Source organism: Mobula birostris, chromosome X (assembly GCF_030028105.1).
Source record: "Mobula birostris isolate sMobBir1 chromosome X, sMobBir1.hap1, whole genome shotgun sequence".
Lineage (NCBI taxonomy): Eukaryota > Metazoa > Chordata > Chondrichthyes > Myliobatiformes > Myliobatidae > Mobula > Mobula birostris.
This window is the reverse complement of record NC_092402.1, coordinates 6,773,040-6,917,218: the sequence shown is the minus strand read 5'-3', so window position 1 is coordinate 6,917,218 and position 144,179 is coordinate 6,773,040. Positions and strand designations below refer to the sequence as shown.

At 49.9% G+C, this 144,179-nt stretch overlaps 1 protein-coding gene across 2 annotated transcripts; it reads right to left on the bottom strand.

Annotated features, from left to right (window-relative positions):
• Nucleotides 1-52,669: 52,669 nt before the first annotated feature.
• Nucleotides 52,670-130,868, bottom strand: cdk5rap3 (CDK5 regulatory subunit associated protein 3). Of its 2 annotated transcripts, none has more exons than XM_072249133.1 (14): nt 130,801-130,868; nt 118,762-118,807; nt 113,278-113,409; nt 108,573-108,673; nt 108,427-108,475; nt 104,865-105,043; nt 95,726-95,862; nt 87,918-88,071; nt 82,348-82,416; nt 82,126-82,222; nt 77,560-77,645; nt 69,269-69,474; nt 62,698-62,869; nt 52,670-52,920 (listed from the first exon to the last, which is right to left on the bottom strand). In XM_072249133.1, exons 1-14 carry the CDS (start codon nt 130,804-130,806, stop codon nt 52,855-52,857), a joined length of 1,500 nt encoding a protein of 499 aa, XP_072105234.1. In that variant the 5' UTR covers nt 130,807-130,868; the 3' UTR covers nt 52,670-52,854. The 2 variants fall into 2 exon arrangements, with proteins under 2 accessions (XP_072105234.1, XP_072105235.1); XM_072249134.1 differs by having other exon boundaries at nt 82,129-82,222; nt 130,801-130,867.
• Between the last annotated feature and the right edge of the window lie 13,311 nt (nt 130,869-144,179).

The following is a 144,179-nucleotide window of genomic DNA, read 5'->3' as shown; positions in this document are numbered from 1 at the left end:
GATTTCATGGTTTTGATCCAGTGACAATGAAGGAATGGTGATATGCTTCCAAGTCAGGATGGTGAGTGACTTGGAGGGGGATTTCCAAGTGGTGGTGTTCCCAGGTATCTGCTGTTCTTGTCCTCTTAGATGGTAGTGGTCGTGGGTCTGGAAGGTGTTTCCATAGGAACTTTGCTGTGTTGTTGCAGTGCATCTTGTCGATAGTACACACTGCTGCAAGTGTCCGTCGATGGTGGGGGGATTGGATGCTTGTGGAACGGGTACCGATCAAGTGGGCTGCCTTGTACTGGATGGTGTCGAGGTTCCTGAGTGTTGATGGAGCTGCGCTCATCCAGGCAAGTGGTGAGTATTCCAATACACAAATGTTGTTTGTATAATGTCTTTAATGTAGTTTTATGTACCCCTAGGGGTCATATTTTTTATGAACTGTGCTTATAAAAGAGAGAGAGAGGGTGAGAGAGGTGAAGACTGCTTGGAGATGGCGTTATGGTTTCTCTGCAGCATGTTTACATTTCTGCAAGGACACTGGCAGCTTCTGAGTTCCTACAGAGAGAGAAGGGAGGAGCAACTTGATGGAAGGCTGGTGTTCAGCACAACAGTATTTAAACCAGCGTAGTTGCTTGTTTCACAGGACACGCAGACCCACGAGGGTGTGGTGAAGTTACCACTATCCTGTCTAGGTGACCACAAGTGTGGGACTGAGGATCGATTACAAGGTATCGATCTGTGATTGTTAGTGCGTGAAAGAGCGACCCTGTGGAGTCTACCAGTGTGTCTAACCCTCGCCTGGGTTGGTAGACTAGCACTTGAAGATGGTGCTCTTAAGTTGGTCAAGTTTGGCTAACTTGGAAGTTTCGGAGGACAACGGGAAGATCAATGGCATCAGCTCACCTGAAGAACCAAACACCTCTCTCTCCATCACTACTCAGCTCAATACCACGAACTGAACTGAACTTTACTCATCGCTTTACCCTTAGACTTGAAGAAGCTTGGCTTCTATATTTTCACACTTACAAATATATATAATCGTTGCTAGCCTGTTGGATTTATCTGATTTTATATTACTGTATTGCATAGTTACCAATAAATACCATTAGTTAATAGCAATACTGGACTGCAAAGTGTTTTCCATTTCTGCTGGTTCTTTAACCCATCACAGGGTACGTGACAGTAGAGATTTCTGTTTATTTTGCAACATGATTGCAACTACATTGTGTGTGTGTGTGTGTGTGTGTGTGGTATCATGTTCTAATTCATATTGTAGTCTTAAGTTAACTTTGTTGGTAATTAAAGATGGTACGTCTTGGTGCCGAATACACAGGGCTCTCGCTCTCCACAAGAGAGAGAGAGAGAGACTGGAGATGCCAGGAGACCACACTGGGTGGGGGGAGGTGGAAGGGGGAAGGTTGACACTTTGCATGGGAGAGGGGGAAGGGGGGGCTTTGGGGTTCTAATAATTTTTCCATCGTTCATTCTTCGGGGTTCTCTTCTGTTTCCGTGGATGTCTGTGAAGAGTAAGAACTTCAGGTTGTATTCTGCACACGTTCTCGGATATTAAAATGGAGCCATTTGAACCGTTTCAATAAGGATGGAGCTGTTTTTGTGTTTTCTGGTCGATATCCTTTTGTACATATTGACAGTTTTCTTCTTGCTAATTATTGCAAACTTGACTTTTGATGCACCTGATCAGTACGATCATACTAAAGCGCTAAGCAATTCCAGTTATTCTTTCTTTGGGCATAACCCACATCAATAACACTTACAGTGAAGTCATCAGTCAATCACCAACACGTAGTCAGCTCACGGTCAGCTGGGGAGTCAGTTTCCCCCCCACATTTCGGCCCACGGTCGGTTCCCATGGTGACATAACATATTTACTGTTGAGTAGTTAATATTTCCATAATATTTGAGGAATATTGTTTGATTAAGCATTCTCTGTTGTTTACACAATGCAATTCAGGTTATATACAAAAGTACGTAAATGACATACGTTATCACGCTATCACATCATGCGTGCTTAAAAGTAAAATAGACTCACATTTCGGATTCCCGCCTTTTCCTTTCAATTAGTTTAATGTTTTGGAGTTTGCAAAACAACTCTTTCGGCATGGTGGCATAGTGGTTAGCGCGACGCTTTACAGTAATGGCGACCTGGCTTCAATTCCCGCTGCTGCCTGTACGGAGTTTGTTGGTTCTCCTTGTGACCAGGTGGGTTTATTCCGGATGCCCCGGTTTTTCCCCCCACGTTTCAAAGATGAACCCGGTTGTGAGGTTAGTCAGACATTGTAAGTAGCCCCGCGATTAGGCCAGGGTTAAATCGTGGGGGGATTGCTGGGTGTCGCGGCTCGAAGGTCCTATTCCGCACTGTATCTCAATTAAAAAAAAATAACGCTAACCCATACGTCTTTGGAATGTGGGAGGAGACTGGAACACCCAGAGGAGAATCTATAAACCTTACAGACAACAGTGGGAATTGAACCCCGGTCTTCTGATCGCTGGGCGCTGTAAAGAGTTGGGCTATGCTACGTGCTGCCCCAATGAACGATGGAATAGGTTTGAGGAGCCAAGTGACCCATTCCTGCTCCTTTTTCCTTCTGTTCCAGAAACTCACCTTCTGAAGGACACTATTGTTCCTTACGGTCGTCATAGCTGGAGCGTTTTGTGGGGGGGGGGGTGTGTGTGGGAGATGGTGGACTGGGAATAAGCTCCCACTACCTATTAAATCGAGTGGTGGGGTGGAGATTAGTCCCCACCAAAGGGGGTGTAAGGCACTCCTTCCCTCCGCTAGCCTGCAGGTCACCCTTGGAGAAGGTGTTGCACCTGCTTAGCCCCCCGATCAGGGTCACGGGAAACCATGGGAGCAGGTGGTGGACGGTCGTACGAGCAGCCGGTGCAGATCACAAGTCCTGGTGATGTGACCACTGACGCCAGGTAGACGATCTCTGAAGAGTGTTTATAATGGTTGGGGGTCACCCGTGTAAACACACTGCCTAGAAGAAGGTGATGGCAAACCACTTCGGTAGAAAAATCTGCCAAGAACAATCATGGCCATAGATAGACCACATCATATGACACTGCACACGATGATGATGTCATACAACATGGATCATAATGATGATGATGATGACCTGTTAAATGCTCCCAATGGCGTGCTCCTCAAACAGCCTCTGACAACCAAGTCCAGCTCCTGGCCTTCATGAGTGGTTTAGCTACTGAGCCCAGCAGAACCGTTTCTACTGACAGGGAAAGGGGCAAAGGTGGGTTCTTGGTCCCTTAAAACCAGTCGCTTTGGGCAGATGGGGCTCATCAGCTGTGATTGGCAGCTCATCTGGGAGAAGGAAAACTCTGATCTCAAACCTCTACTGCCTTGCAGCTAGACCCACTCATAGGGAAGGCTTCGGGAGTGAACCCCGAGGGAAAAATCCAGAGCTGGAGTCCCTACGTTGAGTTCAACGCTGACCGGCAACTGCTGGTACCAAACTGTATCAATCTCTGCCGTTCCTTTGGGTTCATCAGATGCGTGGGGAGAGGGAGCCTGCTACACAGACAACAGCTCGCTCTCCATATCATACTGACTAGGCTTGTGTATCTAGACAGCTAGAATGCGACATCCATGGTCGACCCTGACCGACAGAGGGGCCTGAAAGCACACAGACGTGGTTGGCCCTGTCAGGGGTTTGAAAGCCTGTCGTTCAGGAACACCTGGTCCAGGCAGATGAGTGATCTACCAATGAATGTCCTGGGCTCGGACGACAGTCCTGCTGGGACCTTGCTAACAACAATTGAATCCCTTCACACCTGACAGTAGCACCAGGAAATCCACTGAAATGCAGCTAGATTACACCTGGAGGGTGCCAAGTCCAAGGACTGCTTATCACACTTGGGGAGCATTGCGAGCACCTTTGGGCCCCTTATCTAAAAGAAGATGTGCTGGCATCAGAGAGGGTCCAGGGGAGGTTCACGAGAATGATTCGGGAATGAAATTGTTAACAATGAGGAGCGTTTGATGGCTCTGGGCCTGTAACTACTGGAGTTTAGAAGAATGAGGGGGCAGATCTGATTGAATATTGAAAGGCCTAGACAGAATGGATGTGGAGAGGATATTTCCTATAGTGGGGGACTCTAGGACCAGAGGGCACAGATATAGTGGATGTGGAGAGGATGTTTCCTATAGTGGGGGAGTCTAGGACCAGAGGGCACAGATATAGTGGATGTGGAGAGGATGTTTCCTATAGTTGGGGAGTCTAGGACCAGAGGACACAGTTAGAGTGGATGTGGAGAGGATGTTTCCCATAGTGGGGGAGTCTAGGACCAGAAGACACAGATAGAGTGGATGTGGAGAGGATGTTTGCTACAGTGGGGGAGTCTAGGACCAGAGGACACAGATAGAGTGGATGTGGAGAGGATGTTTCCTATAGTGGGAGAGTCTAGGACCAGAGGACACAGGTAGAGTGGATGTGGAGAGGATATTTCCTATAGTGGGGGAGTCTAGGACCAGAGGACACAGATAGAGTGGATGTGGAGAGGATGTTTGCTACAGTGGGGGAGTCTAGGACCAGAGGGTACAGATAGAGTGGATGTGGAGAGGATGTTTCCTATAGTGGGGGAGTCTAGGACCAGAGGACACAGATAGAGTGGATGTGGAGAGGATGTTTCCTATAGTGGGAGAGTCTAGGATCAGAAGACACAGATAGAGTGGATGTGGAGAGGATGTTTCCTATGGTGGGGGAGTCTGGGACCAGAGGGCACAGATAGAGTGGATGTGGAGAGGATGTTTCCTATAGTGGGGGGAGTCTAGGACCAGAGGACACAGATAGAGTGGATGTGGAGAGGATGTTTCCTATAGTGGGGGAGTCTAGGACCAGACGGCACAGCTTCAGAAAAGAAAGACGTCCATTTAGAACAGAGGTGAGGAGGAATTTCTTCAGCCAGAGGGTAATGCATCTGTGGAATCTGTTGCCACAGACGGCTGTGGGGACCAGGTGATTGGGTATATTGAAAGAAGAGGTGATAGGTTCTTGATAAGTCAGGGTGTCAAAGGTTATGGGGAGAAGGCAGGAGAATGGGGGGATAATAAATCAGCTACGATGGAACAGCGGAGCAGACTTGAAGTTCAAAGTTCAAAGCAAACTTATTAGCCAAGTACATATATGTCACCATATACAACCCTGAGATTTGTTTTCTTGCGGGCATACTCGATAAATGCACAACAGAATTAGTGAAAGACCGCCCAATCTGGGCATTCAGCCAATGTGCAGAAGACAACAAACCATGCAAATACAAAAAGAAAATAATAATAATAAATAAATAAATATTGAGAATATGAGATGAAGAGTCCTTGAAAGGGAGTCCATTGGTTGTAGGAACATTTTAATGATGGGGCGAGTGAAGTTATCCCCTCTCATTCAACAGCCTGATGGTTGAGGGGGTAATAACTGTTCCTGAACCTGGTGGTGTGGGTCCTGAGGCTCCTGTACCTCCTTCCTGATGGTTGAGGGGTAATAACTCTTCCTGAACCTGGTGGTGTGGGTCCTGAGGCTCCTGAGGCTCCTGTACCTCCTTCCTGATGGTTGAGGGGTGATAACTGTTCCTGAACCTGGTGGTGTGTGTCCTGAGGCTCTTGTACCTCCTTCCTGATGGTTGAGGGTTAATAACTGTTCCTGAACCTGGTGGTGTGAGTCCTGAGCCTCCTGTACCTCCTTCCTGATGGCAGCAGTGAGATGGGCCAAATGGACTTATTCTGCTGCTATGTCTGATGGTCTTGCATAAGAGTGTGTAGAAGATGAAGTGGTTAAGTTAGTGAATCTTCATGTCAAAGACTGACAGTAGGCCTGTTGCTGGCCAATATTGGGACAGCAACTTTTCACATTGTTTGTCAATGAATTAGATAGTGGAATTGATGGCTTTGTGGCAAAGTTTACGGATGATACGAAGATAGGTGGAGGGGTAGGCAGTGCTGAGGAAGCAATGTGATTGCAGCAGGACTTAGAGAAATTGCAAAACAGTGACAGATAGAATACCGTTTTGGGAAATGTACGATAATGCATTTTGGTAAAAGGAACAATAATGCGGACTATTATCTAAATGGGGAGAAGGTTCAAACTTTAGAGATACAGAAGGATTTAGGAATCCTCATGCAAGACTCCCAGGAGGTTAATCTACAGGTTGAGTCTGTGGTAAAGAAGGCAACTGCAGTGTTGGCATTCATTTCAAGGAGAGTAGAATATAAGAGCAAGGAGATAATGCTGAGCCTTTATAAGACACTAGTCAGGCCAGACTAGGAGTATTGTCAACAGTTTTGGGCCCCATATCTCAGAAAGGATGTGTTGCCATTGGAGAGAGTCCAGAGGAGGTTCACAAGAATGATACTGGGATTGAAGGGGTTAATGTATGAGGAGTGTTTGGCAGCTTTGGGCCTGTACTCACTGGAATTTAGAAGAACGCAAGGGGATCTCATTGAAACCTACCGAATGTTGAAATGACTAGATAGGGTGGATATGGAGAGGATGTTTCCTGTGGTGAGGGTTTCCAGAACTAGAGGGCACAGTCTCAAAATTGAGGAGCGACCCTTTAGAACAGAGGTAGGGAGGAATTTTTTTTAGCCAGAGAGTAGTAAGTCTGTGGAGCAGACTGCGGTGGAGGCCAAGTCCGTGGGTATACTTAAGGCGGAAGTTGATCGTTTCCTGATCGGTCAGGGCATCAAAAGATATGGTGAGAAGGGAGGTGTATGGGGTTGAGTGGGATCCGGGATCAGCCATGTTGGAATGGCGGAGCCGACTCGATGGGCTGACTGGCCTAATTCTGCTCCTATGTCTTATGGGGTCTTGGGATCCGATCCTTTCCTGTGCCCCACTCCTGTGAAAAAGGGCAAGATTAAAAAAAAGGGTCTCTCATCTTTAAACGGTTGGCTTCCATCTCCCCCCTTCCCCATTGCACCTCATCCCGCGAGATGCCACTCACAATTTATTTTGTCAGAGTGGATTGTTTTCTTTCTGCAAAACTCCAAACGCTGTGACAAGCAGGAGGAGCAGAGACATTGGCCCTGTTTTCTTTCTGCAAAACTCCAAACGCTGTGACAAGCAGGAGGAGCAGAGACATTGGCCCTGCCTCGCAGCTGTTCTGATGTAGATTAAATTCCAATTTGCTTAAAACCTCCGGTCTCTGTCCCGCTGCCCACTGGCGATGGTCCTCTTCAGATGTGGAGAGACGACGGTCTGACAAAGGGGAGGTTATTCTGAGATATTCCGAGTGGGGACAGGGCTCAAATGAAAGATTTGACATTAACTGATTCCAAAAAGGGTACACTGTTTTTCCTGTTTTTCTCTCTCTCTCTCTCTCTCTCTCTCTCTCATTCACTCTGTCTGTCTGTCTCTCTCTCCCCCATTCACTCTCTCCCTCTCTCTCTATCCCTCTCTCCCTCTCATTCACTCTCTCTCTCTCTCCCCCTCTCGCTCCCTCCCTCTCTCTCTCTGTCTTTCTCTTTCTCGCCCCTCCCTCCGTCTCTCTGTCTCCCTCTCTATCCCTCTCTCCCTCTTTCTCCCTCTCATTCACTCTCTCTCCCCCATTCACTCTCTCCCTCTCTCTCTGTTTCTCTCTCCCTCTCTCCCTCTCATTGACTCTCTCTCCCTCCCCCTGTCTCTGTCTCTCTTTCTCTCTCCCCCTCTCTCCCTCATTTACTCTCTCTTTCCCTCTTTCTCTCTGTCCTGCTCTCTCTCCTTTTCGCTCCCCCCCCCTCTCTTTCTCTCTCCATCTGGCTTCCCTATTTCTTCCTCTACACCTCTTTCTCTCTCTCTGTCTCTCCCCTCTCCCTCTTTCTCCCTCTATCTCCCCTCTGTCTCCTTCTCTCTTTCACTCTCTCGCTCTCCCCTTCTCTCCTTCCCTTCTCCCTCTCTTCTCTCCTTCCCTCTAATATTCAACTCTCTTCCTCTGTCTCTCTCTCCTTTTCGCACTTTCTCCTTAATTCTTCCATCTTCTCCCCTCTCCTCGCCTTCCCAGCCACCCGGTCTCCCAGCCTTGCCCCTGCCTGCCGTGGTAACGCGCCCCCCGCCCCCCCCCAAACCCATCAAATCTCCAGAGGCAACAGGCACTGAGAGCACCCCTCCCCACTCACCCCTCCCATTCTCACCCCTCCCATTCTCACCCCTCCCCATTCTCACCTCTCCCCACTCACCCCTCCCATTCTCACCCCTCCCATTCTCACCCTTCCTATTCTCACCCCTCCCCACTCACCCCTCCCATGCTCACCCCTCCTATTCTCACCCCTCCCCATTCTCACCTCTCCCCACTCACCCTTCCCATTCTCACCCCTCCCATGCTCACCCCTCCTATTCTCACCCCTCCCCATTCTCACCTCTCCCCACTCACCCTTCCCATTCTCACCCCTCCCATTCTCACCCTTCCCTACTCATCCTTCCCATTCTCACACCTCCCATTCTCACCCCTCCCTACTCATCCTTCCCATTCTCACACCTCCCATTCTCACCCCTCCCCACTCACCCCTCCCATTCTCACCCCTCCCCACTCACCCCTCCCATTCTCACCCCTCCCATTCTCACCCCTCCCATTCTCACCCCTCCCTACTCACCACTCCCCACTCACCCCTCCCATTCTCACCCCTCCCCACTCACCCCTCCCCACTCACCCCTCCCATTCTCACCCCTCCCATTCTCACCCCTCCCCACTCACCCCTCCCATTCTCACACCTCCCATTCTCTCCCCTCCATTCTCACCCCTCCCCATTCTCACCTCTCCCCACTCACCCTTCCCATTCTCACCCCTCCCATTCTCACCCCTCCCTACTCACCCCTCCCATTCTCACCCCTCCCATTCTCACCCCTCCCCACTCACCCCTCCCCACTCACCCCTCCCATTCTCACCCCTCCCATTCTCACCCCTCCCCACTCACCCCTCCCATTCTCACCCCTCCCATTCTCATCCCTCCCCACTCACCCCTCCCCGCTCACCCCTCTCATTCTTACCCCTCCCATTCTCACCCCTCCCCACTCACCCCTCCCATTCTCACACCTCCCATTCTCACCCCTCCCATTCTCACCCCTCCCCACTCACCCCTCCCCACTCACCTCTCCCATTCTCACCCCTCCCCACTCACCCCTCTCATTCTTACCCCTCCCATTCTCACCCCTCCCCGCTCACCCCTCCCATTCTCACCCCTCCCATTCTCACCCCTCCTATTCTCAGTCCCAGCTCCGGCGGCTAATCTGACCCATCCCTCAGGAGCCAGGGCCGTGTCCCAGCTCGTCCCCGGCCCTGCGCCGATCACAAGCGGCGGGACGGGGGATGATGAGAGATGTCACTCCGCTTCTCAGTCTGAACAATATCCCGCTACACCAGTCGAGCGGCGGTCTGACGAGTCATGAACCAGGCGGTCTACTCTGAAATTAAAACCAAATTATCAGCGGTGTTCAGGGGCTACCTGTACCGCAGCAGGTAGGGGCAAGGCTGGAGACAGGGAGTCTGGTAAGGCAGAGAGAGGGAGGGAGCTGAGGAGGGAGAGAGGGAAGAATTGCGGAGAAAGAGAGAGGGGAAGAGATAGGACTGAGAGAAGAGAGAGAAGAAAGGAAGGAGGGAGGGAGGGACGAATAGGAAAGAGAGGGGGCGACCGAAAGAGAGAGAGAAAGGAGATTGAGAGTGGGGGAGAGAGGGAGGCAAGAGAGAGGCAGTGGGTGAGAGAGATAGTGAAAGACCAAGACAGGCAGAAAGGTGGAAAGAAAGGAAGATAGAAGAATGTGAGAAGAAAGAGAGGGGGAAGAAGAGAGGGAGAGATGAATAGGGAAGAGAAAGACAGAGAGAGAAAATATTTCGTGCAATCTTTGTGTATAAGTAATGAATAAGATGAACGAGGGAGGAAAGGGGGAGAATTAGGGAGAGAGAGAGAAAGAGAGATGAATGAGAAGAGAGATGGAGGGGCAGAAGAAAGAAGGAAAGCGAGGGAAGAATAGGAAAGAAAGGGAGAGCAGGAGGGAAGAAGAGAGGAGAATGAGGCAAAAATGGAAGAGAAGAAGGGGATGAGAGAAGAATGAGAAGAGGGAGAGAAGAGAAGAAGAGAGTGAAAGAGAGAGAGAAATAGCCAGAGAAATGGAGACAGAAAGGAAGAGAGAAGAATTAGAGAACAGAGGGGGAGTTAAGAAAGGCAGGGAAGGAGGGAGGAAAGAATAGAAAAGGAGGGAGAGAAAAGAGAGAAAAGAAGAGGGAAGAGAGGGAGTGCAAGAACGGGGAGAGAAAGGGGGAGAAAATAATGAGGAAAAGAGGGAGAGAAACAGGGAGAGGGAAAGAAAGAATAATGAGGAGAGAAGGGAAAAGGGAGGGAAGAATAAAGAGAGAGAGAAAGATAGAGCAGGAGGGATAGAGACAGAAAGGAAGATCAGAGAACTAGAGAAGAGAGAGAGGGAGAGAAGAAAGAGAAGGAAGGAGAAAAGAAAGAATGGGGAAGAGAGAGAGAAAGAGAAAGAAAATGAGAGAAATGAATAGGGAAGAGTGAGCGAGGGGGAGAGAGGGGGAGGGACAGGAAAAGAGGAAGAGAGATGAATGAGAGAAGAGAAAGGGGGACAGAAGAAATGAGGAAAAAAGGAGGGAAGAATAGGAAAGAAAGGGAGAGAAGGAGGGAAGAAGGGAGGAGAATGAGGAAGAAATGGAAGAGAAGGGATGATGAGAGAGAAGAGGGGAAAGAATGGAAGAATTGGGAAGGAGGATGAGAAAAGAATGAGAGAAGAGCAATAAAGGAGAGAGAAAAGGGGTTGAAAAGATGAAAGGATTGGGATAGAAGAAGAGTGGAAGGGAGGAAGAAATGGGGAGAGAGGGAAAGAAACAGAGAGGGGAACAGAGAAGAATGAGAAGAGGGAGGGAAGAGTAAAGAGAGAGACAGCCAGAGAAATGAAGACAGAATGGAAGAGAGAGTTAGAGAAGCAAGGGAAGGAGGGAGGAAAGAAATCGAAAGAGTAGAAAGAGAAAGAGAGAGCGAGGGAGTGAGAAAAATAAGAGGGGGGGTGCAAGAAAGGGAGAAAGAAAGAGAGGGAGGAGATAATAATAGGAAAGGGGGAAGAGAAAAAGAGAGGGGGAGAGAGAAGAATGAGTGAAGAAGGGAAAAGGGAGGGAAGAATAGAGAGAGAGCAGGAGAGATAGAGTCAAAGGAAGAGAGGAGAGTTAGAGAAGAGAGAGGGAGAGAAAAATGGGAGGGAAGGATGGAGGAAAGAATAGGAATGAGAGGGAGAGGGAGAAAGAGAGAGTGGATGACAGAGTAAAGAATAGGGAAGAGTGAGAAAGAGAGAGGGAGAAGGGAGGAGAGAAAGAGAGAGGGTGCGAGGGAGGGACATGAAAAAGAGAAGAGAGAGGGTGACAGAAGAAAGGAGGAAAAAAGGAGGGACGAATAGGAAAGAAAGGGAGAGAAGGAGGGAAGAAGGGAGGAGAATGAGGAAGAAATGGAAGAGAAGAGGGGATGAGAGAGAAGGGGGAAGGGATGGAAGAATTGGAAAGAGAGGGGGAAGATGAGAAAACAATGGGAGAAGAGAGATAAAGGGAACAGAAAAGCAGACGAAAAGATGAAAGGAAGATTAGGAAAGAAGAAGAGTGGAAGGGAAGAAGAAATGGGGAGGGGGAAGAGAGAAGAAAGAGAAGAAGGAGAGAAGGGGAGAGTAGGGAGAGAGAGAGAGAAATAGCCAGAGACACTGTGATAGAAAGGAAGAGAGAAAAAATTAAAGAGGGGGGAGTTAAAAAAGAGAGGGAAGGAGAGAGGAAAGAATAGAAAAGAGAGGGAGAGAAAAGAGATAAAAGAAGAGGGAAGAGAGGGAGTGCAAGAAGGGGAGAGAAAGGAGGAGAAAATAATAGAGAAAAGAGGGAGAGAGAGAAAGAGAAAATAATGAGAAGAGAATAGACAAAAGGGAGAGAAGAATAAAGAGAGAGAGAGAAAGAGAGAGCAGGAGAGATGGGGACAGAAAGGAAGATCAGAGAACTAGAGAAGAGAGAGAGGGAGAGAAAAATGAGAGGGAAGGAGGAAGGAAAGAATAGGAAATAGAGAGAGAGAAAGAGAGAGAGCGAGTGAGAGAGAAAAGAATAGGATAATGGGAGAGAAAGAAAGAGGGAGAGAGAGGTAGAGGGAAGAGAGGGGAGAAAGTAATAGGCAGGGAGGGAGAAAAAAAGAGAAGGAGAGGGCAGAGTGAGAGAGGGAAAGGGGCGAGAGAGGGGGAGAGAGAAAAAGAGGGATAGATAGGTAGAGAGGGAAAGAAAGAAATATTTTCACTGACAGGTTCCCAACCTACAACCATCAGGTTCCCAAACTACTACACCAGTTTTTCAGTTTCCCAGCCTCCCAATCCCAAATGGAAGTTCAGAGAACCTTGACTGACACCTGTCAATCATTTTCTCTCCCGAGGTATTAGAGCAAGAATCTCAGTTAGTTGTCTACCAGACAGAGCAATATCGCCACGGGAACCTTCCTGCTGAGGGCACCCAGCCCAACCTGCGTGTGCCAGCTCTAGGAACGAGCCCTTTGTCCCACCTCATTCTCTGAATTTTCCTTGAATCCCTGCAACTTTCCCCTTTCAAGATGTTTCTCTCATTCCTGTTTGTAAGTTACCACTGAAACTGTCTGTAGTCTCAGGGTGTACCTGACCACGCTCCCCCCCACTGTACAAAAAATCCCTCCATTCTCCAATGAAAGTTCACCGATCTCCGATACTGGTACTTGCCCTCATGGAGAGGTCACAAGGATTTGTCCACAGGGCCAGCTAACCTTGGTCATTAACCAGGAGTATCGCTGGTCTAAGGTGACATCCAGCCATAGGTATCACTGGCGTTTGCTCCTGGAGCAATCTGACCTGGAATCTGGCCTGACAGCTAACTCAGCCTCATTCCTCTCCCTAAACACTAACTTGACTGTTAACTTCCTGCTGACCTCTTACAAAAATGAGGATCCAACCTACAACCATCAGATTCCCAACCTAGAACCATCAGGATCCCAACATATAACCATCAGGAACTCAACCTCCACCATCAGATTTCCAACAACAGCCATCTGGAACCTAGTCTTCAACCATCAGATTCCCAACCTACAACATAAGATTAGCAATCTACAACCATCAGGAACTTACAAACATCAGGATCCAACCTACAACCATCAGCATCCTAACCTACAACCACCAAATTCCGAACCTACAACCATCAGATTCCCAACCTAGAACAATCAGGTTCCCAAACTACTACCATCAGGAACCCAAACTACAAACATCAGATCCAAACCTACAGCCATCACTATCACAACCTACAACCACTAGGATTCCAACCTACAACCATCAGGAACCAAAAATTGCAACCATCAGATCCAAACCTACAACCATCAGGATCCCAAATTACACCCATCGGGTACACAACCTAAACTATAGGGCTCCCAATCTACAACCATCAGAATCTCAACCTACAGCCATCAGATTACCAACGTACAACCAACCATCAAATCCAAACCTACAACCATCAGGCTCACAACATACAACCATCATGATCCCAAACTACAACTATCAGATTCACAACCTACAACGATGATATCCCCAACCTACAACCATCAGGATCCCAACATACAACCATCAGAAACTCAACCTACACCATCAGATTTTCAACAACCGCCATCTGGAACCTAGTCTTCAACCATCAGATTCCCAACCTACAACATAAGATTAACGTCCAACAAACATCAGGAACCCACACTACAACCATCAGATTCACAACCTTCAATCATCAGGATCACAATCGACAACCAACAGGATCCCACTCTACAACAATCAGGATCCCAAACTACAACCGTTAGGACTACAACCTACCACCACCAGGATCCCAACCTACAACCATCGGATTCCAACCTACAACCAGCAGATTCACAGCCTACAACCATCAGGATCACAACCTACAACCATCAGAATCCCAACCTACAACCATTAGGATGTCAACCTACAACCACCAGATTTGCAACCCACAATCATCAGATCCAAACCTACAACTATCAGGTTCACAACATAAAACCATCATGATCACAACGTACAACCATCAGATTCCCAACCTAGAACCATCAGTACCAAACCTACAACCATCAATATCCCAACCTACAACATCAAGTTAACAATCTACAACCACCAAGTCACAATCTACAACCATTAGGTTCACAACCTGCATCTATCCGGATCCCAACTTACAACCATCTGCAATACAACCTACAACCATCATTATCACAACCTAAGCCGTCTGGCTCCCAGCCTACAACCATCAGGATCCCAACATACAACCATCAGATTTCCAACCTATAACATTAGGTTAACAACCTACAACCATCATGTTCGCAACCTACAACCATCAGAAACCTAAGCTACAAACATCAGGATCTCAAACTACAAACATTAGATTCCCAACCTACAACCATGAGGATCCCAATCTACAGCCATCAGATTCCCAACCTACAACTAACTGGATCCCAACCTACAATCATCATGTTCCCAACCTACCACCATCAGATTCCAAACGTACAACCATCAGGTTCACAACCTACAACCATCAGGTCTCGAGAGTCTTCAGCGAGGTGGCTGAGAGAGGAGACTACGCTACAGTTGGAGAGAGGGTGAGAAGTGGTGAAGAAATGACCGCTAGGCTGATTCAGTGTGCTGCGTGCATGACGTGGGAGGTCAGGGACACTGATGGTGCCTCTGACTCCTACACCTGTGGAAAATGTGTCCAGATCCAGCTTCTGAAGGACATGTTGCAGCACTGGAGAGGCAACTGGATGACCTCAGGTTCATCCCGGAAAATGAGAGTTTTCTGGACAGGACCTACAGGGAGGTTGTTACACCGAGGATACTGGAAGAGAGAAGGGGAGCGACGATGAGGAAGGAAAGGATGCTTGAAGTACCGGAGACCCCGGGGGATGGACCCCTCGTAAACAGGTTCACCCTCTTGGAAGCTGTTGGGACAGAAGACAGTGCCAGTCTGAGAGGCGGTCAGGTCTGCGAGTGGAAAATTGACTCTGAAGCAAAGCCGAGGAGACAGACGTCAGGCAGAGCCGTGGTAGTAGGGGAGTCCATAGTGAGAGGTACAGAAAGGGGTTTCTGTGGCAACAGGCGAGATTTAAGGATGGTGTGTTGCATCCCTGGTGCCAGGATCCAGGACGTCACGGACCGGGTGCAGGAAATCCTCAAGAGTGAAGGTGAACATCCGGAAGTGGTGGTGCATGTCGAAACAAATGACGTCGGGAGGATGAGGAAAGACATTCTACAGCGTGACTTCAGAGAACTCGGAAGAAGGCTGAAAAGCAGGAATTCCAGGGTGGTTACCTCCGGTTTGCTTCCAGTTACTCGTGCTGGAGAGGACAGGAACAGGGAGATAATGGATCTGAATGTGTGGCTGAGGAACTGGTGCAGGAAGCAAGGATTTACATTCTTGGACCACTGGGGTATGTTTCGGGGTAAGGATGAATTGTACAAAAGGGACGGGTTGCACCTTAATAAGCGGGGCACCAGCATTCTGGCAGGCAGGTTTGCCACGGCAACACGGGTGTGTTTAAACTAAGTAGTGGAGGGGGGGGGGCGGGAAGGGGACAAACCGGACATATAAGGATGGAATTAAAGGGAAAGTGAGAATAAGAAAAGTTAAGAAAGACAACAGAATCAACAGAGCAGAAAGCTCAAGAGGGGATCGTACAGTATGACCAAGTGAAATAGGAATTGATATGAAAGGTGAGGGGAGTAATGAATTAAAAGTATCATATATGAATGCACCAAGTCTAAGAAATAAAGTAGATGAGCTTGAGACACAGTTGGAAATTGGTAAGTATGATGTTGTGGGAATAACAGACATGGCTTCAAGTGGACAGGGCCTGGAAAATGAATATTCAAGGGTATACATCCTATCGAAAGGACAGACTGATGGGCAGAGGGGGTGGGGTGGCTCTGTTGGTGAGGAATGATATTCAGTCCCTTGTGAGGGGGGACATAGAATCAGGGGATGTAGAACATCATGAACAGAGCAGATGAGCTTAAGAGTGTAGATCAGTACTTGGAGCTATGATGTTGTGGCCATTACAGAGACTTGGATGGCTCAGGGATGGGAATGGTTACTTAGAGTGCCAGGCTTTAGATGTTTCAGAAGGACAGGGAGGGAGGCAAAAGAGGTGGGGGTATGGCACTGTTGATCAGAGATAGTGTCATGGCTGCAGAAAAGGAGGAAGTCATGGAGGGGTTGTCTACTGAGTCTCTGTGGGTGGAAGTTAGGAACAAGAAGGGGTCAATAACTCTACTGGGTGTGTTTTATAGAGCACCCAATAGTAACAAGGACATAGAGGAGCAGATTGGGAGACATATTCTGGAAAGGTGTAATAATAACAGGGTCGTCGTGTTGGGGGATGTTAATTTCCCAAATACTGATTGGCATGTCCCTAGAGTGAGGGGTTTAGATGGAGTAGAGTTTGTTAGGTGTGTTCAGGAAGGTTTTCTGACACAATATGTAGATAAGCCTACAAGAGGAGAGGCTGTACTTGATCTGGTATTGGGAAATGAACCTGGTCAGGTGTCAGATCTCTCAATGGGAGAGCATTTTGGAGATAGTGATCACAATTCTATCTCCTTTACCAGAGCATTGGAGAGGGATAGGAACAGACAAGTTAGGAAAGCGTTTAATTGGAGTAAGGGGAAATATGAGGCTATCAGGCAGGAACTTGGAAGCATAAATTGGAAACAGATGTTCCCAGGGAAATGTATGGCAAAATGTGGCAAATGTTCAGGGGATATTTGTGTGGCGTTCTGCATAGGTATGTTCCAATGAGATAGGGAAAGGATGGTAGGGTACAGGAACCGTGGTGTATAAACGCTGTTGAAAATCTAGTCAAGAAGAAAAGAAAAGCTTACGAAAGGTTCAAAAAACTAGGTAATGATAGAGATCTAGAAGATTATAAGGCTAGCAGGAAGGAGCTTAAGAAAGAAATTAGGAGAGCCAGAGGGGGCCATGAGAAGGCCTTGGCAAGCAGGATTAAAGAAAATCCCAAGGCATTCTACAAGTATGTGAAGAGCAAGAGGATAAGATGTGAAAGAATAGGACCAATCAAGTGTGACAGTGGAAAAGTGTGTATGGAACAGGAGGAGATAGCAGAGGTACTTAATGAATACTTTGCTTCAGTATTCACTATGGAAAAGGATCTTGGTGATTGTAGGGAAGATATACAGTGGACTGAAAAGCTTGAGCATAAAGACGTTAAGAAAGAGGATGTGCTGGAGCTTTAGGAAAGCATCAAGTTGGATAAGTCACCGGGACCGGACGGGATGTACCCCAGGCTACTGTGGGAGGAGAGGGAGGAGAATGCTGAGCCTCTGGCGATGATCTTCGTATCATCAATGAGGACGGGAGAGGTTCCGGAGGATTGGAGGTTTGCAAATGTTTTCCCTTATTCAAGAAAGGGAGTAGAGATAGCCCAGGAAATTATAGAACAGTGAGTTTACTTCAGTGGTTGGTAAGTTGATGGAAAAGATCCTGAGAGGCAGGATTCATGAATATTTGGAGAAGCATAATATGATTAGGAATAGTCAGCATGGCTTTGTCAAAAGCAGGTCATGTCTTACCAGCCTGATTGAATTTTTTGAGGATGTGACTAAACACGTTGATGAAGATAGAGCAGTAGATGTAGTGTATATGGATTTCAGCAAGGCATTTGATAAGGTACCCCATGCCAGGCTTATTGAGAAAGTAAGGAGGCATGGGATCCAAGGGGACTTTACTTTGTGGATCCAGAATTGGTTTGCCAGAGAAGGCAAAGAGTGGTAGTAGACAGATCATATTCTGCATGGAGGTTGGTGACCAGTGGTGTGCCTCAGGGATCTGTTCTGGGACCCCTTCTCTTTGTGATTTTTATAAATGACCTGGATGAGGGAACAGAGGGATGGGTTAGTAAATATCTAATGACACAAAGGTTGGGGGTGTTGTGGATAGTGTGGAGGGCTGATAGAGGTTACAGCGGGACAATTATAGGATGCAAAACTGGGCTGAGAAGTGGCAGATGGAGTTCAACCCAGATAAGTGTGAGGTGGTTCATTTTGGTAAGTCAGATACGATGGCAGAATATAGTATTAAAGGTAAGATTCTTGGTAGTGTGGAGGATCAGGGGGATCTTGGGGTCTGACTCCACAGGACACTCAAAGTTGCTGCGCAGGTTGACTCTGTGGTTAAGAAGGGATACGGTGCATTGGCCTTCATCAACCATGGGATTGATTTCAATAGCTAAGCGGTAATTTTACAGCTATATAGGACACTGCTCAGACCCCACTTGGAGTACTGTGCTCAGTTCTCATCTCCTCACTATAGGAAGGATTTGGAAACCCAAGAAAGGGCGCAGAGGAGATTTACAAGGACGTTGCCTGGATTGGGGAGCATGCTTCATGAAAATAGGTTGAGCGAACTCGGCCTTTTCTCCTTGGAGCGACGGCGGATGAGAGGTGACCTGATAGAGGTGTATAAGATGATGAGAGGCATTGATCATGTGGACAGTCAGAGGCTTTTTCCCAGGGCTGAAATGGCTAACACGAGAGGGCACAGTTTTAATGTGCTTGGAAGTAGGTACAGAGGAGATGTCAGGGCTAAGTTTTTTACGCAGAGAGTGGTGAGTAAATGGAATGGGCTGCCGGCGACGGTGGGGGAGGTGGATACGATAGGATATTTTAAGAGACTCCTGGACAGGTACATGGAGCTTAGAAAAATAGAGGGCTATGGGTAAAGCCTAGGTAATTTCTAAAGTAAGTACATGTTCAGCACAGCATTGTGGGCCGAAGGGCCTGTATTGTGCTGTAGGTTTTCTATGTTTCTGTTTGCTCTAATTGTTTAATGCTATTGTATAGTGACTTTGGGATGACACCAGTTGTAGATATTATTACTGGGACAATGTATACCCTGCTCATATTCCATAGTCTTTCAATTTCCTCTTTCAATTCGGCATATTCCTGGTGGTTTTACCCTATTGATTTCTGTATGTTATATCTATGAAGTAAGTCGTTTTTGCTTGTTTATCCTGTAATATTATATCCAGGCGGTTATTATTGAATCATCCTATCTGTAATAATGGATCAGTCATGATATAGTTTTTGGGACTCTAACTTTAAAACTGGGTCTGCTTGTGCTCATAGTAAGGTGTGCTTTCTTTTATGTTTTTTTTAAATTTTAAAGCAAAGTTTTGGTGATTTATTGATTCTTCTTATAATTGTCTTTTTCACATTTACACAGTTTGAATTTTTTTGCGTGTTACCTGAAACTGCTGATATGAAGTTCTTTATTCATCACAACAGGTAGGCATTCTCCTGGAGACCCTTTAGGTCGAGCCTCCCAAACTCAGCGAACGTCACAGTCAAGATTGTTTAATCTCACTTCCAGTACACAAGTGTAAAGGAGAACAAATTAATTCTTACTCCAGATGCAATGCAGCACAAAAAAAAACACAATAAGATGAAGAACACAATAATAAAAGTACAATAAATATAAATTCATGAGATTGATTATATCCACAGATTGATTGTGTGTCCATAAAGTGACGCTGGGCACAGGAGTGTCTGTACATGAGGTGACTCTGACAGGAAATGATAAAGTAGTGGTGGTTGGGGGTGTGGAGGGGTGGGTCAGTGGGTGATTGGGGGTGTGGAGGGGTGGGACAGTGGGTGATTGGGGGTGTGGAGGGGTGGGTCAGTGGGTGATTGGGGGTGTGGAGGGGTGGGTCAGTGGGTGATTGGGGGTGTGGAGGGGTGGGTCAGTGGGTGATTGGGGGTGTGGAGGGGTGGGTCAGTGGGTGATTGGGGGTGTGGAGGGGTGGGTCAGTGGCTGATTCGGGGTGTGGAGCGGAGGGTCGATGGGTGTTTGGGGGGCTGTGGAGGGCTGGGTCAGTGGGTGATTGTGAGTGTGGAGGGGTGGGTCAGTGGGTGATTGGGGGTATAGAGGGCTGGGTCGTTGGGTGATTGGGACTGTGGAGGGGTGGGTCAGTGGGTGATTGGGGGTATGGAGGGGTGGGTCGTTGGGTGATTGGGACTGTGGAGGGGTGGGTCAGTGGGTGATTTGGGGTGTGGAGGGGTGGGCCAGTGGGTGATTGGAGGTGTGGAGGGGTGGGTCAGTGGGCGATTGGCGGTGTGGAGGGGTGGGTCAGTGGGTGATTGGGGGTGTGGAAGGGTGGGTCAGTGGGTGATTGGGCGTGTGGAGGGGTGGGTCAGTGGGTGATTGGGGGTGTGAGTGGGTGGGTCGGTGGGTGATTGGGGGTGTGGAGGGATGGGTTGGTGGGTGATTGGGGGTGTGGAGGGGTGGGTCAGTGGGTGATTGGGGGTGTGGAGGGGTGGGTCATTGGGTGACTGGAGGTTGGAGGGGTGGGTCAGTGGGTGATTGGGGATGTGCAGGGGTGGGTCGGTGGGTGATTGGGAGTGTGGAGCGGTGGGTCATTGGGTGACTGGAGGTTGGAGGGGTGGGTCAGTGGGTGATTGGGCGTGTGGAGGGGTGGGTCAGTGGGTGATTGGGGGTGTGAGTGGGTGGGTCGGTGGGTGATTGGGGGTGTGGAGGGATGGGTTGGTGGGTGATTGGGGGTGTGGAGGGGTGGGTCAGTGGGTGATTGGGGGTGTGGAGGGGTGGGTCATTGGGTGACTGGAGGTTGGAGGGGTGGGTCAGTGGGTGATTGGGGATGTGGAGGGGTGGGTCGGTGGGTGATTGGGGGTGTGGAGGGGTGGGTCAATGGGTGATTGGGGGTGTGGAAGGGTGGGTCAGTGGGTGATTGGGGGTGTGGAAGTGTGGGTCAGTGGGTGATCGGGGGTGTGGAGGGGTGGGTCAGTGTGTGATCGGAGGTGTGGAGGGGTGGGTCAGTGGGTGATTGGGGGTGTGGAGGGGTGGGTGAGTGGGTGATTGGGGTGTGGAGGGGTGGGTCAGTGGGTGATTGGGGGTGTGGAGGGGTGGGTGAGTGGGTGATTGGGGGTGTGGAAGGGTGGGTCAGTGGGTGATTGGGGGTGTGGAGGGGTGGGTGAGTGGGTGATTGGGGGTATGGAGGGGTGGGTCAGTGGCTGATTCGGGGTGCGGAGGGGAGGGTCGATGGGTGTTTGGGGGGTTCTGGAGGGGTGGTTCAGTGGGTGACTGTGGGTGTGAAGGGTTGGGTCAGTGGGTGATTGTGGGTGTGGAGGGGTGGGTCAGTGGGTGATTGGGGGTATGGAGGGGTGGGTCGTTGGGCGATTGGGACTGTGGACGGGTGGGTCAGTGGGTGATTCGGGGTGTGGAGGGGTGGGTCAGTGGGTGATTGGGGGTGTGGAAGGGTGGGTCGGTGGGTGACTGGGGGTGTGGAGGGGTGGGTGAGTGGGTGATTGGGGGTGTGGAAGGGTGGGTCAGTGGGTGATTGGAAGTGTGGAGGGGTGGGTCAATGGGTGATTGGGGGTATGGAGGGGTGGGTCGTTGGGTGATTGGGACTGTGGAGGGGTGGGTCAGTGGGTGATTTGTGGTGTGGAGGGGTGGGCCAGTGGGTGATTGGCGGTGTGGAGGGCTGGGTCAGTGGGTGATTGGGGGTATGGAGGGGTGGGTCAGTGGGTGATTGGGGGTGTGGAAGGGTGGGTCAGTGGGTGATTGGGCGTGTGGAGGGGTGGGTCAGTGGGTGATTGGGGGTGTGAGTGGGTGGGTCGGTGGGTGATTGGGGGTGTGGAGGGATGGGTTGGTGGGTGATTGGGGGTGTGGAGGGGTGGGTCAGTGGGTGATTGGGGGTGTGGAGGGGTGGGTCATTGGGTGACTGGAGGTTGGAGGGGTGGGTCAGTGGGTGATTGGGGATGTGGAGGGGTGGGTCGGTGGGTGATTGGTGGAGCGGTGGGTCATTGGGTGACTGGAGGTTGGAGGGGTGGCTCAGTGGGTGATTGGGGGTGTGGAAGGGTGGGTCGATGGGTGATTGGGGGTGTGGAGGGGTGGGTCAGTGGGTGATTGGGGGTGTGGAAGGGTGGGTCAGTGGGTGATTGGGGGTGTGGAGGTGTGGGTCAGTGGGTGATCGGGGGTGTGGAGGGGTGGGTCAGTGGGTGATCGGAGGTGTGGAGGGGTGGGTCAGTGGGTGATTGGGGGTGTGGAGAGGTGGGTCAGTGGGTGATTGGGGGTGTGGAGGGGTGGGTGAGTGGGTGATTGGGGTGTGGAGGGGTGGGTCAGTGGGTGATTGGGGGTGTGGAGGGGTGGGTGAGTGGGTGATTGGGGGTGTGGAAGGGTGGGTCAGTGGGTGATTGGGGGTGTGGAGGGGTGGGTGAGTGGGTGATTGGGGGTATGGAGGGGTGGGTCAGTGGCTGATTCGGGGTGCGGAGGGGAGGGTCGATGGGTGTTTGGGGGGCTGTGGAGGGGTGGTTCAGTGGGTGATTGTGGGTGTGGAGGGTTGGGTCAGTGGGTAATTGTGGGTGTGGAGGGGTGGGTCGTTGGGCGATTGGGACTGTGGACGGGTGGGTCAGTGGGTGATTGGGGGTGTGGAATGGTGGGTCGGTGGGTGACTGAGGGTGTGGAGGGGTGGGTGAGTGGGTGATTGGGGGTGTGGAAGGGTGGGTCAGTGGGTGATTGGAAGTGTGGAGGGGTGGGTCAATGGGTGATTGGGGGTGCGGAGGGGTGGGTCAGTGGGTGATTGGGGGTGCGGAGGGGTGGGTCAGTGGGTGATTATGGGTGTGGAGGGGTGGGTCAGTGGGTGATTGGGGGTATGGAGGGGTGGGTCGTTGGGTGATTGGGACTGTGGAGGGTTGGGTCAGTGGGTGATTCGGGGTGTGGAGGGGTGGGTCAGTGGGTGATTCGGGGTGTGCAGGGGTGGGTCAGTGGGTGATTGGGGGTGTGGAGGGGTGGGTCGGTGGGTGATTGGGGGTGTGGAGGGGTGGGTCAGTGGGTGATTGGGGGTGTGGAGGGGTGGGTCAGTGGGTGATTGGGAGTGTGGAGGGCTGGGTCAGTGGGTGATTGGGGGTGTGGAGGGGTGGGTCAGTGGGTGATCGGAGGTGTGGAGGGGTGGGTCAGTGGCTGATTCGGGGTGCGGAGGGGAGGGTCGATGGGTGATTGGGGGTGTGGAGGGGTGGGTGAGTGGGTGATTGGGGGTATGGAGGGGCGGGTCAGTGGCTGATTCGGGGTGGGGAGGGGAGGGTCGATGGGTGTTTGGTGGGCTGTGGAGGGGTGGGTCAGTGGGTGATTGGGGGTGTGGAGGGGTGGGTCAGTGGGTGATTGGGGGTGTGGAGGGGTGTGTCAGTGGGTGATTGGAGGTGTGGAGGGGTGGGTCAGTGGGTGATTGGGGGTGTGGAGGGGTGGGTCAGTGGCTGATTCGGGGTGTGGAGGGGAGGGTCGATGGGTGTTTGGGGGGCTGTGGAGGGGTGGGTCGTTGGGTGATTGTGGGTGTGGAGGGATGGGTTGGTGGGTGATTGGGGGTGTGGAGGGGTGGGTCAGTGGGTGATTGGGGGTGTGGAGGGGTGGGTCATTGGGTGACTGGAGGTTGGAGGGGTGGGTCAGTGGGTGATTGGGGATGTGCAGGGGTGGGTCGGTGGGTGATTGGGAGTGTGGAGCGGTGGGTCATTGGGTGACTGGAGGTTGGAGGGGTGGGTCAGTGGGTGATTGGGCGTGTGGAGGGGTGGGTCAGTGGGTGATTGGGGGTGTGAGTGGGTGGGTCGGTGGGTGATTGGGGGTGTGGAGGGATGGGTTGGTGGGTGATTGGGGGTGTGGAGGGGTGGGTCAGTGGGTGATTGGGGGTGTGGAGGGGTGGGTCATTGGGTGACTGGAGGTTGGAGGGGTGGGTCAGTGGGTGATTGGGGATGTGGAGGGGTGGGTCGGTGGGTGATTGGGGGTGTGGAGGGGTGGGTCAATGGGTGATTGGGGGTGTGGAAGGGTGGGTCAGTGGGTGATTGGGGGTGTGGAAGTGTGGGTCAGTGGGTGATCGGGGGTGTGGAGGGGTGGGTCAGTGTGTGATCGGAGGTGTGGAGGGGTGGGTCAGTGGGTGATTGGGGGTGTGGAGGGGTGGGTGAGTGGGTGATTGGGGTGTGGAGGGGTGGGTCAGTGGGTGATTGGGGGTGTGGAGGGGTGGGTGAGTGGGTGATTGGGGGTGTGGAAGGGTGGGTCAGTGGGTGATTGGGGGTGTGGAGGGGTGGGTGAGTGGGTGATTGGGGGTATGGAGGGGTGGGTCAGTGGCTGATTCGGGGTGCGGAGGGGAGGGTCGATGGGTGTTTGGGGGGTTCTGGAGGGGTGGTTCAGTGGGTGACTGTGGGTGTGAAGGGTTGGGTCAGTGGGTGATTGTGGGTGTGGAGGGGTGGGTCAGTGGGTGATTGGGGGTATGGAGGGGTGGGTCGTTGGGCGATTGGGACTGTGGACGGGTGGGTCAGTGGGTGATTCGGGGTGTGGAGGGGTGGGTCAGTGGGTGATTGGGGGTGTGGAAGGGTGGGTCGGTGGGTGACTGGGGGTGTGGAGGGGTGGGTGAGTGGGTGATTGGGGGTGTGGAAGGGTGGGTCAGTGGGTGATTGGAAGTGTGGAGGGGTGGGTCAATGGGTGATTGGGGGTATGGAGGGGTGGGTCGTTGGGTGATTGGGACTGTGGAGGGGTGGGTCAGTGGGTGATTTGTGGTGTGGAGGGGTGGGCCAGTGGGTGATTGGCGGTGTGGAGGGCTGGGTCAGTGGGTGATTGGGGGTATGGAGGGGTGGGTCAGTGGGTGATTGGGGGTGTGGAAGGGTGGGTCAGTGGGTGATTGGGCGTGTGGAGGGGTGGGTCAGTGGGTGATTGGGGGTGTGAGTGGGTGGGTCGGTGGGTGATTGGGGGTGTGGAGGGATGGGTTGGTGGGTGATTGGGGGTGTGGAGGGGTGGGTCAGTGGGTGATTGGGGGTGTGGAGGGGTGGGTCATTGGGTGACTGGAGGTTGGAGGGGTGGGTCAGTGGGTGATTGGGGATGTGGAGGGGTGGGTCGGTGGGTGATTGGTGGAGCGGTGGGTCATTGGGTGACTGGAGGTTGGAGGGGTGGCTCAGTGGGTGATTGGGGGTGTGGAAGGGTGGGTCGATGGGTGATTGGGGGTGTGGAGGGGTGGGTCAGTGGGTGATTGGGGGTGTGGAAGGGTGGGTCAGTGGGTGATTGGGGGTGTGGAGGTGTGGGTCAGTGGGTGATCGGGGGTGTGGAGGGGTGGGTCAGTGGGTGATCGGAGGTGTGGAGGGGTGGGTCAGTGGGTGATTGGGGGTGTGGAGAGGTGGGTCAGTGGGTGATTGGGGGTGTGGAGGGGTGGGTGAGTGGGTGATTGGGGTGTGGAGGGGTGGGTCAGTGGGTGATTGGGGGTGTGGAGGGGTGGGTGAGTGGGTGATTGGGGGTGTGGAAGGGTGGGTCAGTGGGTGATTGGGGGTGTGGAGGGGTGGGTGAGTGGGTGATTGGGGGTATGGAGGGGTGGGTCAGTGGCTGATTCGGGGTGCGGAGGGGAGGGTCGATGGGTGTTTGGGGGGCTGTGGAGGGGTGGTTCAGTGGGTGATTGTGGGTGTGGAGGGTTGGGTCAGTGGGTAATTGTGGGTGTGGAGGGGTGGGTCGTTGGGCGATTGGGACTGTGGACGGGTGGGTCAGTGGGTGATTGGGGGTGTGGAATGGTGGGTCGGTGGGTGACTGAGGGTGTGGAGGGGTGGGTGAGTGGGTGATTGGGGGTGTGGAAGGGTGGGTCAGTGGGTGATTGGAAGTGTGGAGGGGTGGGTCAATGGGTGATTGGGGGTGCGGAGGGGTGGGTCAGTGGGTGATTGGGGGTGCGGAGGGGTGGGTCAGTGGGTGATTATGGGTGTGGAGGGGTGGGTCAGTGGGTGATTGGGGGTATGGAGGGGTGGGTCGTTGGGTGATTGGGACTGTGGAGGGTTGGGTCAGTGGGTGATTCGGGGTGTGGAGGGGTGGGTCAGTGGGTGATTCGGGGTGTGCAGGGGTGGGTCAGTGGGTGATTGGGGGTGTGGAGGGGTGGGTCGGTGGGTGATTGGGGGTGTGGAGGGGTGGGTCAGTGGGTGATTGGGGGTCTGGAGGGGTGGGTCAGTGGGTGATTGGGAGTGTGGAGGGCTGGGTCAGTGGGTGATTGGGGGTGTGGAGGGGTGGGTCAGTGGGTGATCGGAGGTGTGGAGGGGTGGGTCAGTGGCTGATTCGGGGTGCGGAGGGGAGGGTCGATGGGTGATTGGGGGTGTGGAGGGGTGGGTGAGTGGGTGATTGGGGGTATGGAGGGGCGGGTCAGTGGCTGATTCGGGGTGGGGAGGGGAGGGTCGATGGGTGTTTGGTGGGCTGTGGAGGGGTGGGTCAGTGGGTGATTGGGGGTGTGGAGGGGTGGGTCAGTGGGTGATTGGGGGTGTGGAGGGGTGTGTCAGTGGGTGATTGGAGGTGTGGAGGGGTGGGTCAGTGGGTGATTGGGGGTGTGGAGGGGTGGGTCAGTGGCTGATTCGGGGTGTGGAGGGGAGGGTCGATGGGTGTTTGGGGGGCTGTGGAGGGGTGGGTCGTTGGGTGATTGTGGGTGTGGAGGGGTGGGTCAGTGGGTGATTGGGGGTATGGAGGGGTGGGTCGTTGGGTGATTGGGACTGTGGAGGGGGGGGTCAGTGGGTGATTTGGGGTGTGGAGGGGTGGGCCAGTGGGTGATTGGAGGTGTGGAGGGGTTGGTCAGTGGGTGATTGGCGGTGTGGAGGGGTGGGTCAGTGGGTGATTGGGGGTGTGGAAGGGTGGGTCAGTGGGTGATTGGGCGTGTGGAGGGGTGGGTCAGTGGGTGATTGGGGGTGTGAGTGGGTGGGTCGGTGGGTGATTGGGGGTGTGGAAGGATGGGTTGGTGGGTGATTGGGGGTGTGGAGGGGTGGGTCAGTGGGTGATTGGGGGTGTGGAGGGGTGGGTCATTGGGTGACTGGAGGTTGGAGGGGTGGGTCAGTGGGTGATTGGGGATGTGGAGGGGTGGGTCCGTGGGTGATTGGGAGTGTGGAGCGGTGGGTCATTGGGTGACTGGAGGTTGGAGGAGTGGGTCAGTGGGTGATTGGGGGTGTGGAGGGTTGGGTCGGTGGGTGATTGGGAGTGTGGAGGGGTGGGTCAGTGGGTGATTGTGGGTGTGGAGGGGCGGGTCAGTGGGTGATTGGGGGTGTGGAGGGGTGGGTCGGTGGGTGATTGGGGGTGTGAAGGGGTGGGTCAGTGGGTGATTGGGGGTGTATGGAGGGGTGGGTCAGTGAGTGATTGGGACTGTGGAGGGGTGGGTCAGTGGGTGATTGGCGGTGTGGAGGGGTGGGTCAGTGGGTGATTGGGGGTGTGGAAGGGTAGGTCGGTGGGTGATTGGAGGGTGTGGAGGAGTGGGTCAGTGGGTGATTGGGTGTGTGGAGGGGTGGGTCGTTGGGTGATTGGGACTGTGGAAGGGTGGGTCAGTGGGTGATTCGGGGTGTGGAGGGGTGGGCCAGTGGGTGATTGGAGGTGTGGAGGGGTGGGTCAGTGGGTGATTGGGGGTGTGGAGGGGTGGGTCAGTGGGTGATTGGGGGTGTGGAGGGGTAGGTCAGTGGGTGAATGGGGGTGTGGACGGGTGGGTCAATGTGTGATCGGGGATGTGGAGGGTTGGGTCAGTGGGTGATTGGAGGTGTGGAGGGGTGGGTCAGTGGGTGATCGGGGATGTGGACGGGTGGGTCAGTGGGTGATTGGGACTGTGGAGGGGTGGGTCGGTGGGTGTTTGGGACTGTGGAGGGGTGGTTGGTGGTGTGGAGGGGTGGGTCAGTGGGTGTTTGGGGTTGTGGAGGGGTGGGTCGGTGGGTGATCGGGGATGTGGAGGGGTGGGTCAGTGGGTGATTGGGGGTGTGGAGGGGTGGGTCAGTGGGTGTTTGTGCGTGTGCAGGGGTGGGTCAGTGGGTGACTGGGGGTTAGGAGGGGTGTGTCAGTGGGTGATTGGGGGTGTGGAGGGGTGGGTCAGTGCGTGATTGGGGGTGTGGAGGGGTGGGTCAGTGGGTGACTGGGGGTGTAGAGGGGTGGGTCAGTGGGTGATTGATTCTGTGGAGGGGTGTGTCAGTGGGTGATTGGGGGTGTGGGTGGGTGGGTGGGTTGGTGATTGAGGCTGTGGAGGGGTGGGTCAGTAGGTGATTGGGGGTATGGAAGGGTGGGTCAGTGGGTGATCGGGGATGTTGAGTGGTGGGTCAGTGGGTGATTGGCAGTGTGGAGGGGTGGGTCAGTGGGTGATTGGATGTGTGGAGGGGTGGGTCAGTGGGTGATCGGGGATGTGGAGGGGTGGGTCAGTGGGTGATTGGGACTGTGTAGGGGTGGGTCGGTGGGTGTTTGGGGCTGTGGATGGGTGGTTGGTGGTGTGGAGGGGTGGGACAGTGGGTGTTTTGGGTTATGGATGGGTGGGTCGGTGGGTGATTGGGGGTGTGGAGGGGTGGGTCAGTGGGTGTTTGGGGGTGTGGAGGGGTGGGTCAGTGGATGACTGGATGTTGGAGGGGTGGGTCAGTGGGTGATTGGGGGTGTGGAGGGGTGGGCCAGTGGGTGATTGGGGGTATGGAAGGGTGGGTCAGTCGGTGATCGGGGATGTGGAGGGGTGGGTCAGTGGGTGATTGGGGGTGTGGAGGGGTGGGCCAGTGGGTGATTGGGGGTATGGAAGGGTGGGTCAGTCGGTGACCGGGGATGTGGAGGGGTGGGTCAGTGGGTGATTGGGGGTATGGAGGGGTGGGTCAGTGGGTGATTGGGGGTTAGGAGGGGTGTGTCACTGGGTGATTGGGGGTGTGGAGGGGTGGGTCAGTGGGTGATTGGGGGTGTGGAGGGGTGGGTCAGTGGGTGATTGGTTCTGTGGAGGGGTGTGTCAGTGGGTGATTGTGGGTGTTGGTGGGTGGGTGGGTGGGAGATTGGGGCTGTGGAGGGGTGGGTCAGTGGGTGATCGGGGATGTTGAGGGGTGGGTCAGTGGGTGATTGGGGGTGTTGAGGGGTGGGTTCGTGGATGATTGGGGGTGTGGAGGGGTGGGTCAGTGGGTGATTGTGGGTGTGGAGGGGTGGGTCAGTGGGTGTTTGGAGGTGTGGATGGGTGGGTCAGTGAGTGATTGGGGGTGTGGAGGGGTGGATCGTTGGGTGATTGGGGGTGTGGAGGGGTGGGTCAGTGGGTGTTTGGAGGTATGGAGGGGTGGGTCAGTGGGTGATCGGGGATGTAGAGGGGTGGGTCAGTGGGTGATTGGGGGTGTGGAGGGGTGGGTCAGTGGGTGTTTGGAGGGCTGTGGAGGGGTGGGTCAGTGGGTGATTGGGGGTATGGAGGGGTGGGTCAGTGGGTGATTGGGGATGTAGAGGGGTGGGTCAGTGGTTGATTGGGGGTATGGAGGGTTGGGTCAGTGGGTGATCGGGGATGAAGAGGGGTGGGTCAGTGGTTGATTGGGGGTGTGGAAGGGTGGGTTGGTGGGTGATTGGGGGTGTGGAGGGGTGGGGCAGTGGGTGATTGGGGGTATGGAAGGTTGGGTCAGTGGGTGATCGGGGATGTGGAGGGGTGGGTCAGTGGATGATTGGGGGTGTGGAGGGGTGGGTCAGTGGGTGATTGGGGGTGTGGAGGGTTGGGTCGGTGGGTGATTGGGGGTATGGAAGGGTGGGTCAGTGGGTGATCGGGGATGTAGAGGGGTGGGTTAGTGGGTGATTGGGGGTGTGGAGGGGTGGGTCAGTGGGTGATTGGGGGTGTGGAGGGGTGGGTCAGTGGGTGATTGGGGGTGTGGAGGGGTTGGTCAGTGGGTGATCGGGGATGTAGAGGGGTGGGTCAGTGGGTGATTGGGGGTGTGGAGGGGTGGGTCGGTGGGTGATTGGGGGTGTGGAGGGGTGGGTCAGTGGGTGATTGGGGGTATGGAGGGGTGGGTCAGTGGGTGATCGGGGATGTAGAGGGGTGGGTCGGTGGGTTATTGGGTGTGTGGAGGGGTGGGTCAGTGGGTGTTTGGAGGGCTGTGGAGGGGTGTGTCAGTGGGTGATTGGGGTGTGGAGGGGTGGGTCAGTGTGTGATTGGGGGTGTGGAGGGGTGTGTCAGTGGGTGATTGGGGGTGTGTGTGGAAGGGTGGGTCAGTGGGTGAGTGGGGGTGTGGAGGCGTGAGTCAGTGGGTGATTGGGGGTGTGGAGGGGTGGGTCAGTGGGTGATTGGGGTGTGGATGGGTGGGTCGGTGGGTGATTGCGTGTGTGGAGGGATGGGTCGGTGGGTGATTGGGGGTGTGGAGTGATGGGTCAGTGGAGATTCGGGGTTGTGGAGGGGTGGGTCAGTGGGTGATTGGGGGTGTGTGTGGAGGGGTGGGTCAGTGGGTGATTGGGGCTGTGGACGGGAGGGTCAGTGGTGATCGGGGGTGTGTGTGGAGGGGTGGGTCAGTGGGTGATTGGGACTGTGGAGGGGTGGGTCTATGTGTGATTGGGGGTGTGGAGGGGTGGGTCAGTGGGTGATTGTGGGTGTGGAACGGTGGGTCACTGGGTGATTGGGGGTGTGGAGGGGTGGGTCAGTGGGTGATTTGGGGTGTGGAGGGGTGGGTCAGTGGGTGATTGGGGGTGTGGAGGGGTGTGTCAGTGGGTGATTGGGGGTGTGGAGGGTTGGCTCAGTGGGTGATTGGAGGTGTGTGGAGGGGTGGGTCAGTGGGTGAATGTGGGTGTGGAGGGGTTGGTCAGTGGGTGGAGGTGTTGATCAGCCTCAGTGTTTTTGAGTATTGTGGTCCCTGGTGTGGATGCTCTGTAGCCTCTTCCGTGATGGGAGTGGGATAAACAGTCCGTGAGCAGAGTGGGTAGGATCCTTCATGATGTTACTGGCCCTTTTCCAACAGCTTTCTCCTGACGGTGGGTAGGCTGGTGCTGGTGATGTGTTGGGCAGTTTTGACACCCCATTGTCCAGCCTTCCTGCCCTCCGCAGCGCAGTTTCCGAACCGGGTAGTGATGCAGCTTGTCAAGGCGCCCCCTACTCGTCATCTGTAGAATGACGGGAGTGTGGACCTACAAAGACCAGCTCTCTTCAGACTTAAGATCGAAGGTGACTGCAGGTGATTGAATGACAGAACAATAACATCATTTACTACCAAAAGGGCCCGTATTAGCGTTAGTATGAATTAAAAACACACAATCACTTGGAGAACAAGATTGCAATACTATCTTGTTTACAGGCTGGAGGGAGGTAGACATAGGCAAGGAGGTTTCCATTCAAATTTATAGATAAGAGCTCACCAATGAGAAAGCTCCCATTCAAATAATGCAGTGCCAAGAGAAGCCTCTAGAACAGGGGATCCCAACCTAGGGTCCACGGACCCCTTGGCTAATGGTAGGGGTTCACAGCATAAAAAAGTTGGGAGTCCCTGTCCTGGAACTTTCCAGAATTTTACCCATACAACTACGAGGGGGTAGAGTGGACGACTGTAGTTACATACTGTGACTACTGGAAAGCATACTAGGTGGTTGCTCGTATACAAGTAACCACGTTAAGCACCAGCAGATTGTTAAACTGCGAAGAAAGTATCAATTAAACAGTTGGAACCAACACAGGGTTGACCAGGTTCTCGATTATTTTCTGCCTTCCTAACTGACCGCGGAAGGACGAACCTTAGAGTTGTATTCTGGTTACAAGAGGTTCCAAACCTGAGCTCCACGGACCCCCTTGCTTAATGGTATTGGTCCATGGCATGGAAGAAAAGTTTGGGAACACCTGCCAAATACATACTTTGATAATAAATGAACTTCGAACTTTGATCTTGCTGACAACAGCTGTTAAGCTCTTCAGCCTACAGTTCCTTGCCTTCCTTCTCCTCCTGCATGTCTGCCTGGCAGTAGAACACTGGGTGAGAGGTAAAGGAAGGTTTACTTTTGTTTGCGCAGTGAGAGGGAGACAAGGGCTCAAGGTGAGGGATTGGTGGGACCCTGCTTGGCATTATGTAAAGGAGATGCAGAGGTTCCTCCACGACATTCCCCAGCCACATTACAATCAAAGGAATCGCTCCGCAGGAGTGGGGAGATCTGAGACAGGGCTGCTACAGAACGCATTTAAGACTCTGACTTGACCAGCACGTTGGCATAGAATCAGCCGCCAAGATTTAGCCGCCACCCACAAAACACCAGAGGAACTGAACAGGTCAGGCAGCATCTGCGGAAGGGAAAGGAGCAGCTGACGTTTCAGGCCGAGGCCGTTCTCGGCCCCAGGCTGCAAAGATTGATCTGCGAGGCGGTGGACGCGTTTTGGGGACTTCGAGGTTCATGGACGTCCATTTTTGGGATTCTGATTACTCTTTTTGAGCAGTTTGATCGATGCCGACTGGGAGCTTCAGCGCAGAGTGGCTCTGCAAGCAGCCTGCATTGGCTAGTGGCATGGTCCTGAATACGACTGGACTCCTGTTTTGACGTTTGACCTATGTGTTGTTTGCTAGCATTTTGCTACTCACACAATTTGTCTTCTTTTTTCTCCGACCGTTGGGTTTTTTGATGTTTTCTTGAACTGGTTCCACAGTGTTTCTTTCCTTTGTGGCTGCCTGCAGGAAGAAGAATTTCAGAGTTGTTTTCCGTATGCATAGTTCAATATTAGGTAGTCTCGTGAGACCATGGATTTGCGCTTTGGAAGGTTTCCAGGGTGCAGGCCTGGTTGTATGGAAGACCAGCAGTTGCCCATGCTGCAAGTCTCCCCTCTCCACGACACCGATGTTGTCCAAGGGAAGGGCATTAGGACCCATACAGCTTGGCACTGGTGTCGTCGCAGAGCAATGTGTGGTTAAGTGCCTTGTTCAAGGACACAACACGCTGCCTCAGCCGAGGCTCGAACTAGCGACCATCAGATCGCTAGACAAACGCCCTAACCACTTGGCCATGCACCAACACTATTCAGTTCAATATTAAATGTATTTTAAATCTTTGTCATCTCCCTCCACAGATGCTGCCTGCCTAGCCAGGTTCTTCCACCATATTCTGCTTTTTTCCAGCCCCTGCAGAATCCGTTGACTCGCTCTGGTTGTTCCCATGTATCTGGTAATAACACGCTAGATTCCCATTCTTAGCAGGGTCTTTGAGCTTCTGTGGCTGGTTGTCTGTTTTTCGTTCTCTGTAAAAATTTCTGCACCAATATCCAGAATCAGAATCATTGGCATATCTTTTGAAATACGTTGTTTTACAACAGCAGTACATTGCAATATCTAATAAAAGAACCATAAGAAATGTAGTCACTGTGGATTCTAGTTAATTGGGCCATTGGTTAATTAAGGCAGCTGTTTATTAGGGATGACTCTTGAAGAAACTGATAGAAAAAATAGCTAGATTCGCTTTAGGCTCTGGACGAGGGAGATGTCTTCCTTTTTTAAAGAAAGGGGTTTCCTTTCCTCCACTATCAACTCTGCTTTTAAACGCATCTCCCCCATTTCACGTACATCTGCTCTCACTCCATCCTCCTGCCACCCCACTAGGAATAGGGTTCCCCTGGTCCTCACCTACCACCTCACCAGCCTCCGGGTCCAACATATTATTCTCCGTAACTTCCGCCACCTCCAACGGGATCCCACCACTAAGCACATCTTTCCCTCCCCCTCTCTCTCTGCTTTCCGCAGGGATCGCTCCCTACACAACTCCCTTGTCCATTCGTTCCCCCCATCCCTCCCCACTGATCTCCCTCCTGGCATTTATCCGTGGAAGCGGAACAAGTGCTACACATGCCCTTACACTTCCTCCCTCACCACCATCCAGGGCCCCAAACAGTCCTTCCAGGTGAGGCAACACTTCACCTGTGAGTCGACTGGGGTGATATACTGCGTCCGGTGCTCCCAATGTGGCCTTTTATATATTGGCGAGACCCGACGCAGACTGGGAGACCGCTTTGCTGAACATCTACGCTCTGTCTGCCAGAGAAAGCAGGATCCCCCAGTGGCCACACATTTTAATTCCACATCCCATTCCCATTCTGACATGTCTATCCACGGCCTCCTCTACTGTAAAGATGAAGCCACACTCAGGTTGGAGGAACAGCACCTTATATTCCGTCTGGGTAGCCTCCAACCTGATGGCATGAACATCGACTTCTCTAACTTCCGCTAATGCCCCACCTCCCCCTCGTACCCCATCTGTTACTTATTTTTATGCACACATTCTTTCTCTCACTCTCCTTTTTCTCCCTCTGTCCCTCTGAATATACCTCTTGCCCATCCTCTGGGTCCCACCCCCCCCTTGTCTTTCTTCTCGAACCTCCTGTCCCATGATCCTCTCGTATCCCCTTTTGCCAATCACCTGTCCAGCTCTTGGCTCCATCCCTCCCCCTCCTGTCTTCTCCTATCATTTTGGATCTCCCCCTCCCCCTCCCACTTTCAAATCTCTTACTAGCTCTTCCTTCAGTTAGTCCTGACAAAGTGTCTCGGCCTGAAACGTCGACTGCACCTCTTCCTACAGATGCTGCTTGGCCTGCTGCGTTCACCAGCAACTTTGATGTGTGTTGCTAGATTCGCTTTGTTTATTTGGGACGCTCTGCCACTTAATTGGGACAGGAGGCTGTTGCTGAACAGTTTCTAACCAGCATTGGGCGCTGGCACTGGAGTGGCTGTTCGACACAACACCGCGCTTCAAATGAGCAGCTGTTAAACAGCGTCTGTTGTGTGTGTTTCTGTTCAAAAAACAGCGATTTTTGTCACTGATAGTTGGCGAGAAATAAGCAGTAAGTCACAACACAGAGCTGATTTTGCTCACGGCAGTTTCAATCACTCTGGTTTAGAGTTGCCAGAAATGAAACAAAACGATTTCGGTTCTTCAACAAGTCAGGAAGAACAAAGGATTGGAAGGTATCGACAACCATCTTGAATGTTACAATGACAATGAAGATTTGGAGGATGCAGTCATTATCGTATGAGGGCAGTCTGTTATCTACATCAGTAATTAGGGATCTATTGATAGCATATTACAGGCCCTTCGGCCCACAATGTTGTGCTAACCATGTAACCAACTCTCGAGGCTGCTTAGGATTTCCCTGTCTGCACTGATTTTGTTCATTTACAGTCAAAAGAATGTGAAGCAGATGAATACCCCCATCGATAACTATTAGGAACTAATACACAGTTTTATAGTCCTGCAGTAGTATTGTTAGTATTCTAATTTGTTCTGTATTTCCCCACACGGGAGGGAGGAGAAGATGGTGGTGCGATGCAGTGCGCAGCCGTTCCAAAATGATATCGTCTCTGTGAAATAGGATTCCGCGCACAATCCTGATTTGATGGAGACGGACGTGAGAAGTACGGAGGAACATCTGGAGAAACTTCTGAAATGCCCGCTTCGCTGCCGCTGCTACTGTACGATCCAGAATCTCCGGGGGGGAAGGCCCCAAATCCTCGGCTTTGCCTGTTGCCTGTTGCCGGGGCCGGGGTCGAAGCGCTCGGCAGAGACGGTGCTCGGTGCTTGGTGTTGGAGAGCTGGACGGAGGCTCGGAGTTTTCGGACAGACTCGCAGTCGGACTGTGGTCGGATGCTTCTGGGATGCTGCATCGGCAAGTTTGCGGTGCTGGAGGTTCACCGTCTGCGTGAAACGATGGGACTTTCGAAAGACTTTGAGACTTTTACTGTGCCATGGTCTGTTCTTATCAAATTACGGTATTGCTTTGCACTGTTGTAAGTATATGTTATAATTATGTGGTTTTTGTCAGTTTTTCAGTCTTGGTTTGTCATATGTTTCTGTGATGTCATTCTGAAAAAACTTTGTATCATTTCTTAATGCATGCATTACTAAATAACAATAAAAGAGGACCCCGTGTCCTCATAATCTAATCTAATTTCATTTAAATACATAATTTGTTCCTCAGTTTGTCTGAGTGACAAATTATGTATTTAAATGAAACACAGAACAAATTAAACTATGTTAAACTATTTTCATGAAACTTCGGCTAATTGGGGCAGCCGCTTAATTCAAAAGTTCATTTAACATCGGAGAATGTATACAGCATGCAACGTGAAATTCGTACTCTTCACAGACAGCCAGCAACAAGAAATCCCATAGAATGAATGATGGACACACTGAAACCCGAAGCCAACCCTCCCACCACCCTTCGCACAAGCAGTAGGAAAAGCATTGACCCTCCCCCCCCCAACACTCGGGTCCGAAGAGGCAGCAACACCCCCCACCATGCAAACAACAGCAGAAGCTCTCCCCCCCCGAAGAGTCCTTGATCCAGATTGCACCAAAACTACAGTCACTCCCACTCCCTCTCCAGCAAGGGAGGGAGATCGCTCCCGTGATGACGAGAGCGAAGACCAGCATCTCCCTGTTCCGATGTTACAACCTTCCACGTTGCTCCTCCAAGCTCCCTACCCCCATCATCCCATCCGAGGACCTCCAGGCTCTTGTCCTCCATCAAAGGAGGGAGAGAGAGGTGCAGAGAGGGTTCGCCCGAGTGGAGGGGCCCACCTCCGCCAGAAGACACACCGCCCGCTGTCTCGGTGCTCCAGTCTCCATGTCTCAATCTCCCGCGATGATTCAGGCAGAGAGATCGGCGAGCAACCGGATCGTCCACGGGGGCCACTCCCCACCTTCTGAGGGCGCACGTCTCCCAGGCCGTTCCTGGAGACGGTGACGCGCCAGGCCACACAGCTGGTCCGAGAACCCACGGCTTGCGAAGAACCGTGGTTGGAACTGCAGATCACGGACTCCGAGAGTGTTGACATGTCCCTATAGTCCCTGATGTGTCCTGACTAACCACAACCCACTGTGTGCATATACGTCTACGACTTATTTAATATATGCATACACACCACCCACAAAGGGGCAAGAAAAAATATATAAAATAAATTAAGTAAAGAGTGAAAAAAAGAGGGCGAGAAAACCAAGCTAGTGAGGTAGTGTTCTTGGGTTCATTGTCCAGTCAGAAAACTGATGGTAGAGAGGAGAAGGTTGTTCTTAAAACATTGTGTGTGTGTGTGTGTGTGTGTGTGTGTGAGTGAGACTTCAGGCTCCTCTACCTCTTCCTTTTGATATTTTCATGTTCTCTACCTATTTATTTGTGTTTCTCTGTTGTGGATTATCCGGAATTATAGAATTATATGAACAGTCATCATCACCATTATGTGCGGTGCTGTATGACGTCATGATTATGTGCTGTGTTGTATGACATCATCAGTATGTGCTGTGTCGTATGACATCATCTTTATGTGCCGTGTTGTATGACGTGGGTGATCACGGTCTTTCCATGACCATGATTGTTCTTGGCAAATTTTTCTAACAGAAGTGGTTTGCCATCGTGTTCTTCTGGGCAGTGACTTTACAAGATGGGTGACCCCCCCCCCCCCCCCCAGCCATTATCAATACTCTTCAGAGATTGCCTGCCTGGCGTCAGTGGTCACATCACCAGGACTTGTGATCTGCACCGGCTGCTCGTACGACCGTCCACCACCTGCTCCCATGGTTTCACCTGACCCAGATCGGGGGGCTGAGCAGGTGCTACACCTTGCCCAAGGGTGACCTGCAGGCTAGCTGAGGGAAGGGGTGCCTCACACCTCCTTTGGCAGAGATGTATCCCCACCCCACCACCCATTAAGTGACTACAGCAGTTATTTTTTCAAATAAGAACCAATGTTTCAAACAATGTAAATTGCAAGCGGTAATTTGACTGAAGTATAACGTACATCCTGGTACAGTCCTCCCCAACACTGAGCACATTTCAAGGCAACCCTGCCACAAGAAAGCAGCTTCAGTGATGGATTGAATGGTTGAATTCTGCTCGTATGTCGTATGGTCTTAAAGTCCATCATCGGGGACCCCCACCATCCAGGACATGCTCTCTTCTCACTACTGCCATCACCAAGGAGGTACAGGAGCTTCAGGTCCCACACCACCAGGTTCAGGAACAGTTATTACCCCTCAACCATCAGGAAGGAGGTACAGGAGCCTCAGGACCCACACCACCAGGTTCAGGAACAGTTATTACCCCTCAACCATCAGGAAGGAGATACAGGAGCCTCAGGACCCACACCACCAGGTTCAGGAACAGTTATTACCCCTCAACCATCAGGAAGGAGGTACAGGAGCCTCAGGTCCCACATCACCAGGTTCAGGAACAGTTATTACCCCTCAACCATCAGGAAGGAGGTACAGGAGCCTCAGGACCCACACCACCAGGTTCAGGAACAGATATTACCCCTCAACCATCAGGAAGGAGGTACAGGAGCCTCAGGGCCCACACCACAAGGTTGAGGAACAGTTATTACCCCTCAACCATCAGGAAGGAGGTACAGGAGCCTCAGGACCCACACCACCAGGTTCAGGAACAGATATTACCCCTCAACCACCGGGCCTCCTGTGCTGGTGTAGATAATTTCACCCACCTCAACTCTGAACTGATCCCACAACCTATGCATTCACTTCCAAGGAATCTACAACTGATGCTCTCAATATTATTTATTTATTATTTTAAAACTTACTTGCACTGTTTGTCTTCCTTTGCACATTGATAGCTTGTCAATCTTTGTTTATGTATAGCTTCTCATAAACTCTACTGTATTTCGTTACTTCTCCTGTGATTGCCCGAAGGAAAATAAAACTCGGGGTTGTATATGGTGACATGTATGTACTTTGATTATGATTTTGACTTCTTTAATCTTTAAGAGTGCATGTCTCGGTTGGCGAGGGTCCTGAATGACATGCCTTCTCGAGGCACCACCTGTTGAAGATGTTCTGGATGGTGGAAGGTTGAGCCTGTGTTGGACCCACTGCAGTCTCTTTCGATCCTGGCCCAACATTTTTGCCGGTACCCATTTTCAGTTGGGTGGACTGGAGCAGTGTGTGGTTAAGTGCCTTGCTCAAGGACACACAACACACTACTCTGGCCGAGGCTCGAACCCACGACCTTCAGAACGCTAGTCCAATGCCCTAACCACTTGGCCATGTGCCACACTTAACCAACATGATCTCTCATTAATCTTCCTTCATCACTAAATTATCTCGGTCCCAGACAGGGTCTGCGACAAGTCCAAATATACTCATCAGCGTATCGGGGCAGCAGTGTAGATCAGTTGTTAGCACCATCCTTTACTAATACTGGGTTCAATTGCTGCCGCGGTCCATAAGGAGGTCTGTACGTTCTTCCCCCGACTGCTGGGGTTTTCCCCGGATGCTCCAGTTTCCTCCCACGGTCCAAAGATGTACCGGTTGATAGGTTAATTGGTCGTTGTAAATTGTCCCATGATTGGGCAATGGTTGAATCGGGGAACTGCTGGGCAGACCGGCTCAAAAGGCTTGCCTCGCACTATATCTCAATAAATAAATCAATGAATAAATATGTAAAATCATCAACAATTTTTTTTAAAGTAAGATCCTTAGAATTGCAGAATACTCAGATCTGCAGCTGGATCTTCAACTTCCTCATAGACAGGACCCAGACTGTAAAAATAGGGGACAAGCTCTCCTCTACAAACACTCTGAGCACCGGTGCCCCACAAGGCTGTGTACTCAGCCCCCTGCTGTACTCACTGTACACCCATGATTGTGTAGCCAAGTTTCCATCAAACTCAATATATAAGTTTGCTGATGACACAACAATTGTAGGCCGTATCTCGAGTAATGATGAGTTTGAGTACAGAGAGGAAATTAAGAACCTGGTGACATGGTGTGAAGACAATAACCTATCCTTCAATGTCAGCAAGACGAAGGAATTGGTTGTTGACTTCAGAAGGATTAGCGGACCGCACGACCCAATTTACATCGGTGGTGCGCAAGTGGAACAGGTCAAAAGCTTTAAGTTCCTCGGGGTCAATATCACAAATGACCTGACTTGGTCCAACCAAGCAGAGTTCACTGCCAAGAAGGCCCACCAGCGCCTTTACTTCCTGAGGAAGCTAAGGAAATTTGGCCTGTCCCCTAAAACTCTCACTAATTTTTATAGATGCACCGTAGAAAACATTCTTCTAGGGTGCATCACAACCTGGTATGGGAGTTGTCCTGTCCGAGACCGGAAGAAGCTGCAGAAGATCGTGAACACAGCCCAACACATCACACTAACCAATCTTCCATCCTTAGACTCACTTTACACCGCACGCTGTCGGAGCAGTGCTGCCAGGATAATCAAGGACACGACCCACCCAGCCAACACACTTTTCGTCCCTCTTCCCTCTGGGAGAAGGCTCAGGAGCTTGAAGACTCGTACGGCCAGATTTGGGAACAGCTTCTTTCCAACTGTGATAAGACTGCTGAACGGATCCTGACCCGGATCTGGGCCATACCCTCCAAATATCCGGACCTGCCTCTCGGTTTTTTTGCACTACCTTACTTTCCCTTTTCCATTTTCTATTTATGATTTATAATTTAAATTTTTAATATTTACTATTGATTTGTACTCCAGGGAGCATGAAGAGCAGAATCAAATATCGCCGTGATGATTGTATGCTCTAGTACCAATTGTTTGGCGACAATAAAATAAATCCCAAGGAGCTCCCATTGGAGCGTTTTCAAGCATGATTTGACATCAAGCCACTGAAAGAGTTTACTGGATATGACCAAACAAATTGCTTAGGACTGGGGCAGCATGGTAGCCTAGCGGTTAGCGCAACACTTTACCATACTGGTGACTCTGGGTTCGATTCCTGCCATGCCTGCAAGGAGTTTGTACATTCTCCCCGTGACCATGTGGGTTTCCTCTGGGTGATACAGTTTCCTCCCACAGCTCGAAAAAAGTACCACTTCAGCAAATTCATTGGGCATTGTAAATTTTCCTGTGATTAGCCTCAGATTAAATCGGGGGATTGCTGGGCAGTGTGTCTAAGTGAAAGGAACGTATCCACCATGGCCCCTGGCAGCATATTCAACACACCCACCACTCTCTGTAAAATACCTTCCTCTGACATCAAAGAAGAGAAACTCTGCGGGTGCTGGCAATTCCATCTGATATATAACCATATAACAATTACAGCACGGAAACAGGCCATCTCAGCCCTTCTAGTCCGTGCCGAACTCTTACTCTCACCTAGTCCCACCGACCTGCACTCAGCCCATAACCCTCCATTCCTTTCCTGTCCATATATCTATCCAATTTAACTTTAAACGACAACATCGAACCTGCCTCAACCACTTCTGCTGGAAGCTCGCTCCACACAGCTACCACTCTCTGAGTAAAGAAGTTCCCCTCAGGTTACCCCTAAACTTTTGCCCTTTAACTCTCAACTCATGTCCTCTTGTTTGAATCTCCCCCACTCTCAATGGAAAAAGCCTATCCACGTCAACTATATCAATCCCCCTCATAATTTTAAATACCTCTATCAAGTCCCCACTCAACCTTCTACGCTCCAAAGAATAAAGACCCAACTTGTTCAACCTTTCTCTGTAACTTAGGAGATGAAACCCAGGTAATATTCTAGTAAATCTTCTCTGTACTCTCTCTATTTTGTTGATATCTTTCCTATAATTCAGTGACCAAAACTGTACACAATACTCCAAATTTGGCCTTACCAATGCCTTGTACAATTTCAACATTACATCCCAACTCCTATACTCAATGCTCTGATTTATAAAGGCCAGCATACCAAAAGCTTTCTTCACCACCCTATCCACATGAGATTCCACCTTCAGGGAACTATGCACCATTATTCCTAGATCCCTCTGTTCTACTGCATTCTTCAATGCCCTATCATTTACCATGTGTGTCTTATTTTGTTTAGTTCTACCAAAATGTAGCACCTCACATTTATCAGCATTAAACTCCATCTGCCATCTTTCAGCCCGCTCTTCCAACTGGCCTAAATCTCTCTGCAAGCTTTGAAATCCTACTTCATTATCCACAACGCCACCTATCTTAGTATCATCAGCATACTCACTCATCCAATTTACCACCCCATCATCCAGATCATTAATGTATATGACAAAGAAGTTAAGGGTGAAAGATGAAATGTTTAGGGGGAATGTGAGCGGGGAGCTTCTTCACTCAGAGAGTGGTGAGAGTGTGGAACGAGCTGCCAGTGTATGCGGCGCATGCTAGCCCAATTTCAACGCTTAAGATTAATTTGGATCGGTACATGGATGGGAGAGGCATGGAGGGCTGTAATCTGAGTGAAGAAGTTTCCCCTCGTGTTCCCCTTAAACTTCTCACCTTTCGCCCTTAACCCATGACCTCTGGTTGTCACCCCACCCGACCTCAGTGGGGAGGACGGGGGGTGGGGGGTGGTGGGTGAGAAGCTTCTGCTTGCACTTACCCCTCAGAACTGAGGAGATGAACAGAGGCCGGGTGGGCGTGGGGAAGCGCAGAGCAGGGGGGGGAAAAGAAAAATAAAGTGAATTTTAAAAATCACAGCACACCAGACCGGTCCTTCGTTAGCTCTGGGGACAGAGGAAAGAGGGGGCTGTGTTAATAGAACACAGAACGTTAGGGAAAATACAGGCCATTCGGCCCACAATATTGTGCTGACCTACAATATTGTGTAACCTACTCTAAGATCAATCTAACCCTTCCCTCCTACATAACCCCGACCTCCTCCCCTCCGCCATCTTCCTATCATCCATGTGCCTGTCTCCAAAGTCCCTTATGTACCTGCCTGTACCTCCACCCCTGGCAGGGCGTTCCACACACCCACCACCCTCAGTGTAAAAAAAACTACCTCTGACATCACCCCCCCATACCTTCTTGCAATCACCTTCAAATTATGAGCCCCCCCACCCTCGGAATTAGCCTTAATCATCATATTGTATCATTTCTTAATGCATGCATTACTAAATGATAATAAAAGAGGACTGCGTGTCCTCATAATCTAAAAAAAATCAGTTCAATCAATGGACAGCCCTCGAAAGTACGTCTAAACACCCACTCCCGCGTTTGACCTTGTCGTAAATAGCCTTTTCCCCACCGCCAATACAATCCTCCACATCTGTCCGCTTAATAGACTGTTGGAAAGGTCAAGAGACCGCGATTGCTTTATATTCTGGGAAGCGAGTTCTTTAACTTTAATTGAAAATTGATTGTCGGGGAGGGCGATTACCGTCTGGAGAACGCGGCGATTGGATTTATGCAAATCCGCGCATTCTCCGGGTACGGTACAGTGTCCCAAGCGGCCGGCAGTCGGTAGAACCCCATTACCCAGGAAACTTTTCTAAATTTAAGGCTGCATGGAGACCACAGAACGGAGCAACGCTAACTGTTGCGCTTCTCGGGGTCCTTTGAACTCAGGCGGCTGTGAATATATATATATCTATATGTATACCACTTGTGCAACATCTAATGTTTGTTATTGCGCTTTTTCAATTTCAGCCTTGTCACCTTATCCTTTCAACAGCACGCTACCATCTTCAGAGACCACCGTCTCACCAGCTTTACCGAAATCGTGAGCCTGGACATACACAGAACAGCACAGTACAGGCCCTTCGGCCCACAATGTTGTGCCGACCCTCAAACCCTGCCTCCCTTATAAGCCCCCACCTTAAATTCCTCCATATACCTGTCTATTAAACTTCACTAGTGTATCCGCCTCCACCACTGACTCAGGCAGTGCATTCCACACACCAACCACTCTCTGAGTAAAAAATCTTCCTCCAATATCCCCCTTGAACTTCCCACCCCTCACCTTAAAGCCATGTCCTCTTGTATTGAGCAGTGGTGCCCTGGGGAAGAGGCGCTGGCTATCCACTCTATCTATTCCTCTTATTATCTTGTACACCTCTATCATGTCTCCTCTCATCCTCCTTCTCTCCAAAGAGTAAAGCGCTAGCTCCCTTAATCTCTGATCATAATGCATACTCTCTAAACCAGGCAGCATCCTGGTAAATCTCCTCTGTACCCTTTCCAATGCTTCCACATCCTTCCTATAGTGAGGTGACCAGAACTGGACACAGTACTCCAAGTGTGGCCTAACCAGAGTTTTATAGAGCTGCATCATTACATCGCAACTCTTAAACTCTATCCCTCGACTTATGAAAGCTAACACCCCATAAGCTTTCTTAACTACCCTATCCACCTCTGAGGCAACTTTCAGGGATCTGTGGACAGGTACCCCCAGATCCCTCCGCTTCTCCACACTACCAAGTAACCTGCCATATATATAAATGTATATATCAATAATTAATTATGATTCCTAGTTGGGCAACTCTCTTGGCGGGTTGTGAGAAGTTATTCCAAGCAGAGGCACTTGGTCTGAACTTAGAGGGGTCGGCACAAAGACAGCTTGACCCTCTGCGGGCAGTCAATGTTTCAGTTCCTTCGCGGGCATGATTTTCCCCAACACAGCAGCGACTCGGTCTCCGGGAAACAAGGGTGGAGGAACGCGGCTTTGAGCAGACGTGGGGGGATGAACTGGGGAGAGAGACGAAGGACCACAGGTCGGCTTGTCAGGGGCGGACCGAATTGACCAGTGGACACGCTGGGTGAGACCTTTTATGCGCGCCCATGTGAATGCACCACCGCGGCCTTTGACAGTCACAGCCCAGGACTTAGCAGTCTGACGCTCTCCTCCGGGAGACCTCGTTCGACAATGCGGCGGCGGCCACAGTTCCCGGGCGGCAGGGGTTCAGATTGTCACCCTGGTTGCTGCGTGCTTAATCCGCGAGCGGGCCGGTGAACCGGAAAGGTCAAAGCAGCTCCGACCCGAGAGAGGGTCGCCCCCCCACCGGTCAATCAGCCGTGAATAGGGAGCAGACCGTCCATTATCCAACTGACTTCTCCCCGCCTCGCCCGACGTACTCCGGTCACTGGCCTGACTCAAGTTTTTTTAAAAAAAACTCTTCCCCTGAAGGCAACAGCGAGCAAGGGTTGTTGTTTAAATATTATCATAACAATGACATTACGATGCTCCTATGCACAGAACGATTCATAGGCTCAAGCAATCCCCAGACCACATTAAAGGTCCGGCTACCGCTGTAATGTAGAGCGTGCGGGAATTTACCGTGAGACACAGTGGCAGAACTCAGCCATTCGGCCCATCGAGTCTGCTCTACTATTCCATCATGGCTGATTTATTATCTCTCTCAACCCCATTCTCCTGCCTTCTCCTCGTAACCTAGTCAAGCACCTATGAACCTCTGCTTTAAATATCCCCAAAGACTTGGCCTCCACATCTGTCCGTGTTCCACAGATTCACCGCCCTCTGCCTAAAGAAAATCATCTTCACCTCCGTTCAAAAGGGTCGGGAGACTGTGTCCTCTGGACCCAGTCTCCCCCCCCATAGGAAACATCCTCTCCACATCCACTCTATCTGTGTCCTCTGGACCCAGTCTCCCCCACCATAGGAAACATCCTCTCCACATCCACTCTATCTGTGCCCTCTGGTCCTAGACTCCCCCACTATAGGAAACATCCTCTCCACATCCACTCTATCTGTGCCCTCTGGTCCTAGACTCCCCACTATAGGAAACATCCTCTCCACATCCACCCTATCTGTGTCCTCTGGTCCTAGACTCACCCACTATAGGAAACATCCTCTCCACATCCACTCTATCTGTGTCCTCTGGTCCTAGACTCCCCCACTATAGGAAACGTCCTCTCCACATCCACTCTATCTGTGTCCTCTGGTCCTAGACTCCCCCACTATAGGAAACATCCTCTCCACATCCACTCTATCTGTGGCCTCTGGTCTTAGACTCCCCCACTATAGGAAACACCCTCTCTACATCCACTCACAACACGTTGGATGAACTCAGCAGGTCGGGCAGCATCCGTGGAAAAGATCAGTGGACGTTTCGGGCCTGAACTCTTCGTCAGGACTGTAGGGGGAAGGGGCAGAGGCCCTATAAAGAAGGTGGGGGGGGGTGTGAAGGAGAAAGCTGGTAGGTTCCAGGTGAAAAACCAGTAAGGGGAAAGATAAAGGGGTGGGGGAGGGGAAGCAGGGAGGTGATAGGCAGGAAAGGTGAAGAAGGAATAGGGGAAAACACAATGGGTAGTAGAAGGAGGCAGAACCATGAGGGAGGTGATAGGCAGCTGGGGGAGGGGGCAGAGTGAAATAGGGATAGAGGAAGGGAGGGGGAGGGAATTACCGGAAGCTGGAGAATTCTATGTTCATACCAAGGGGCTGGAGACTACCTAGATGGTATATGAGGTGTTGCTCCTCCAACCTGAGTTTAGCCTCATCATGGCAGTAGAGGAGGCCATGTGTGGACATATCTGAATGGGAATGTGAAGCAGAGTTGAAGTGGGTGGCTACTGGGAGATCCTGTCTGTTGTGGTGGACGGAGCGGAGGTGCTCGACAAGCGGTCCCCCAATCTGCGTCGGGTTTCACCGATGTAGAGGAGGCCGCACCAGGAGCACCGGATGCAATAGATGACTCCAACAGACTCACAAGTGAAGTGTTGCCTCACCTGGAAGGACTGTTTGGGGCCCTGAATGGTGGCAAGAGAGGAGGTGTAGGGACAAGTGTAACAATTACGCTTACAGGAATAAGTGCCGGGTGGGAGATCCGTGGACCGATCGACCATCGACTGATCTTTTCCACGGATGTTGCCCGACCTGCTGAGTTCCTCCAGCGTGTTGTCGTCGACCGATCTTTTCCACGGATGTTGCCCGACCTGCTGAGTTACTCCAGCGTGTTGTCGTCGACCGATCTTTTCCACGGATGCTGCCTGACCTGCTGAGTTCTTCCAGCGTGTTGTGAGTGTTGCTTTGACCCCAGCATCTGCAGATTAATTTGTGTTAATGACTCTGTACGTCCACTCTATCTGTGTCCTCTGGTCCTAGACTCCCCCACTATAGGAAACATCCTCTCCACATCCACTCTATCTGTGCCCTCTGGTCCTAGACTCCCCCACTATAGGAAACATCCTCTCCACATCCACTCTATCTGTGTCCCCTGGTCCTAGACTCCCCCACTATAGGAAACATCCTCTCCACATCCACTCTATCTGTGTCCTCTGGCCCTAGACTCCCCAACCATAGGAAACATCCTCTCCACATCCACTCTATCTGTGTCCTCAGGTCCTAGACTCCCCCACTATAAGAAACATCCTCTCCACATCCACTCTATCTGTGTCCTCTGGTCCTAGACTCCCCCACTATAGGAAACATCCTCTCCACATCCACTCTATCTGTGTCCTCTGGTCCTAGACCCCCCCCACTATAGGAAACATAACTTTACATCTGCTCTATTTTGACCCATCCATATTCAATAGGTTTCAATGAGATCCCTCTTCATTCTTCTAAACTCCAGTAAATACAGGCCCAGAGCCATCTTCTCCACAGCCAGGCCTTTCAATATTCAATAGGTTTCAATGAGACCCACTCCCCTCCTCAATTACACACACTTAGGTCCCACAGACCGGAAGCGTGCTTAGTTATGTTGGCCAAGTGGTTGTTGGACACAAGAGGTAGGTTGTGGTCAGTTAGGGTGGCGGGATGGAGATTGGCCTCTACCAAAGGAGGCTCCCTCTGCTAGCCTGCAGGTCACCCTTGGGCAAGTTGTAGCACCTGCTTAGAACCCCCCATCCCCCGATCAGGGTCGGGTGAAACCGTGGGAGCAGGTGGTGGACGGTCGTACGAGCAGTCGGTGGTGCAGATCACAAGTCCTGGTGATGCAACCACTGATGCCAGGCAGACAATCTCTGAAGAGTATTGATAATGGCCGGGGAGGGTCACCGGTCTTGTAAAGTCACTGCTCAGAAGAAGGCGATGGCAAAGTACTTCTGTCAGAAAATTTGCCAAGAACAATCATGGTCACGATATGATATGACACAGCACATAATGATGATGTCATACTACACAGCACATAATGATGATGATGGTGGTACTGGCCAGGATGCTATGTAGCCATGAACAATCCGTGAGCAGGGTGGGTGGGATCCTTCATGATGTTAACAAGCCCCTTTCAAAGGTTTCAAGGTACAGTTAATGCCAGAGAAATGTATACAATATACATCCTGAAATGCTTTTTCTTTGCAAGCATCCACAGAAACAGAGGAGTCCCCCCAAAGAATGAACAACAGCTAAATGTTAGAACCCCAAAGTCCCCCCAGCTTCCCCCACCCACGCATAAGCGGCTACAAGCAACAATCCTCCTCCCCGCACCGGTTAAAAAAACATTGGTCCCCTCCCCCCCAACTGAGCACTCAAGCATGCAGCAAAGCAACAGCAAAGATACAGACTTGCAGTACTCCCAAAACTACATTGTTCACCCGGTACTCGACATACCACAGGCTCTCTCTCTCTCTAATAAGGGAGAAAGTGGTGTCCCCATTTCACAGCGAAAGGGGAAACTTATCAAGCAACTCCCTGGTTTACGATGTTAAAAATCTGTTGCATCGCTTTTTCCGAGCTCTGTGCCCAAAGTTCTCGGGTTTCTGAGGACACGGCTAAAGATGTTCCGGCTCGCACGACACTCCGGTCTGTCGGGACACCGACCTTCGATCCGCCCCTCTCCAGAGTCCCGAGATCCTAGGCCCCCAAAGGTGAGCCGAACTCTTATAGGCCGCGCCCTCGGCATGTCGGACAATGGCCCGGCGTGAGACAGCGAGAGCGGGTCCCGTTCCCGCAAAGAACCCGAAATCAGCGTGTAAACTCCAGGTCAGGGTCTTCAAAAGAACCCTGAAGGGGAAAAGTAGAGATATTAAGGATAGATTCTGTGGAAACTCCTGCAAAGATCCCGGCACCTTTTTGTATATCTGCCCCTGGCTGCGGGTAGGCTGTAGCCGCTGAGGCGTTGGGCAGATTCGCGGCGGACAGGAAGCCTCTACAACGGGGAGTCGGGGTTCACTGTCTGTACGTTTTTCCCGTGACCACACGTGGGTTTGCTCCGGGTGCCCCGGATCCCTCCCCACCACCCCACGTTCTAAAGGCGTACAAGTTAGGGCTGGGAAGCGGTGGGCACGTCACCGCCGGCCTCCCTTCCACCCGTCAGAGGTATTTAGCAGGAGCGCTGTGTATGCAGGGCCCTGAGTATTGTCAAAACCCCTCCCATCTATCCAACAATCCCTTTGGACTCCCGACCATCAGGCAGGAGGCGGCGTAGCATTTGGGCAGGAACCGTTCGGATGGGAAGCAGCTTCTTCCCCCAAGGCCGTGAGACGACTGAACTCCCCGCCACCACCCCGGTCTCATCACGGACGAAGCGCAGGTCGCGTTAGACGTTTACGAGGGGTGATTGATAAGTTCGTCGCCCGAGGTAGAAGGCATCCATTTTATTTTCCTACAGTTACACACTTAGTCCAGCGGTCGTGCAGCATACGGATCCCTTCTTTGTAGAAGCTGACGCCTTGGACCTCCAGACAGTGGTCGACAGCAGGGGTGATTGATAAGTTCGTGGCCCAAGGTAGACGGAAATGTCCTCTATACAGCTCTCGTTACATTCACGTGCAGTTCAACTCTGAGTGATTATGCAGAAAGTTTGAAGTTAATAACTCATCTCCTTCTACCTTAGGCCGCGAACTTAGCGAGAGGGGAGACATGACAAACAACTCGCTGGTTTACGATGTTAAAAGTCCTTTCTGTCGTTTTGTCCCCCCCCCCCCCCCCGAGATCTGTGCCCAAAGATCTCGGGTCTCTGGGCACACAGCCGTCTCCCATGTCACAGCGGTCTGTCGGGACACCAACCTTCGATCCACCCGTCTCCAGAGCCCCGAGATCCTAGGCCTCCAAAGGCGAGCCGAACCCTTTGACATGTCGGATAACGGCCCATCGTGAAACCCCGAAAGTGGTTCCCATTCCCGCAGAGAACTGTATATTACAGTGTGTTACATGTGAATTGTATGCAGTGCTGTGCGCGAGTTATATGTAATGCGTGCATACGTGAGTCATATGTAGTGTCGTGCGAGTTATATGTAGTGTACTGTACAAGTTATACCCGCAGTGTGCTATGTGCGAGTTATATGTAGTGTGCTGTGCGTGCATTACATGTGTGTTGTGCTGCGTGTAATATGTAGAGTGGGGTGTATGGGGTGTCACGGAGGGGTCGCACCTCTGGTGGCGGAACATGTTGCGTCCTTTTCAACTTTCGCTAATGCCCCACCTCCCCCAACCGTAATTTATTTATATACACACATTCTTTTTCTCTCTTTCCTTTTTCTCCCTCTGCCCCTTTCACTATACCCCTTGCCCATCCTCTGGACTTCCCCCCCCCACCCCTTTTCTTTCTCCCTGGGCCTCCTGTCCCATGATCCTCTCATATCCCTTTTGCCAATCACCTGTCCAGCTCTTGGCTCCATCCCTCCCCCTCCTGTCTTCTCTTATCTTGGATCTCCTCCTCCCCTTCCCACTTTCCAATCTCTTACTAGCTCTTCCTCCAATTAGTCCTGATGAAGGGTCTTGGCCCGAAACGTCGACTGTACCTTTTCCTAGAGATGCTGCCTGGCCTGCTACGTTCACCAGCAACTTTTATGTGTGTTGCTTGAAATTCCAGCATCTGCAGATTTCCTCTTGTTTGCGTCCTTGTCAAGGCAGTTAGTCCACCTTTGGTCCCCACCTGGCACTCAGCTCTCACCTGTGGCTCCCCGTAGCTGTTTGCATGCGATAGCGGCCACACCCCGGGCAACGGCTTCGACAAGCCGGCTAAATCAGGTGAAGGTAGCCGACGGGTCTCAAACCCTCGGTGAGATAGGGAGTTGTCTATCCCAGCATGTGAAGACAGACTCCGGCGGATTGAGCGGACGAGACTAATGGAAGGTCCAGTGGTCAGGAAGGCGGTCTCTGCAAGTGTCGTGGAACGTGTAGAGCAGGACAAGACACAGGAGACGTCCTGGTCATCCCCTGTGCCTAGTCCCATCTCCAGCCGTCTCGACTCTGTCTTGCCACTGGATCCAGATGGGAATTGGGAAGAGAGAGTGAGGCTGATGCTGCACAACTCCCCCTCACTTAAATCCAAATCACGCACTAGTCTCAACACCATCATAATGGTGTCGAGGTCCTCATCGATGTCGACGATGGACGAACACACATATGTAGCGTGCTGTGAGTTATGCGTAGTGTGTTGTGAGTTATATGCAGTGCTGTGTGCAAGTTATATGTAGTGTGCTGAGCGTGAGTGATATGTAGTGTGATGTGCATGAGTGATATGTAGTGTGATGTGCATGAGTTCTATGTAGTGTGCTGTGTGTTATATGTAGTGTGCTCTGTGTGTGTTATATGTAGTGTGCTGTGCGCGAGTTGTATGTAGTGTGCTGTGTGTGAGTTATATGTAGTGTGCTGTGTTATATGTAGTGTGCTGTGCGCGAGTTGTATGTAGTGTGCTGTGTGTGAGTTATATGTAGTGTGCTGTTTGCGTGGTGGTCTGAAGGAGCATTGTTTCATTTGGCCGTATACATGCGTACAACTGAGTAACAACAAACTTCAACTTGATGTCTCAATGTTTCGATGTAAATGTGTCAAAGTAAAGATCACCTTTTGCCTTTAAACATTTCCACTGAGCGTGCGGTGCTTTGAGAGATCCCGAGACTGTGGCAGCTGCCAGGGAAATGTGGGTGGGTTGCTCGCCTCTTTGGAGGGCCAGGTTGCCTCTGCGTTTCAGAAGCCGTTCCTCTCCCATGCCCACCTCCTGTACAGCAAGCACAATGGGCGACGCAGCCCGTGTGTATTCCGACAGAAGTGTGACGAGTGCAGCTAAACTTTAAAATTCTTTACACTTCGCACATCGAAAGAAAGCTCCTAAATACTCCCCCTCCCCCCTGCCATTTCTACCATCCACTCGGAATGGATTCACGACTCAGTAAAATGTCAGAGCTGCGACTAGGGAAGGGTTAACATTATGTCCCGGCAAAGATACCGTGGAGCCAGCTAGGCACGAAATGCCAAAAGATACAGGAGCAGAAGTAGGCTATTGGCTGATCCAATTCTTCCAGTCATCCCCACTCCCCTGCCTTCACCCCATACTGTTTGATGCCCTCGTTAATCAACAACCTACCTACCTCTGTCTCAGATGCACCCGATGACTTGGCCTTCACGGCCGCTCGTGACAACAAATTCCACAGATTTACCACCCTCCGACTAAAGTAATCTCTCAGCATCTCAGTTCTAAATGGGCGTCCTTCAATCCTGAAGTCGTGTCCTCTTGTCCTAGACTTCCCCCTACCATGGGAAATAATGAAGGCATAGCTTCTCATTCAACACACACACACACACAAAAAAAAATGCTGGAGGAACCCAGCAGGCCAGGCAGCATCTATGGAGGAGAGTAAACAGCCGGCGTTTCGGGCCGGGACTGGAGTCCCAAAAGCAGTCTGCCCATCCTGCTGAGGGTGGGTTGGTTGGTTAGTTAGTTGATGGGTTGGTTGGGTAGGTAGGTAGCTAGCTAAGTAGGTGGTTGGGTGGGTAGGTGCGTAAGTGGATTGGTGGGTGTGTAAGGTGGGTGGGTGGGTTGGTGGGTGAGTGGGTAGGTGGTTAATGGGTGGGTGGGTTGGTTGGTAGGTAGATAAGTGGGTGGGTTGGTGGGTGAGTGGGTAGGTAGGTGAGTGGGTGGGTGGGTTGGTGGGTGAGTGGGTGGGTGGGTAGGTGGGTAGGTGAGTGGGTGGGTTGGCAGGTGTGCATATGTGTGCGCGCGTGTGTGTTGCTCGGATTTCCAGCGTCTGCAGACTTCCTCACGTCCGTAACAGCTTCCCTCTGCACACCAGGGCTCGGGAGACAACACAAGCGATACAAGGCACACACGCCAACTGACAAGCAATCGTTTACTCACTTCAAAGTCACCGCCGGTTGCTTTCCGGTGACCTTTGACGCCTCTGCTGCGAACGGCTTCGCAAGGAAGGAATTCAAAACTTACATTCCCCAAACGGCCAATATCCGCAAATGATAAGCTGATTTTGCAAAAGAAGCAGCGTTACTCTGGGCAGAACGGTGACAGGGGCCACGCAGTTCTTCTTGTGCACGAGCAAAATAAAGTGCGGCTCAGCCACAAGTGCGAGTGGGCTCTGGGTTCAGTTACTTTATTGTCGCTGGGGTCAAGGTGACCATTCTAAAATGTCCTTTGCCTGTTGAACACCTGGTCCGATCTTCCCCCCTCCCCCCGTTTCGGCGCGGGCCGTCCTCTCCTCAGGCGGGTAGCAAATAAATAATGGTGCGAAGACTCGGCCGTGTGGACAGGTCAGACGACGACGCCCATCAGGTTCACCCTCCGGTTCTGGTAGCGCTTGGAGATATCGGTCTCGATCTGAAAGCACAGACAATGGAGACAGGGACTTAGCACATCGTCTTGACGCCGAGTCAGGCTCTAAACAGAGCCACGTGCTGAACTAGAACATCACAAAATGTCTGAAGCCTTCGGGCTGTCCCAAGATTCTGGAAGGTGTAGTCTACCATCACTGTAGCACCTGAAGAAGCTACAGGAGTCTCAGGTCCCACACCACCAGGTTCGGGAACAGTTATTACCCCTCAACCATCAGGAAGGAGGACCAGGAGCCTCAGGTCCCACACCACCAGGTTCGGGAACAGTTAATACCCCTCAACCATCAGGAAGGAGGTACAGGAGCCTCAGGACCCACACCACCAGGTTCGGGAACAGTTATTACCCCTCAACCATCAGGAAGGATGTACAGGAACCTCAGGATCCACACCACCAGGTTCGGGAACAGTTATTACCCCTCAACCATCAGGAAGGAGGTACAGGAGCCTCAAGACCCACACCACCAGGTTCAGGAACAGTTATTACCCCTCAATCATCAGGAAGGAGGTACAGGAGCCTCAGGACCCACACCACCAGGTTCAGGAACAGTTATTACCCCTCAACCATCAGGAAGGAGGTACAGAAGCCCCAGGTCCCACACCACCAGGTTCAGGAACAGTTATTACCCCTCAAACATCAGGCACCTGAGCCAGTGTGGATAAATTCATGGACCTCATCTCTGAACTTATTCCACAACCTACAGACTCTTAAGAACTCTTGTGCTCTTGATATATATTTTTAATTTACTATTATAATTATTTTTTCCTTTTGCATTGGCAGAGTTTGTTGTCTTTTGCACACTGGTTGTGTGTCCATCTCTGTCAAGTCTGGCTTTTCATTGATTCTAGTGTGTTTCTTTGCAATTACTTTGGAAGCCCAGAGGAGGACGAACCTCAGGGTTGTTGTTCTTCGTCCTTCGTAGTGGAAGATGACCATGGCTTCAAAGTCAAATGGGAGATTGGTGGCTGTGGGTCCGGAGGTGACTGGTGAGGCCAATCCAGGCCCCGAAGGCTCGCCCACATGTGGGACACAAGTGGGTGGGTGCTGTCGTGGCAGTGGATGCTGCTCGGGCCTTGTGCACAGCACGCTTTCGTTGCGCCTGACTTCAGCTGCACTGGCTCCTGTGGTGATCTTGCTGCGCCAAGCTGGACGGTCGAGGGCAAGCGTCTCCCACGTGTTGATGTCGACACCCAGGCCTTTGAGGGACGCTTTGAGGCAGTCTTTGTAACGTTTCTTCTGCCCCCTGACTGAGCGCTTGCCCTGACACAGTTCTCCGTACAGCAGCTGCTCAGGCAATCGGCTGTCTGGCATTCTGACCACATGTCCAGCCCACCTGGCTTGGGCTTTCAGCAGGAAGGTGTAGACGCTGCAGAGCCCAGCTCGTTCCAGGATTTCCGTGTCGGGGACTTTGTCCTGCCACCTGATGTGGAGGAGTCTGCGGAGACAGCTCAGGTGAGAGTGGTTGAGCTGTTTGGCGTGTCTGCTGTAGACAGTCCAGGTCTCGCTGGCGTAAAGGAGGGTGGTAAGGACCACTGCACAGTAGACCTTCAGCTTGGTGGTAAGGCTGAGTCCTCTCCGCTCCCAGACGTTCTCACGGTGTCTCCCAAAGGCGGCGCTGGCTTTGGCAATAGTACACAGTGACATACACGTAATCTGAAAATAAATTTACTGACTCATTTCCTTAACCGTCCAGCGAACTGCCTTTCCCAAAATCTCCCTTCCGCAAAGCTCTACAGGGCCAAAAAAACTTCATGCCCTCTTACAAGTTTCTTCCCCCAGGCAGTTAATCTGATCAACCGTTCTCGTTCAACCTCCACACCCCCATCCAATAGTCGTCACTGCACCGTAAACACTTTAAACCAGGGGTTCGTGACCCTTTTTATGCCATGGACCCCTTTGAAGTCTGTAGACCCCTTCTCAGAATAATATTTTAAAAATATATAACATGCAATAACCTAGGATTACAGAAGAGAGCAGTTTTATTGAAATATAGTTGTCAAAACATTAAAAAATAAGCAAATTTGTGATGTAGTAATGTTGATGTTTCTTCATTAACAGATTAAATACCCCACATTACTGTGCCCATGGTCTGTTCTTTATCAAATTATGGTATTGCTTTGCACTGTTGTAACTATATGTTATAATTATGTGGTTTTTGTCAGTTTTTCGGTCTGTCTTGTGTTTCTGTGATTCGGTCTGTCTTGTGTTTCTGTGATATCACACTGGAGGAACATTGTATCATTTCTTAATGCATGTATTACTAAATGACAATAAACGAGGACTGTGTGTCCTCATAATCGAATCTAATCTAAATAACAAGACTATATATTTCAGACATCGGCCAGTTAAAATTAAATTACACTTTTCAAAGACGTATCAACGTGGAAGCTGTTGCTGCTCAACTTGGATAAGAGCATTAAACTCTCGTGTGGTCTTTGACAAAGCCACACACACGTCATGTCGGACAGCCAATCGATTACAACGTTTTATCTTAATGGTAACAAGAGTTGAAAATCCTAATTGGCAAAGAAATCTTGTTTTTTTGCCTACATTTACAATTGTAGGGACTGCTAGTTTAAGGATGAAAATAAAGATGAATTTTTTCCCCCACCCACGTTCACGGACCCCCTGGAACGGGGATCCCAAGCCAAGGACCCTGATTCAAACTATTGGTTATTTATTGGAGTAGGCACGGCACCCAGCAGTCCTCTGATCCTAGCCAAATCACGAGGTAACTTACAATGATCAATTAACCTTTAACTACACGATGGTACAGTCCTGATGAAGGTTCTCGGCCTGAAACACTGACTCTTCATCCATCTCCACAGATGCTGGTGTGTGTGTGTGTGTGTGTGTGTGTGTATGCATGTGTATATATTTCCAGCATCTGAAGAATCTCTTGTGTTTATGATCTGCTGGTATTACTGATCATTTTATTCCAATTCTGCACTTCTAACTTCATACGTTATGTAGTCCTTTAAGACTGTTCAATATTGTTTATTGGTATGGGTTGTGCCAGCACACCACAGCAAATTACTAATTTCTCAATTAGTTTTTGTTCTTTGAGAGTTATTCCACATAAGTGGCTGCCCCGATTAACCCGTGGCCCAATTAACCGGAATCGACTACTTCAACGAGTTATGAAGTACAAAAAAAAATTGAAGGTATCGACAATCACCTTGAATGTTACAATGAGAATGAAGATTTGGAGGATGCAATCGTTGAAAATATTGCATGAAGACAGTCCATCATCTGCACTAGGTGCCTGCGCTGATTATGTTCATTGACAGTCAATCAAAAGAACACAGAAGCGTAAACTGGATGAGTTCCTTTGTCAATAACCATATAACAATTACAGCACGGAAACAGGCCACCTCGGCCCTTCTAGTCCGTGCCAAACACTTACTCTCACCTAGTCCCACCGACCTGCACTCAGCCCATAACCCTCCATACCTTTCCTGTCCATATATCTATCCAATTTAACTTTAAACGACAACATCGAACCTGCCTCAACCACTTCTGCTGGAAGCTCGTTCCACACAGCTACCACTCTCTGAGTGAAGAAGTTCCCCCTCATGTTACCCCTAAACTTTTGCCCTTTAACTCTCAACTCATGTCCTCTCTCAATGGAAAAAGCCTATCCACATCAACTCTATCTATCCCCCTCATAATTTTAAATACCTCTATCAAGGCCCCCCTCAACCTTCTAAGCTCCAAAGAATAAAGACCCAACTTGTTCAACCTTTCTCTGTAGCTTAGGAGATGAAACCCAGGTAACATTCCAGTAAATCTTCTCTGTACTCTATCTATTTTGTTGACATCATTCCTATAATTCGGTGACCAGAACTGCACACAATACTCCAAATTTGGCCTCACCAATGCCTTATACAATTTCAACATTACATCCCAACTCCTATACTCAATGCTCTGATTAATAAAGGCCAGCATACCAAAAGCTTTCTTCACCACCCTATCCACATGAGATTCCACCTTCAGGGAACCATGCACCATTATTCCTAGATCTCTCTGTTCTACTGCATTCTTCAATGCCCTACCATTTCATAGAAACATAGAAAATAGGTGCAGGAGTAGGCCATTCGGCCCTTTGAGCCTGCACCGCCATTTATTATGATCATGGCTGATCATCCAACTCAGAACCCCGCCCCAGCCTTCCCTCCATACCCCCTGACCCCCGTAGCCACAAGGGCCATATCTAACTCCCTCTTAAATATATCCAATGTACTGGCCTCAACTGCTTCCTGTGGCAGAGAATTCCACAGATTCACCACTCTCTGAGTGAAGAAGTTTTTCCTAATCTTGGTCCTAAAAGGCTTCCCCTTTATCCTCAAACTGTGACCCCTTGTTCTGGACTTCCCAACATCGGGAACAATCTTCCTGCATCTAGCCTGTCTAATCCCTTTAGGATTTTATACGTTTCAATCAGATCCCTCCCTCAATCTTCTAAATTCCAACGAGTACAAGCCTAGTTCATCCAGTCTTTCTTCATATGAAAGTCCTGCCATCCCAGGAGTCAATCTGGTGAACCTTCTTTGTACTCCCTCTATGGCAAGGATGTCTTTCCTCAGATTAGGGGACCAAAACTGCACACAATACTCCAGGTGTGGTCTCACCAAGGCCTTGTACAACTGCAGTAGTACCTCCCTGCTCCTGTACTCAAATCCTCTCGCTATAAATGCCAGCATACCATTCGCCTTTTTCACCGCCTGCTGTACCTGCATGCCCACTTTCAATGACTGGTGTATAATGACACCCAGGTCTCGTTGCACCTCTCCTTTTCCTAATCGGCCACCATTCAGATAATAATCTGTTTTCCTATTTTTGCTACCAAAGTGGATAACTTCACATTTATCCACATTAAATTGCATCTGCCATGAATTTGCCCACTCACCCAACCTATCCAAGTCACCCTGCATCCTCTTAGCATCCTCCTCACAGCTAACACTGCCAACCAGCTTCGTGTCATCCGCAAACTTGGAGATGCTGCATTTAATTCCCTCATCCAAGTCATTAATATATATTGTAAACAACTGGGGTCCCAGCACTGAGCCTTGCGGTACCCCACTAGTCACCGCCTGCCATTCTGAAAAGGTCCCGTTTATTCCCACTCTTTGCTTCCTGTCTGCTAACCAACTCTCCATCCATATCAATACCTTACCCCCAATACCATGTGCTTTAAGTTTGCACACTAATCTCCTGTGTGGGACCTTGTCAAAAGCCTTTTGAAAATCCAAATACACCACATCCACTGGTTCTCCCCTATCCACTCTACTAGTTACATCCTCAAAAAATTCAATGAGGTTCGTCAGACATGATTTTCCCTTCACAAATCCATGCTGACTTTGTCCGATGATTTCACCGCTTTCCAAATGTGCTGTTATCACATCTTTGATAACTGACTCCAGCAGTTTCCCCACCACCGACGTTAGGCTAACCGGTCTATAATTCCCCGGTTTCTCTCTCCCTCCTTTTTTAAAAAGTGGGGTTACATTAGCCACCCTCCAATCCTCAGGAACTAGTCCAGAATCTAACGAGTTTTGAAAAATTATCACTAATGCATCCACTATTTCTTGGGCTACTTCCTTAAGCACTCTAGGATGCAGACTATCTGGCCTTGGGGATTTATCTGCCTTAAATTCCTTCAATTTACCTAACACCACTTCCCTACTAACAAGTATTTCGCTCAGTTCCTCCATCTCACTGGACCCTCTGTCCCCTACTATTTCTGGAAGATTATTTATGTCCTCCTTAGTGAAGACAGAACCAAAGTAATTATTCAATTGGTCTGCCATGTCCTTGCTCCCCATAATCATGTATACATGTTTCCCATGTATGTCCTATTTTGATTAGTCCTACCAAAATGTAGCACCTCACATTTATCAGCATTAAACTCCATCTGCCATCTTTCGGCCAACTCTTCTAACTGCCCTAAATCTCTCTGAAAGCTTTGAAAACCTACTTCATTATCCACAAGCATAAGGAAATCTGCAGATGCTGGAATTTCAAGCAACACACATAAAAGTTGCTGGTGAATGCAGCAGGCCAGGCAGCATCTCTAGGAAGAGGTACAGTCGACGTTTCGGGCTGAGACCCTACGTCAGGACTAACTGAAGGAAGGGCTAGTAAGAGATTTGAAACATTATCCACAACACCAACTATCTTAATATCATCTGCATATTTACCAATCCAATTTACCAACCCATCATCCAGATCATTAATGTATATGACAAACAACATTGGACCCAGTACAGATCCCTGAGGCACACCACTAGTCACCGGCCTCCAATCTGACAAACAGTTATCCACCACTACTCTCTGGCGTCTCCCATCCAGCCACTGCTGAATCCATTTTACGACTTCAATATTAATACCTAACGATTGAAGCTTCCATGTGGAACCTTGTCAAAGGCCTTACTGAAGTCCATATAGACAACATCCACCGCTTTACCCTTGTCAACTTCCCGAGTAACCTCTTCAAAAAATTCAATAAGATTTGTTAAACATGACCTTCCACGCACAAATCCATGTTGACTGTTCCTGATCAGACCCTGTCTATCCAGATAATTATATATACCATCTCTAAGAATACTTTCCATCGATTTACCCACCACTGACGTCAAACTCACAGGCCGATAATTGCTAGGTTTACTCTTAGAACCCTTTTTAAACAATGGAACCACATGAGCAATACGCCAATCCTCCAGCACCATCCTCATTTCTAATGACATTTGAAATATTTATGTCAGAGCCCCTGCTATTTCTATGCTAACTTCCCTCAAAGTCCTCGGGAATATCCTGTCACGACCCGGAAGCTTATCCATTTTCATATTCCTTAAATGCGCCAATACTTGCTCTTCTTTAATCATCATAGTTTCCATAATTCCTCTATCTGTTTCCCTTACCTTACACAATTCAATGTCCTTCTCCTTAGTGAATACTGAAGAAAAGAAATTATTCAAAATCTCCCCCATCTCATTTGACTCCACACATAGCCGTCCACTCTGATTCTCTAAGGGACCAATTTTATCCCTCACTATCCTTTTGCTATTAATATAACTGTAGAAACCCTTTGGATTTATTTTCACCTTACTTGCCAAAGCAGCCTCGTATCTTCTTTTAGCTTTTCTAATTTCTTTCTTAAGATTCTTTTTACATTCTTTATATTCCTCGAGCACCTCAATTACTCCATGCTGCCTATATTTATTGTAGATATCTCTCTTTTTCCGAACTAAGTTTCCCTTGAAAAGCATGGCTCTCTCAAACTTTTAACCTTTCCTTTCAACCCTAACAGGAACATAAATATTCTGTACCCTCAAAATTTCACCTTTAAATGACCTCCATTTCTCTATTACATCCTTCCCATAAAACAAACTGTCCCAATCCACTCCTTCTAAATCCTTTCACATCTCCTTAAAGTTAGCCTTTCTCCAATCAAAAATCTCAACCCTGGGTCCAGACCTATCCTTCTCCATAATTATATTGAAACTAATGGCATTGCGATCACTGGACCCGAAGTGCTCCCCAACACATAGCTCTGTCACCTGACCTATCTCATTCCCTAACAGGAGATCCAAAACTGTCCCTTCTCTAGTTGGTACCTCTATGTATTGCTGCAAAAAACTATCCTGTACACATTTTACAAACTCCAAACCATCCAGCCCTTTTGCAGTATGGGCTTCGCGGTCTATGTGTGGAAAATTAAAATCTCCCACAATCATAACCTTGTGCTTACTACAAATATCTGCTCTCTCCTTACTAATTTGCTCCTCTAATTCTCGCTCCCCATTGGGTGGTCTATAATACACCCCGATAAGTGTTACTACACCTTTCCCATTCCTCAATTCCACCCAAATAGCCTCCCTAGATGAGCCCTCTAATCTATCCTGCCAGAGCACCGCTGTAATATTTTCTCTGACAAGCAATGCAACACCTCCCCCTCTTGTCCCTCCGATTCGATCACACCTGAAGCAACAAAATCCGGGAATATTTAGTTGCCAATCACACCCCTCCTGCAACCATGTTTCACTAATAGCTACAACATCATATTTCCAGGTATCAATCCATGCTTTAAGCTCATCCACCTTTCTTATAATGCTCCTAGCGTTAAAATAAATGCATTTAAGAAATTTTCCACCTCCTACTCTCTGTTTATCATTAATGGTGCAAACAACTTTACTATTTTCTTTTTCTTCCTTCTCCCCTACATCTGTTCCTACACTCTGGTTCCCCTCCCCCCTTGTATCTAGTTTATATCCACTGGTGCCTCTCGAGGAAACTTACCTGCAAGAATATTTGTCCTCCTCCAGTTCAGATGTAAACCGTTCCGCTGGAACAGGTCCCACCTTCCCTGGAAAACTGCCCAATTATCTATAAATCTGAAGCCCTCCCTCCTGCACCATGTCTTCAGCCACGTGTTGATCTGCGCTATCTTACTATTTCTAAACCCGCCTGCATGTGGCACTGGTAGCTATCCTGAGATTGCTATCCTGGAGGTCCTGTCCTTGAACTTGGCGCCTAACTCCCTAAATTCACCTTTCAGGACCCCCTCACTCTTCCTACCCACGTCATTGGTCCCTACATGGGCCACGACATCTGGCTGCTCACCCTCCCTCTTGAGAATACTGAGAACTCGATCCGAGATATTGCGGCCCCTGGCACCAGGGAGGCAACAGACCATCCGGGATTCTCGATCTCTTCCACAGAACCTCTTACCTGTCCCCCTAACTATCGAATCCCCTATCACTACTGCTCTCCTCTTTTCCCTCCTTCCCTTCTGAGCTGAGGGTCCCATCTCGGTGCCAGAGACGCAACCACTGCAACTTGTCCCTGGTCGGTCGTCCCCACCAACAGTATCCAAAACGATGTACTTATTACTGGTGGGAACGGCCACAGGGGTGCTCTGCTCATTCTGTCTATTCCCCTTCCCTCTCCTGACGGTCACCTGTCTCCTGACTCCTAAGGGTGACTATCTCCCTGTAACTCCTGTTTATTTCTGCCTCTGCCTCCCAAATGATCCGAAGTTCATCCAGCTCCAGTTCCCTAACTCGGTGTGTCAGGAGCTGCAGCTGGATGCACCTTTCGCAGGTGTAGTCATCAGGGACGATTGTGCCCACCCTGACTTCCCACATCCTGCAAACGGAGCACTCGACTGCCCTAACTGCTGCCTCCATTACCTACTCCTAAGGTAATTAAATTAATTACAGAAACTTACCCAGCCTTACCTCACTTGGAGTGAAGCTCGTCCTTCAGCCTCTGCTCACCGAAGCCTTCCTAATCTGTCTACCTGTACCACGTTGCCGGCTACGTTAATCTGCTCACTTTTTAACTCTCCCGCTGCCTCACGGTCTGACTTTCACGCGCTCGCGCTACCTATTAGGAACTTTTATAGAAAGTTTTATGGAAACTTTTTAGAGTTCTATAGAACTGTAGTAGTGTTCTAATTTGTTCATGTTTCACTTAGATACACAAGTAGTTACTCAGTTTGTCTTTCTTTATACTGTTTTAACTATTTCCATGAAATTTTGGCTAATTGGGGCAGCCGCTTAAATAGGCCAAAATATACTGGTTTTGGTGTGTCCCAATTAACCGGAATTTGCACTGTCGTATATGGCCAACAAAGTTGATCCTTGAAAGGTGGGGTTTGCTGACACCCTGTGGTGAGAGAAGGAACTGCGGAGATATTATTTTCCCTTTTGAAACTCAGGGAACTGCAAGCCCACACGCTCAGTGATCGCTCGTCTCACTCACCAGTTTCCGCAGCTCTTTTGTTCTCTGGATCAGCAGGTCCAGCTTGGGCTCGAGGTTGGACTGCTCCTCCAGCGCCTCCTGCCTCTTCCGAACCATCAGGTGTTGCTTTGCCCCCACCGACTCGGCCTGCTTCAGCTTTTGCTGAAGGAGCTCGGTCACGCGGTCGACGTACCTGCGGCGTCAAAAAAAGCGGCAGGCAAAACCTTTTGTTTTTTTGCAAAACATACTCTAGGATCGAGTTTGGCTTCAAAACGTCGACGGTTCGTTCCCTCCCACAGCTGCCGCTCGGCTGTCAAAGGAGGCCGGTTGGGCTTGGGTTAGCAGCCCCATCCTGTGAACACCTCGGGCTACAGAAACACCAAGAGAAGCTGCAAAGCTCTCTCCACCATTGAGCACAACAAGGTGAGGGGAGGGGAACATCTCCTAAGCCCAGCAGGCAAGTGCAATTACCAAGAAAGTACCTCTAATTCCTCAGAAGTTTGCAAGGATCTAAAACTTCGACAAACTCCTGTAAGTGTGTGGTGGAGACTATACTGGCTGGCTGCATCACAGCCTGGTACGGAAACACCCAATGCCCTTGAACAGAAAATCCTTCAAAAAGTAGTGGATATGGCCCAGTCCACTGGGGTAAAGCCTTCCCACCAATGAGCACGTCTACATGAAACGCTGTCGCAGGAAAGCAGCATCCGTCATCAGGGACTCCCACCACCCAGGACATGCTTTCTTCTCTCTGCTGCCATCTGGAGGTACAGGAGCCTCAGGACCCACACCACCAGGTTCAGGAACAGTTATTACCCCCTCAACCATCAGGAAGGAGGTACAGGAGCCTCAGGACCCACACCACCAGGTTCAGGAACTGTTATTACCCCTCAAACATCAGGAAGGAGGTACAGGAAGCCTCAGGCCCCACACCACCAGGTTCAGGAACAGTTATTACCCCCTCAACCATCAGGAAGGAGGTACAGGAGCCTCAGGACCCACACCCCAGCTTCAAGAACAGTTATTACCCTTCAACCATCAGGAAGGAGGCACAAGAACGTCAGGACCCACACCATCAGGTTCAGGAACAGTTATTACCCCTCAACCATCAGGAAGGAGGTACAGGAGCCTCAGGACCCACACCACCAGGTTCAGGAACAGTTATTACCTCTCAACCATCAGGAAGGAGGTATAAGAGCCTCAGGACCCACACCACCAGGTTCAGGAACAGTTATTACCTCTCAACCATCAGGAAGGAGGTATAAGAGCCTCAGGACCCACACCACCAGGTTCAGGAACAGTTATTACCCCTCAACCATCAGGAAGAAGCTACAGGAGCCTCAGGACCCACACCACCAGGTTCAGGAACAATTAGTACCCCTCAACCATCAGGAAGGAGGTACAGGAGCCTCAGGACCCACACCACCAGGTTCAGGAACAGTTATTACCCCTCAACCAACAGGAAGGAGGTACAGGAGCTTCAGGACCCACACCAGCAGGTTCAGGAACAGTTATTACCCCTCAACCATCAGGAAGGAGGTACAAGTGCCTCAGGTCCCACACCCCAGGTTCAGGAACAATCATTACCCCTCAACCATCAGGAAGGAGGTACAGGAGCCTCAGGTCCCACACCCCAGGTTCAGGAACAATCATTACCCCTCAACCATCAGGAAGGAGGTACAGGAGCCTCAGGTCCCACACCACCAGGTTCAGGAACAGTTATTACCCCCTCAACCATCAGGAAGAAGCTACAGGAGCCTCAGGACCCACACCACCAGGTTCAGGAACAGTTATTACCCCCTCAACCATCAGGAAGAAGCTACAGGAGCCTCAGGACCCACACCACCAGGTTCAGGAACAGTTATTACCCCCTCAACCATCAGGAAGAAGCTACAGGAGCCTCAGGACCCACACCACCAGGTTCAGGAACAGTTATTACCCCCTCAACCATCAGGAAGAAGCTACAGGAGCCTCAGGACCCACACCACCAGGTTCAGGAACAGTTATTACCCCCTCAACCATCAGGAAGAAGCTACAGGAGCCTCAGGACCCACATCACTAGGTTCAGGAACAGTGATCAGAATCAGGTTTATTATCAGCAGCATGTGTCGTGAAATTGGTTAACTTAGCAGCAGCAGTTCAATGTGATTCACAATAGTATAGAAAGAAAATAAAAGTAAATCAATTACAGTAAGTATATATCTGTATATTAAATAGTTAAAGTAAAAATAGTGGGAAAACAGAAAAATAAAAGTGAGGCAGTGTTTCTGGGTTCAATGTCCATTTTTATACTTTATTGTCACCGAACAATTGATACTAGAACGTACAATCATCACAGCGATATTTGACTCTGCGCTTTGCACTCCCTGGAGTACAGATCGATAGTAAATATTAAAAATTTAAATTATAAACCATAAATAGAAAATAGAAAAATGGGAAGTCAGGTAGTGCAAAAAAACTGAGAGGCAGGTCCGGATATTTGGAGGGTACGGCCCAGATCCGGGTCAGGATCCGTTCAGCAGTCTTATCACAGTTGGAAAGAAGCTGTTCCCAAATCTGGCCGTACAAGTCTTCAAGCTCCTGAGCCTTCTCCCGGAGGGAAGAGGGACGAAAAGTGTGTTGGCTGGGTGGGTCGTGTCCTTGATTATCCTGGCAGCACTGCTCCGACAGCGTGCGGTGTAAAGTGAGTCCACGGACGGAAGATTGGTTTGTGTGATGTGAACGATCTTCTGCAGCTTCCTCCGGTCTTGGACAGGACAACTTCCATACAACTTCCAGCAGAGGAGAAGAAGTTCAACATTATCGAGGCTCTTTGGGATTCCCTGAAGAGACAGAAGCAAGCGGGACACCCAGAGTCCGCAGAAGAACCGTGGCAAGTTCTCCAAGATGCTTGGGACAACACACCAGCCAATTTTCTTATAAAGCAGCCCGGCCGTGAACCCTACGAGAATTGATGCAGTTTTAAAGGCAAAGGTGGTCACACCAAAGACTGACTGGATTAATTTTGTTTTTTTTTAATACTGCTTTATAGCAATTTTTTTTTGCTATTTAGAAACTTCGTGTTTCATTATTTTTGAAAGCACCTTCGCTTTACAGAATTCTTTTACACGGGGCGAAGACTTTGGCACAGTACTGTGTGGACTCACTTTCAAGGACTCTTCATCCCATGTTTTCGATATTTATTATTATTATATTTATTTCTGTATTAAATAGTTTGTTGTCTTTTGTACACAGGCTGTTTGTCTTGTTATGTGCGGTCTTGCATTCCTTCTACCATGTTTCTTTGTACTTAACTGTGAAGGAGAATGAGAGGTGACTTCATAGAGGAGTACAAGATGATAAGATGCATAGATCGAGTGGACAGCCAGACTTTTTCTGAGGGTGGAAATGGCTAATGCCGGGGGGGGGGGGGGGGGGCATAATTTTAAGGTGATTGGAGGAAAGTAAAGTTGGGGGGGGGGGGGTCAGAAACACAAGAGTTTCTGCAAATGTTGAAAACCCCAAACACAAGATACTGAAGGAAATCAGTAGGTCCGGGAGCATCGATGGAGAGGAAATCAGAATCAGGTTTAATATGACTGGGATGTGTTGTGATATTTCGTAACTAGGGGACATAACCTCGAAATTCGGGGGGGGGGATAGATTTAGTACAGAGATGAGGAGGAACTGCTTCTTCCAGAGAGTGGTGAATCTGTGGAATTCTCTGCCCGACGATGCAGTGGAGGCTACCTCAGTAAATATATTTAAGACAAGGTTGGATAGATTTTTACATCGTAGGGGAATTGAGGGTTATGGGGAAAAGGCAGGTAGGTGGAGATGAGTCCATGGCCAGATCAGCCATGATCTTATTGAATGGCGGAGCCGGCTTGACGGGCCGGATGGCCAGATGTAAACCAAGTTCCATCATGGGCACCGGCCTCCCCAGCATCCAGGACATCTTCAAGGAGCAGTGCCTTAAAAAGGCAGCCTAAATCATTAAGGACCCCTTCCACCCAGGACGTGCCCTCTTCTCATTGCTACCATCAGGGAGGAGGTACAGGAGCCTGAAGACACACACTCAACGATTCAGAAACAGCTCCTTCCCCTCTGCCATCAGAGAGGAGGTACAGGAGCCCGAAGACACACACTCAGCGATTCAGGAACAGCTTCTTCCCCTCTGCCATCAGGGAGGAGGTACAGGAGCCTGAAGACACACACTCAACGATTCAGAAACAGCTCCTTCCCCTCTGCCATCAGAGAGGAGGTACAGGAGCCCGAAGACACACACTCAACGATTCAGGAACCGCTTCTTCCCCTCTGCCATCAGGGAGGAGGTACAGGAGCTCGAAGACACACACTCAGCGATTCAGGAACAGCTTCTTCCCCTCTGCCATCAGGGAGGAGGTACAGGAGCCTGAAGACACACACTCAGCGATTCAGGAACAGCTTCTTCCCCTCTGCCATCAGGGAGGAGGTACAGGAGCCTGAAGACACACACTCAGCGATTCAGGAACAGCTTCTTCCCCTCTGCCATCAGGGAGGAGGTACAGGAGCCTGAAGACACACACTCAACGATTCAGGAACAGCTTCTTCCCCTCTGCCATCAGGGGGGAGGTACAGGAGCCTGAAGACACACACTCAGCGATTCAGGAACAGCTTCTTCCCCTCCGCCATCAGGGAGGAGGTACAGGAGCCTGAAGACACACACTCAACGACTCAGGAACAGCTTCTTCCCCTCTGATATCAGAGTACTGAATGGTGGACAGTGGACAAGGAACACTAACTGACTACTTTTTTTTTAACACTATTTATTGAATTTAACTATTTAATATATATACTTACTGCAATTCGATTTTTTTTTCTCTCCGTTTCCACGTATTGCATTGTAAAGTAAGTAAAGGCACCCGTTAGTCTTGTGAGACCATGGATCTGTGTCTGGAAAATCTTCACTCTCCAGGGTGCAGGCCTGGGCAAGGTTGTATGGAAGACTGGCAGTTACCCATGCTGCAAGTCTCCCCTCTCCACGCCACCGATGTTGTCCAAGGGAAGGGCATTAGGACCCATACAGCTTGGCACCGGTGTCGTCGCAGAGCAATGTGTGGTTAAATGCCTTGCTCAAGGACACAACACGCTGCCTCAGCTGGGACTCGAACTCATGACCTTCAGCTCGCTAGTCCAATGCCTTAACCAGCTGGCCACGAGCTCATACATTGCACTGCTGCCGTAAAGTTACCGAATTTCCCGACATATGCCGGTGACGTCTCCGCATGGTTCCAGCTCCACGCGGAGCGCCCAGCACGGCTCCGGCCGGAGAACCGAACTTCAATTTTTTAAGTTAAGTTGGGTAACGCAGCGGAGATCCTGCTTTTGTGAAGAAAAATGATGATGGGGGCGTTTTGATGGGTGGGGGTCCTATACAGGACTTTCTGACACCCATGTGGGGGATTAGCCGGGGGAAATAAGGCCACTCTGCTACACTTCGCAGTTCTTGCAGCAGAACCTTCGGAATAACCTTTGACCATAACTTCGAAAACTCAAACTGCCGAGGATGACTTTCTGCTAACTGAGAGCGTTTCAGCTCCCAGCAGTATCTTTGTTGACCATCCATGGTTGATGAGAAGACTGAGGACGATGAAGAAGATTTAGAGTCATACGGATCCAAGTGGAACCCATGGGACTATAAGATCATAAGATCTAGCAGCAGAATTAGGCCACTGGGCCCATCGAGTCCCCTCTGCCATTTCATTGTGGCTGATCCACGTTTCCTCTCAGCCCCAGTCTCCTGCCTTCTCCCCTTACCCCCTTTAGGCTCTGATCAGTCAAAAAATTATCAACCCCTGGCTTATATTTGTAATCCAGGGAGCGAGAAGCGCAGAATCAAATATCGCTGTCATGACTGTACATTCCAGTATCAATTGTTTGGTGACTATAAAGTATATATATGTAAAGACTTGGCTTCCATCGCTGCCTGTGGCAAAGAATTCCACAGATCCACCACTCTCTTGCAAAAGAAATTCATATTTATCTCCATTCTAAAAGGACATCTCTCTATTCTGAGGCAGACTCCCCACACTATAGGAAACATCCTCTCCACATCCACTCTATCTGTGCCCTCTGGTGCCAGACTCCCCCCAGTATAGGAAACATCCTCCCCACATCCACTCTATCTGTGTCCTCTGGTCTTAAGACTCCCCCACGCTAGGAAACATCCTCTCCACATCCACTCTATCTGTGTCCTCTGGTCCTAGGCTCCTCCACTATAGGAAACTTCCTCCCCACATCCACTCTATCTGTGTCCTCTGGTCCTAGACTCCCCCACTATAGGAAACAACCTCTCCACATCCACTCTATTTGTGTCCTCTGGTCCTAGACTCCCCCACTATAGGAAACATTCTCTCCACATCCACTCTATCTGTGTCCTCTGGTCATAGACTCCCATTACAGGAAACATCCTCTCCACATCCACTCTATCGAGGTCTTTTCACCATTCTAAGTGCATTCACTCATTGGTAAAGCCATGACAGTTTTGCAAATTGTTAAGGTTTATTTTACAGAACAGCCGCACTGGGGCTGCCCCTTTCCTTGCCCGGATCCAGGAGGAGGAGTGACTTACCTGGGCGAGGCGTGGATCAGGAGCAGGTGCCGCATCTTCACCTCGGTCAGCCTCTGGACAAGGTCGACCACCAGCGCCAGCATGCTCGTGACCTTGGAGACGTCCTGGCTCTGCAGGGCGGCCGGCGCCGTCTGAAACTGGTTTATGGAGAGGATGTCCGCCTCCTCCCTCATCTCTGCCAGCCGCTGGGTCAGGAAGACCTGTAACTGATGGGGTGGGGCGTTGCAAACAGGTGATTAGTAAACTAGCAGGTATTCATTGCTCTCGGATTGAGTGGTACAGTGGCACGACGCTTCACAGTACCCGCCCGCGACCCGGGTTCGATTCCCGCCACTGCCTGTAAGCAGTTTCTACGTCCTCCCCCGTGAACCACGTGGGTTTCGTCTCACAGTCCAAAGGCGTACTGGTTGGGAGGTTAATTAGTCACACGGGTGTAATTAAAGAGGGCGGTTACTTTATTTGTCGTGTGCGATGGAACATTTGTACGGTGAAATGTTTTGTGACTGACACAGTCCGAAGATTGCACTGTGGGGGGGGGGGGGGGTCAGTCAGCAAGAGTCGTCGTGATTCTGGGGCCAACTTAGCGTCCCCATAACTCACTAACCCTAACCCATCTGTCATTGCATTGTGGGGGGGGGGGAACTGGAGGGAAAAAGCAAAAGGTCCTGAATTCAGCTCAGTCCATCACGGGTACAGCCCTCCCCACCACTGAGCACATCTACACGGTGCGCTGTCACAGGAAAGCAGCATCCGTCATCAGGGACCCCCACCACCCAGGTCCTGCTCCCGTCTCAATGCTGCTGTCAGGAAGGAGGTACAGGAGCCTCAGGTCCCACACCGCCAGGTTCAGGAACAGTTATTACCCCTCAACCATCAGGAAGGAGGTACAGGAGCCTCAGGACCCACACCACCAGGTTCAGGAACAGTTATTACCCCCTCAACCATCAGGAAGGAGGAACAGGAGCCTCAGGACCCACACCACCAGGTTCAGGAACAGTTATTATCCCTCAACCGTCAGGAAGGAGGAACAGGAGCCTCAGGACCCACACCACCAGGTTCAGGAATAGCTATTACCCCTCAACCATCAGGAAGGAGGTACAGGAGCCTCAGGACCCACACCACCAGGTTCAGGAACAGTTATTACCCCCTCAACCATCAGGAAGGAGGTACAGGAACCTCAGGACCCACACCACCACGTTCAGGAACAGTTATTACCCCTCAACCATCAGGAAGGAGGTACAGGAGCCTCAGGTCCCACACCACCAGGTTCAGGAACAGTTATTACCGCTCAACCATCAGGAAGGAGGTACAGGAGCCTCAGGACCCACACCACCAGGTTCAGGAACAGTTATTACCTCCCAACCATCAGGAAGGAGGTACAGGAGCCTCAGGACCCACACCACCAGGTTCAGGAACAGTTATTACCTCCCAACCATCAGGAAGGAGATACAGGAGCCTCAGGACCCACACCACCAGGTTCAGGAACAGTTATTACCCGCCAACCATCAGGAAGGAGGTACAGGAGCCTCAGGTCCCACACCACCAGGTTCAGGAACAGTTATTACCTCCCAACCATCAGGAAGGAGGTACAGGAGCCTCAGGACCCACACCACCAGGTTCAGGAACAGTTATTACCCTTCAACCATCAGGAAGGAGGTACAGGAGCCTCAGGACCCACACCACCAGGTTCAGGAACAGTTATTACCCCTCAACCATCAGGAAGGAGGTACAGGAGCCTCAGGTCCCACATCACCAGGTTCAGGAACAGTTATTACCCCTCAACCATCAGGAAGGAGGTACAGGAGCCTCAGGACCCACACCACCAGGTTCAGGAACAGTTATTACCCCTCAACCATCAGGAAGGAGGTACAGGAGCCTCAGGACCCACACCACCAGGTTCAGGAACAGTTATTACCCCTCAACCATCAGGAAGGAGGTACAGGAGCCTCAGGACCGACACTACCAGGTTCAGGAACAATTATTACCCCCCAACCATCAGGAAGGAGGTACAGGAGCCTCAGGATCCACACCACCATTTGCACTATTTAATTTAACTATTTTATATATGCGTGCGCACGCACGCACACACACACACACATATGCAAAAGTTTGGGCACCCCGGTCAAAATTTCTATTACTGTGAATAGCTAAACAAGTAAAAGACGTCCTGATTTCCAAAAGGCATAAAGTTAAAGATGAAAATATTTTCAGCAAGATTACTTTTTTTATTTCCATCTTTTACAGTTTCAAAATAACAAAAAAGGAAAAGGGCCTGAAGCAGAAGTCTGGGCACCCTGCACGGTCAGTACTTAGTAACACCCCCTTTGGCAAGTATCACAGCTTGTAAACGCTTTCTGCAGCCAGCTAAGAGTCTTTCAATTCTTGCTTGCGGGATTTTCACCCATTCTTCCTTGCAAAAGAATTCTAGTTCTGTGAGTTTCTTGGGCCATCTTGCATGCACTGCTCTTTTGAGGTCTATCCACAGATTTTTGATGATGTTTAGGTCAGGGGACTGTGAGGGCCATGGCAAAACCTTCAGCTTGCACCTCTTGAGGTAGTCCATTGTGGATTTTGAGGTGTGTTTAGGATCATTATCCTGTTGTAGAAGCCATCCTCTTTTCATCTTCAGCTTTTTTACAGACGGTGTGATGTTTGCTTCCAGAATTTGCTAGTATTTAATTGAATTCATTCTTCCCTCTAACAGTGAAATGTTCCCCGTGCCACTGGCTGCAACACAAGCCCAAAGCATGATCGACCCACCCCCGTGCTTAACAGTTGGAGAGGTGTTCTTTTCATGAAATTCTGCAGCCTTTTTTTTCTCCAAACATACTTTGCTCATTGCGGCCAAAAAGTTCTATTTCAACTTCATCAGTCCACAGGACTTGTTTCCAAAATGCATCAGGCTTGTTTAGATGTTCCTTTGCAAACTTCTGACGCTGAATTTAGTGGTGAGGACGCAGGAAAGGTTTTCTTCTGGTGACTCTTCCACGAAGGTCATATTTGTGCAGGTGTCACTGCACAGCAGAACAGTGCACCACCACTCCAGAGTCTGCTAAATCTTCCTGAAGGTCTTTTGCAGTCAAACGGGGGTTTTGATTTGCCTTTCTAGCAATCCTACGAGCAGTTCTCTCGGAACGTTTCCTTGGTCTTCCAGACCTCAACCTGACCTCCACCGTTCCTGTTAACTGCGATTTCTTAATTACATTACGAACTGAGGAAATGGCTACCTGAAAACACTTTGCTATCTTCTTATAGCCTTCTCCTGCTTTTGTGGGCATCATTTATTTTAATTTTCAGAGTTCTAGGCAGCTGCTTAGAGAGGAGCCCATGGCTACCGATTGTTGGGACCAGGTTTGAGGAGTTAGGGTATTTATAAAGCTTTGAAATTTGCATCACCTGGCCTTTCCTAACGATGACTGTGAACAAGCCATAGCCCTAACAAGCTAATTTAAGGTCTGAGACCTTGGTAAAAGTTATCTGAGAGCTCAAATCTCTTGGGATGCCCAAACTTTTGCATGGTGCTCCTCTCCTTTTTTCCACACTAAAATTGCACAAAACAAAAAAAAAATACACCAATCTTGCTTAAAATGTTGAAAAGAATGTTTCATCTTTAACTTTATGACTTTTGGAGATCAGTGTATCTTATACTCACTTAACTATTCACAGTTACAGAAATTTTGACCAGGGGTGCCCAAACTTTTGCATGCCACTGTATATATATATTTTTTTAAACAGTAATTCACAATTTTTTCTGTCTATTATTATCCACCGATGTTGCAAAGTCAACAAATTTCCCGACATATGCCAAGAAATTTGTACACCTTGATCATAAATTTACTTTGAACTTTAAAACCCACACGGTCACGGGCGGAACGTCCAGTCGCGGGATTTGAACCCAGGCTGCGGGCGCTGTCAGGACGTTACGCTATCTGCTACACTACTGTGCCGCCTTGTATAACCGCGACGTGCTGTTGTTGTACGGACGGCGTACAAAATGAAGTTTATCACCGTCCCACGGTACGCGTAGCAGCCATAAACGAACACCAGTATGTGCATTGCCATTAAGACCAGCATTTAAGCTCCTCGCCTTTTGAAAGTCAGTGGCTGTCAGGGCGCATCCTGGAGTTACGGTGTATAGCAAATACTAATTTTAACAGCAGCCAGTCTCCTGACCTGAACATGGATTGTAGGCCGAATTTAAAATGCAGCTCCGAACAATGATCTTCCCGGCGCTGAGATGTCTGCAGATGCTCAGCGTCAGAGGGAATTAACATTCATTTTGGGTGACTGGAATGTGGGTGTGAGGATGGAGGTGTGTGACAGCTATGTATAATTCAAAGGAAGCACTGTAGGTTTTTTTTGCTATAGAATCCTCCTGCTGTTACCTTTAATTTTTAGCAGGCCGAGCAGGCCTCTTCTTCCAAGACTGTCTCAATATGGTCCCTCTGGCTCGTTTAAGCTGAGTAAAACACTTCTAGTCCACTAGTTTCAGTGTCTCTCCGGTGACTTCGTTCAGAGCACAAGAGTGGCCAGCCACCTCTGTGACTGGAGCTGTTCCACCAAGTCGCCTTTGTGGCGCTGGTAGACGGCCTAGCTCCGGGATTCTGACCCGGGAAGGGAGAAAGAGCAGCAGGATACTTCCCAACTCAGGATGGGCTTGTAACTAGGAGGACGTGGTGTTCCCTCATGTCCCTCTTTCTGAGGAGGGGGCGGGGAGGCCTAGGCCCAAAGGTCAAGCCTCGTGATCAGTGAAGTCCAAACTGGCAGGCTCAAATCCGAAAGTCCAGTGTCATGGACCAGAGGCCTGGAGTAGAGGGCCTGTCTGTGTGAGTAGGGTGGGCGGGCGGGGCAGGGGCTTGGTTTTATGGTTGTTGTCGTGTCCTGTTATTTAGTTGTCCCCCTGGTGTCGTTTGTGCTCAGCAGTGTGGGATTGCCCCGTTGGCGCCAGAGTGAATGTGAGGCCACACGTGCGGCCCTTTCCCCAACACATCCTTGGGTAGTTCAAACAAAAATTATTTAGTGATACTGCATGGTAACAGGCCCTTCTGGCCTACAAGCCACACTGCCCAGCTACACTCGTGTGACCCATTAACCTACTAACCCGGGCCTCTTTGGAGTGGTAAGGGTTGTTGGTCCAATGGAGGTTGGAGGCCCGGCCTGCCCTGGGGGCTGGAGGGGAGGCCCGGCCCGGCCTGTTGTGGGGCTGGAAGCCCGGCCTACCCCGGCCCGTCCTGGAGCTGGGGGCTTGGCCCGGCCTGGCCTGTCCTGGGGCCCAGAGGCCCGTTTTATCTGTGCGGCGAGTCTGAAAGAGGAAAGGAGCTTGTTCTGCTGAACACTGTGGGATTGCGATGGAGGAGCTGGGGTGTGTGGCCTAAACCCCGCCCGGCACCACCTCGGGTTGCTCTGTTTATTTACAGGCACGGCCTACGAGCCCGCGCTGTCCAATTGCACCTCTGTGACCAATCCACCCCCATTGTCTTTGGAGTGCAAAAGTGTCGCCAGTCCTATGGAGGCTGCAGGCCCGGCCTCCCAGCACCATCTTTAGGTTGTGTTGGTTGTTAAATGCAAACTAGGGGACTTTCCCGCTCTGTGTTTCAATGTACGCCATCATCGCTATGTGCCGTGTCGTATGACATCATTACTATGGGCCGTGTCGTATGACATCATCGCTATGTAGTGCGACATAATCATCATTATGTGCCATGTCATATGACATCATTGCTACGTGCCGTGTCTCAGGATCAGACAGGGAGGGGGCCACACAAGACTTGAGATGAGGAAGGATTTCTTCTCTGGTTCAGCAACTTTTGGAATTTTGGGGTGTAGGAGGGGAAAGTGGATGAGGGGCCGCGATCTTACTGACGGGGTTGTGATCTTGTTAAAGGGCCCGTTCCCAATGGCGTAACAGACTTGGAAGATGCTGCTCAGGAAACCCGAGACTGAGTCCCTTGAAGCAGCAGTGGGACAAGCGTAACACCAGCCATGTCCCCTGCAAGGTGCCCGCCCCGCGCACATCTTTTGTCACCAGCGCACAGAGAACCTGCGTCACGTGGGTGGACCTTAGGACCCGGGGGAGCTCAACAACCGCCACCCGCAGCGTATCTGTTCCGTTGACGGGCGCCACGAATGCGTTAACGGATCGATATTCCCAAACCGTTGTTTATTTCGCTCTCCGCTGATCTATATGTACGCCAGCTCCCTCCTGACTCAACAGTGGTTCCTGAGCTCCCCGGCTCCCCTGGGTCCAAAAGCCGATCCTCACCGCGCAAATTCCTTGTGCATTAGTGGCAAAAGAGGAGTGCGCGTGCGTGCGCCTCAGAGGGAACGTCGGTCCGCAGTGCCCTGGTGAGACATCTGACTGACTGGGCTGCGACGCAAAGGTAATTTGCAGGTCCTCCCACCGGAAGGCGAGGGGAATCTGTCGGTAAAACGATGCAAGTCCCCAGCGCGGAAGCAGAACGCAACACCACCGGCCGGGGGTCAGAGCTTGGAGGACGGCTTTGTGGACGATACGAAGGTGGGTGGAGGGGCAGGTAGTGCTGAGGAAGCAGACTTGTCTGCAGAAGGGCGGCCGAATGAGGGGAATGAGCGAAGAAGTGGCAGGTGGACTGCAGTTGTCGGGAGATGCATGGTCATGCACCTTTTGTAGATGGAATAAAGACGTAGACTATTTTCTAGTTCAGAAATCAGAGGTGGGAAGGGACTTGGGAGTCCTCGTGTAGGATTCCCTGAGGGTCAACTTGCAGATTGAGTCCATGGGGAGGAAGTCAAATTCATTTCGAGAGGACTAGAATACAAGATCAAGGATAAAATGCTGAAGCTTCATAAGGCACTGGTCAGGCCTGACTTGTATTGTGAGCAGTTTTGGGCCCCTTACCTGAGAGAGGACATGTTGGCGTTGGAGAGGACCCATCCAGAGATGGTTCACGAGAATCAACCCAGGAATGAAAGGGTTAACATATGAGGAGCATTTGATGGCTCTGGGCCTGTACTCACTGGAGGTTAGAAGAATGAAGGGGGAAGATCTCATTGAAACCTATTAAATATTGAAAGGCCTAGATAGAGTGGATGTGGAGAGGATGTTTCCTATAGTGGGGGAGTCTAGGACCAGAGGACACAGATATAGTGGGTGTGGAGAGGATGTTTCCTATAGTGGGGGGAGTCTAGGACCAGAGGACACAGATAGAGTGCATGTGGAGAGGATGTTTCCTATAGTGGGGGGAGTCTAGGACCCGAGGACATAGATACAGTGGATGTGGAGAGGATGTTTCCTATGGTGGGGGAGTCTAGGACCAGAGGACACAGATACAGTGGATGTGGAGAGGATGTTTCCTATAGTGGGGGAGTCTAGGACCAGAGGACACAGATACAGTGGATGTGGAGAGGATGTTTCCTATAGTGGGGGGAGTTGAGGACCAGAGGACACAGATGGAGTGGATGTGGAGAGGATGTTTCCTATAGTGGGGGAGTCTGGGACCAGAGGGCACAGATAGAGTGGATGTGGAGAGGATGTTTCCTATAGTGGGGGGAGTTGAGGACCAGAGGACACAGATGGAGTGGATGTGGAGAGGATGATTCCTATAGTGGGGGAGTCTAGGACCAGAGGACACAGATAGAGTGGATGTGGAAAGGATGTTTCCTATAGTGGGGGAGTCTAAGACCAGAGGGCACAGATAGAGTGGATGTGGAGAGGGTGTTTCCTATAGTGGGGGAGTCTAGGACCAGAGGACACAGATAGGGTGGATGTGGAGAGGGTGTTTCCTATAGTGGGGGAGTCTAGGACCAGAGGACACAGATATAGTGGACGTGGAGAGGATGTTTCCTATGGTGGAGGGAGTCTAGGACCAGAGGGCACAGATAGAGTGGGTGTGGAGAGGATGTGTCCTATAGTGGGGGAGTCTAGGACCAGAGGACACAGATAGAGTGCAGGTGGAGAGGATGTTTCCTATAGTGGGGGGAGTCTAGGACCAGATAACACAGATAGAGTGGATGTGGAGACGATGTTTCCTACATTGGGGGAGTCTGGGACCAGAGGGCACAGCCTCAGAATGGAAGGGCTTCCCTTTAGAACAGAGATGAGGGGGAATTTCTTTAGCCAGAGAGTGGTGAATCTGTGGAGTTCATTGCCATTATATTCTAAACAGGGGACATGAATTCAGAAACCGGAGGTGCAAGGGGATTTGGGAGGCCTGGTGCAGGATTGCCTGACGGTTAATTTGCAGGTCGAGCCGGCGGTGGGGAAGGTACACGCGACGTTCGGGAGAAGTAGAATACGGAACATGGGAAGTTACCTCCATGAGCTCATTAACAAACTGGTTCCTGGTTTCCGTGTTTTCCAGGATGGACAGCGCATCGTTCCCTCTTGCCACTCCATCATCTGGAAGCAGAAAGCAGAGCATCATCTGACTGAGAGGCCTGCGGTGGTTTTAGAACAATCAAGGAGAAGCTTGGGTATCACTTGTAATTCGTCTGAGTGCAATTACTTCGGCCTTTATTTATAAGTTTGATATTTCAGTACTGAGATGGGAGTAATCTTATCACTCCGAAGTAATTTAAAGCTCGTGTTCCTACGCAGAGTGGATGAGGAGAGCATGTTTCCTATAGTGGGGGAATCTAGGACCAGAGGACACAGATAGAGTGGATGTGGAGAGGATGTTTCCTATAGTGGGGGAGTCTAGGACCAGAGGACACAGATAGAGTGGATGTGGAGAGGATGTTTCCTGTAGTGGGGGAGTCTAGGACCAGAGGGCACCGACAGAGTGGATGTGGAGAGGATGTTTCGTATAGTGGGGGAGTCCAGGACCAGAGGGCACAGCCTCAGAATACTAGGACGTCTCTTTAGAAGAGAGATGAGAAGGAATTTCTTCAGCCAGAGGGTGCTGAATCTGTAGAATCCACTGACACAGACTGCTGTGAAGGCCTTGTCATTGGGTATATGGAAAGCAGAGGTTGACAGGTTTTTGATTAGTCAGGGCGTCAAAGGTTACCGGGAGAAGGCAGGAGAACAGGGTTGAGAGGGATAATGAATCAGAATGGCAGAGCAGAATCGATGGGCTGAATGGCCTAATTCTGCCCCTACAGCTTATGCTAAATTCCTGCCTGTCCTCGATTACAAGAGCAGCCGGACCTTTAATGTGTTTGAGCCTGTGAATTGGTCTGCACAAAAGAGCATCATAATGTCATTATTATGATAATACTTAAACAACAATCCTTGCTTGGTGTTGCCCGCGGGGAGAGTTTTTATGGGAGTCACGTCAGTGAGCAGAGTACACTGGGTGAACCGGGCAGAGGGCAGGAGATTGGGGTCTGAGGGTCTCTCAGCTGCACACCATGTCAAAACTAGTTGTAATCCGATCCTGACGAAGGGTCTCGGCCTGAAACGTCGACTGTACCTCTTCCTAGAGATGCTGCCTGGCCTGCTGCGTTCACCAGCAACTTTGATGTGTGTTGCTGTAATCCGATCCGACGGTCGGCACTGCCACCTAGTGGCCAGACAGTGAATGTGCGGCTTCATCACCAGGACCTGCCACCTCGCCCTTCAAATCTGTCCCACTGCGAAAGATGCAGAGCGGCAGGGAAGGAGACGTGATTGTTCTGTGAGCCGGCAGGATGAAATCACCTTACCTTTCATTTATTCAGGCCCTTCCGGCCGCCCAATTAACCCCCTGTCTTAATTGTACATATGATTTTTTTTTGTGTGTCCTATCACTGAGCAGCAGTGAACCACCTGACTGGCCCTATCAAAGAGTTCTCTCTGGGAACTAGTTGACTTGATCAGCATTTCTGATCTGGCTATTATTCACGATTGCACTTAATTTAAAAGAAAAGATTAACCCGCTGGCCAGTGGGAGGAAACCGGACATATTCCATTCACCTACCTATGGGGAGGGAGCGTAAAAACCCAGATCATCGATACTGTAGGGCGTTTACGTGAACTGCAACATTGCTGTGCTGCTTCCTATTCTGTTGTAAGGAATAGAAACATAGAAAATAGGTGCAGGAGTAGGCCATTCGGCCCTTCGAGCCTGCAGCGCCATTCAGTATGATCATGGCTGATCATCCAACTCAGAACCCTGTACCGGCCTTCCCTCCATACCCCCTGATCCCTTTAGCCACAAGGGCCATATCTAACTCCCTCTTAAATATAGCCAATGAACTGGCCTCAACTGTTTCCTGTGGCAGAGAATTCCACAGATTCACCACTCTCTGTGTGAAGAAGTTTTTCCTAATCTCGGTCCTAAAAGGCTTCCCCTTTATCCTCAAACTGTGACCCCTCGTTCTGGACTTCCCCAATATCGGGAACAATCTTCCTGCATCTAGCCTGTGCAATCCCTTTAGGATTTTATACATTTCAATAAGATCCCCCCCTCAGTCTTCTAAATTCCAGCGAGTAGAAGCCTAGTTCATCCAGTCTTTCATCATATGAAAGTCCTGCCGTCCCAGGAATCAATCTGGTGAACCTTCTTTGCACTCCCTCTATGGCAAGGATGTCTTTCCTCAGATTAGGGGACCAAAACTGCACACAATACTCCAGGTGTGGTCTCACCAAGGCCTTGTACAACTGCAGTAGTACCTCCCTGCTCCTGTACTCGAATCCTCTTGATAGAATTATCAATCTATCTTTCTATCTATCCATCTATCTAATCTTCTATGTACATACTTATGTATCCACCCATCTAATTATCAATTCTCTCTATCTACCTATCTTAACCATCCATCTATTTAATTATCTATCTGTCTGTCTGTCTCGCGCTCCCGGGGGAGGAGAGTACAGGAACTCCTCACAGACTGGCACCGGGACTGACCCCCGACCTTTGGGGCGCCCCCGAGCTGGAATACCGCCGCGCAAACCGCCACGTTACCGCGGCACGGGGAAGTGTGGAATCACAGACCAACAGAGAACAGTACCGCTCAGTACAGGCCCTTCGGCCCGTGATGTTATGCCGACCTTTCAACCTACTCCAGGATCAATCCAACCCTCCCCTCCGACAAAACCCTCCGTTTGCTCGCCATCCGTGTGTCATAGAACACCGAGTCAAAGCGTCTCGGCACCACACACCCACCACTCTGTCTAAAACAGCTACATCTGACATCCCCTACACTTTCCTCCAATCACCGTAAAATTATGCTCCCTTCTATTAACCATTTCCACCCCAAGGAAACAAAAGTCTCTGGCTGTCCACTCGATCTGTGCCTCTTATCATCTTGTACACCTCTATCAAGTCACCCCTCGCCCTCCTTCACTCCAAAGAGAAACGCACTTAGTCGCTCAACCTGTCCCTCATTAGACATGCTCTCTAATCCAGACAGCATCCTGGTAAATCTCCTCTGCACCCTCTCTAATCCAGACAGCATCCTGGTGAATCTCCTCTGCGTCCTCTCTAATCCAGGCAGCATCCTGGTAAATCACCTCTGCACCCTCTCTAATCCAGGCAGCATCCTGGTGAATCACCTCTGCACCCTCTCTAATCCAGGCAGCATCCCGGTGAATCTCCTCTGCACCCTCTCTAATCCAGGCAGCATCCCGGTAAATCTCCTCTGCACCCTCTCTAATCCAGGCAACATCCTGGTGAATCTCCCTCTGCATCCTCTCTAATCCAGGCAGCATCCTGGTGAATCTCCTCTGCACCCTCTCTAATCCAGGCAGCATCCTGGTAAATCTCCTCTGCACCCTCTCTAATCCAGGCAGCACCCTGGTAAATCTCCTCCGCACCCTGTCAAATCCAGGCAGCATCCTGGTAAATCTCCTCTGCAGCCTCTCTAATCCAGGCAGCATCCCGGTAAATCTCCTCTGCACCCTCTCTAATCCAGGCAGCACTCTGGTGAATCTCCTCTGCACCCTCTCTAATCCAGGCAGCATCCTGGTGAATCTCCTCTGCACCCTCTCTAATCCAGGCAGCATCCTGGTGAATCTCCTCTGCATCCTCTCTAATCCAGGCAGCACCCTGGTAAATCTCCTCCGCACCCTGTCAGATCCAGGCAGCATCCTGGTAAATCTCCTCTGCACCCTCTCTAATCCAGACAGCATCCAGATAAATCTCCTCTGCGCCCTCTAAAGCTTCCACATCCTTCCTGTAATGAGGTCAGCAGAAATGAACACAATACTCTGAGCGTGGTCTAACCAGGGTTTTACAGACCTGCGACATTACCTCACAGCTCTTGAACTCAGTCTCCAGACTAATGAAGGCCAACAAACCATACGCCTTCTGAACTGTCCCAACCGCACCCCCCCCCCGCTTTATCCAGCGGAGGCCCAAGACAAGTTAAAACTTATAACAGCAAAAGATATATGTGCGGCCAGAGGGCCCCGGCCTGAAATGCTGATTCTACTCTTTTCAGTCGATGCTGCCTGGTCTGCTGAGCTCCCCCAGCATTGTGCGTGAGCCTGCTTGTGAAAAGGCAAATCTGCCGAGCTGAGAGGTTCGAATATCCTCATTAGCCGCAGGGTACCAGACAGGGTGAACGCAAGCAGGCATTTTTCCCCCACTGAGGTTGGGCGGGACTGCAACTGGAGGTCGCGGACTAATGGTGAAAGGTGAAATGTCGATGGGGGAACACGGGGGAGGGGGGGACGGAATGCCTTCGCTCAGAGGGTGGAACGAGCAGCCAGCGCCTGTGGTGGGCGCGATTTCGATTTCAACGTTTAAGAGAAGTTTGGATGGGAGGGATATGTGGTCCGGGTGAAGGTTAATAGGAGTAGGCAGTTTACATGGTTCAGTATGAACGAGATGGGCCGAAAGGCCTGTTTCTGTGCTGTACTTTTCTGTGAGTCCAACTAATTATTTATTACTGTTTTTTAATGACTCTAACATACTTGACAGTTTGATTTTAACAACGGTAATGGGAATGAAACACACCACCTTCTTTGCCAGGCTCCACAACGCTGATTTCAACAGCACCATTTGCGTCCTCTCCACAGTCAATGACATCTGCTCCCTTCTCCTGGCCGTTCGGCTTGGAAAGATATAAGGGGTGGGGGGGGAAAGAAAGACATCAAAGCGTGCAGAGAGAGACACCAGGATGGGGGAACCGTGAGCGAGTGGGGAAGACGCTCGGATCTGGAGAAATGCACGACCTACCTCCACGCTCTCCTCCACCGAGATCCCCCAGTCGATCCCGCCAGCCGCAGCGCTCTCCCCCCAGTCAATCTGCAACAGAGAGCAGAACGCACCCAACATATCAGCGGAGTTACGAAGGATTCGAGACTACCCAATTATAGGAAACATACTCTCCACACCCACTCTATCTGTGACCTCTGGTCCTAGACTCCCCCACTATAGGAAACATCCTCTCCACATCCACTCTGTGTCCTCTGGTCCTAAGTTCCCCCACTGTAGGAAACATCCTCTCCACATCCACTCTATCTGTGTCCTCTGGTCCTAGACTCCCCCACTGTAGGAAACATCCTCTCCACATCCACTCTGTGTCCTCTGGTCCTAAGCTCCCCCTTTATAGGAAATGTTCTCCCCATTCCACTCTATCTGTGCCCTCTGGTCCTAGTCTCGCCCACTATAGGAAACATCCTCTCCACATCCACTCTATCTGTGCGCTCTGGTCCTAGACTCCCCCACTATAGGAAACATCTTCTCCACATCCACTCTATCTGTGCCCTCTGATCCCAGACTCCCCCACTATAGGAAACATCCTCTCCACATCCACTCTATCTGTGTCCTCTGGTCCTAGACTCCCCCACTATAGGAAACATCCTCTCCACATCCACTCTATCTGTGTCCTCTGGTCCTAGACTCCCCCCACTATAGGAAACATCCTCTCCACATCCACTCTATCTGTGTCCTCTGGTCCTAGACTCCCCCACTATAGGAAACATCCTCTCCAGATCCACTCTATCTGTGTCCTCTGGTCCTAGACTCCCCCCACTATAGGAAACATCCTCTCCACATCCACTCTATCTGTGCCCTCTGATCCTAGACTCCCCCACTGTAGGAAACATCCTCTCCACATCCACTCTGTGTCCTCTGGTCCTCGGCTCCCCCTTTATAGGAAATGTTCTCCCCATTCCACTCTATCTGTGCCCTCTGGTCCTAGACTCCCCCACTATAGGAAACATCTTCTCCACATCCACTCTATCTGTGCCCTCTGATCCCAGACTCCCCCACTATAGGAAACATCCTCTCCACATCCACTCTATCTGTGTCCTCTGGTCCTAGACTCCCCCACTATAGGAAACATCCTCTCCACATCCACTGTATCTGTGTCCTCTGGTCCTAGACTCCCCCACTAAAGGAAATATCCTCTCCATATCCACTCTATCTGTGTCCTCTGGTCCTAGACTCCCCCCACTATAGGAAACATCCTCTCCACATCCACTCTATCTGTGTCCTCTGGTCCTAGACTCCCCCACTATAGGAAACATCCTCTCCACATCCACTCTATCTGTGTCCTCTGGTCCTAGGCTCCCCCCACTATAGGAAACATCCTCTCCACATCCACTCTATCTGTGCCCTCTGATCCTAGACTCCCCCACTGTAGGAAACATCCTCTCCACATCCACTCTGTGTCCTCTGGTCCTCGGCTCCCCCTTTATAGGAAATGTTCTCCCCATTCCACTCTATCTGTGCCCTCTGGTCCTAGTCTCGCCCACTATAGGAAACATCCTCTCCACATCCACTCTATCTGTGCGCTCTGGTCCTAGACTCCCCCACTATAGGAAACATCCTCTCCACATCCACCCTATCTGTGCCCTCTGGTCCTAGACTCCCCCACGATAGGAAACATCCTCTCCACATCCACTCTGTGTCCTCTGGTCCTAGGCTACCCCTTTATAGGAAATATTCTCCCCCATTCACTCTATCCGTGCTCTCTGGTCCTAGACTCCCCCACTATAGGAAACATCCTCTCCACATCCACTCTATCTGTGCCCTCTGGTCCCAGACTCCCCCACTATAGGAAACGTCCTCTCCACATCCAGTCCATCTGTGTCCTCTGGTCCTAGACTCCCCCACTATAGGAAACATCTTCTCCCCATCCACTCTATCTGTGTCCTCTGGTCATAGACTCCCCCACTGCAGGAAACATCCTCTCCATCTGTGTCCTCTGGTCCTAGACTCCCCCACTATAGGAAACATCCTCTCCACATCCACTCTATCTGTGTCCTCTGGTCCTAGACTCCCCCACTATAGGAAACATCCTCTCCAGATCCACTCTATCTGTGTCCTCTGGTCCTAGACTCCCCCACTACAGGAAACATCCTCTCCACATCCACTCTATCTGTGCCCTCTGGTCCTAGACTCCCCCACTATAGGAAACATCCTCTCCACATCCACTCTGTCTGTGTCCTCTGGTCCTAGACTCCCCCCACTATAGGAAACATCCTCTCCACATCCACTCTATCTGTGCCCTCTGGTCCCAGACTCCCCCACTATAGGAAACATCCTCTCCACATCCACTCTATCTGTGTCCTCTGGTCCTAGACTCCCCCACTATAGGAAACATCTTCTCCACATCCACTCTATCTGTGCCCTCTGGTCCTAGACTCCCCCACTATAGGAAACATCCTGTTCACAACCTTTCTCTCTCGGCCTTTCAATATTCAATAGGTTTGTATGAGATTTCCCCCCTCCCATTTTTTCTGAAATCCGGTGAGTATAGGCCAGTGCACGTCACCAAAGGCTCCAGCACATTTCTCCAGATATCTGAGCATTCTGACTCACTGATCAGTGTCTGGTATGGAACGGCCATCGCACAGGATTGGAAAAAGCTGCATTGTTGTAAACTCAGCCAGTTCCATCATGGGCACTGGAACACAAGGGCACACATCTAGAACAGGGATGAGGAGGAATTTCTTTAGCCAGAGGGTGGTAAATCTGTGGAATTCATTGCCGCAGTCGGCTGTGGAGGCCAAGTTATTGGGTGTATCTAAAGTGGAGGCTGAGAGGTTCTCGATTAGTCAGGGCGTCAAAAGGGAGAAGGTAGGAGGGTGGGGTTGAGAGGGATAGTATATCAGCCGTGATGGAGTAACGAAGCAGACCTGATGGGCCGAGTGGCCTAATTCTGCTCCGTTGTCTATGGGGACTCGCCTCCCCAGCATCCAAAGGCGATGCCCTCAGCAAGGTGGGATCGACCATTGAGAACTGTCGTCATCACCCAGGCCTCGCCCCCCTCCCCGGCTCACTGGTACCATCAGCAGGGCGGTATACAATGCGGTTTGTCGTGGACTGTGCTGCGTTCCTTCGCTCTGCGGCCGGCTGCAGGGAGACGAATATCAGGACTGAATACGGCATGCACACCTTGACTCTGAAGCAGGTCCGGATCCTGGTCCGGAGGCTGCGTACATCTCCCAGGAGCAGTGCCTCAGGAAGGCAACATCCATCAGTAGCGACCCCCATCACCCAGGACGTGCCCTCTTCTCATTGCTACCATCAGGGAGGAGGTACAGCAGCCTGAAGACACACACTCAACGATTCAGGAACAGCTCCTTCCCCTCTGCCATCAGGGAGGAGGTACAGGAGCCTGAAGACACACACTCAACGATTCAGGAACAGTTTCTTCCCCTCTGCCATCAGGGAGGGGTTACAGGAGCCTGAAGACACACACTCAACGATTCAGGAACAGCTTCTTCCCTTCTGCCATCAGGGAGGGGTTACAGGAGCCTGAAGACACACACTCAGCGATTCAGGAACAGCTTCTTCCCCTCTGCCATCAGGGAGGAGGTACAGGAGCCTGAAGACACACACTCAATGATTCAGGAACAGCTTCTTCCCCTCTGCCATCAGGGAGGAGGTACAGGAGCCTGAAGACACACACTCAACGATTCAGGAACAGCTTCTCCCCTCTGTCAGATTTCTGAATGGACACTGAACCCGTGAACACTATCTCACTGCTTTTTTTCCCCTCTTTTTGCACTACTTTTTAAACTTTTTTTAATATACAGGTGTGTATACTTTTTACTGTAATTTACAGTTTTTTACAGATATTTGAAGAACTGTACTTCTGGGGCACTCAGTCACAGTCGGCATTTGGGATCGGTGCTCAGTGTAGTAGGTTGTGTGATTTCGATGGGAGTGGGTGGGGGTAGACTGTCCCTGTGGCCCACAGTCAACAAACGACAGCACTGAACTGATCTGAACATTCCTGGACTGGTTCAAGGACTCTTTGGTTTGACGTTTCACAATCTGTGTCTAATTCACTCGTTTTCTTTACCTCCTGCCATCTGCGCGATTTGTTCTTTTTTGTATTTGCGCGTTGGGTGTGTAATGGCTACTTTGTAATGTTCACTGCTAATGCTAATGTAATGGCTTCTTTGTAATTCTGATATGATGGAGAATGGACGTGAAAGCACAAAGGAACATCTGGAGAAATTTCTGAAACGCTTGTTCGCTGCTGTTGTTACTGCGTGGTCGGAAATCTTTCGGAGGGAAGGCCTCAAAATCCCTGGCTTTGCCTGCTGTTGGCGACCGAGATTGGGGTCGAATCGTTCAGACAGAGATGGTGCTCAGTACTCGGTGTCGGAGAGCTGATCAGAGCTCGAAGTTTTCGGATGACTCAGAGTCGGATTGTGGTCGGCAAGGCAGGGAGAGTTTTTCTTCCTTCTCTCGTCCGTGTGAGACGTGGGACATTTGAGAAACTTTGAACTTTACTGTGCTCACGGACTTTCTTCATCAAGTTATGGTACTGTTACACTGTTTGTAACTACCTGTATAATTATGTGGTTTTGTCAGGTTTTTCAGTATTGGTCTGTCCTGTATTTTGTGATATCACACCGGAGGAAATAATGTATCATTTCTTAATGCATGCATTACTAAATGACAATAAAAGAGGACTGCGTGTCTTCATAATCTAATTGAATCTAATGTTCACTGCTAATGCTAATGTAATGGCTTCTCTGTAATGTTCCCTGCTGAGGTAACGGTTTCTCTGTAGCAGCCATGTTTAGGTTATTGCTGGAGATAACAGGACTATTAGCCAATCGGGGATTGTTGTTTTGTCTTATGTATCTGGAAAGCTGTTGTTTTCGCGGCCTTTCGTCGAGGAGAGATGAAGAGGGAAGACGTGTGCGGAGAAATCTGGTAGACCACTGAATGGAGTGGACTGGGATCTGAGGGTCTGAAGGTCGGCGATGTTCAGAGGAGATCGATGGTGAAAGGATGATTACTGGGTGAGCTCGAACTGGAACTTTGATTTTGACCTGGGCCCTTTTTTTGTTTTGTTCATTTTCATTACTAACCCTATCTTCAGATTAACATTCATAAAGTCTATCATTTAATTGCATATGGTGTAACTGTTCCTGAACCTGGTGGTGTGGGTCCTGAGGCTCCTGTACCTCCTTACTGATGGTTGAGGGGTAATAACTGTTCCTGAACCTGGTGGTGTGGGTCCTGAGGCCCCTGTACCTCCTTCCTGATGGTTGAGGGGTAATAACTGTTCCTGAACCTGGTAGTGTGGGTCCTGAGGCTCCTGTACCTCCTTCCTGAGGGTTGAGGGGTAATAACTGTTCCTGAACCAGGTGGTGTGGGTCCTGAGACTCCTGTACCTCCTTCCTGATGGTTGAAGGGTAATAACTGTTCCTAATCAAGTGAATATTGATCATTGGAAGAAACCAATTAACACAGATAAGGTCACACATGTCATTTGCAAAGGAAGAGCTCAGAAAGCCAGAGGCAAAGGGAGCGCATGTCAGGGTTACACTCACAGTATCCGCGTCCTCCGTGGGCCGTGCCTCCGCGCACTCATTGCTGACTGGCCGCTCGATAGCCTTCGGTGTCTGTCCCGTTCTCCATTCGTAGACGGTCGTGTTTCCCCGGTTGTGAATGTACTTCAGCAGTGGGACACAAGGCTCAGGGACACTGTCAACCACAACACACAACGTCACTGTGAGCTAATCTGTCATAGTACAAACGGAGAGGGTGAGGAACCACAAGTTCCTGGGTGTCGATATCTCTGAGGGTCTACCCTGGGGCCAACACATCCATGCAGTTACAAAGAGGGCACCACAGCGACTGTATTTCATCAGGAGTTTGAGGAGATCTGGTACGTCACCAAAGACACTCGCAAATTTCTACAGACGTACGGTGGCGAGCGTTCTAATTGGCTGCATCACCGTCTGGTATGGGGGGGGGGTCACTGCACGGGATCAAAAATAAGCTGCAGAGTTATGAACTCAGTCACCTCCATCACGGGCACCGGCCTCCCCAGCATCAAGAACATCTTCAAAGAGCGATGCCTCAAAAAATCCCCCACCACCCAGGACATGCCCTCTTCTCCCTGTTACCATCAGGAGCCTGAAGACACACACTCAACGATTCAGGAACAGCTTCTTCCCCTCTGCCATCAGGGAGGAGGTACAGGAGCCTGAAGACACACACTCAACGATTCAGGAACAGCTTCTTCCCCTCTGCCATCAGGGAGGAGGTACAGGAGCCTGAAGACACACACTCAACGATTCAGGAACAGCTTCTTCCCCTCTGCCATCAGGGAGGAGGTACAGGAGCCTGAAGACACACACTCAACGATTCAGGAACAACTCCTTCCCCTCTGCCATACAATTCCTAAATGGACATTGAACCCATGAACACTACCTCACTAGTTTTTTTCTCCCTCTCTTTGCACTACATATACCAGTGATGTTAAACCCGATTCCGATAATTGCTCAGCTGCCAAACCCAGTGAGGTGGGACAGGAGGGGCAGGAGATGTTTCCCATTTTGAGGGGTGGGTTGGAGTCCAGGACCATAGGACACAGCCTCAGGACACAAGCCTGTCCCTTTGGAACAGAGGAGAAGGGGAGGAATTTCTTCAGCCAGAGGGTGGAGAATGTGGAATTCACTGCTACAGATGTCTCAGGGAGGACAAGTCGTTGGGTGTATTTAAAGCGGAGGTTGGCAGGTTCTTGATTAGTCCGGGCATCAAAGGTGACGGGGAGGGTGGGGTTGAGTGGGACGATAGATCACCCATGATGGAACAGTGGAACAGACAAAAATATGCTCTAATTCTGCTCCTATGTCTTGTGGCCACGAGGAGTGGGTCCTCGAGCTTGGAGGTAGATGCTGGACGGACAGGCGAAGGAGGAGGCTGATTGCCCGCCATTTTCCTAAAAGTTTTAATATTTAACAAATACTGATACTTGACAGCTGGTGGCGTAGCGGCATCAGTGCCGGACTTCGGGACAAAAGGTCCCGAGTTCGAATCCAGCCGGCTCCCCTGCACGCTTTCCGTCCGTGCTGGGGTTACGAGCTGGCGATCTCTTTGGAAATTCACCCAGCAGAAGGCAACGGCAAAACCCGCTGCTGTAACTTGCCTCGTACACGGTTCCCCCGCTACGTCAGAGAGGCGTGGAGGGAAATCGTCCGCTAACTGGAGAAACTCCAGATGTGGCGTACCTTTCCTTTCCTGTCTACTGATACTTGACATTAGGGACATTTAAGACACTCTTTACGACAGGTACATGGATGATAGAAAAGCAGAGTGCTCCGTAGGTGGGAAGGGCGAGATTGGGTGGGGGGGGGGTTCCCTAACCTTCTTTATGCCGTGGACCAAGACCATCAAGCAAGGGGTCCATGGACCCTAGGTTGGGAAGTCTTGGGTCAGGCTGATCTTACAGTAGGTTAAGAGGTCAGCCCAGCATTGTGGGCTGAAGGGCCTGCTCTGTACTGTAGTTCCATGTCCAGCGTTTTAGGACCAGCTTGTTCCCCTCTACCGTCAGATTCTTAAATGGTCCTAGAACCCATAAACACTATTCCTTTCTTTCTGCTCTCCATCGACAAAAATAGGTGGCAGGGCGGAGATACGTCTCTACCAAAGGAGGTGTGAGGAGCTCCTTCCCTCCGCTAGCCTCCGGGTCACCCTTGGGCAAGGTGTAGCACCTGCTCAGCCCCCCGATCAGGGTCAGGTGAAACCATGGGAGCAGGTGGTGGACGGTCATACGAGCAGCCGGTGCAGATCACAAGTCCTGGTGATGCGACCACTGACGCTAGGCAGACAATCTCTGAAGAGTATTGATAATGGCTGTGATCACCCGTCTTGTAAAGTCACTGCCCAGAAGAACACGATGGCAAACCACTTCTGTTAGAAAGATTTGCCAAGAACAATCATGGTCAAAGACCGCGATCGCCCACGTCATACGATACAGTGCATAATGGTGATGTCATATGACATAGCACATAACAGAATGATGTCATACAACACAGCACATAATGGTGATGTTATACGACACAACACATAATGATGATGATATATTGATTTTTTTTTACTGCTGCCGCAACAAACTTTACGATACATGTCAGTGATAATCCTGATTCAGATTGTTGAAGGGAGAGGATGTATGATGTGGCAACTTATTGGCCATCCTGAGAGCTGAGCAGGTAAATTGTGTTTTTTGCACACAGAGGTTAGGATGCCAGGGGCTGGGGTGGCGTATTTGGCATGGTAACGCAGCTTCTTGCATGTCAACTTAAAACACCAGCGATGGGGGATCAACTCCCGCCGCTTTCTGTACGTCCTACCCCCGTAGCCACGTGGGTTTCCTCCACACGCTCCTGTTTCCTCCCACATTCCAGAGACGCAGGGGTTAGGGTTAGCGATGTGCAGGCATGCCATGTTGGCACTGGAAGCGTGGCAACACTCGCGGGCACAAAACACGCTTGTGGGGAGGAGAAGACGGCGGCACGCTGAAGCACGCGCGACTGCTCCGAAATGATATCGTATTTGTTAAGTAGGATGCCGTGCACAATCCTGATTTGATGGAGACAGACGTGAGAAGCACAGAGGAACACCTGGAGAAACTTCTGAAATGCCCGGTTCGCTGCCACTGCTACTGTGTGATCAAGAATCTCTGGAGGGGAAGGCCCCAAATTCTTGGCTTTGCCTGCTGCATGTTGCCGGGGCCAGGGTTGAAGCGCTCGGCAGAGATGGTGCTCGGTGCTCGGTGCTCGGTGTCAGAGAGCTGGTCGGAGGCTCGGAGTTTTCGGACGGACTCAGAGTCGGACTGTGGTCGGGTGCTTCCAGGGTGCTGCATCGGCAAGTTGGCGGCGCTGGAAGCTCATGGCAGGGAGAGAGTTTCTTCCTTCTACCGTCTATGTGAGATGATGGGACTTTCAAGAGACTTTGAGACTTTTTTTTAACCGTGCCCATGGTCTGTTCTACATCAAATTACGGTATTGCTTTGGACTGTTGTAACTATATGTTATAATTATGTGGTTTTTGTCAGATTTTTTTAGTCTTGGTTTGTCTTGTGTTTCTGTGATATCATACTGGAGGAACATTGTTCATTTCTTAATGCATGCATTACTGAATGACAATAAAAGAGGACTGAGTGTCCTCATAATCTATTCTAACCGTTTCGAAGCAACGCACATGCACAAAACACTTGAGGAACTCAGCAGGTCAGGCAGCACCAAGGGAAATGAGACCTCTCGGCCTGAAACACTGACTGTTTATTCATTTCCACAGATGCTGCCTGAGCTGCTGAGTGGTTTGTGTGTTGTGTGTGTGTGTGTGTGTGTGTGTGTGTGTATCTGAATATCAACATCTGCAGACTAGCTTGTGTTCATGGTTCACTGTATATTTCCATGTACATGTGACAAATCTCATCTTTAAAACTGTGGGAGGAATACAGGAGCAGGAGGAGGCATCGTTACATCAGCTCCTCCGCCATGAACAAGTTGGGTCTTTATTCTTTGGAGCGTAGAAGGTTGAGGGGGGACTTGATAGAAGTATTTAAAATTATGAGGGGGATTGATAAAGTTGATGTAGATAGGCTTTTTCCATTGAGAATGGGGGAGATTCAAGCAAGAGGACATGAGCTCAGGGGCAAAGGTTTAGGGGTAACATGAGGGGGAACTGTTAAATTGGATAGATATATGGACAGGAAAGGAATGGAGGGTTATGGACTGAGTGCAGGTCGGTGGGACTAGGTGAGAGTAAGAGTTCGGCACGGACTAGAAGGGCCGAGATGTCCTGTTTCCGTGCTGTAATTGTTATATGGTTATATCATGTGAAGAATAAGGATTTGCTTCATATGTAACATGTCTTAGGCATAGATATAGCCAGGGTGCCTAAACCTTTTGCACACAGTACTGTATTTGTCAACTTGGAGCAAAGAGCGAGTTTGTAAATCTGGCGGGAGCAAAGAAAGTTGGGAATGGTGAGGGTGGAGCGCTGTGGGACAGGTGGCAGAAAAGGAGTGCCAGGGCCAGGGGGTGAGGGCAGACACACCCAGGCCTGAGACACCAGGAAAGGCAGTTTGATTCCAAACAATCGGTGTATTGATCATTACAGAATGTCTCTCTGGTGCTTCCCACTCCCTCCCCTCTCCTTCCCCTTTTCCCCAACCATGATTCCCCTTTCCCTGCCCTTGAATAATTACTTTGGTTCTGCCTTCACTAAGGAGGACATAAATAATCTTCCAGAAATAGTAGGGGAAAGAGGGTCCAGTGAGATGGAGGAACTGAGCGAAATACATGTTAGTAGGGAAGTGGTGTTAGGTAAATTGAAGGGATTAAAGGCAGATAAATCCCCAGGGCCAGATGGTCTGCATCCCAGAGTGCTTAAGGAAGTAGCCCAAGAAATAGCGGATGCATTAGTGATAATTTTTCAAAACTCGTTAGATTCTGGACTAGATCCTGAGGATTGGAGGGTGGCTAATGTAACCCCACTTTTTAAAAAAGGAGGGAGAGAGAAACCAGGGAATTATAGACTGGTTAGCCTAACATCGGTGGTGGGGAAACTGCTAGAGTCAGTTATCAAAGATGTGATAACAACACATTTGGAAAGCGGTGAAATCATCGGACAAAGTCAGCATGGATTTGCGAAAGGAAAATCATGCCTGATGAATCTCAGAATTTTTTGAGGATGTAACTAGTAGAGTGGATGTGGTATATTTGGATTTTCAAAAGGCTTTTGACAAGGTCCCACACAGGAGATTAGTGTGCAAACTTAAAGCACACGGTATTGGGGGTAAGGTATTGATGTCGATAGAGAATTGGTTGGCAGACAAGAAGCAAAGAATGGGAATAAACGGGACCTTTTCAGAATGGCAGGCGGTGACTAGTGGGGTACCGCAAGGCTCAGTGCTGGGACCCCAGTTGTTTACAATATATATTAATGACTTGGATGAGGGAATTAAATGCAGCATCTCCAAGTATGCGGATGACACGAAGCTGGGCGGCAGTGTTAGCTGTGAGGAGGATGCTAAGAGGATGCAGGGTGACTTGGATAGGTTAGGTGAGTCGGCAAATTCATGGCAGATGTAATTTAATGTGGATAAATGTGAAGTTATCCACTTTGGTGGCAAAAACAGGAAAACAGAATATTATCTGAATGGTGGCTGAATAGGAAAAGGGGAGGTGTGTGTCATTATACACCAGTCATTGAAAGTGGACATGCAGGTACAGCAGGCGGTGAAAAAGGCAAATGATATGCTGGCATTCATAGCAAGAGGATTCGAGTACAGGAGCAGGGAGGTACTACTGCAGTTGTACAAGGCCTTGGTGAGACCACACCTGGAGTATTGTGTGCAGTTTTGGTCCCCTAATCTGAGGAAAGACATCCTTGCCATAGAGGGAGTACAAAGAAGGTTCACCAGATTGATTCCTGGGATGGCAGGACTTTCATATGATGAAAGACTGGATGAACTGGGCTTATACTCGTTGGAATTTAGAAGATTGAGGGAGGATCTGATTGAAACGTATAAAATCCTAAAGGGATTGGACAGGCTAGATGCGGGAAGATTGTTCCCGATGTTGGGGAAGTCCAGAACGAGGGGTCACAGTTTGAGGATAAAGGGGAAGCCTTTTAGGACCGAGATTAGGAAAAACTTCTTCACACAGAGAGTGGTGAATCTGTGGAATTCTCTGCCACAGGAACAGTTGAGGACAGCTCATTGGTTATATTTAAGAGGGAGTTAGATATGGCCCTTGTGGCTAAAGGGATCAGGGGGTATGGAGGGAAGGCAGGTACAGGGTTCTGAGTTGGATGATCAGCCATGATCATACTGAATGGCGGTGCAGTCTCGAAGGGCCGAATGGCCTACTCCTGCACCTATTTTCTATGTTTCTATGTTTCCCCACTCTCAGTCCACAACAGAGACCCAGATCAGAATCAGGTTTATCATCACTCACATATGTCATGAAATTTGTGTTTTTTGTGGCAGCAGTACAGTGTAATACATAAAATTACTACAGTACCGTGCAAAAGCCTTAGGCATGCTAGCTATTATATACATACACGCCTAAGACTTTTACACAGGACTGTACGTTGAAGCATACGGCGAAAGGCGTCGCTTGTGTCAACGACCCAACACAGTCCGAGGTCGCGCGGGGACAGCCGGCAAGCGTCGGCACGCTTCTCCCCACCACCACCGACAGAGCGTGCCCACCGCTCACTGCCCGGTACGTCTCCGGACCGCGGGAGGAAACCGGAATGCCAGGAGGAAACCCAGGCGGTGACGGGGAGGGAACGTACAATGGATGGCGGCAGGGATCGAAGGACGATTGCTGGCGCTCCGAAGCGTTAAGCCAGCCGCTGCGATACCATACCACGGCCCACGCCCCCCCCCCCACCTCGCTTGTCCCATAATCCGGGAGGAGGAGAAGATGGCGGCGCGACGGCAGTGCGCGCGGCCTCTCCGGTGGTGATGTCTGTTATCTATAAAGTAGGGGACCATGCACAATCCTGATTTGATGGAGACGGACGTGAGAGTACGGAGGAACATCTGGGAAACTTCTGAAATGTCTGCTTCACTGCCGCTGCTATTGTGTGGTAACCCGAATCTCCGGAGCAGAAGGCCCTGAAATCCTCGGCTTTGCTTGTTTCAGCGGCCGGGGAGAGGTCCAAGGCGCCCGGCAGAGGATGGCGCTCGGAAGGCTGTATCGGAGGGGCTGGTCGGAGGCTCGAAGTTTTCGGACGGATTGTCTCAGTGTCGGCTGGGTTCGGCTGCTTCCAAGGTATCGGCAAGTTGACGGTGCCTGGAGGTTTATGGCAGGGAGATTCTCCCTTTTGCCGCCTGCTATCGGGGACTCAGGAGTCGATCGACTCCAGACTTTGAGACTTTTTTTTTTACCGTGCCCATGATTTGTTCTTTATTGCTTTGCACTGCTGTAACTATATGTTATAATTATGTGGTTCTGTCAGTGTTAGTCTTTGGTCTGTCCTGTTTTCTGTGATATCACTCCGGAGAAACATTGTATCATTTCTTAATGTGTGTATGCATTTCTAATTGACAATAAAAGAGGACTGAGTGTTCTCACAGTCTAATCTAATCTAATCCCAAATAACCTTGTCAAACAGAGAACGTAACATCCTTCCACTTTTGCTGAGCACCAGCCAGGGCCCCGAGAAGGAGCCGCCGACCTCTCGGTACAACAGGGTGGCTGAGTCACTGAGAAAGCTACATTCCATTACAATGAAGAACCTTCCCGGCGGAAGGGGGCGGTGGGAGAATCCTGGTGGAACAGGGAATGGGAAGGGGGCGGTGGGAGAATCCCGGCAACTGTTGCAGACTCACCGGCCACAAACAAACTCCACGCAGGCTTCGTACAACTCGATGATGTCCGTGAGATCTCTGGCACCCTCGGCGATATCAGTGAGCGCAGAAGGGAGATCCTTGCACAGAGAGAGCAGCTCCTGCCGAACGTCCTTTCCCTGATCCGGGGGGGGCAGAAAGACGAGGATGACAGATACTCATCCCCATGATCTCCCTTCCCCTTTTCCCCAACCACGATTCCCTCCAACCTGCTCCCTTCCCACTCCCAGTCCACGATAGAGACCCATATCGGAATCAGGTTTGTCATCACTCACATGTCATGAAATTTGCTTTTTTTTTTCGTGGCAACAGAACAGGGCAATGCGTAAAATTTCTACAGTACTGTGCAGAAGTCTTGGGCACCCTAGCTATAGATATGCACGAGAACAGGCACTTCTTAGATCAAGGACGTCTTGGGTCACGTCCTTAGCGTTTTGGAGAGAGAGGGGGAGAGCAGCCAGATGCCTTGGTACCAATGATACAGGAAGGAAAAGCAAAGAGGTCCTGAAGAGAGAATTTAGAGAGCTAGGTAGAAAACTGAGGAGCAGGACCTCCAGGGGTAGTAATTTCTGGATTGCTGCCTGTGCCGCGCGCCAGTGAGGATAGAAACAGGATGATTTGGCAGAGTCCTTTAACACCTGCCGGACGATGCTGAGGATGTTCTACGAGTCTGTGGTGGCCAGTGCGATCATGTTTGCTGTTGTGCGCTGGGGCAGCAGACACCAACAGAATCAACAAACTCATTCCTAAGGCCAGTGATGTTGTGGGGATGGAACTGGACTCTCTGACGGTGGTGTCTGAAAGGAGGATGCTGTCCAAGTTGCATGCCATCTTGGACAATGTCTCCCATCCACTACATAATGTACTGGGTGGGCACAGGAGTACATTCAGCCAGAGACTCATTCCACCGAGATGCAGCACAGAGCGTCATAGGAAGTCATTCCTGCCTGTGGCCATCAAACTTTACAACTCCTCCCTTGGAGGGTCAGACACCCTGAGCCAATAGGCTGGTCCTGGACTTATTTCCATCTGGCGTAGTTTACATATTATGATCTAACTATTTATGGTTTTTTTATATTGCTATATTTATACTCTGTTCTTGGTTGGTGCAACTGTATTGAAACCCAATTTCCCTCAGGATCAATAAAGTATGTCTATCTATCTATATCTAAATGCGCAGCTGAGAATCTGGTGCAGGGGGCAGGGCTTCAGGTTCTTGGATCATTGGGATCTCTTCTGGGGGAGGTATGACCCGTGCAAAAGTGACGGGTTGCACCTGAACCCGAGGGGGACCAATATTCTTGCGGGCAGGTTTGTTAAGTGTTGTTGGGGAGGGTTAAGTCTAATTTGGCAGGGGGGGGTGGGTACCGGAATGAAGAGTCTCAGGATAGGGTGGATGGTAAAGAAGCAAAAATAGTACAACTGTGGCTGACAAGGGAAGTCAAAGGTAATGTAAAAGCAAAAGAGAGGGCATACAACAATGCAACAATTAGTGGGAAGACAGAGGATTGTGAAGCTTTTAAAAACTTACAGACAGCAACTGAGAGAATCATTAGGATGGAAAAGATGAAATTTCAAACAATATCAAAGTGGATAGTTAAAACTTTTTCAAGTATGTAAAAGATAAAAGATAAAAGATAAAATGTTGTTCGTCCATCGTTGACGTCGATGAAGACCTCGACACCATTGTGATGGTGTTGAGACTAGCGCGTGATTTGGGTTTAAGTGAGGGAGAGTTGCGCAGCGTCAGCCTCACTCTCTCTTCCCAATTCCCATCTGGATCCAGTGGCAAGACAGAGTCTAGACGGCTGGAGATGGGACTAGGCGCAGTGGATGACCAGGACATCTTCTGTGTCTTGTCCTGCTCTACACGTTCCACGACACTTGCAGAGACCGCCTTCTTGACCGTTGGACCTTCCATTGGTCTCGTCCGCTCAATCCGCCGGAGTCTGTCTTCACATGCTGGGATAGACAACTCCCTATCTCACCAAGGGTTTGAGGACGCGTCAGCTACCCTCACCTGGTTTAGCCGGCTTGCCGAAGCCGTTGCCCGGGGTGTGGCTGCTGTCACATGCAAACAGCTACGGGGAGCCACAGGTCAGAGCTGAATGCCAGGTGGGGACCAAAGGCGGACTAACTGCCCTGAAAAGGACACGACATGTTCCCCCACCAGAGGTGCTACCCCTCCCTGACACCCCATACACTAAATACACTGTATATAGGACCGTTAGAAAATTGAGGCCGGAGAGATTATAACGGGGGTCAAGGAGACGGCTGATGAATTAAATGACTATTTTGCATCTGTGGAAGACACTAGTAGTGTGCCAGATGTTGAAGGGTGTGAGGGAAGAGAATTGAGTGTCATTACTATTACAAGAGTGAAGGTGCTCAAAAAGCTGAAAGACCTAAAGGTACTTAAGTCATCTGGACCAGATGAACTGCATCCGAGAGTTTTGAAAGGGGTAGCGGTAGAGATTATGGAGGCATTAGTAATGATCTTTCAAAAATCATTGGACTCTGGCATGGTGCCAGAGAACTGGAAAATCGCAAATGTTACTCCACTCTTTAAGAAAGGAGGAAGGCAGCAGAAAGGAAATTATAGACCAGTTAGCCTGACCTGAGTGGTTGGGAAGACGTTGGGAGTCAATTGTTAAGGATGAGGTGATGGAGTACTTGGTGACACAGGGCAAGACAGGACAAAGTCAGCATGGTTTCCTTAAGGGAAAATCCTGCCTGACTAACCTGTTGGAATTCTTTGAGGAGATTACAGGTAGGATAGATAAACGGGATGCAGTGGATGTTGTGTATTTGGACTTTCAGAAGGCCTTTGACAAGGTGCTCCACATGAGGCTGCTTACCAAGTTGAGTTACCAACATGGTTAGAGTATTGGCTGATTGGAAGAAGGCAGCAAGTGGGAATAAAAGGATCCTTGTCTGGTTGACTGCCAGTGACTAGTGGTGCTCCGCAGGGGTCAGTGTTGGGACCACTTCTTTTTATGCTGTATATAAATGATTTAGACCAGGGGTCCCCAACCTTAATTGCACTGCGGACCAGTTTATTATTGACAATGTTCTTGCAGACTGGCCAACCCGGGTGGGGGGGGGGGTGGTTGGGTTGCCAACGGACAAGAGTAGCAGTCAAATACATTGTGTTTACCCCGAGAAAGACTACAATGACCATGAAGCCTTGCGTGGGCACCAGTACGCATGCGTGTACGTGCTGATTTTTTTCTACAAATCGTAATTGGCGATTCTGTTCGTGGGGGGGGGGGGGGTGTTAAATCACGACCGGGATGTCGGTGATAAGTGGCTAATACACTCAATTTTGTTTCTAAAAGAGTTTATCTAACGAATTTAATATTAAACACAGCGCATATTTTCCTCGCGTGAATATAGTCAATTATCAGGGGAGGACATGGGAGCTTGAAGTAAGTGTTGAACGAACTTCCAGTAGAAGTGGTAGAGGCAGGTTCGATATTATCATTTAAAGAAAAATTGGATAGGTATATGGACAGGAAAGGAATAGAGGGTTATGGGCTGAGTGCAGGTCGGTGGGACTAGGTGAGAGTAGCGTTCGGCACGGACTAGAAGGGCAGAGATGGCCTGTTTCTGTGCTGTAATTGTTATATGGTTATATAAGTCACTTATAATAGCATCATAATATTTTTAAGTAACATTTGGATATTAAACACACAGCACATATTTTCCCCGTATGAACATATAAAATCATTGCAACACACCAGTATCCCTGAATCAGTGGGAGCCCTGGGCTTGTTTCCCTGCAACAACACGGTCCTATGGAGGGGTGATGGGAGACAGCGATACTCGAAGGGGGTTCCTTGTGTCCAGTCTATTCCGCAATTTAGTTTTCGTTGCATTCATTGCAGAGATATGTTGGAAATGGAAGCAATGTTTTCAGTGTTTTCGTGGCTACCTCAGGATATTCAGCCTTGACTTTGATCCAGAATGCCGGCAGAGATGTTATGTCAAACATACTTTTCAGCCCGCCGTCATTTGCAAGCTCAAGGAGTTGATCTCCTTTCCGCGCTGGCATGGATGACGTGCGGGTAATGACCTCGCGTGTGTTCAAGCTCAACAGTGGGCGTGACAGGGAATGAGGAAAGGTGCAGCTGACTCATATCGCCAAATCATATCGTTTCCTCGCGGCCCGGTAGCACATGCTGTGCGGCCCGGTGGTTTGGGGAGCGCTGATTTAGATGATGGGATAGATAGCTTTGCTGCCAAATTTGCAGATGATATGAAGATTTGTGGAGGGGCAGGTAGTGTTGAGGAAACAGGCTGCAGAAGGACTTGGACAGATTAGGAGAATGGGCAAGTCAGTGGCAAATGAAATACAATGTTGGAAAGTGCATAGTCATGCACTTTGGTAGTAGAAATAAGTGTGTGGACTATTTTCTGAATGGGGAGAAAATCCAAAAATCAGAGATGCAGAGGGACTTGGGAGTCCTTGTGCAGAACACCCAAAAGGTTAACTTGCAGGTTGAGTCGGTGGTGAGGACGGCAAATGCAATGTTAGCATTCATTTCAAGAGGTCTAGAATACAAGAGCAGGGATATGATGTTGAGGCTTTATAAGGCACTGGTGAGGCCTCACCTTGAGTATTGTGAACAGTTTTGAGCTTCTTCTCTAAGAAAGGACATGTTGGCATTGGAGAGGCTCCAGAGGAGGTTCACAAGGATGATTCCGGGAATTAAAGGGTTATCATAGGAGGAACGTTTGATGGCTTTGGGTCTGTACTCGCTGGAATTCAGAAGGATGGGTGGGGGGGGGGGAAATCTCACTGAAACCTTTCCAACGTTGAAAGGCCTAGATGGAGTAAATGTGGAAAGGATGTTTCCCTTGGTGGGGAGAGTCTAGGACAAGAGGGCACAGCCTCAGGATAGGGGGGCGTCCATTTAAAGCAGAGATGCGGAGAAATTTCTTTAGCCAGAGGGTGGTGAATTTGTGGAATTTGTTGCCACGAGTGGCTGTGGAGGCCAGGTCATTCGGTGTACTTACAGCAGAGATGGATAGTTTCTTGATTGGACACTGCATCAAGGGTTACGGGGAGGAAGCCAGGGAGTGGGGCTGTGGGCGGGGGGGGGGGGTGGTGAGAAAAGGATCAGCCACGATTGAATGGCGGAGCAGACTCGATGGGCCAGATGGCTGAATTCTGCTCCTGTGTCTTACGGTCTTCTGGACAAACGAGGCTGCACTGCCCAGTAACACAGCCACATGAACAAACAGCCGATCAACCCACAGGTCTTTGGACTGTGGGAGGAAACCAGAGCTGCTGGAGGAAACCTGGCCGGTCACGGGGGGCGGGGGGGGGGGGCGGGATGGGGAGGAGAAAACGTGCAAACTCGTGACAGTCAGTGGCGGGAATCGAACCCGTGTTGCTGGCGCAGTAAGAGAGCCAAGCGAATGCTTACGCTACGGGGCCGCCCCGCCCCACCTATACAAGTGGGGAAAAAGCACCGTAACGCTGCCGCAAAACCAGAAATTTCCCACGGGATCACAAGATTTACGGATCAGAATCTGACCACTTGGATGGGTGGGGTAGCAGTGTCGTGGACGATGTGCTGAACGGTGGCGTTCTGGACACCATGAAAGGGGACCCCCGGAACTTGGATCAGCTGTAGATATCGGACCATGAGATGGAGCAGCAGAATTAGGCCATTTAGCCCATCGAGTCTGCGTCACCAAGGCTTATCCATTTCCCTCTCACCAGCAATCTCCTGCCTTCAGCACCCCCCATCCCTTCATACCCTGACCAATCAAGAATCCATCAACCTCTGCTTTCAATACACCCACTGACTCGGCCTCCACAGTCATCTGCGGCAATGAATTCCACAGATTCACCACCCTCTGGCTAAAGAAATTCCTCATCATCTCCATCCTAAATGGGTGTTCCCCTGTTCTGAGGCTGTGCCCTCTGGTCCTAGACTCCCCCCACTATAGGAAACATCCTCTCCACATCCACTCTATCGGTGCCCTCTGGTCCTAGACTCCCCCACTATAGGAAACATCCTCTCCACATCCACTCTATCTGTGTCCTCTGGTCCTAGACTCCCCCACTATAGGAAACATCCTCTCCACATCCCACTCTATCGGTGCCCTCTGGTCCTAGACTCCCCCACTATAGGAAACATCCTCTCCACATCCACTCTATCTGTGTCCTCTGGTCCTAGACTCCCCCACTGTAGGAAACATCCTCTCCACATCCACTCTATCTGTGTCCTCTGGTCCTAGACTCCCCCACTATAGGAAACATCCTCTCCACATCCACTCTATCTGTGTCCTCTGGTCCTAGACTCCCCCACTATAGGAAACATCCTCTCCACATCCACTCTGTCTCTGTCCTCTGGTCCTAGACTCCCCGACTATAGGAAACATCCTCTCCACATCCACTCTATCTGTGTCCTCTGGTCCTAGACTCCCCCACTATAGGAAACATCCTCTCCACATCCCACTCTATCGGTGCCCTCTGGTCCTAGACTCCCCCACTATAGGAAACATCCTCTCCACATCCACTCTATCTGTGTCCTCTGGTCCTAGACTCCCCCACTGTAGGAAACATCCTCTCCACATCCACTCTATCTGTGTCCTCTGGTCCTAGACTCCCCCACTGTAGGAAACATCCTCTCCACATCCCCTCTGTGTCCTCTGGTCCTAGACTCCCCCACTATAGGAAACATCCTCTCCACATCCACTCTATCAGTGCCCTCTGGTCCTAGACTCCCCCCACTATAGGAAACATCTTCTCCACATCCACTCTATCTGTGCCCTCTGGTCCTAGACTCCCCCCACTATTGGAAACATCCTCTCCACATCCACTCTATCCGTGTCCTCTGGTCCTAGACTCCCCCACTATAGGAAACATCCTCTCCACAACCACTCTATCTGTGTCCTCTGATCCTAGACTCCCCCACTATAGGAAACATCCTCTCCACATCCACTCTATCAAGGCCTTTCACCATTCGAAAGATTTCAATGAGATCCCTCCCCTCAGTCTCCTGAATTCCAGTGAATACAGACCCAGGGCCCTTCATATGACGAGCCATTCAATCTTAGAATTATTTTTGTGAACCTTCTCTGAGCCCTCATCAACGTCAGCTCGACCTTTCTTTGATAATTGCCCAAAACCGCTCACAGTACTCCAAGTGAGGCCTCACCAGTGCTTTAACACTATCTCCTTACTTTTATAGAAACATAGTTACATAGCAAACCTACAGCACAATACAGGCCCTTTCGGCCCACAATGCTGTGCTGAACATGTCCTTACCTTAAAAACTACCCAGGGTTACCCTGAGCCCTCTATTTTACTAAGCTCCATGTACCTGTCCAGGAGTCTCTTAAAATTCGCACCTACTTCCACCACTATCGCCGACAGCCCATTCCATGCACTCACACTCTGCGTAAAAAATGTACCCCAGACATCTCCTCTGTACCTACAACCAAGCAGCTTAAAACTGTGTCCCCTCGTGCTAGGTATTTCAGCCCTGGGGAAAAGCCTCTGACTATCCACACGATCAATGCCTCTCTTCATCTTATACACCTCTATCAGGTCACCTCTCATCCTCCGTCCCTCCAAGGAGAAAAGGCCGAGTTCACTCAACCTATTCTCATAAGTCATGCTCCCCAATACAGGCAACATCCTTGTAAATCTCCTCTGCAACCTTTCTATGGTTTCCACATCCTTCCTGTAGTGAGGCGACCAGAACTGAGCACAGTATTCCAAGTGGGATCTGACCAGAGTCCTATATAGCTGCAACATTACCTCTCAGCTCTTGAACTCAGTCCCATGATTGATGAAGGCCAATGCACTGTATGCCTTCTTAACCACAGAGTCAACCTGCACAGCAGCTTTGAGTGTCCTATGGACTCAGACCCCAAGATCCCTCTGATCCTCCACACTGCCAAGAAAGAGTCTTACTATATCCTGCCATCGTATTTGACCTCCCAAAATGAGCCACCTCAGGCTTATCAAGTCTTCTGGAAATGAATGCTGGTGTCACATTTGCCTCCCTCACCACTAAATCAACCTGTAAATTAACCTGCACCAGGACTCCCAAGTCCCTTTGCACCACGGGTTTTTGACATTTCTCTCCGTTTGGGAAACAGTCTACAATCTTACATGGAACATTACAGCACATTAGAGGCCCACAATGTTGTGCTGACCCCCAAACCCTGCCTCCTATATAACCCCCCAACTTAAATTCCTCCATATACCTGTCTAGCAGTCTCTTAAACTTCACTAATGTATCTACCTCCACCACTGATATTAATTATACTTCATACTTTATTGTCGCCAAACAATTGGTACTAAAACGTACAATCATCACAGCGATATTTGATTCTGCGCTTCACACTCCCTGGATTACAAATATCATAAATATTAAAAAGTTAAAATTAGTAAATATTAAAAATTTAAATTATAAAACATAAACATAAAATAGAAAAATGGAAAGTAAGGTAGTGTAAAAAAACCGAGAGGCAGGTTGGGATACTTGGAGGTTACGGCCCAGATCCGGGTCAGGATCCGTTCAGCAGTCTTATCACAGTTGGAAAGAAGCTGTTCCCAAATCTGGCCGTATGAGTCTTCAAGCTCCTGAGCCTTCTCCCGGAGGGAAGAGGGACGAAAAGTGTGTTGGCTGGGTGGGTCGTGTCCTTGATTATCCTGGCAGCACTGCTCCGACAGCGTGCGGTGTAAAGTGAGTCCAAGGACGGAAGATTGGTTTGTGTGATGTGCCGGGCCGTGTTCATGATCTTCCGCAGCTTCTTCCGGTCTTGGACAGGACAACTTCCATACCAGGTTGTGATGCACCCTAGAAGAATGCTTTCTACGGTGCGACTATAAAAATTAGTGAGAGTTTCAGGGGACAGGCCAAATTTCTTCAGTTTTAATTACGTGATAATAAACCTGATTCTGACTCAGCCTTACTGCCCTAAAGGCCCCGATTCCTTTCCAGCCAATATCCCACTCGTGTAATTAATAACTCTGCAACAATCCAGCAGCAGAGCATAGCACAGTATCCCAAGTCTGATCTAACCCGGGTTTTTAGTAGAGCTGCGATGTTACCTCGCGGCCCTCGAACCGTGTAACCGCGGGCTGACATACCGTGATTCCGAACTGCTTGCAGGAGGCGTAGAACTTGTCCCGCAGGGTGGCTGCGTTGTTGACGTAATCCATCTCCTTGCGGGCATACTCCTGCTGGAGCTGCTGGCACTTGCTGATCTGCTTCTTCAGGGAGGGGATCTCGTAGCTCACGTTACGCACCAGGAAACTGGCCAGCTCAACTGTCGTCAGAGCACAAGGTCAACCCATCACGTTTAATTTACTTTTCCCCTTTCTCAAAGTTCAAAGCAAATCTTATTATCAAAATACACATCTATGTCACCATATACAACCCTGACATTAATTTTTTTCTGTGTATACCCAATAAATCTATAGAATAATAATCATAACAGAATCAATGACAGACCGCCCGAATTGGGTGTTCAACTAGAGTACAGAAGACAACGAACTGTGCAAATAAAAGAAGAAGAAACAATAATAATAAATAAATGAATATCGAGAACGTGAGATGAAGAGTTCTTGAAATTGAGTCCATTGGTTGTGATTTCAGTGATGGGGCAAGTGAAGCTATCCCCTTTGATTCAAGAGCCTGATGGGGTATTAGCTGCTCCTGAACCTGGTGGTGTGACTCCTGAGACTCCTGTACCTCCTTCCTGATGGTTGAGGGGGTAATAACTGTTCCTGAACCTGGTGGTGTGGGTCCTGAGGCTCCTGTGTCTCCTTCCTGATGGTTGAGGGGTAATAACTGTTCCTGAACCTGGTGGCGTGGGTCCTGAGGCTCCTGTGTCTCCTTCCTGATGGTTGAGGGGGTAATAACTGTTCCTGAACCTGGTGGTGTGGGACCTGAGGCTCCTGTACCTCCTTCCTGATGGTTGAGGGGTAATAACTGTTCCTGAACCTGGTGGCGTGGGACCTGAGGCTCCTGTACCTCCTTCCTGATGGTTGAGGGATAATAACTGTTCCTGAACCTGCTGGTGTGGGTCCCAAGGCTCCTGTACCTCCTTCCTGATGGTTGAAGGCTAATAACTGAGTGTTGATTGGAAGCCCAGAGGTCGAGGTCTGCAAATCTCTGAGCCCACTGGGGAATTCGAAGGCCCAGTGTCTGCAAATTTCTGTGAGTCCATTGGGGAATTCGAAGACCCAGAGTCTACAAATCTCTGAGAGTCCACTGGGGAATTCGAAGGCACAATGTCTACAAATCCCTCTGAATCCACTGGGGGATTCGAAGATCCAGTGTCTGTGAATCTCAGAGAGTCCGCAGGGGAATTCAAAGGCCCAGTGTCTACACATCTCTGACAGCCTGCTGGGGATTGGAAGGTCCAGTGTCTGGCAACGACGCATTTCACTGTATGCTTCGATGCACATGTTGATAGATAAATTTGAATGTGAACAGGGGGTTTCTGTGCTATTTGCCTCATTCACCTCTAATGGTAGTTTCTTCATTCCCTTCCAACCTGTGCAATTCCACCCAGAAACTCTCTTTTCACTGGTGCCATCAGGAAGGAGGTACAGGAGCCTCAGGACAACACCACCAGGTTCAGGGACAGTTATTACCCCCTCAACCATCAGGAAGGAGGTACAGGAGCCTCAGGACCCACACCACCAGGTTCAGGAACAGTTATTACCCCTCAACCATCAGGAAGGAGGTACAGGAGCCTCAGGTCCCACATCACCAGGTTCAGGAACAGTTATTACCCCTCAAGCATCAGGAAGGAGGTACAGGAGCCTCAGGACCCACACCACCAGGTTCAGGAACAGTTATCACCCCTTTAAGCATCAGGAAGGAGGTACAGGAGCCTCAAGACCCACACCACCAGGTTCAGGAATAATTATTACCCCTCAACCATCAGGCCCTTGAACCAAACTTCACTCGCCCCATCACTGAAATGTTCCAACAACTAATTGAGTCACTTTCAAGGATTCTCTTCATCTCACATTCTCGATATTTATTGCTTATTTATTTAAGATTATTTCTTACTTTTTGTATTTGCTCAGTTTGTTGTCTTCTGCACACACTGGTTGAGCACCCTGGTTGGTGCGGTCTATCATTGATTCTGTTATGGTTATTATATTCATTTATTCAGTTTATCAATGGTGTCAAATCACACTGTATAAAGGCGATGTCATCACAGGTTTCCAGAGCAAACTTTAAACAAATACTTTTTTTTAAAAACTAGCTTTTTAGTCCACAATAAAGTGAATCTCAGGGTTGTATATGGTGACATATATGTACTTCGATAATAAATTTACTTTTGAACTTCGAACTGTGGTAATTGCATTACTCACAAAATACGTTAGTCTCCCACCTCCCCCAGCTTCACCTGTCACCCGTCAGCAGGCGCGCCTTCTCTCCCCCGCCCCCATCCACCTTTTTCACTCTGGCATCTTCCCCCTTCCTTTCCAGTCCTGTTTGTTCATTTCCACAGATGCTGCCTGGCCCGCTGAGATCCTCCAGCATTCTGTGTGCGTTGCTCGGAATTTCCAGCATCTGCAGCATCTCTGGTGTTTACTAGGTAAAGTTTCACCATGAATTGTCCACTCTGGTTTCTTACCTCTTCTCACCTGTATATCACCCCGCCCCCCCCCCACCCGGGTGCTCCCTCCTCCTCCCCTTCCGCCCATGGTCCGCTCTCCTTTCAGATTCCTTCCTCCAGCCCTTTACCTTTCCCACCCATCACCTCCCCCTGGTGTCCCTCCTCCTTCCCCTTCTCCCATGGTCCACTCTCCTCTCCGATCAAATTCCTTCCTCTCCAGCCCTTTACCTTTTCCACCTATCACCTCCCCCTGGTGTCCCTCCTCCTTCCCTTTCTCCCACAGTCCACTCTCCTCTCCTATCAGATTCCTTCCTCTCCAGCCCTTTACCTTTCCCACCCATCACCTCCCCTTGGTGTCCCTTCTCCTTCCCTTTCTCCCACGGTCCACTCTCCTCTCCAATCAGATTCCTTCCTCTCCAGCCCTTTACCTTTCCCACCCATCACCTCCCCCTGGTGTCCCTCCTCCTTCCCTTTCTCCCACGGTCCACTCTCCTCTCCAATCAGATTCCTTCCTCTCCAGCCCTCTACCTTTCCCACCACCTGGTTTCACCTCTCACCTTCCAGCTAGCCTCCTTCCCCATCCCTCCCCCACCTTTTCATTCTGGCTTCTCCTGGTCAATGGTTCCAGAGTATTCTACACCCCTCCCACCACCTCCCGCTTCCCTCTTCTTCAATTCCCCATTCCGGCTTCCTTCTTGTATCTTCTTTTCTCCTCACCTCCCTCTTCCCTTTCTCCCGTGGTCCTATTAGATCTCTTTCCCCTCCAGCCCTTTACCTTTTCCACCTACCCGGCTTCACCTATCACCTTCCAGCTCGTGCTCCTTTCTCCCCCCACCCCCCACCTTCTTATTCTGGCACCTTCCTCCCTCCCGCTTCCTTTCCAGTCCCGAAGGAGGGCCTCCGGCCGAAACGTCGACTGGTCATTCCTCTCCACAGACGCTGCCTGACCTGCTGAGTTTTGTGTGAGCGTGCATCACACTCAGTCGCATCCACGTGCGAAGTAAGCGTGAATCAGTGAGTGTCAAAGATCCAGCGGGCGCTTTTGTAAAATACAAACCGACCCCACGTACCCAAGTAAACGTTGTCCTTTTCATACAGAGAGACTATCTCCTGCCAGTCCTGAAGGAAGAAAGAGACAAGGGGGGTGACAGTCGGGGTTTTCATTTCCGTAAAAACGAAAGGTGCACTTGTAAAGCCAACTCGAGCAGAAAGTCACCTTCATCCGCTGCGAAGAGTAACCGCCAAATATATTCTTCGTCGATGCTTCCGTTCTTCTGAGGATCTCGACAATTCTCAAGCAATGGAAGTAGTGAATATCTGCAGGAGAGGGATACAGTTATCGGCCGAACGGAGCAGGAACTAGAGTCCTTCACGCAGGAAGGGTGAGAGGACACGCCGGCTTTCGTGACCTCCACCCTAGTCGCTCTGAAAGTGAGGGCAGGAGTAGCTTCATCAAAGCCCGACGGCGTAGATATCAATTTCCCCTTTTAGAGTCAAGGTTATAGAGCACTTCAGCACAGAAACAGGCCCTTTGCAGCATCTGAACTATTGACCTGTCTGGTCCCACTGCCCCACACCTGGACCATCGCCCTCAGCACCCCTCCCGTCCACGCACTTATCCAAGTTACTCTTAAAATAATGCAGGTGAACCTGCAGCCACCACCTCCACTGGCAGCTCGTCCCCACCCTCTGAGTGAAGAAGCTCCCCTTAAACATACAAGAATTTCTGTCAGATCGCCGGCAGGCGGTAAGAGTGGGCTCTCTCACCTCTGACCCTCAACACAGGTGCCCCTCAGGGCTGTGTCCTAAGCCCCCTCCTTTACTCCCTGTATACCCATGACTGTGTCGCCGCCCACAGCTCCAATCTGCTAATTTGCAGACGATACTACACTGATTGGCCTAATCTCAAATAATAATGAGGAAGCCTACAGAGAAGAAGCCATCATCCTGACCGTCGCAAAAACAAAGGAGCTGGTTGTGGACTACAGGAGGAATGGAGATGGGCTAAACCCTGTTGACATCAATGGATCTGGCGTTGAGAGGGTGAACAGCTTTAAGTTCCTCAGCATAAACATCACCGAGGATCTCGCGTGGTCTGTACATACCGGCCGTATGGTGAAAAAAGCACAACAGTGCCTCTTTCACCTCAGACAGTTGAGGAAGTTTGGTATGGGCGCCAAATTCTAAGAACTTTCTACAGGGGCACGATTGAGAGCATCCTGACTGGCTGCATCACTGCTGGTACAGGAACTGTATTTCCCTCAATCACAGGACTCTGCAGAGACTGGTGCGGACAGCCCAGCACATCTGTAGATGGGAACTTCCCACTATTCAGGACATTTACAGTGACAGGTGTGTAAAAAGGGCCCGAAGGATCATTGGAGACCCGAGTCATCCCAAACACAAGCTGTTCCATCTGCTACCGTCTGGGAAACGGTACCGCAGCATAAAAGCTAGGACCAACAGGCTCCGGGACAGCTTCTTCCACCAGGCCATCGGACTGATGAACTCACAGTGACACAACTGTCTTTCTATGTTATACTGACTGTCCTGTTGAACATATTAATTATTACAAATTACTATAAATTGCACATTACACATTTAGACACAGAGGTAATGTAAAGGTTTTTTACTCCTCACGTATGTGAAGGATGTAAGTAATTGAATTGACTTTAATTCGATTCAAATAGGAGCAGGAGTTGGCCATCTGGCCCGTCCAGTCTGCCCCGCCATTCAATAAGATCATGGCTGATCTGACCATGGACTCATCCCCATAACCCTTTAATTCCCCAACTATGCAATAATCTATCCAACCTTGTCTTAAGTGTACTTACTGAGGTAGCCTCCACTGCTTTGGTGGACAGAGAATTCCACAGATTCACCACTCTCTGGGAAAAGCAGTTCCTCCTCATCTCTGTCCTAAATCTCCTCTCCTGAATCTTGAGGCTGTGTTCCCTAGTTCTCGTCTCACTTGCCAGTGGACACAACTTTCCTGCCTCTATCTTATCTATCCCTTTCGTAATTTTATATGTTTCTATAAGGTCTCCTCTCATCCTCCTGAATTCCAGCCAGTACAGTACCAGGTGACTCACTCTCTCCTCATAGTCTAACCCCCTCATGTCTAGAATCAACCTGGTGAACCCCCTCTGCATCACCTCCAAAGCCAGTATATCCTTCATTAAGGAAGGAGCCCAGAACTGCACACAATACTCCAGGTGTGGCCTCACCAGTACCCTGTACAGTTGCAGCATAACCTCCCTGCTCTTACATTCAATCCCTCCGGCAATGAAGGCCAACATTCCATTTGTCTTCTTGATAACCTGCTGCATCTGCAAACCAACCTCCCACCCTGAACCCATGACCTCAACATTTCACCTTTCACCCTTAACCCTTAACCTCCAGCCACAGTACAGATAGCGATCCTAGCTACACCCCCCCCCCTCATAATTTTGTCCACCGCCATCGTATCTCCCCTTCATTCTCCTGCGCTCCAGGGAATAAAGTCTGAACCTATTCAAACTTTTCCCTCAAACTCGGAATGGAGCGGAGGTTCTAGATTAAACAGGCTCCCCAATTCGCGACGGGTCTCACCAAGGTAGAGGAGGCCACACTGGTAGGCGACTCCAGCAGGTTCACAGGTGAAGTGTTGTCTCACCTGGAAGGACCGTTTCGAGACCCCTTCACTCTTAACCTATGGCCTCTGGCTCTAGTCTCAACCCACCTCAATGGGAAATGCCTGCTTGCTTTTACCTTACCTATACCCCTCGTAATTTTGTCCAACTCTATCAAAGCTCCCCTCACTCTCCTACGCCCCAGCAAATAAAGTCCTAACCTGTTCAAACTTTCCTTATAACTCAGGTCAAGTCCCAGCAACAAATGGTAAATCTTCTCTATACTATTTCAATCTTATTTACATCTTTCCTGTAGGTAGATGACTAGAACTCCAAATCAGGCCTCACCAATGTCTTGTACAACTCCAGCGTAACATCCCACCTCCCGTACTCTAAACGCTGATTTATGAGGGCCGATATACTTTACGACCCTCGCTACCTGTGATGCCCCTTTCAAGGAACTATGAACCTGTACTCCCAAAGGTTCATTTTGTTGCCAAAGTATGCATGCACGATACAACGCTGATACTCGTCTTCTCCAGATAGCCATGAAATACAGAAAGACCACGGGTGTTGGTGAAAGGAAAGACATCGGCTCCCTACACCGCCCCCCCCGCATGAATAATTTCCCATTCTTGCACACAAAAGTTAACAGATCACCCCCTCCCACACCAATTATGCACAAGAAAGAAAACACTGAAACACTGAAGGAAACCAATATGAAGTACAGTCCGATAATCACGTAAATCTCAGAATATCGGAAACTTTTCCGTCTTCATCGGATGCCCCAGGCCAGAGGACTCTAGCCAGCCGCTGACAGCCACCTATGCCCCAGTAGGGGTTATGGGCTGAACGACAGGACGCAAGGTAGCAACTCACTGAGATTCCTGCCGAACCCAGCACTTTGGCAGAGGGGCGTTTGATGATAAGAACTATGTTAGTCGATGTAAGCCAGGCTTGTAAGATGCACAAAACTGCTGGAGGAACTCAGCAGGTCAGGCAGCATCGACAGAAGGGGATTAAACGCTCTACGTTTTGGATGGAGACCCTTCATCGGGACTGGAAAGGAAGGGGGGAGAAGCCACAGTAAGAAGGTGGGGGCCTCCAACCTGATGACATGAACACTAATTTCTCTAACTTCTCGTAATTTCTCTCCCTGCCCTTTCATTCCCCATTCTGATGCTCTTCTCTTCTCCTCACCTCCCTCTGCGTCCCCTCCTTCATCCCTTTCTCCCATGGTCCACTCTCCTCTATCAGATTCCTTCTTGTTCAACTCTTTATCTTTTCCATCTATCACCTCCCAGCTTCTTAATTCATTGCCCCCCGTCCCTCACACACTTTTCCACTCTCCCAGTCTCACCTGTCACCTGCCAGCATATACTCCTCCCCCACCCCCACCCACCCACCTTCCCCATCACCTGGTCTCACCTGTCACCTTGCCCTCCTCCCCTCCCCCACCCACCTTCCCCCTCACCAGGTCTCATCTGTCACCTTGTCCTCCTCCTCCTCCCCCCCCACCCACCTTCTCCCTCACCTGTCACCTGTCAGCTTGTACTCTGCCCCCTTCCCCACCTACCCACCTTCCCCCTCACCTGGTCTCACCTGTCACCTGTCAGCTTGTCCTCCTCCCTCTCCCCCACCCACCCACCTTCTCCCTCACCTGGTCTCACCTGTCAGCTTGTACTCTACCCCCTTCCCCAGCTACCCACCTTCCCCCTCACCTGGTCTCACCTGTCAGCTTGTCCTCCTCCCTCTCCCCCACCCACCCACCTTCCCCCTCACCTGGTCTCACCCATCACCTTGTCCTCCTCTACCTCTCCACCACCCATCCACCTCCACCCTCACCTGTCAGCTTGTCCTCCTCCCCCTCCCCCACCCACCCACCTTCCCCTTCACCTGGACTCACCTGCCACCTGTCAGTTCGTCCTCCCTCTCCCCCACCTTCTTATTCCTGCTTCTTCCCCCTTTATTTCCACTCCTGATGGAGGATCTGGGCCCCAAACATCAACTATTTATTCCTCTCCATAGATGCTGCCCGACCTGCTGAGTTCCTCCAGCATTTTGTGTGTGCGTGTGCGTGCGCGCGCGTCTGAGTGTGCACATGCGACTGTGACTGTGTGTGCGCTTGATTCTGAATATGTCTGTGAGTGTGTGAGTATGCGTGTGTGTGTCACTCTGGATTTCCAGCATCTGTGGCGTCTCTTGTGTTTAAAACAGGCTTGAGATTGTGTTAGTTCCGGACTGTCCAAAGCGTTAACTATGGGTTTGTTTTGCAGTGGAAAGGCTGGAGAGACCGGAAAGATTACTGACATGATCCCGACAGGAGCTGTTTGATCTCCTCGTTCTCCGGCATGTCCTGGATGGCATTGTTTATCTTCTCTCGGATGGTCAGGACCGAGCTCTGCCACTTCAGATCGCAGTGTCTCCGATCCACCAGCCAGTCTGAGGGGGAAACAAAAATACCCCGTGACTCCCACGTCACCTTCAAGAAAGAAGAACCAGAGGAGAGGGGGAGCGGCAGGGTAGAGCAGCAATCAGCATGACGCTTTACAGTACCAGCGACCCGGGTTCAATTCCCGTCGCTGTCTGTAAGGAGTTTGTACGTTCTTCCCGTGACCACGTGGGTTTCCTCCCACAGTCCAAAGACCAGCCAGTCAGTAGGTTAACTGTTCACTGTAAATTGTCCCCGTGATTAGGCTAGGATTAAATCAGAGCATTGCCGGGCCAATTCCACACTGTATCTCAATAAGTAATATACAACTTCACTCATTCCAACACCGAACTGTTTCCTCAACCTACCAGCTCACTTTCAAGAACTATTCATCTTATGCTCTCGATATTGATTATTTTTATTATTATTATTTTGCTTGTTTTTACCTGTTTGTGTGAATCTCAGGGTTGTATATGGTGACATTTACAGTAGAGTACAAAAGTCTATATAGTCGGTGGGACCAGGTGAGAGTAAGAGTTCGGCATGGACTAGAAGGGCCGAGATGGCCTGTTTCCGTGCCGTAATTGTTATATGGTTATATAGAGCTAGGGTACCTATGTTTGCATACTGTACTGTAGTAATTTTATGTATTACACTGAACTGCTGCAAAAAAAAAGCAAATTTCGTGACATATGTGAGTGACGATAAACCTAATTCTGAAATGGACTGAGAGAGGGAAGGAGAAGGGAGAGGGGAATCATGGTTGGGAAAAAGAGAAGGGAGAGGGGAATCATGGTTGGGAAAAGGGGGAAGGGAGAGGGAAATCATGGTTGGGAAAAGGAGAAGGGAGAGGGGAATCATGGTTGGGAAAAAGCAGAAGGGAGAGGGGAATCATGGTTGGGAAAAAGGGAAGGGAGAGGGGAATCATAGTTGGGAAAAGGGGAAGGGAGAGGGGAATCATGGTTGGGAAAAGGGGGAAGGGAGAGGGAAATCATAGTTGGGAAAAGGGGAAGGGAGAGGGGAATCATGGTTGGGAAAAGGGGGAAGGGAGAGGGAAATCATGGTTGGGAAAAGGAGAAGGGAGAGGGGAATCATGGTTGGGGAAAAGGGGGAGAGGGGAATCATGGTTGGGAAAAGGGGAAGGGAGAGAGGAATCATAGTTGGGAAAAGGGGAAGGGAGAGGGGAATCATGGTTGGGAAAAGGGGAAGGGAGAAGGGAATCATGGTTGGGAAAAGGGGAAGGGAGAGAGGAATCATGGTTGGGAAAAGGGGAAGTGTGAGGGGAATCATGGTTGGGAAAAGGGGATGGAGAGGGGAATCATAGTTGGGAAAAGGGGGAGGGAGAGGGGAATCGTGGTTGGGAAAAGGGGAAGGGAGAGGGGAATCATGGTTGGGAAAAGGGGAGGGAGAGGGGAATTATAGTTGGGAAAAGGGGGAGGGAGAGGGGGAATCATGGTTGGGAAAAGGGGGAGGGAGAGGGGAATCATGGTTGGGAAAACGGGGAGGGAGAGGGGAATCATGGTTGGGAAAAGGGGAAGGGAGAGGGGGAATCATGGTTGGGAAAAGGGGGAGGAAGAGGGAAGCACCAGAGAGACATTCTGTAATCATCAATAAACCGTTCGTTTGGAATCAGATGGCCTTGCCTGGTGTCCCAGGGCTGGATGCGTGTCTGCACCCCCCGACCCCTGGCTTTCCTTCTCTGCCACCTGCCCCCATGCCCCTCCCACGGTGCTCCACCCTCGCCTCTAGCCTTTAGCACAGAGCCTTAACTTGCAAAGAGTGACGCCAAAGGTCAGTTGGTGCCACCCACATTAAGTTAAACTTCTAATCATTATCACCACGTGCTGTGTCAAATGACATCATCACTACGTGCCGTGTTGTCTGACATGGGCGATCACGGTCTTTCTTGACAAATTGTATCTACAGACGTGGGTTTGCCATCGTGTTCTTCTGGGCAGTGACCTTACATGACTGGTGACATCCCACCCGCCCCACCAGCCATTATCAATACCCTTCAGAGATTGTCTGCCTGGCGTCGGAGGTCGCACCACCAGGACTTGTGATCTGCACCGGCTGCTCGTACGACCGTCCACCACCTGATCCCACAGTTTCACCTGACCCTGATCAGGGGGCTAAGCAGGTGCCACACCTTGCCCAAGGGTGACCCGCAGGCTAGCGGAGGGAAGGAGCGCCTCACACCTCCTTTGGTACAGAGACATATCTCCACCCCACACCCATGTTCCCACTACCAATAATAATAATAAAAAAATTATTTTTTGCCCCCCACCTAGATTTCCCTCTCATCTTCCGATTTGCACTCTTCTTCACCCCTCCAACCTTCTTAAGAGGGGAATTCATTGCCACAGACAGCCAAGCAGGCCAAGCCATTGGGTATATTTAAAGTGAAGGTTGATCAGTTCTTGACTCACCAGGGTCGCCAGGGTGTCAAACGTCATGGGGAGAAGGAAGAACAATGGGGCTGAGAGGGAAAACAAATCCCTCTTACACACGGTAGTGTAGTGGTTAGCACGACACTTTACATTACTGGCGACTCAGGTTCAATTCCCACCGCTGCTTGTCAGGATTTTGCACGTTCTCCCCGTGACTGCGTGGGTTTCCTCCAGGTGCTCCTGTTTCCTCCCACTGTCCAAAGACGTACCGGTTGGGAGGTTAAGACCATGAGCTATAGGAGCAGTGGTCAGCCATTTGGCCCATCGGATCTGATCTGCCATTTCCTCATGGCTGATCCATTTTCCCTCTCAGCCCCCAATCTCCTGCCTTCAAGCCCTGACTAATCAAGAATCTATCTTCATAGGCATCCGTCATGAGACCATGGATTTGCACCTCGGAAGGTTTCCAGGGTAAGGTTGTATGGAAGACCAGCAGTTGCCCATGCTGCAAGTCTCCCCTCTCCACGCCACCGATGTTGTCCAAGGGAAGGGCATTAGGACCCATACAGCTTGGCACCGGTGTCGTCGCAGAGCAATGTGTGGTTAAGTGCCTTGCTCACGGACACAACACGCTGCCTCAGCCGAGGCTCGAACTAGCGACCTTCAGATCACTAGACCGATGCCTTAGCCACTTGGCCACGCGCCAACACAAGAAGAATCTGTCTACCTCTGCTTTAAATACACCCAGTGACTTGGCCTCCTCAGCTGGCTGTGGCAACAAGCTCCACAGATTCATTGCTCTCTGTTTAAAAGAAATTCCTCCTCATCTCCGTTCTAAATGGACACCCCTCTATTCTTGTTGAATACTGTCCTGTGAGTAGGCTAGGATTAAAATCGGGGGGTGGGGGGTAGGAGGTTGCTGGGCAGTGTGTCTTGAGGGGTCAGTGCACCCTATTCCACACTGTAACTTGACAAGTAAGCAAGCCGTGATCGAACAGCACAGACCTGACGGGCTGAATGGCCACCTTCTGAGATTCCCCAGCACACCTCACCAGCCGTCTCAGCCACCACCGCAGCAAGGTCTCTCCGGTCCGCCGGCACCCAACCAATTTCTACAGAGGTACGGCGGACAGCACTCTGACTGGCTGCATCACCCGTCTGGTACGGAACGGCCACCCCACAGGAACGGAAAAAAGCTGCAGGGAGTTGTAAACTCGGCCAGCTCCATTGTGGGCACCAGGCTCCCCAGCACCGAGGAGATCTTCAAAAGGTGATGACTCAAGAAGCCGGCGTCCATCATTAAGGGCCCCCACCACCCAGGACATGCCCTCTTCTCATTGCTACCATCATGGAGGAGGTACAGGAGCCTGAAGACACACATTCAGCGATTCAGGAACAGCTTCTTCCCCTCTGCCATCAGGGAGGAGGTACAGGAGCCTGAAGACACACACTCAACGATTCAGGAACAGCTTCTTCCCCTCTGCCATCAGGGAGGAGGTACAGGAGCCTGAAGACACACACTCAGAGATTCAGGAACAGCTTCTTCCCCTCTGCCATCAGGGAGGAGGTACAGGAGCCTGAAGACACACACTCAACGATTCAGGAACAGCTTCTTCCCCTCTGCCATCAGGGAGGAGGTACAGGAGCCTGAAGACACACACTCAACGATTCAGGAACAGCTTCTTCCCCTCTGCCATCAGGGAGGAGGTACAGGAGACTGAAGACACACACTCAACGATTCAGGAACAGCTCCTTCCCCTCTGCCATCAGGGAGGAGGTACAGGAGCCTGAAGACACACACTCAACGATTCAGGAACAGCTTCTTCCCTTCTGCCATCAGGGAGGAGGTACAGGAGCCTGAAGACACACACTCAACGATTCAGGAACAGCTTCTTCCCCTCTGCCATCAGATTTCTGAACAGCTAATGAAAACTACCTTACTATTATTTGCTCTGTTTTTCCATTGCTTATTTCATTTTTAATATATTTCCTATTATAATTTATAGAATATTTTACGTATTACACTGTACTGCTGCTGCAATCAACATATTTCATGTCAAATGTCAGTGATAACAAACCTGAATCGCCCTCTCACACAGACACATACACTCTCACACACACTAGTCACTTTAGAACGGAGACGAGGAGGAATTTCTTTAGGCAGAGGGTGGTGAATCTGTGGAATTCATGGTCACAGATGGCTGTGGAGGTCAGGTCATTGGGTGTGTTTATAACAGAGGTTGACTCGATGGGTTGAATAGTGTATCTCTGCTCCCATGTCTTATGGTCTCATTCTGGCTCCCCCCGCACCCCGCCTTTTTCCCAGTCCCAATGAAGACTCAGCCCAAAGTGTCAATGCTTTATACCTCTCCACAGATACTGCCCGACCTGCTGAGATCCTCCAACAGAGTGAGTGTCTGCGCGAGGGGGAGAGAGAGAGATGGAGAGAGAGAGATGGAGGGGGAGAGATAGAGGGGGAGAGATAGAGGGGGAGAGATAGAGGGGGAGAGATAGAGGGGGAGAGATAGAGGGGGAGAGATAGAGGGGGAGAGATAGAGGGGGAGATAGAGAGAGAGATATAGAGATAGAGATCGAGAGATAGAGATAGAGAGAGATAGAGAGAGACAGAGAGAGATAGAGATAGAGAGAGATAGAGAGATATAGAGAGAGAGCGATATAGAGAGATAGAGAGAGATAGAGAGAGATAGAGAGATAGAGAGATAGAGAGATAGAGAGATAGAGAGATAGAGAGATAGAGAGATAGAGAGATAGAGAGATAGAGAAATAGAGAGATAGAGATTGTGTGTGTGGTCGGTCTCCTGCACACTGATTGTTTATCCATCCCATTGGGTACAATGTTTCATTGATTCTATTGGGTTTCTTTGGACTGACTATGATTGCCCACAAGGACACGAATCTCAGGGTGGCATCTGGTGATTTTAATAATAAATCTACTTTGAACTTTACACTTACCCAAGAGCTTGCTGGTCTGTATGTCAATCGGGAGTTGCCTTTTGTCCTGCAAGGAAAATATCCGCAAGATCAAAAACTCAAACAAAAACCAGCTGTCCTATCAGAAATTTTCATGGGCCATCTTGAGGACAATATATTTTCACAACCTCTTCACCCAGAGGGCGTTGAGAGGGTGGAACCAGCTGCCAGCGCAAGTGGTGAACGCCAGCTCGATTTCAATGTTTAAGAGAAGTTTGGACAGGCACGTGGATGGGAGGGATATGGAGGGCTGTGGTCTGGGTGAAGGTTGAAGGGATTGGTCAGCGTAAATGGTTCAGCGCGGACTAGATGGGCCAAAGGGCCTATTTGTTTCTGCGCTGTAGTGTTCCATGACTCTACAGGTCGGTGGGACAAGGCAGAGTACGGACTAGACAGGAACGATGGGCCTGTTTGTTTCTGTGCTGTACTTCTCTGCGACTCTAGGACAAGTTTAATGTATGATCTCGGAGTAAAGGAGTCCACTACCACCCCCACCGGCCCCCCAAAGCAAAGAGTGATCGTAGCAAGTTGCTTTTGTTAGGGACAAAGCCCAGGGCAAGTCCTTCCGACCCAGCAAGCCACCTAATTAACACTAAAGGCTGATTTATACTTGTGCATCAAATGTACGTCGTAGGTACGGCGTAGCCACGAACCCTGCGCTGAACCCTACGCCGTAGCCTAACATGCACCTCTCCCAAAATGTAACTATGCGTTGCGGCAGACCGCAACAACTGTGATTGGTCCGCTTGGTAGCATCGCATTTCCTCCTACGCTGCAATAGCTTCCCATTGGGCGACTGAAGGGCAGGGAAGGAACTCTGGCTGCAATGCTTTCCGTAAAGCTTTACAGACCTCCGAAATTACGGAGGACCCTGTGCTTGACGCCAGTTTGTAGCTGCTACAGCCTGTTGACTTCCACCTGAAGCCAAAACTCAAATGGTGATTGCCAGTCTCTGAGTATACTGTGTGTACACTGATGTGAAATAAATGGTTGGAGACGAAGAACCAAATTGTCAAGTCTACCTGCTGACATCCGAAAATATTTGAAATGCATTTCCTCATCCATGTCTCTCAGTGTCCGGACAAGTACAGAAAATTCACCCTCCTTCAGTTTCAGTCGCCGTTGCTTGAAGTTTGAGTTTCTTTGTGTTGAGTTTCAATGCGAAGAAAGTCAACACAGTGGCGTAGAAACCCCACCGCCAACTAGCGTTTTGGCGGTGAATTGCAGAGCGACGCAGACACACCAACGCACAGGTATAAATGCTCACAATGGCGTAGCCCACTTGCGCAAGCTAGTACGCACAATTATAAATCAGCCTTAAGCCTAATCACAGGACAATTTGCAACGACTAATTAACCTAACCAGCACGCCTTTGGACTGTGGGAGGAAGCACACGCGGTAACGGGGGGAACGTCCAAGCTCCTTAAAGGCAGCGGATGGAATCGAACCCAGATCTCTGGTACCGTACGCTACTGTGCCGGGCTGTATTCCGAATGTTATGGCTAGGTTGGTGATAAGACCATAATCTGATCGGCCCTTCAGCTTGCCCCGTACCATCCCCCTAATAAGAGCGGCTACACTCACCTCTACCCCCCGACACTCCAGAATTTCTGGGATACTGCCGGTGTCCTCTACAGCGAAGACTGACGCAAAATACTTACTAAGTTTGTCCGCCCTTTCTTTGTCCCCCATCACTCCCTCTCCAGTGTCATTTTCCAGTGGTCCGATATCTCTCATCTCTTTTACTCTTTACATACCTGAAAAAAATTTTTTTGTACCCCCTTTGATACTATTGGCTAGTTTACCTTCATATTTCATCTTCTCTCTCTTCCTGGTTTTTTTTTAAGATGCCCTTTTAAAAGCTTCCGAATCCTCTAACTTCTCACTAATTCTTGCTATATTATGCGCCCTCTCTTTTCTTGTTTTTATGCGGTCCTTGTCAAGTACCATTGCCTCATTCTCCCTTTACAATTCTTCTTCATCTTTGGGATGTACCTACCCTGCACTTTCCGAATTAGACCCCTCTACCATCTGATTTCTAAATGGACTCTGAACCCATGAACACTAACTCAATACTTATTTTTTAAAACTATTGTTTGGCGACAATAAAGTATAAAAATAATTTATTTTAATTTAACTATTTAATACACACATATATTTAGATTAGATTATGAGGACACGCAGTCCTCTTTTATTGTCATTTAGTAATGCGTGCATTAAGAAATGATACAATATTCCTCTGGTGTGATATCACAGAAACACAGGACAGACCAAGACTGAAAAACTGACAAAAACCACATAATTATAACATATAGTTACAACAGTGCAACAATACTGCAATTTGATGAAGAACAGGCCACGGGCACGGTAAAAAAAAAAGTTCAAAGTCTCTCAAATGTCCCACATTTCACGCAGACGGGAGAAGAAAGAAAACTCTCCCTGCCATGCCCGACCACAGTCCGACTCTAAGTCCGTCCGAAAACTTTGAGCCTCCGACCAGCTCTCCGATACCGAGCACCATCTCTGCCGAGCGCTTCAACCCCGGCCCCGGCAACATGCGATACACAAAGCTGAGGATTTTGGGGCCTTCCCCTCTGGAGATTCTGGATCGCACAGTAGCAGCGGCAGCGAAGCAGACATTTCAGAAGTTTCTCCAGATGTTCCTCCGTGCTCTCACGGCTGTCTCCAGCAAATCAGAATTGTGCACGGCCCCTATTTAACAAGTGCGATATCATTTCACCGCGGAGAGCTGCATGCGCTGCCATCTTCTCCTCCCGCCTTAATATACTGACTAGTCCACAGCTTTTTCCCCCAATATTTATCACGTATGCTGCCCCAACGCTAACAAATTTCACGGCATACGCCGGTGATAATAAACCCGAATCTAGTGCTTGCGTGGAAGTGTGACGACTCTTGCGGACTGCTCCCCCCACCACCCCCCCAGCTCAATCCTCGCCGATTTGATGCAAGTGCATTTTACTGTACTTTCGATGTTCAAGAGACGTACAAAGCTAATATCGTTTTGAGTCTTCTTTAAACATGTTCGGCACAGCATTGTGGGCCGAGAGGCCTGCATTGTGCTGCAGGTTTTCTGTTTCTACAAACGACAGACACTATAATTATTACGGATAATTACTACAAAATAATTACTTTGGATCCATTTTCAGGACAGGACTCACTAAAGATAAATGAACATTAACTCTTAGACCCTGCAGCGGATAGTGAGGTCAGCTGAGAAGATCCTCGGGGTCTCTCCTCCCGTCATTAGAGACATTTACACTACACGCTGCACCCGCAAAGCAAACAGCATTATGAAGGACCCCACGCGCCCCTCATACAAACTCTTCTCCCTCCTGCCATCTGGCAAAAGGCACCGAAGCATTCAGTCTCTCACGACCAGACTGTGTAACAGTTTCTTCCCCCAAGCCATCAGACTCCTCAATACCCAGAGCCTGGACTGACACCAACCTACTGCCCTCTACTGTGCCTATTGTTTATTATTTATTGTAATGCCTGCACTGTTTTGTGCACTTTATGCAGTCCTGGGTAGGTCTGTAGTCTAGCGTAGTTTTTGTGTTGTTTTACGTAGTTCGGTGTAGTTTTTGTATTGTTTCCTGTAGCACCATGGTCCTGAAAAACGTTGTCTCATTTTTACTGTGTACTGTACCAGCAGTTATGGTTGAAATGACGATAAAAAGTGACTTGACTTAACAAAGAGGAAAGAGCTTACAAAAGCACCAGACAAATAGTTACCAGGAAAACTCGTGGGATGAAGTCCAAGGTTCCGGAATGGTGTGAGCCCCAGCACGTTAACGGAAATGGCTGCAGAGACAGTTCAGCTGCTGAGAATGGTCGGCCAAAATCCTCTGGATTCTGCGGCAGTGTCAGAATCCTGGAAGTGTCATCCCATGAACAAAGTCACCGGACAGAATGACGAGCCGGCAGTTCTGAAGAGGACTCTCTTTATCCAACAAAGTGAGAGACGGCAAGATTCATGTTGAGAGCCCTTTCGGAGGAAAGAGGCCCGCCTGACACCCCCCTCCCCCGACGCTGCACATTTTATGCGCCGGAGATCAAAGGACGATTCCATATTTACAATGCATCTACAATGCTTTCTTTGAACTACGCACAAACTTCACCCCTCCCGCCGTGGGCACCCGAATGAACTTACATCAGCCTTCTCTGGTCGTCCAATTAACTGCAGCTCCCGGCCCTTCGGAACCCTGTTGTTCCAGAGCTGCATTTTAAACTTACTCTGCAGCCCATATTCAGATCTGCTGACTGGTGGCTGAAGTTATTTGCTATACGTCCCTTCCCACCCCACAACAAAAAAGCTCTGACAGGAAAAGTGTAAATGTAATAGGTTCTCAGTTAGTCTGAGCATCAACAGTTACAGGGAGAAGACAGGAGAATGGGGGTTGAGAGGGATAATAAATCAGCCATGATAGAATGGTGGAGCAGACTCGATAGACAATAGGTGCAGGAGTACGCCATTCAGCCTTTCGAGCCAGCACCGCCATTCACTTTGATCATGGCTGATCATCCACAATCAGTACCCTGTTCCTGCCTTCTCCCCATATCCCTTCACTCCGCTATCTTTAAGAGCTCTACCTAACTCTATTTTGAAAGAATCCAGAGAATTGACCTCCACTGCCTTCTGAGGCAGAGCATTCCACAGAACCACAACCCTCTGTATGAAAAAGTTTTTCCTCAACTCCGTTCTAAATTGTCTACCCCTTATTCTTAAACTGTGGCCTCTGGTTCTGGACTCCCCCAACATCGGGAACATATTTCCTGCCTCTAGCGTGTCCAATCCCTTAATAATCTTACATGTTTCAATCAGATCCCCTCTCATCCTTCTAAATTCCAGTGTATACAAGCCCAGTCACTCCAATCTTTCAACATATGACAGTCCCGCCCTCCCGGGAATTAACTTCGTGAACCTACGCTGCACTCCCTCAATAGCTAGAGTGTCCTTCCTCATATTTGGAGACCAAAACTGTAAACAATATTCCAGGTGTGGTCTCACCAGGGCCCTGTACAGCTGCAGAAGGACCTCTTTGCTCCTAGACTTGATGGGCTGAGTGGCCTAATCCTGCTCCTATGTATTATAATTGTAAATAAACAGCACTGCTCAAGGAAGGAAAAGAAAGCCGGTCAGTTGGCACCTCACGCCTGCAAGAGACTGTGCAGATGCTGGCAACCCAGGGCAACTCCTGATGAAACATAACCGCTGTCACGCCCTCTCCTGCAAAGCATTATCAGATGCTCTCTGAAAATTCAAATGCACTACCTCCGCTAGCTCCCCACTCATCCAAGCAACACATGCAAAAGGCAGGTCAGGCGGCGTCACCCACAGAGGGAGGAATAAAGAGCAGATGTTTCGGGCAGACACCCTTCACCAGGACTGGAAAGAAAGATTCAGATTTGGATTCAGGAAGGCGGGGGGGGGGCGGGGGTGGTGCAGAAACGAGAATAAGAAGGCAGGGGAAAGGAGAAGGAGCTGGCAGATAAGGGGGAGGGCAGACTAGAACTAGGGGACATTGCCTCGGGATTCGGGGAGGAGAGGGGTGTAGATTTAGGATGGAAATGAGGAGGAACTGTTTTTCCCAGAGAGTGGTGAATCTGTGGAATTCTCCGCCCAATGAAGCAGAGGAGGCTACCTCAGTAAGTATATTTAAGACAAGTTTGGACAGATTTTTGCATAGTAAGGGAATTATGGGGAAAAGGCAGGTAGGTGGAGATGAATCCCTGGCCAGATCAGCCATGATCTTATTGAGTGCTCGATGGCCTAATCTTGCTCCTATTTCTCTTGTTCTTGTGGGAAGCTGGGAGGTGACGGGTCGAAAAGGTAAAGGGCTGGAGAAGGAACTTGTGAACAAATTTCACGACACGTGCCGGCGACAATAAACTGGATTCTGATTCTAGGGGAGCGGAGTGAACCACGGGAGAAAGGGACGGAGGAGGGCCAACAGAGGGATGTGGTAGGGGGGTGAGGAGAGAAGATTCATGCCTGTCTTTGGGAAATACTGGAAACAGTTGTCATATAGGCATCCATTAGTCTTGTGAGACCATGGATTTGCGCCTTGGAAGGTCTCCAGGGCGCAGGCCTGGGCAAGGTTGTATGGAAGACCGGCAGTTGCCCACGCTGCAAGTCTCCCCTCTCCACGCCACCGATGTTGTCCAAGGGAAGGGCACGAGGGCCGATACAGCTTGGCACCAGTGTTGTCGGAGAGCAATGTGTGTTTAAGTGTCTTGTTCAAGGACACAACACGCTGCCTCAGCCAAGGCTCGAACTAGCGACCTTCAAATCACTAGATGAACACCTCAACCACTTGGCCACGTGCCAACACAAACCAGTGTCATGGTCAGCACATTTAGAAAAATCACACCGCGATCAAAATCAACACCTTCAGTGCGATCCCTTTGAACAGATTTTTTTCTGGCATGAAGCTTAACAAACAGGAGGGATAAATGGGGAACGGATTTCCAGAAAGCATCTGAAAATGACAGAAGGCACGACAGTGGCTAAGTTCCATTAAGAGTTTGAGGAGATTTGGTATGTGATCAGAGACTCTCACGAGTATCTACAGATGTACCGTGGCTGCATGGTATGGGGGTAGCGGGGGGATAGGGCACTGCACAGGATTGAAAAAAGCTGCAGAAAGTTGTGAACTCAGTCAGCTCCATCTTGGGCACCGGCCTCCCCAGCAACCTGGACATCTTCAAAAGGTGATGACTCAAAAAGGCGGTGTTAATCATTAAGGACCCCCATCACCCAGCACATGCCCTCTTCTCGTCGCTACCATCAGGGAGGAGGTACAGGAACCTGAAGACACACACTCAACAATTCAGGAACAGCTTCTTCCCCTCTGCCATCAGGGAGGAGGTACAGGAGCCTGAAGACACACACTCAACGATTCAGGAACAGCTCCTTCCCCTCTGCCATCAGGGAGGAGGTACAGGAGCCTGAAGACACACACTCAACGATTCAGGAACAGTTTCTTCCCCTCTGCCGTCAGGGAGGAGGTACAGGAGCCTGAAGACACACACTCAACGATTCCGGAACAGCTTCTTCCCCTCTGCCATCAGGGAGGAGGTACAGGAGCCTGAAGACACACACTCAACGATTCAGGAACAGCTTCTTCCCCTCTGCCATCAGGGAGGAGGTACAGGAGCCTGAAGACACACACTCCACGATTCAGGAACAGCTCCTTCCCCTCTGCCATCTGATTTCTGAATGGAGATTGAACTCACGAACACTACCTCACTAGTTTTTCTTTCTCCACTGTTTATTTAATTTTCATATCAATTTCTTATTGCAATTTATAGATGTTTAAAATTATTATGCACTGCACCGTACTGCTGCCACTAAGCCACACATTTCATGATTATAAGCCAGTGATATTAAACCTGATTCTGAAATGCACGGTCCACTTTGTGGTGGACTGTGAAGGGGCTAACTCACAGCAAACAGTGTCAAGGACAAACGGGTTACTGTCTGACTGGCGATCAGAATCTGGTGGAACAACAAACACAGTGCTGCTGAATCTTTATCTTTTTTTTTTAAAAGAAAAGAAGTTTTACTTTATTTAGAGTTAGGGCGTGGAAAAGTCCGTTCCGGCCTCCTGAGCCCTGCCACCTAGCAACCCACCGATTTTACTCCCAAGTCTAGTCACAGGACAACTTACAATTAACCGATTAACTTACAATTACAACCGATTAACCTGCTGAGCGGTACGCTTTTGGACTGCGGGAGGAAACCAGAGCACCTGGTTCACGGGAAGGAGCGTACAAAATTCCTCACTGGGGATGCCGGAATCGAACTGTGAACTCTTGACGCCGCGCGCTGACCTTTACACTGGCGGCTCTCTCTATACAGATGGGCCCTCGTTTTGAGGCATGCCAGGCTGCCCGCCCTGATGCTAACAACTTCCTGCAGCAGCACCCGCCCAGAGTGCCCTGCCTGTCTGCATCGTTGTGTGGGAGGGAAGTTGGCAGGTATCGGACCGCAGGGCCCTGCAGAGGACAGTGAAAACTGACCAGAGGATCATCGGGGTCTCCCTCTCCCCCTACTTGTGACGCTTACCGAGAGTGTTATATATGAAGCAATGCCTGAAGCATTGTTGAGGATCCCTACCACCCACCCCACAGTCTCCTTAACCCTGAACGGTTAGGAAGGAGGTACAGGACCATCAGGACTATGATTGTCAGACTGGGTAACAGCTTCTTCCCTCAGGCTGGGAGGCTAATGAATACCCGACCACTACCAGGGTCTCGTCACCAACCCCCATCCCACAATCCCTTTGACCCACGACCATCAGGAAGGAGGTACAGGACCATCAGGACTAGGACTGTCAGACTGGGTAACAGCTCCTTCCCTCAGGCTGGGAGACAATGAATACCCTGCCACCACCGGGGTCTCGTCACCACCACCCATCCCACAATCTCTGTGACCCACTACCATCAGGAAGGAGGGACAGGAGCATCAGGGCTAGGACTGTCAGACTGGGTAACAGCTTCTTCCCTCAGGCTGGGAGACTCATGAATACCCTGTCACCACCGAGGTCTCGTCACTGGGACAACGAGCTGTTTACTGTTCACCTGTCCTATGCACTGCATGCATTTTGAAATATATTTTGCTAACTGTTTTATGTGCTGTGTGAGATATATGTTTTGTGGGGGTTGACAGGTTTTTGATTAGTCAGGATGTTAAAGGTTATGGGGAGAAGGCAGGAGAGTGGGGGTCGAAAGGAATAATAAGTCAGCCACGATGGAATGGCAGATGCAGTCTCGATGGGCTGAATGGCCTAATTCTGCTCCTATGTCTTATGACTCTGTGACCTGATTCTCCTTAAAAAAAAGAGCAGAAGTGGTCAAAGTCTAATTCAATAAAACAATTAATTATCTTTAAAACCAGAATCATGAAAGTCGTCCATGTCGTGTTTGTGAGAATCGAACCCAGAGTTCGCTGAAGAGTGGGTCAATGGGTGATCATAAAACATGGAAGGAGGAGCAGTCAGCAAGGTGGAACACGGGTCAATGGGTGAACGTAAAATGTGGAAGGAGGAACGGTCAGGAAGGAGGGACAGGAGCCTCAGGACTAGGACTGTCAGACTGGGAAACAGCTCCTTCCCTCAGGCTGGGAGACTAATGAATACCCTGTCACCACCGAGGTCTCGTCACCAGGACAGCGAGCTGTTTACTGTCTACCTGTGCTGCCTACTACACGCATTTTGAATTATACTTTATTAACTTATTTATAACATAATATTTTGTTTTTGTTTGTGCTGTGTGTGATATAGGTTGTGTGGGTGCACCACGGCCCGGAGGAATGCGCATATGTTTAAGGACTATTTATTCTTCTGCGTCAAACTGACGCCGTAGGTACGGTGTAGCCACGAACCCTACGCCATAGCCTGACGCACACCTCTCCCAAAGTGTAACTGCGCGTCGCGGTAACGCAGACTGCAACAACTGTGATCGGTCCGCTTGGTAGCATCGCATTTCCTCCTACGCTGCAATAGCTTCCCATTGGGCGACTGAAGGGCAGGGAAGGAACTCTGGCTGCAATGTTTTCCATAAAGCTTTACAGACCTCCGAAATTATGGAGGGGACATTTCGCTTTTACAAAGAAAGATGCTCGCTTTAAACTTGTTTACCCCAAGAAAGACTACCATGACCGTGAAGCCTTGCAGGGGCAGGTGTGTGCGCATGTGTGACGTGCCCAAATCGCAGAGCGGCGCAGACACACCAACGCACAAGTATAAATGCTCACAACGTGCGTAGGGTACGGCGTCCATTTGACGCAGAAGTATAAATCAGCCTTTAGTTTTATGTATGTACAGTCAGATGACAGCAAACTTGACCTTGGGCTAGGTTAGGCACTGAGTGCAGCTCAATTTACTAAACTAGAAAGTGAGTTAGCAAGAGGTTTGTGGACAGAGTATAATGTGGTTATCTGCTTTGGAAGGAATTGGAATATTATTGTCACATTTACTGGGTGGCAGGGTGGAGATCAGTCTCTACCAAAGGATGTGTGAGGCGCTCCTTCCCTTCGCTAGCCTGCAGGTCACCCTTGGGCGAGGTGTAGCACCTACTTAGCCCCCCAATCAGGGTCAGGTGAAACCATGGAGACAGGTGGTGGATGGTTGCATGAGCAGCCGGTATAGATGGTACAAGTCCTGGTGATAAGATCACTGACGCCAGGCAGACAATCTCTGGAGAGTGTTGATAGTGACTGAGTGGAGGTCACCTGTCTCATAAAGTCACTGCCCAGAAGGCAGCGATGGCAAACCACTTCTGCAGAAAAAAATTTGCCAAGACCAATCAGGGTCATGGAAAGACCACGATTGCCTCAATAAGGCAGCATCCGTCCCCAAGGGACCTTCACCATCCCGGAACTTCCCCCCTCTTGTGATTACAATTACCGGGGAGGAGGATAGGGGCCTTAGTGATTCAGAAACAGTTTATTCCCCTCTTGCCATCAGATTTCTGAACATTAAGACTTACATCTGCATTATTTATTAAACGTACATCTGCAATTGGACCTTGGACTTTCTGATTAACAGACCCCAATCTGTTAAGTTAGACAACCTCTTCTCCTCCATTCTCACCCTGAACACCGGTGTGTCTCAAGGCTCTGTGCTGAGCCCTCTTGTACTCCCTTTTCACCTATGACTGCCTTCCTGTACATGGTTCTAACTCCATACTCAAGTTCGCAGACGACACCACGGTGGTTGGTCTGATCAGGGGGATGACGAGACGGCCCGCAGGGATGAGGTCCAGCACCTGGCCGCGTGGTGTGCCGACAACAACCTGGCCCTTAACACCCAGAAGACCAAGGAGATCGTTGTGGACTTCAGGCATGCTAGGAGCCACACTCACGTCCCCATCTACATCAACGGAGCTGTAGTGGAGCGTGTATCAAGCTTCAAATTCCCTGGTGCCCACATTTCCGAGGATCTCACCTTCCTGAACTCCTCCATCCTGATCAAAAAGGCGCAACAGCGCCTTTATTTCCTGCGGAGGATCAAGAAAGCTCAACTCTGTCCCAGGATACTGACGGACTTTTACCACTGTACCATTGAGAGCAGACTCACCAACTGCATCTCAGTGTTGTATCGGACCGCAAAGCACTCCAGCGGGTGGTAAAAACTGCCCAGCGGATTATCAGCACCCAATTGCCCACCATTGAGAACATCTACCATAAATGCTGCCTGGGCAGGGCGAAAAGCATTATCAAGGATGCATCTCACCCTAACCATGGACTTTTTACTCTCCTCCCATCCGATAGACGCTACAGGAGCCTCCACTCCCGCACCAGCAGGCACAGGAAGAGCTTCTTCCCTGAGGCTGTCACCCTGCTGAACCGCTAAGCAGTATTGCATCCGTATTGTACTGTCTCAGTACTTCTATATTTGTGTGCTGTAGCACTTACTTCTTATTCGCAGTTATTTTGTAAATAACACTACTCTTTTGCACTTCTGGTCAGATGCTAACTGCATTTCATTGGCTTTGTATCTGTACTCGGCACAATAAAGTGAATCTAATTTAATTTTTGGCAACTTTATGTCTTTGCGCTACTGCTGCTGCCAGGCAACATTTTTCACGGCACATAACAATCTTCACGGGGGTAACACCGAAGAAGGTTGCGAGGTCGAGTCCCATCCAAGGAGGGATAGTCGTGCAAATGCGGGATTGCTGCTGTCCTTGAGCCGGGGAGATGGGGAGGAATGTCTTCCCGTGAGAAGGGTTCATGCAGGTACAGCCACCGGGGATTTGAACCACCAGGGTACGGGAGGGGAGCAGGCGGCGGGCTTGGGGCTATCACTGAGGTTACAGAATGGGGCCGAATGGCCTCTATAGCTGGCCAGCGCCGGCCACTCGGCCCAGGACAGGGACATTATCAGGGCCGGACGGCACCGACTACCGTGAGCGCTGCCCCGCCAGGGGAGGTGGGCGGTCAGCCGAGGAGCGGGAGGCCGGGAAGGGTGCGAAAGAGAGCGGCCGCCGACTCACCTCCATCCCGAGGCTCCAAACCCTCCGGGACCGCTGGGCTAGGCCCACCTCTGTGGACACGTGTCCTTCCTTCCGCGGCACGACCCAATCAGCAGGCAAGGTTACAGTGACGTCAGGTCAGGGTTCCAGTTCTAGCCAATCATCCCTCCGCTTTGACGTGTTACGCAACCAGAAGAGAGATGGCCGACCCTTGCTATAGGGCGAATCACACTCAGGGCGGTACTTCCTTCAGCCTATCAGATTGCCGGTCTAACGCTGACCAATCAGGCACCCATTTCGGAGGGATTAATTCCCAGTTTGTCAGGTGCTGTCGGTGGGAAGAATGAGGCGGGCGGGAGCAGATTAAAAAGTTCGGTAAACTTGGTGAAAGAGTTTCGGAAGTAGGCAGACATTCAGAAGTTACTGATTTTTTTTTAAAAAGCTCTTTGTAGTGAAGACATGTAAAGGCTGATTAAAATATGTCCTTCTCCTGATTCTAGTGCTTCATCCCTAATGCTAACCATGCTTATTTCGACTGCCCCGATAAACAGAAATCTACCCTTCAGGTAGAAAATTACTGGCTAGTATAAATGGAAGACAGGATGTACACTGGATTCATATGGCCAGCAGTAATGTTATTCTTGACCTTCTCCAAGGATCGTCCCTTGTTGTGGTAGAGAGGCCGGCTGAGATACCGTCTGGAGTTTAGCCATCTGGCGCGTAGGTCCTGGTAGGGTCCCCAACCGCGGGAAAGGAAAGGTTCCAACTAACAGCGATCGAACTAGCATAGCCGCTTCTCATTGCTACCACCAAGGAGAAGGTACAGGAACCTCAAAGTTCTAAGCAAAAGTTTATTATCAGAGTGCATACATGACACCACATACAACCCTGAGATTTTTTTTTCTATGGACATAATGAGCAAAGCTATAGAACGGGAACTGTAAACAGGATCTGTAAACTGTAAACATCAGCAAACTGTGCCAATGCAGATATAACTAAATAGCAATAAATAACGAGAGCATGAAATAACAATATAACAGCGTCCTGAACTGACTGTCCGCCAGAGAAAGCAGGATCTCCCAGTGGCCACACATTTTAATTCCACGTCCCATTCCCATTCCGATATGTCTATCCACGGCCTCCTCTACTGTAAAGATGAAGCCACACTCAGGTTGGAGGAACAACACCTTATATTCCGTCTGGGTAGCCTCCAGCCTGATGGCATGAACATTGACTTCTCAAGCTTCTGCTAATGCCCCACCTCCCTCTCGTACCCCATCTGTTATTTATTTATATACACACATTCTTTCTCTCTCTCTCCTTTTTCTCCCTCTGTCCCTCTCACTATACCCCTTGCCCATCCGCTGGGTTTCCCCCCCCACCCCCGTCTTTCTCCCTGGGCCTCCTGTCCCATGATCCTCTCGTATCCCCTTTTGCCAATCACCTGTCCAGCTCTTGGCTCCATCCCTCCCCCTCCTGTCTTCTCCTATCATTCCAGATCTCCTCCTCCCCCTCCCACTTTCAAATCTCTTACTCACTCTTCCTTCAGTTAGTCCTGATGAAGGGTCCCAGCCTGAAACGTCGACTGTACCTCTCCCTAGAGATGCTGCCTGGCCTGCTGCGTTCACAAGCGACTTTGATGTGTGTTGTTTAAATGAGTGTAGGTGTCCCCTTTTGTTCAAGAGCCTGATGCTTGAGGGGTAGTAACTGTTCCAGAACCTGTTAGTGCAAATCCTGAGGCTCCTGTACCTTCTACCTAATGGCAGCAGTGAGAAAAGAGCAGGCCTGGGTGGTGGAGATCTCTGATGATGGATGCTGCTTTTCTACAACAACATTTCACGTAGATGTGCTCAATAGTTGGGAGGTGGGGGTTACCCGTGATATACTGCCTCTACTCACAACACGCTGGAGGAACTCAGCAGGTGCTGATGAAGGGTTCCGGCCTGAAACGTTGACCGATCATTTCCACGGATGCTGCCCGACCTGCTGAGTTCCTCCAGTGTATTGTGAGTGTTGCTATGGCCCCAGCACCTGCAGAGTATGTTGTGTTTACTGCCTCTACTGTTAAGACACTCAACATTTAAGGAACAGCTTCTTCAACTCCGCCGTCAAATTTCAAAGTACTGTACATATGTTATCGAAGTTTGTACACTATATAGTATTTGTATACTTGAGATTTGACTCCCTGCAGGCAGCCACAAAAGTAACATTTTCTGAATGGACAATGAACCCATGAACACTACCTCACTATTCTTTCCTCTCCTTTTACACTAATTTAATTTCTTTTACACATATACTTAATGTAATTTACAGTTTTTCATGATTATGTATTACAATGTACTACTGCTGCGATACAACACATTTAACAACATCTGTTGGTGATAGTGAACCTGATTCTGAAGACCGTAACGGTGGAGCTAGCAGCAGATATTTATTTACTTAATTTAATAAAATAAGATATTTATTTAAATCATAGTTATTTATTTATCTGTCTATCTATCTATCCATCTATCTATCTGTCTGTCTATCTGTCTATCTATCTATCCGTCTATCTGTCTGTCTATTTATCTGTCTGTCTATCTATCCATCTATCTGTCTGTCTGTCAGTCTGTCTATCTATCCATCTATCCGTCTGTCTGTCTATCTATCTATCTGTCTGTCTATTTATCTGTCTGTCTATCTATCCATCTATCTGTCTGTTTAGCTGTCTATCTGTCAGTCTTCTATCTATTTGACTATCTATCTGAGAATCTACCTGTCTATTTATTTATTTATTGAGGTACTGAGCGGAATAGGCCCTCCTGGTCCTTCAAGCTGCCCCACCCAGCAACCCACCCCACCCCTGATTTAACCCTTGCCTAACCACAGGGCAATGCACAATGACCAGTTCACCTGCCGAACGGTAAACCTTTGGACTGCGGGAGGGAACCCAGGAGGTCACGGGGAGAAAGTGCAAGGCCTTACAGACATGACACATCATGACAGCAGTGAAGGACGCCCCCCCCCCCCCCCCCAGTCATCTTGCACTCTGCGTCACTGGACCCTGAGCCCCGACCCGTCAAACAGCGTGTGGTAGCTGCACGTGCGTCTGCCTCACAAAGTCGCACCGGCGCTCTCCATTCAGGGTACCCGCCTAACGCCCCGGATTTGGTCCTGTGGCGAGCGGTGAGTGGTTGAGGACATACCAATGGACGCACCCTCAGGATGAGCATGAAGTTCGACTCGAGTGAAAACCCAACTACTCTGATACTAGCAGCGTGCCCACCACTGCAGCCGTATTGTTTCTCAACGCCGCGGCACCAAATTTCTTGGTGTTCACCTGGCGGAGAATCTCACCCGGTCCCTCAACACCAGTTCCATAGCCAAGAAAGCCCAGCAGTGTCTCTACTTTCTGAGAAGGCTGAGAAAAGTCCATCTCCCAACCCCCATCCTCACCACACTCTACAGAGGTTGTATTGAGAGCATCCTGAGCAGCTGCATCACTGCCTGGTTCGGGAATTGCACCGTCTCGGATCGCAAGACCCTGCAGCGGATAGTGAGGTCAGCTGAGAAGATCATCGGGGTCTCTCTTCCCGCCATTACAGACATTGACACCACACGCTGCTCCCACAAAGCTAACAGCATTATGAAGGACCTCATGCAAACACTTCTCCCTCCTGCCATCTGGAAAAAGGCACCGAAGCATTCGGGCTCTCACGACCAGACTATGCAACAGTTTCTGCTCCCAAGCCATCAGACTCCTCAATACCCAGAGCCTGGACTGACATCCACATCATTTATTATTATATTGTAATTTGTCCTTTACTGTGGCTTGTCTTGTTTATTATTTATTGTACTGCCCTGCACTGTTTTGTGCACGTTATGTAGTCCTGTGCAGGTCTGTAGTCTGGTGCAGTTTTTGTGTTGTCTTACGTAGTCTAGTGTAGCCTTGTGCTGTCTCACATAGTCTAGCGTGGTTCTGTGTTGTTTCATGTAGCACCATGGTCCTGGAGGAACGTTGTTTCGTTTTTACTGTGTACTGTACCAGCAGTTTATGGTCAAAACAACAACAAAAAGTGACTTGACTTGACTAATGAGTCCACAGCCAGTCCAATTGATGTGGTTAGGGAGCCAAGATTTACACAGCCCCATGTGGTTCGTGAATTCACTGCCTCGAGGTCACACACCAAAACAGGTTTCCCCCAGCCTCTGGGGACGGGTTTGGCCATCAAGCCCTCCGAGTCTCGGCCCGAAACGTCGACTCTTTATTACCCTCCCTGACTTGCTGAGTTCCTCCAGCGTTTTATGGGAGTGTATTCTTTCACCACGGGGAATCCGGGGGTGGTGGGGGGGTTCTTTCATGCAGAGTCTGACGTGCGCCGCCCGGAGAGGTCGGAAACCAAAGTAAATTTATCATCGGAGTACGTTTCCGTCACCAGATGCAACCTTGAGGTTCGGGGCCAGGTTTGGCGTCACCGGCGAACGTCGTGAAATTTGTCAACGTGGCCACGGCAGGGGGCTGCTCGCGCAAGTCACCTTCTTGATGCTGTCCCGGAAGTGTGTCTTCGGGGGCACCGTCGGGCATTTACAGGAAAATAAAGAAATACAATAGAATCGGTGAAAAACTACACACTGAGACTGACAAACAACCAAAATGCAGTTATGAAGGAAGCACGGCAATGCCTCTCCTTCCTGAGGAGAGCTCGAGAGTTCCATTTAATAGCAGAGAATGCATACAGTATACAACCTGAAATTCTTACTCTACACAGACGGCCACGAAACAGGAGGAAAACCCCACAGGATGAATGAGAAAACGCAAGAACCCCAAAGTCCTCACTCCGTCCTCCTGCGCACAAGCAGCAGCAAAATGCATCAGATCCTCCCCACACTTGTTCCAGCAAAAAGCATGGGACCTTCATCCAACCCGCCACGCAAACAACAGCAAAGCCCCCGAAGAGAGACCATGACCACGGTCTACAGTCCATCACAAACTAACTGTTCATCCCAACAGCTCACCATGCCAGTTTCTCTCTCTCTCTCTCGCTCTAACCCTCTCTCTGAGTCTCTCTCTCTCTCTCTTTCTCTCTGACCATCTCTCTCTCTGGCCCTCTCTTTCTCTCTCTCTCTGACCTTCCCTCTCTCTTTCTGACCCTTTCTCTGACCCCCCCTCTGATTCTCTCTCTCGCTCTCTGACCTTCTATTGCTCTCTGACCCCTCTCTCTCTCTCTCTCTTTCTCTCTGACCCCCCTCTGTTTCTCTGAACCCCTCTCTCTCTGACCCTCTCTCTTTATCCCCTCTCTCTCTAACCCTCTCTCTGAGTCTCTCTCTCTCTCTCTCTTTCTCTGACTCTCTCTCTGACCCTCCCTCTCTGACTTCCTCTCTCTCTCTGACTCTCTCTCTCTCTTTCTCTCTGACCCCCCCTGTTTCTCTGAACCCCTATCTCTCTGACCCTCTCTCTTTATTCCCCTCTCTCTCTAACCCTCTCTCTGAGTCTCTCTCTCTTTCTCTCTGACCCCCTCTGTTTCTCTGAACCCCTATCTCTCTGACCCTCTCTCTTTATCCCCCTCTCTCTCTCTAACCCTCTCTCTGAGTCTCTCTCTCTTTCTCTGACTCTCTCTCTGACCCTCCCTCTCTGACTCCCTCCCTCTCTGACTCTCTCTCTCTCTTTCTCTCTGACCCCCTCTTTCTCTGAACCTCTCTCATTATCCTCCTCTCTTTCTCTCTCTCTCTGACCTTCCCTCTCTCTTTCTGACCCCCTCTGATTCTCTCTCTCGCTCTCTGACCTTTTCTTGCTCTCTGACCCCTCTCTCTCTGACCCTCTCTCTTTATCCCCCTCTCTTTCTCTCTCTGACCCTCTCTCTCCCTCTCTCTCGTATACACACAAACACACACACGCGGGAGAGCGAGGTGTCACTCCTTCCGCAGCGACAGAGGAACTCAGCAGGCCAGGCAGCGTCTATGGCAAAGAGTAAACAGTCGGCGTTTCGGGCCAAGGCCCTTCAGCAGGGGGCTGCTGAGTGACTGCAGCATTTTTGTGTGTGTGTCGCTCGGATTTCCAGCGTCCGCTGATTCTCCCTTGTCTGTGAGTATATCGACAGCTACAGGCTGGTATGGAAACTCCAATGCCTTTGAATGGAAAGTCCTACAAAACGTAGTGGATACGGCCCAGCCCGTCACGGATAAAACCCTCCTTTCAACTGTTACATGCTCAAGGAGATCTGTCTTTTTTAGTGAGAATGATGTAATGGTCTTTTGGAGGTCACCTGATGTGATTTTCCCACCGATGTGAGGTCACGTGATGACATGTGCTGCCCCCCCCCCCGTGACTATATAAGGGTCGACTCAGGTGACGCAGTTAGTTTTTGAGTTTGTAGGTTTCCAGGTAGAACGTGTTGTGCCTCCGTTTCTGTTGCGAGTTTGTTTTTGTGACGCAGTTTCATTTTTAAAATGGAAGGTGCGTTCTCTTACAAGATGTTGTATTTGGATTGGAAATTTGTGGCTGGAAATGCCAATTTACTCAATTCCGACAGTTTTGAAGGGAGAGTGAAGAGTTCATCGAAGGATCGAGAGAAGTCGGCATTGTTAAGTTTAATAAAGGATCGACCTTATTGAGTCTTCGTTGGAGAGAACCTGCAATGAGATAACTCCTGCAAAAGCGCAATGAGTTCATGCAAAAAGGCTCTCTCTCTCTAAACAATTTAAGGTCAGTTGATTTAAACTGTTTAATTTCGGCATCGTGAATTCTGTGGACAGAACCGGCAGTAAAGGTGCGTCGGTGAAGAAATCCTTCTCCAGAGAAGTCTCTCCCAATTGAATGTGTAAAACTGTTGGACTTCTGAAGTTATCGCTTTAAGAGCTGTATCTGACTGTATCACTTTAAGAACTGTTTTCGCATTTAACGCTTTAAGAACCAGAGCCGAGGGGAGTTGGTGAACGGCTGCATATCTGTTAACTTCCGGTTAAAGTTTTCCTTTGTTTTTTTTTCCCTTATCGTTTATACGTGTTTAATAAGTGTTTGGTTGTTTTCATAAAACCTGTCTCGATTGATATTCATTGTTGCCGGTGACGAAACAATACCAATAGGTCTTCTGCACTGCGGTCGAATGCCCAAATTGGTGCGGTCTTTCATCGATTCTGTCACGGTTATCGATCGATGGATTTATTGGCTATGCCCACGAGGAAGTGAATCTCAGGGCTGTAAATGGTGACATCGATGTACTTTGATAATAAATTTATTTTGAACTTTGAAAATAAAGGCGGGAGGAGAGAGAGCAGCGCGCCACGCGTGTGCGCAGCTCTCCAGTGAAAATGATATCGTAATCCGTTAGATAGGGGCCGTGGACAATTCTGATTTGATGGAGACGGACGTGAAAGCACAGAGGAACATCTGGAGAAATTTCTGAAACGCCGGTTCGCTGCTGTTGTTACTGTGCGGTCGGGAATCTTCAAAATCCCCGGCCTTGCCTGCTGTTGGCGACCAAGATTGAGGTCGAAGCATTCGGATAGAGATGGCGCTCAGTACTTGGTGTCGGAGGGCTGATCGGAGGCTCGAAGTTTTCGGACGACTCAGAGTCGGACTGTGGTCGGGCATGGCAGGGAGAGTTTTCTTCCTTCTCCTGTCTGCGTGAGATGTGGGACTTCCAAGACACTTTGAACTTTTTTACTGTGCTCATGGACTGTTCTTCATCAAGTTATGGTATTGTTGCACTGTTGTAACTATATGTTATAATTATGTGGTTTTTGTTAGTTTTTTTCAGTCTTGGTCTGTCCTGTGTTTTGTGATATCATACCGGAGAAAATAATGTATCATTCCTTAATGCATGCATTACTAAATGACAATAAAAGAGGACTGCGTGTCTTCATAATCTAATCTAAATCTAACTAAAAAGAAAGAAGATAAACCTGGCTGGCTGACCTTGACTTTTGGCGACATCTTCCGCTGCTTGCTGGCCGAATCTCCTGCCCGTCCGTAACCTCAATTCGCTTTAGCCGACTCTGTCTTCATCCCATTGTCACTTATTTCCTGGTTGTCACGCACGGTTGTTTCAGAACCGAAATGGAAAACAAAATTTCTACCCCACTGTGACCGCTACTCTGAGATCAGAGCCAAGATAGCCAATTCCCTTCTTGACTCTCTTGCGTTTTTTGTAACTCCAGGGAATCTAGTCGAAAGAAAGACACAGGAGCTGGGATATTTATCTACTTGGTTTTTCTATTTTTTTTGAGGTATCACTCCTCGAAGGTGTCCAGGATGCTGGGGAGGCCGGTGCCCGTGATGGAGCTGACTGAGTTTACAACTCTCTGCAGCTTTTTCCGATCCTGTGCCATGGCCCTCCCCAACCCATACCAGATGGTGGTGCAGCCAGTTAGAATGCTCTCCACAGTTCATCTGTAGAGACTTGCGAGTGTCTTAGGTGACACACCAGATCTCCTCAGACTCCTAATGAAGTGTAGCCCCTGTCGTGCCCTCTTTGTAACTGCATCGATATGTTGGGCCCAGGATAGAACCTCAGAGATGTTGACACCCCGGAACTGGAAATTGCTCACCCTTTCCACTTCTGATCCCTCAGTGAAGTTTGGTGTGAGTTCCCTCTTCTTGCCCTTTCTGAAGTCCACGGTCAGTCATTTGACCTGCCTGATGTTGAGTGCAAGGGTTGTTGCTGTGACACCACTCAACCAGCTGATCTAGCTCGCTCCTGTACGCCTCCTCGTCACCATCTGAGATTCTACCGACAACGGTTTTTATCATCGGCAAACTCACCGACGGAATTTGCGCTGTGCCGAGCCGCACGGTCAGGAGTGTAGCGAGAGCAGAGCAGTGGGTCGAGCACCCATCTCCGAGGTGCACCGGTGTTGGTTGTCAGTGAGGTGGAGATGTGACTTCTGATTGACACAGATTGTGGTCTTCCGGTTAGGAAGTCAAGGATCCAGTTGCAGAGGGAGGTACAGAGGCCCAGGGCTCGGAGTTTGTTGATGAGAACTGTAGGAATCATTGTGTTAAAGGCTGAGCTGCAGTCAATAAAGAGCAGCCTGAGGTAAGAATTAATATTGTCCAGGATTACTCAGATCAGATTAGATTAGATTATGAGGACGCTCAGTCCTCTTTTATTGTCATTTAGTAATGCACACATTAAGAAATGATACAATATTCCTCCGGTGTGATATCACAGGACAGACCAAGACTGAAAAACTAACAAAAACCACATAATTATAACATATAGTTACAACAGTGCAACAATACCATAACTTGATGAAGAACAGGCCGTGAGCACAGTAAAAAAGTTCACAGTCTCTCAAAAGTCCCACATCTCACACAGACGGGAGAAGGAAGAAAACTCTCCCTGCCATGCCCGACCACAGTCCGACTCTGAGTCATCTGAAAACTTCGAGCTCTGATCAGCCCTCCGACACTGAGTACCGAGCACCATCTCTGCCGAGCGCTTTGACCCCAGCCTCGGTAGCCTGCAGCAGGCAAAGCCGAGGATTTGGGGCCTTCCCCTCCGGAGATTCTCGATCGCACAGTAGCAGTGGATGTGCCTTCTCATGTCTGTCTCCATCAAATCAAGATTGTGCACGGCGTCCTACTTACAAATACGATATCATTTCACCAGAGAGCTGCGCGTGCTGCATCACTGAAATATTAAATACACTACATATTCCATAATGTGTTACCCCAGGAACCTATCTACACTCTGCCGGTTCATCCTCATGGCCACCCTGTCCAACCTAAACAGCGAGGCTCGAGCTTGAGGCCTAGTTTGAGGCCTACTTTTCGGCGTCCCAGCATCAGCGAGTCCAGAGCTTGAGGCCAAGTTTGAGGCCTACTTTTCGGCGTCCCAGCATCAGCGAGTCTAGAGCTTGAGGCCAAGTTTGAGGCCTACTTTTCGGCGTCCCAGCATCAGCGAGTCCAGAGCTTGAGGCCAAGTTTGAGGCCTACTTTTCGGCGTCCCAGCATCAGCGAGTCCAGAGCTTGAGGCCAAGTTTGAGGCCTACTTTTCGGCGTCCCAGCATCAGCGAGTCCAGAGCTTGAGGCCAAGTTTGAGGCCTACTTTTCGGCGTCCCAGCATCAGCGAGTCCAGAGCTTGAGGCCAAGTTTGAGGCCTACTTTTCGGCGTCCCAGTATCAGCGAGTCCAGAGCTTGAGGCCTAGTTTGAGGCCTACTTTTCGGCGTCCCAGCATCAGCGAGTCCAGAGTTTGAGGCTTGGTATCCAGTGATTGGCCTGCTGAGGATCAAGGCCCGAGGGTCGAATCGGAAGCCCTTTGGCCAGGGCCCGAGTCTGCTCGTCTCTGTCAGTGTGCGAGGGTGGTCGAAGGCCCGATGTCTGCATGTCCGCCTCCGAATCTGAGTCGGCTGGAGGCCGAAGAATATGAACTGTCTTGGGGTTGGTTGGAGGCCTAAGCATATGCTTGGGAGGGAGGGGAGGAGCAGGGCTTGTTTTCCCGTTGTTGTGTGGTTGCTTGCTGTGCTCTGTGTGGTCTCTGTTTCGTTGTTTCAGGAGATGAAGTAAACGAACCTCCTGAAGCCCAGCGGTTACTGCCACAGTTGTAAGATCAGGGTTCGAAACCCGCCTCTGCCTGTAAGGAGTTTGTATGTTCTCCCCCGTGACCGTGTGGGTTTCCTCCTGGTTGGCCGGTTTCCTCCAACAATCCAAAGCCCTACAGGTTAGGGTTAGGGGCGTCATGGGCATGCTACGTTGGCGCTGGGAGCCCGGTGACACTTGTGGGCTGCCCAGCACGACCCCCGCTGATTTGATTTGTCACAAACAGCGCATTTCACCGTACGTCTCGATGCGCATATGACAAATACAGCTAATTTCTTTCTTTTTCTTTTGGTTACAGATACAGATTAGAGTACCCACTCGTTACTACACGGCTATCTTTCTTGGTTCCTTAAGGTTTTCATAGCCTGCCTTTGCCCCCTTCTCCTGTCAGTAAAAATGGTTCTACCAGTCTGTGTAGCTAAGCCACATGTGCAGGCCAGGAGCTGGACTTGGTTGTCAGAGGCTATTTGAGGCGCACGCCATTGGCAGCATTTAATAGCTAGTGGGAGCTTGTCTCCATTACCACCCCCCAGATATAACAACCCGTAGGAACCTAGTACAAATCTGCAAGTCCCTATTTCCAATTTTCCATTGTCCTTGAATTCTTGTGTTAATCGCAGATTGCTTCTCCATCTCGTGGAAACTATTTGAGATTGATTCCTGCTGGAAGTAATGGACTGATGACTGGAATGTCAGCCACTGTTCATCCACCCCGCTTTTTTTTCTCCCCACCCCCCCCGCCCCCGCCTCCAGTCCATTAGACCCAGGAGCAGAATTAGGCCTTTTGGCCCATCGAGCTTGCTCTGCCTTTCCACCATGGGGCTGGTCGTGGGGACAAGCTCCCACTACCTATTAATCCAGCTCCCGGCCTTCATGTGTGGTTTAGCTACTAAGCCCGGCGGAACCGTTTCTACTGACAGGAGAAGGGGCAAAGGTGGGTTACTGGCGCCTCATATCCAGTCGCTCCGGCAGATGGGGCTCGTCAGCTGCGGTTGGCAGCTCATCTAGGAGAAGGAAAACTCTGATCTCAAACCTCTGCTGCCTTGCGGCTGTACCCGCTCACAGGGGAAGGCTTCGGGAGTGAACCCTGAGGGGAAAAATCCGGAGCTGGAGTCTCTACGTTGAGTTCCAAGCTGACTGGCAACTCCTGGTGCCAAACTGAATCGGTCTTTGCCGTTCCTTTGGGTTCATCAGCTGCGTGGAGAGGGGGAGCCTGCCACACGGGCAGCAGCTCGCTCCCCGTATCGTACTGCAAGGCTTGTGTATCCAGACAGCTGGGATGCGACACCCATGGCCGACCCTGACCGACAGAGGCCAACAGCAATCGTCGGTTTTTGCTGGTGAACTCAACATCTTCACACTCAGCCTAGATTGTCTCTTACAAGATGGCTACAAAATAAGTGTAACACGCTGTAAGGTTTCCCTGTTAATGTAATGGCCTCTCTGTAGCTGCAATGTTTGGGTTAAGACTAGAGATAACTGGGACTTTGGAATGTGTGTTATCCAATGAGAGGGATGTTGTTGTTTCTTGTGAATCTGGAAGAGAGGTTTTCGGGGTCTTTGGTCGGCGAGAAGAGAGAGCTGGTAGACGGCCGGACGGGTGGACCGGGAACGAGGGTCCGAAGGTCGGCGACGCTCGTAAGAGGTTGATGGTTGATGAATGGCTGTATCGGTGAGCTCCAACGTGCAGTTTTGACTTTTCTCCTTAAGATGGACTCTTTTCTCTTTACTAACCCTGTGTTCAGATTAACATTTATGAAGTTCAATCATTTAATTGCATACAGTGTACTGTCTGATATCTTGTGGTGAGGATTTGTAACCGTGCAACACATCACGTAGCATCAACACAAACGAGATTTCTCAGTTTGGCGGGGCCAGGAGTTGTTTTCCCCGAGACTGGCCGAGCTCAAGGGTTACATAAGACTCAGTGACCTGAAGTTTATCGAAACTTACTGTCAGAGCGTGGTGAATCTCTGGAATTCTCTAGCCCTGAGGCTGGTGCAAGAACTGTAGTAATTTTATGCATTACACTGTGCTGCTGCCGCAAGAAACAAATGACAAGGATGTTATGCAGATCACCAAACTATGTGCGGCTGGTTGACAACATCCTTCAAGTGTACAAAACCACGAAGTGCAACATGTCACTAAAGATTCATTTTCTGCATTCCCATTTAGACTTCTTCCCTGTAAATCTTGTTGCTGTCAGTGACGAGCACGGTGAAAGGTTTCACCAGGACATTGGGGTCATGGAGAAACGGTATCAGGGCAACTGGAATCCATCAGTGCTGGCTGATTATTGTTGGACACTTAAGCGAGAAGCCTCAGACACTGAGTACAAATTGTGTTCAGTGTCAAGCGGTCTATCCTGAGCAAAACAAAATCCTGAGTATGCAACTCTTTGGAAAACATTTGATGACCATTGTAATTAGAAGTTTGCGAAGATTTGGTTTGACTTCTAATACTTTGACAAACTTCTATACAATACTATATATTAATGTGTGTAATTATATATATATATGTGTGTGTATTCTTGTGTGTGTATGTGTGTGTGTGTGTGTCTGTGTGTATGTATTTTTATGTGTGTGTATGTGTGTGTGTGTGTGCCTAAGAGTTGGTGCGTGGCCAAGTGGTTAAGGCATCGGTCTAGTGATCTGAAGGTCGCTAGTTCGAGCCCCAGCCGAGGCAGTGTGTTGTGTCCTTGAGCAAGGCACTTAACCACACATTGCTCTGCGACGACACCGGTGCCAAGCTGTATGGGTCCTAGTGCCCTTCCCTTGGACAACATCGGTGTCGTGGAGAGGGGAGACTTGCAGCATGGGCAACTGCCGGTCTTCCATACAACCTTGCCCAGGCCTGCGCCCTGGAAACCTTCCAAGGCAC

Coding starts and splice junctions, on each gene's coding strand:
- cdk5rap3 (XM_072249133.1), bottom strand. Junction 82,417..87,917: donor CCACGGAGGACGCGGATACT/GTGAGTGTAACC, acceptor TCTCTGTTGCAG/ATTGACTGGGGGGAGAGCGC. Junction 52,921..62,697: donor CAAAAGAGCTGCGGAAACTG/GTGAGTGAGACG, acceptor CTGTGCTTTCAG/ATCGAGACCGATATCTCCAA.